Raw genomic sequence first — 137,684 nt, 5'->3', positions numbered from 1 at the left:
GAGAGGTCTTTTGCAGCAGGTTTGCCCAATGCAATGTATCTTTTGATTTCTTAACTGCTGCTTCCATAGCTGTTGATTGTGGATCCAAGCAAAATGAAACCCTTGACAACTTCAATCTTTTCCCCGTTTATCATGATGTTGCTCATTGGTCCAGTTGTGAGGATTTTTGTGTCCTTTATGTTGAGGTGTAATCCATACTGAAGGCTGTAGTCTTTAATCTTCATCAGTAAGTACTTCAAGTCCTCTTCATTTTCAGGAAGCAAGGTTGGGTCATCTGCATAACGCAGGTTGTTAATGAGTCTTCCTCCAATCGTGATGCCCCATTCTTCTTCATATAGTCCAGCTTCTCAGATTATTTGCTCAGCATACAGACTGAATAGGTACAGTGAGAGGATACAACCGTGACGCACACCTTTCCTGACTTTAAACCATGCAGTATCTCTTTGTTCTGTCCAAACAACTGCCTCTTGATCTACGTAAAGGTTCCTCATGAGCACAGTTAAGCGTTCTGGAATTCCCATTCTTCGCAACGTTATCCATAATTTGTTATGATCCACACAGTGGAATGCCTTTGCATAGTCAATAAAACACAGGTAAACATCCTTCTGGTATTCTCTGCTCTCAGCCAGGATCCATCTGACATCAGCAGTGACATCCCTGGTTCCACATCCCCTTCTGAAACAGCCCTGAATTTCTGACAGTTCCCTGTCGATATATTGCTACAGCCACTTTTGAATGCTCTTCAGCAAAATTTTACTCGTGTGTATATTAACGATATTGTTCGATAACTTCCACATTCGATTGGATCACCTTTCTTGGGAATAGGCATAAATATGGATCTCTTCCAGTTGGTTGGCCAGGTGGCTGTCTTCCAAATTTCTTGACATAGATGAGTAACCACTTCCAGCTCTCCTTCTGTTTGTTGAAACATCTCAATTGATGTTCCATCAATTCTGGAGCCTTGTTTTTTGCCAATGCCTTCAGTGCAGCTTGGACTTCTTCCTTCAGTACCATCAATTCCTGATCATATGCTACCTCTTGAAATGGTTAAACATCGACTGATTCTTTTTGGTATACAGACTCCGTGTATACCTTCCATCTTCTTTTGATGCTTCCTGCGTCATTTAATATTTTCCCCATAGAAACCTTCACTATTGCAACTCGAGGCCTGAATTTTTTCTTCAGTTCTTTCAGCTTGAGAAATGCCGAGTGGGTTCTTCCCTTTTGGTGTTCTATCTCCAGCTCTTTGCACATGTCATTATAATACATTGTCTTCTCAAGCCACCCTTTCAAATCTTCGGTTTAGTTCTTTTACTTCATCATTTTACTACATCTTTTACTTCCTCATAGTGCAGCTGGGTGGATTCAAACTACCAACCTTTTGGCTAGTAGCTGAGGAACTCACCTGGAGGCAGGAGCCTTGGGAGCCAAGAAAGCACACTGTCGCTCAGCAGGAATAGGCTGGCACTGGACACAGCACCCACTGGGCACCACCAGCAAAGCCATCAAGAGTGACCCCCACCAGCCTCTGTCCTGGGCGTTTGTTCCTCAGAGCAGAGCAAGAGCACATCAGGTTGGCAGGGCTTGGGTTACAGGCTCACAGCTTGGCTGCCTGGGGCATGAAGACAGATGCTTAGAGTTGCTTTCTTCAGTTCTTTGTTGTTGTTGTTGTTGAGAACGTACATAGCAAAACAAACACCAATTCACCAATTTCTACATGCACAGTTCAGTGACATTAATTACATTTTTTTTTTTAGTTGTAGAACCATTCTTACCCTCCTTTCCTCAGTTGTTCCTCCCCCATTAACATAAACTCACTGCCCTTTAAGGTTCCTATCTAGTCTTTAGAGTTGCTGTTGTCACTTAGATCCCATGTAGATAGTTCATAAAAGAGCATAATGCCCAAGGCAGACATTCTGTACTAGTTAAGCTAAACTATCCTTTGGTTTTAGGAAGATTTCATGGGACATTTTTGGCTTAAGGTTTAAAAATTATCTCAGGGCAATAGTTTCAGGGCTTTATCCAGCCCCCATGGCTCCAGCAACTATGGAGTCCATGAGAATTTTAAATTCTGTTCTACATTTTCCCCTTTTTGATCAGGATTCATTTATAAAATCTTTGATCAAAATGTTCAGTAATGGTAGCAGGGCACCATCCACTTCTTTTGGTCTCATGGCAAAGGAGACAGTTGTTCATGCAGGCAACTGGCCACACATTCTATATCCTCCTCCTATTCCTGACTCTTCCTTCTTCCTCTGTTGCTCCAGGTGAATAGAGATCAATTGTCTTGCTTTGGATGATGCTTGCAAACTTTTAAGACCCCAGGTACTATGCAAGGAACTCAGAGGTAGAACAGAAGTACTAAACATGTTATTAAGCCAATTAACTGGGATATCCCATGAAACCATGACCCTAAACCTCCAAACCAAGGTACCAAATCCCATGAGGTTTTTGGTTGTACATAAGCAGCCTCGGCAACTTTTTTTTTTTTGTCATTGTTGTAAATATATCTATCACACAACTTTTACCAATTCAACTTTTTGTAGGTGTAGAATTTATTGACACCTTCCTTCAGTTCTTTCAGTAAAAATTTACTGAGGACCTTCTATCTGCCAGGCACGGTTCTAGACCCTTCAGTGGAGCAGCTATCTTAGTTTCCTGGGGTTGCCATGACAAAATACCACAAATGGGTGGCTTTAAAGAACAGAAATTTATTTTCTCACAGTTCTGGAGGCTAAAAGTCCAAGTCAGGGTCTTGGCCACATCGATTCCTTTTGTGGGTCTCTCTTTTAGTTTCTAGTGACTGCCAGCAATCCTTGGTGTTCCTTTGCTGCTTACGGATGCATCTCTACCATCTCATGGCATCTCCACCTGTGTGTCTATCGCTCTGTGTCCACGCTGTTGTTGTGTGACATCGAGTCAATTCCAACTCATAGCAACCCTATAAAATAGAATAAAACTGCCCCCTATAGGGTTTCCTAGGCTGAAATCTTTATGGGAGCAGATTGCTAGGTCTTTTCTCCCACAGAGTGGCTGGTGGGTTTAAACTGCCAACCTTTCAGTGAGTAGCCAAGTGCTTAACCATTGTGCCACCAGCGCTCCTTTCTGTGTCTATACTCCCCTTTAGAAGACACCACTCAGAAGGAATGAAGCTTAGGACCCACTCTACTCCAGTATGACCTTATTAACATAACAAAAGTTGGGAACACTATGTCCAGACAGGGCCACACTCACAAGTACAAGGGCTAGGACTTCAAAATATATTTCAGGGGACACAATTAGATTCATAACAGCAACAAAACCCACAAAGATCCCATTGTGGTGGTGCTTACATTAGAAGAGAAAGACAGATAACAGACATAGGTATGTGAATAATGTAGAAGGTGAAGGATAAAGAAGATGGGGAGTTCCAGGGCAGAAGCAGGATGCAGTTTGAAATAAGGTGGTCAAGGAATGCCTGATGAGAAGATAGATTTCAGCACATACCTGAAGAAGGTGAGGGAGTTAGTCATCTGGGTGCAGGGAGAGTGTTCCAGGCAGACAGGATAGCTGGTGTGAAGGCTCTGAGGCAGAAGCATCCTCCCTAAGGCAGAGGCACGAGTGGTGTGCACAGGGAACAGCCAGGAAGCTAGTCTGGTTGCAGCCCAGGGAGCGAGGGTGAGAATGGAGGAGATGAAGCCAGGGGTTTTGGGGCAGTAGATTGTAGAGGACATTGTAGACCCCTGTCGACTCGACGGCACTGGGTTTTTGTTTTTGGGTAAGAACTTGGGCCTTCCCTCGAAGTGCGATGGGAGCCCCTAGAGGACACTGAACCTATGGGTGACCTGATATCTTAAGAGTTTAATAGGATCACTGTGGCCACCGTGTAGAGAATAGACTCAGGGGCAAGGAGTGAGGCAGGGAGGCCAGTTAGGCGACTACCACAACAATCCAGGGAGGAGAATGATGGTGGAGATGCTGGGAAGCAGCCGTAGGATTCTGTACATATTTTGAAGGTAGAGCCCAGAGAGTTCGCTGACAGAATGGATGTGGGAGAGGAGTGGGGAATGACTCCAAGGTTTTTGGCCTGAACAACTGGAAAGCTCAAGCTGCCATCAACTGAGATGGAGAGGACTGGATGAAGCAGTTAGGTGGGAGGGTAGATCAAGAGTTTTATTTTGGATATGTTTAGTTCAAGATATAGATTAAATCATCCAAGTAGAGATGTTGAGTAGGCAGTTCAAGAAAAAGGCCAGGACTGGAGATTCACATTTGGATGTTAGATAGTATTTAAAGCCATGAAACTGAATGAGCTCACTCAATGAGGCTGAATAGCCACAAGCTCTAGAAGGTGTTCATGACAGGCTGTTCCTGATGACCCTTGGCAGAACAATTCAGCAGCAGTGAGGTGGAGCCAAAGAAGAAACATGAGTGGTGCGCGTGGAGACAGCGCTGTGGTCTCCTGATTTACAAGGCAAAGGGATGTGAGATAGAGGTCAAAAGCAAAGCCAAAGGGACAGCTTTTTGAGGCCCAGGCTCATCTGGAGGCTGGGGGAAAGACACAGGGGAGGCAGAGACTGTAGATCAAAATAAAGAGACTCCACAAGAGGGAGGAGAGATGGGTCCCAGGGCTTGGCCAGGAAAAACAGAGTTTCAAGCTTGAGGCACTGAGCGCCCGGACCAGGGTCAGGGAACAGAGGGAAGGATTCCAAAAGACGTGGCTGGACTGGCAACTGGAGAGTGGAGGAGTCAGGTGCGACTCCAGCATTTTGAATCCCAACTCCTGCCATCATTCTGAAGGCTTTACACGTCTACCTTGAGTCCACGCTTCCGCATCTTCATAACATGTCTGCCCCCACTCCCCATGCCCCACTCTTCCCCTGCCATAACAGAGGTCTGCTGCACCCCGGAATCCTCCACCCTCTGACCTGAACACTCAAATACACATGGCTGCTTTCTCCACTTCTGCCACTGGCCTCAAGCCGGGGCGGGGCGGGGGGGGGCGACGGGGACACGACATTGAGCACCTGCTGACCCCAGCCCACCAGACCCTTCTATCTTATAGTCCCAGTGGCCCCCTCTCCTGCTCTCTCCCCAAGCTCCCTTCTCAGCAATGGCTTTGCTTCCTATTTCAAAAAGAAAATACAGTGCTGAGCAAGAAAAGCTGGACACAAAAAGAGTACATGTTGTAAGATTTCATTTTTATGAAGTTCTAGAACCAGCAAAATGAATCTATTGTGATCTATAGTGACAGAAGTCATATCAGATCAGGGTTGCCTGGGGCTAGGGGGACGGGGAGTGACTGCCATGGGACATGAAGGAATTTTCTGGGGGGATGGAAAGGTCCTCTATCTTTATTGGTTATGGGGCTGTACTGTATACATTTGTCAAAAGTCGTCACCTATAGACTAAAAATGTGTGAACTTTATTGTACGTAGATTGTACTTGAATGTTTATTTTAAAAAACAGAGAACTGAAATATTTAAAAAAATACATGCTAGCAAGCAAAAAAGTCCTACACACACGTACACGTGCACCATGTCTCCATCCTTCTTCTCCTCCCTTTCTCTCTGCCTCCAGAGCATCCCTATTGTTATGCATACCCACAGGCCCAAAACCAACCCCACTACAAACCCACACCACGCCTCCTTTGACCTGGCATCCCCTCTCTTGCTGTCCTGTCTCCCTCCAGCTCACAGTCCATCCCCTAGGAAGGACTGTCTATACTCAATGTCTTCCCTTCTCATTGCAATCGGCCTGCCACTCCTCCACCCTGCCAGGCTAGTCACCCCTGGCTGAGACATCTGCCTTGCAGGACACTCACTTCCTCTCTCCTCCTTGGTTTCCATGACACCACTTTCTCTGGGGTTCCTCCTCTATTTCTGGCTACTTCTCATGCTTCTAGCCTGGCTCCTCTCTCTGTCCCCTCTTAAATGCTGTGTGCCCTCGGGCTTTGGCCTTGGCCTTCTGCTTTCTGCACCTGCACATTGTCCCTGTGTGATCTCACCCGCTCCCAGGCTTCAGTTACCGTCTATTGCGACAATGCTCAAAGATCTCTCTGAATATTTTTCCAAGATACAAAGGATATGATAGAAGATATAGGATATTACATATACTTCAAAAGTGTTTTATAATTTTTAATGTGATACACATATTCAACCCTCGTCTCAGACAGTCCACTTGGACCTGAAATTAGCAAGCCCCAACCTGAGCTCATCAACCTTCTCCCAATCCAGCTCTTTCCTCCCACCTTCAGGATTCCAGGGTTTAAGAAAGAAATCTGGGGGTCACCCTCCCACTCCATGACCACGACTGCCAGTTATCCCCCTTTCTTGATTCTACCCCCTATGTAGCTCCTCTCCACCCACACCAACACTCCCAGAGTCCAAGTCTCTTCCTCACTCCGGGAGATGTCCAAACATTCAACACATATTTACTGAGTACCTACTATGTTCCAGACACTGGTCCAGGTGCTTGAAATATGCCAGTATGCAGAACACGTAAAGATCACCGCCCTATGGAATTTACAATCTAGCACTTGCAATAATCTCAAAGGTTGCCCTCTCTGCCTTCCTCCTTGACGCCTCTGACCACCAGCCCTGCTGTGACCACAGTGAACTTTCCAACATGCGTCTGCTCAGCATGTTCTGTGACATGAAGTCTCCTGCTTCTCAAGACAGCCCTCTTGCCCTCTCTGCTGATCCAGGCCCAAATAATCGACAGCCCCTGAGCATTGCCATTCCATGGTCCACAGTGCTCCTTCCCTAGCCCCACTCCTGGTTCTACTGGAGAGTGGACCAACAGACCTCCTCTGCCCAATCCCCTAGACTGCACCCCTGGGAGTTGTCCCACAGTCTCACCTTGCCAAGCAGTCCCAGCCCTATTGAGCCCTCCTTCTTATATCCTCTCTCACCTGGACACTCAGAAATCTAACCCTTTGCCATTCAAGTACACCCACTCCTCACTTATCAACATGGTTAGGTTCCAAAGACCAGGCCATTACGCGAAGATGGACATTACGTGAAAATGGAGGATAGTGCATGCTCCTCGGACTCACTTGTTAAAAATGCTGGATCTTACAGGAAGCTTAGCGGGCAGTGAGTTTATGTTAATGGGGGAGAAACAATTCAGAAAAGGAGGATGCGAATGGTTGCACAACTTGAATATAATCTTTGTCACTGAACTAAACATGTAAATATTGCTGACTGGTGTATGTTTTGCTGTATATATTTTCAACAATGATTAAAAAAAAAAAAGCACCAAAACTGCAATAACTTAAAAACTACAAGTTTGCTTCTTGCTCGTGCTACACGTTCGGGGGTCAGGTGGGGATCCTCTCAGCCCTGTCAGTACCTTCAGACTAGAACTTTGATGGCACAGAAGTTCTCTAACTTTGCCAGTCATGGGAGAAAGAAAACCAGAGAGCTCTTCTTGGGCCCTTGCTGGCTATTAAATACTATAAATCAGAGTGGCACATGTCCCTTTTATAGAAAATTTATTGTGCAGACCTGGTCAAATGGCCCAGCCAACTGCAAGCTTCCAGGATTGGTTAATACTCAAATGTGACAAATAATAGGTGAGCAATAATAACGATCAGTGCACTCCCTTCCTGACCCATTCCCCTTCTCTTTTTTATTGCTCACCATATCCTGGTATTATCTCTAAGTTATGACAATTTTAACTTACTTATTCTGATCATTGGATATTACCCTTACTACTCCCTGTCCAGAAGACAAACTCCATGATTTCAACTCATAGTAACCCTATAGTGGAGTAGAACTGCCCCACAAGGTTTCCAAGGAGCAGTTGGTAGAGTCCAACTACCGAACTTTTGGTTAGCAGCCGAATGCTTAACTACTGGGCCACAGTTTAAACAGTTCTTAAAAAAGCTTTAAAAATGCTGGATCTCAGGCCCCACCCTAGAATCAGAATCTGCATTTTAACAAGACTCCAAGGGAACTGACTGACATGCATTTTAAAAGTTGAGAAACAAAGATCTAACCAATTTCCCAACCTCTAGCCTCCCCCTCAACCCCAAGCAGTCCCTGACTCCATAACCAATGAGTAAATTTGGCCATGCATCCCTTACTTAAAAGCCATCAGTGGCTCTCCACTGCCCTCAGGATGAAGTCCAAGCTCCTTAGCAAGACATTCAAGGTCCCCTTAAACTGGTGTTTTCTTCATCGCCATCCTTCTAACTCCCTCTTTTGCTCCTACCACACGTACCACCATGTGGTGGCCACAAGGAACAATACCACACTTCACTGGTTCCAGCCTCCGTGCCTTTGCAGATGCCATTCTTCTTGTTTGCTATGTTCTTCCACCCCTTTCTCACCCACTTAATCACAGATGAGGCCTTCCCTGACCCCATAAACACAATTATTTCCTCCCAGCCAGTGTCAGCACTGTTCTTAGCACAATCATAGCCCTTATGATCTTAAAGTGAGGTTATTTCTCTGTATGTCCATCACTCTCATGAGTCTGGGAGCTAACTGTGTATCTCCCATGGCTGGCCCATGATAATTCAATGAAGTACTTGTTAAAACGCAGAATACAACTTCCTCAGCTTCTATTCTGATGGTAACAGGAGGGATGAAAAGAGGATTACAGCAAGGCAAAGGTGCTATTCATCTGTCATCCTAGAGCCTGGAAACTTCCCCAGGAGCAGAGTCATCAGCCCACAAAATGTTAGCTCCAAGGGGACTTCCAAGACCTTGTCATCCACCCAAATGCCAGAGAAAGCAACTGCTTTGCCCAAGGCCACACAGTAAGCAAGAGGCAGAGCTGAAACTAAACTCGAAGTTGTTGTTGTGTGCCATAAAGTCAATTCCGACTCATAGCAACCCTATAGGACAGGGTAGAACTGCTGCATAGGGTTTCCAAGGCTGTAAATTTTCTCTGGCCAAGCAGCTGGTGGGTTCAAACCACAGATCTTTCGGTTAGCAACTGAGTGGTTAACCATTGTACCACCAGGGCTCCTTAAACTCCAAGTAACTCTGGAAAAAGTCTGAGCAGTTGGCTGCCTCACCCCATGAACTTCTTCCCTTCTTACCCATTTTAACTCTCTGAAGGAAGTCCCTAGGTGATGCCCTGACATGGTCACTCACAGGTCTTACAGCACCTACTTAGGCTTTGGCTAGCTACAGCTGCACAAACCCTGGCAGATTGGAGGAGAGAAAGAAAGAAAGAAAAAAAAAACAGTTGCCCTCCAATTGATTTCGACTCCTGGAGACCTCATGTGTACAGAGTAGAACTGCACTCCACAGCGTTTTCAAGGATGTGACCTTTTGGAAAGAGCCGGTCAGCCTTTCTTTCGAGGTGCTTAGGTGGGTTCCAACTGTCAGCCTTTAGGTTTGTAGTCTAGTGCTTAACCATTCACACTACCCAGATTGAGCAGGAATCCAATTACCCTCATTTTCCAGATTGCCAAACTGAGGATGAGAGAGGCAGAGACTCCCCAGAGTCACAATGCTAGCTAATGGCAGGCGAGGACTTGACAGTAAGTACCGTGCTCTTCCTGTGGAATGATCTGAACAGCCAAAAATTCCCACACATGCACAGTCATTGTTGACAATAACCAGGACTATTGCCCTCCTAATGCCTGGGGAATCCCCTCACTCCCACCAGTTCCTCTTTAGATCGGTCCTCTATTCCTCTTACTCAGGAAGTCTGACTTAGGAAAGAACCTGAACACCCACCCTTGAGCCCCAACCATGCCTGCTGGAGAGGCCACCGCGGCGTCATAACCTTTGACAGGGAAATCACCCTTCCCCCCGTTCTAAACACTTGACAGCTTCACTTCTCACAGCTCCGCGGTTAGTACCGCTGTCCCCATTCTGAGATGGGGAAACTGAGAGTTCCTGATAAAACATTACTAACCATGGTCAAAGGAGTAAGTGACAGGGCTGGGACTCAAACCCAGGTCGGTCGACTCCAGCGCCTGGTCTTTCTAAGCGGCCACGCCTACCGTGCAGGCAGACCCAGCGAAGCCACTAACCCGCCGGGTGACCTCGGGAAAGTAATTTAACCTCTCTCAACGCTCCCAAGGTCAGAAGCTTTGCTTTCGCGGGAGAAAGCCGAATGCAACGCAAAGGAGACGCAAACCCGGAGACGCCGGCGCGGTCCTTCCCCCCAGCCCCGGGGTTTTCTAACGCTGGGTGAGGAGGGCGCGCCCCTGGTCCCCAGCACCGACGAAACCTCAACATCCTCCAGCCTCCTCCGCTCTGTTCCGGGAACTAGCGAGGCAGGTTTCGCGGAAAGGCGCCCGGCCTCAGCCACCCCGGGCCCGGGACCGCCCCGACCCCAGCCCGCAGCCCCGGCCAGGAGGTGCGGGGGCCGGCGCGGTCGGGCCCGAACAGCAGCGCGGCGCGCGCTCCCGCCCCGCTCGGCTCCGGCGGCAGCCGCCGCGGCCCCACAATCCCCTTCTGGCTCCGGGGACGGGCGGGGCGGGGCGGGGCGGGGCGGGGCGGGGCGGGGCGGGCCGAGCAGGCGGAAATAATTTTCTGTTTGGTCGGCGCTGCCCCAGTGCCTAAAACCGGGACGCGCGAGACGGGTTCAGATGCGGGAAGCGGGAACGGGAATGCGCTACCTTGACGCGCATAGTGGGGCGGCAGGGGGACGAGCGGCGACTGAGCACCTGCGGTGTGCCTTGGTGCTGTACAAAATGCTTTTCATCCGATCTTCACTACAAGAGGGTTTAACGCCCCCATTTACAGAGGGGCAAGCTGAGTTCCGGAGAGATGAAGTCACTCGCCGTATGTCGCACAGCCAGGATCTGCGTGACTCTCAAAAGTATTGCTCAGTTACGCCAAGAAGAGCACGATGAACTTGAACCAGCTTCTTGAACCGACTTGTTGGCCCAGTCCTGCTCTCGCTCTTGTGGGTCCGCACATAGTAGATGCTCAGCAAAATGTTGCAAGCTGGAGAAAGAGCTCGGCAGCTCAGCTCTGGGGGGTTTCCGCTGCGAATCCACCTCGGCCCGCGGGGCACCGGGCTTCCCCAGACCTCTGAACATCTGCGGATGGATGCATAGAGAATAGCCCGGCCCCTCGGCTTAGCACTGGCATTCGACGAACGCGTTGTGGCGGAGCTTCAGCCGCAGCTGGGCAGATTGGGTTCAAATTCTGGCTATGCCGCCTTCGGGCTGGGTGACTTTGGACAAGTCACTGCATCCGTCGGAACCTCAGTTGCACCATCCTAAAATCGGGATATTAACACCCTCCCCAAAAGTTCGTGGGGAGGGTTAAATGAAACAATGTTCCTAAAACACAAAACGCGCAGGTACCGTCTCCCATTCATTCTACAGGCGGGGCACCGGGCATCGGGTGAGGACCAAAGACAAGGCACCCGGTCCCTACACCCACGTCACCCATTCCTGGGCGCAGGGACCGACGGAACCGAGAGTGACCCCAGTCCCACGAAACCCGAAACTTTGGCCACCTCGGCCCTGGTCAGTCGGGAGGGCAAATACTCAAACATTCTGAAGCTGGCGCGTGGTTAGGACCGACAGTTTTGCCTATCATTTTCTTGAAGTTTTATTCTTTTTTAGTAAAGGTAATTCGTTAGAAACGCCTAAGTGACACTTCTCGCCCGGGCCTTGTTAAACTTTTCGTCTAAACGAAGTTAAGTCATAACAAGATCCTGGCGCGTGGCAGCCCTCGCCGGGATCCCGGCCCTCGGACGCGTCCCCGACAATCCGCTGGTTCTCCGCCCCCCTCCCTCCGGCGAGGAAGAGGTAGCCCCCCGTCCCGCTCGTTTACCCCTAAAGCCTTCCTCCCCGCGGCCCTTCGGGATTCCCCGCAGCGGTGGGGAAGGAGGTGGGGGCTGCAGCCCAGAGTCCAGCTTCCCCGATTTCCCCAAACTCCCGCCTCTCCTTGGGATTAAGGGAGTAAATCCCTGACGCCACAGGCCAGGTCAAGGACAAGTTCTCCCCCGCCCTACTTCCCCCTCCTGGGCGGGGATTCACCCCCCTTCCCGGATGAAAGGTACTAAAGAGACGCGAGGGGGGGCGGCGGGCCCCAGCCTCTTGATGTTCCGGTTGAACAGGTGCTGGTGAAAAGGAGGCGGACCCGACGGAAGCGTCTGCCGGGGGCAGCGCAGCAGAAGGGGGGCAGCCCCCTCCACCCTCGGTCTTCCCCTCTCCTCTCCATCTGCCCCTCCCCCGCAGGAAGCGTTCCGGCCACCAGGTCTTTGAAGTGTCGCTGAAGCCCCCAGGGCTGCCTTCTCCCCTCCCCCACTTCATCTCCCGCTGGGGGGTTGACCTTTGGTCACCGCGGGCGCCGACCCCCCTTTAGGAAGTGGGGGGCGCAGATTTCGTCCCCTTTACCCACACCGGTGTTGGGGATGAAACCTCTGAGGTAACGCCCCCTCGCTTCTTCCCCCAGACCCAATTTCAGAAATTTAATCCTTTGGAGTCATGTGTGTGAGTTTATTTTGTTTGTGTGCGACACAGAGGTCAAGTGTATACGTGAGCCCCTCCGTAGTCGGGGGTCTCTAACTCGTGTGTGTCTCTAAGCGCGCCTGGGAGGCAGAGGCTGGGGTTTGTGTCTCTGCGAGGGAGGGTCAGGTGGTGTGGCGGAATGGGACGGGGAGGGAGTTGGTTTGTGGACGCCTCGGTGTGCCTCTAAGGGGTCTGAGTCCCTGGGCGTGCGAGTGCGTGTGTGTCTATGAGCTAGACGGGAAGCCCCCCAAGAGCAGGGATGTTTGTTTCGTTCACTGCTGTATCCCACCAACTGGCACATACTTAAGCGTTCAATAAATATTTGGCGAAAGAATAAATGTGCGTGAGAGGGTGTTTCTACCCTGCAGAGGGGCCTCCGAGAAAAAAGCCCAGAAGCGGCCATCCAAAAGAGACTCCCCGACACGAAGGGACAAGCGGTTCGCGTCGCTCCTGCTTCTTATCTCCACCTTCAGGTTTCCTTGGGGTGGAAGAATCAGACGCAGAGAGGAAGACCCGGGCTGAGGGGGCCGGAGAGTCGGAAACGCCGGGCCGAGACGGAAGGGCAGGCAGGGTAGGGCTCGGAAGTGACAACTCAAAGCGAGAAGAAGAGGGAAAAACAGCACGGAGCGAACGAGCGAAAAGCTCCCTACCAAGCCAGGCTTTGTTCCCTGAACCTAAGACTTTACCCAGCGGCGGGCGGCGGGCGGCGGGCGGGACGGGAGCGAGCGAGCGGAGGCGCGCGGCCATGGCTGCCGCGGCCGGGCAGGGGGGCCGGGGGGGCGGCGCGTGAGCGGGCGGGCGGGCGGGCGCCCGCGAGGTGCCACTCGGCGCCTCCCCCGCCGGGCTTGGGCTGCGCGGCGGCCGGGCGGCCCGGGTAGCTGGGCAAGCGGCGCGGAGGGGGCGAGCCCGGCGCGCTGGTCTCATTGTTGGGGAGGGGGGGCCCGTCGGGGCATGAGGGCGAGAGCACGGCGGGGGGGGCGGCCAGACAGAGCGAGCGAGGAGGAGGAGGAGGAGGACGCCGAGGAGGAGGAAGGAGGAGGCAAAGAAAAGAAGCGGCGGCGGCGGAGGAGGAGGAGGAGGGGGCGAGGAGGCGCGCGGCCCCCCGCTCCCTCCCTCCCCCCCTGACCCCCGACCCTTGCCGGCCGGCCCCCCGCCCCAGCCCCGGAGGGAGCTCATGGGAGTATGAAGGAGATGGTAGGAGGTTGCTGCGTATGTTCGGACGAGAGGGGCTGGGCCGAAAACCCGTTGGTCTACTGCGATGGGCACGCGTGCAGCGTGGCCGTCCACCAAGGTACGGGGGTGGCCCGCGGGGAGCGGCGGGACCCCGGGGCGGCGCGCGCGGGGCACCCCCAGCCGCGCCCTCGGGAGACCTCCCGGGGCTCGGGCGCCCCTCCCCCACTCCACCTGAAGGGAAGGGAGGCGTGGGGGCTCCCCCCGCCCCGTCCTAGGAGGACCGGGTCAGGCATTGTTTTCTTGCCTATTGTTCCAGTCCTGCGCCCCCCACCCCAAGTTGAGGGAGTTTGGGGAGAGTCTAGGGGGCAATGAGTCCACTCCCAGTGCCCCACAGCGCCTGTGTCGGGGCTGCTGGGGGCATGTTTACCTGCGAGGTGTCCCCTCCCGCCCGGTTATTTTGGTCCTGGCTCCGGGAAGGAGAGGTCAAGGGGGGCCACCCCCCTCCCGCTTCCGGATACTGGGAGGAGCGGAATTGGGAAGGGAGGAGAAGGGTCCCAGAGGAGAAGGGACTTCTAACATTCTCCGGGGAAGAGCTGAAGCTAGAAGGGAGGTTGTGCAGGGGGCCGGGAATGGAGAAGAGGAAGGCTTGGAGTTTCCCCCAGCAGCACATGGTTCGGGAGTTAACTCCTTGAGGAATCTTGCCCAGGGCGCAGGCTGGCATCTCCTGCCTGCCTGGCACAGCCAGCTGGGCCCCCCCTTCCTGGGACAACCTTAATCCTGTGGCTGTCTGCCCTTCCCGCCACTCTCCTCTGGTTACCTGCTCTGTACCCGCCCTCAGCCTTGACTTTTAACCTGTATCTATGATAGTTAGGGTGAGAAGATGAGGTCCCTGGACCCCCGACTTTCCTGCCTCTTCCCTTACTGGCCCTTTAAGAAACGCCCCCCCCAACAGAACGTGTTTGGGTATCAGTGACTTTTATCCTTCCAGTTTCCTCTGTTCTGATGATGAGGACTGGGACTAGGCTGGAGCTGGAAAACCGGTCCAGAAAGGGCGTGGAGGGAGGATTTTCTAGAAGTTTAAGGCCAAGGACTCAGACTTCCCCCTGCTTGGGAGTACTGGCTGAATTGGTTGTGTGGCTGAAGGCTGGCCGTTTGCTGTTGGGCATTCATTGTGGTCCTCCTGTCTAGTGAGTGACCCCCAGGCTAGGGAGCATCCCCCCTGCAGGAAGTGGATCTAGCCATTTAGAGTACCCCCCACCTCCACCCCCATTCATCCCCCGGTTACTCTGGGAAAAAGCTGTTGGCTGACAGATTGGCTCCATGACTGTCTTCCTTCACCCCCAGCTTGCTATGGCATCGTCCAGGTGCCAACAGGACCCTGGTTCTGCCGGAAGTGTGAATCTCAGGAGCGAGCAGCCAGGGTGGTGAGTTCAAGACTCCCCTTCACTGTTCCCCTTCTCCTCCCACACACCTGAGCATCTCCTCCTGGCTGAGCAAGGAGACTGGCTGAGGCTAGGTAGGGTGGGACTTAGTTCTCACACAGAACTTCCTGTTTCCAGCACACCTATCACCAACCCCATCTCTCTCAGCTTATCCCTTACTCTGCCCCACCTAAGGCATGGGGCCTTTTGTTTTTGTTTGTATTTTTTGTTTTGGAAAATTTCTAACCTGTAAGTAAGTAGAGGGAGTCATATAATGAGCCTCAGGTCCTCATCCCTCAATTTCAGCAAGTATCAATTCATGGTCAATTCTGTCTCCCCGATACTGTCACCCATCCTCCACAGACATCTTATTATTTCATTCTGGGGCCCTTTGAAGGTATTTGGGGAGGGCCCAGCTCAGCAGCTTGCCACCACCTTTTGAAAAGCACCTCCCTCAAACGCCTGTGCCTCCTTGTGTTGGCAGAGGTGTGAGCTGTGCCCACACAAAGATGGGGCATTGAAGAGGACAGACAATGGAGGTGAGGAAGCCCCTGAGCCCCAGGGCTCATCTGTCGAGGTCAGCAAGGCCCCCAGAGCGGGGGTCTCAGAAGGCAGGGGTGGACTGGGGTGGGAATGGTTGCTGGCTTGCCCTTCTCTGGGTGGCATTGGAATCTGATGGGTGGGCTGAGGAGGAGGGGCCTATTCACAGTGTGGGCAGTAAGGGGTGGGGGGTCTCAGGCTCACCATCCACAGCTGAGGCTGGCCCCACACTGCCCCAGGCTGGGCCCACGTGGTGTGTGCCCTCTACATCCCCGAGGTGCAGTTTGCCAACGTACTCACCATGGAGCCCATCGTCCTGCAATACGTGCCTCATGATCGGTTCAACAAGGTGAGTGGCCCCTGCTGTGCTTCCTTATCAGGCCCCTTCCTTGGTCCATCCTTGGGTTCCTCCAGCTGTCTTCATCTAGTGTAATTTGATTCCACCCAAACAACACTTTCAGGGACCACAGAAGTTGGTGGGCACTTACCAGTGAACTACCCTCCCACTGACAGATACACACACACATATACACACAGTGTCATGCTCTAAAACTCAAGACAGTAGGCTCTGTGGCCTGAGGGAATACATTTTACTCAGTGTCTACTATCTGTTAGGCCTGGTGCCAGCTGCCAGGCACAGAACGTTCAGTGTGGATCAGACAGATGTGCTTGACTAGGGTGGAATTTAGTTCTGTCACACAGGCCTTCTCATTTCCATCACTGCTGTTGGCAACGCCATCTCTCCCTCAGCTCATCCTGCCTCTGCTGAACATACATTTTTGTGGTGACGAGATTGTAAATAGCAATAAACAGACAAAGTAAATGCAAAGTGTGGTAGGTACTGTGAAGAAAACAAACAAGGCACCAAAATTAATAATATCTGGTGAGGGGGCTTGCTTTAGGTAGTCAAGGGAGGAGACATTTAGACTGAGACCGGAGGGATTCGAAGGAGCCAGCCTTGAGGAAGGAAGGTGGAGGTTACAGGTTCCAGGCAGAAAGAACTGTGTGTAAAGGCCCTCGGTTAGGAATAAGGTCACCAGTCAGCAAGGCAGACAGTCCCTGGCTTTACACAGCTCATTGTCCAGGACTGCATTGTCCAGTATAGTAGCCGCCACCCCATGTGACTACTTAAATTAGCTAAAATTAAGTAAAATGAAAAATTCAGTTCTTTAGTCACACTAGCCACGTTTCAGATGCGTAATAGCTCCTGTGACTAGTTGCTGCTGTATCGGGCAGTGCAGGTTACAGTGTCCTTCATGGCAGAAAATTCTATTAGACAGCACTGATCTAGGATCTCTGGGAGAGGTAGGAATTGAGGGAAAGGCCACAGGATTCCTTGGGCAGAAGGACGGAGTACCCTGGGAGAAGGGGATGATTGTCCTATGTCCTGCAGACATGTTACATCTGTGAGGAGCAAGGCCGGGAGAGCAAGGCAGCCTCCGGAGCCTGCATGACCTGTAACCGCCATGGATGTCGACAAGCTTTCCATGTCACCTGGTGAGACCCCTGCCTACTTGCCCTCCCCCCAGGGTGCTCAGAAACCAAGGCCAGCTGTGCCATCCCCCTTGGAGGTTATCTATGGACGGCTAAGAGCCTTCATCCCCGCTGCAGTCTCTTTCATGATGGCAGCCCTGCTTCTTTGGCTGGTCTTAGCCCACCCCAGCAGGGGTTCAGGAGGGCGGGAGGTAGGTGGCTGGTCTGGTCTGTAGCTGAGTTCTTGGGCTGGCCTCTTCCTCTCCCGGTTAGTGCCCAAATGGCAGGCCTGCTATGTGAGGAGGAAGTGCTGGAGGTCGACAACGTCAAGTACTGTGGCTACTGCAAATACCACTTCAGCAAGATGGTGAGTCTCATCTTCAGGGTATGAGCCGGCCAGTCAGCTATTGTGTAGAGGGTGTGGGCTTGGCCAGGCCCGGTGCCTGGTGCTAGGATAGGGATGGATGGGATCAGTCCTTGCCCTTGAAGAGGTCTGTACTGAATGAGGAACAAGTTAAATCACAGCCTCAGGGGTGTGAATCAGCTGAACCAAGCAGTCTGTCCCAGAGCACAGTGCAGACCCTGCCGGTCAAGAGTCTGAGAGGCTCCAAGGAGGTGGCACTTAACCTGAGTCTTGAAATGGAAATATAATGAGAGCCAACATTTTTGGGGACTTACCGTGTCACAGTCTCTGTACCAAATGCTTTGCTTGTTATTTTGTGTAATTGTTCCAACAATGCTAAGGACTAGGTGTACTGCGTTTTCCCTGCTTCACAGATGAGTGAACTGAGACCCACCAAAGTTATGTAACTTATCTCACAGTTGGTATATAGGGTTTAGAATAGGCAGTCTGACTTGAAAGCTCCTCAGGATCCTGCCAAGCAGGAACAGAGAGAAGCTCGTTCCAGGCAGAGGGACTGGCATGGACACAGGTCTGGAAATGAGAAAGAGCAGGAGTGATTAGAGAACAGGGTGTTTGGTGGGGACAAGGCAAGAGATGAGTCAAGGGAGCTCAGGCCAGGCCAGATCTGGGCTGGCTTCTGCCCCAGGCCTGTGGGGCCCGCGGAGAGGCCCCAGAAGGCATGCGGCCCGCGTTTGTGGAGAGACCAGCGTGTTCCAGAAGCGAGAGGTGTTCTGGTGAGTAGGCTACAGCCTGACCGGGAAGCAGCTTGGACATCGCCCGCCCCCCCCCTTCTCGCTACAGGCAGCCGGGAGATTTGTAAGTGGGGGAGTAACATGATCAGATTTGTGTTTTAGGAAGATTATTCTGGCAGCCGCTGGGAGGCTGGATCAGAGAGCCAGGGCTGGCGCTGGGAGACAGCTGCCAGGAGGGGGTTGATGGCCTGCAGAGGTAGACTTCAGGACTGTTTCTAGGTAGACTTGCCTCAGCATGGGGGTGGTGGAGAAGAAGAATCAAGGTTGACACCTAGGCTCCAGGCTCTAGACACTGGGTGGGTGGGGCTTGAATACCTAAGGGTACTGTGAGCAGGGAAGGCAGCTAGCTTCAGTAAGGGTGAGTACATGTTCTGGTTTGCCCTAGATGGTCCTGGTTTATGCTTGTTGCTCTGGTGTAATTATTAATAGCTCCCCCTTTTGTTTCCAACAGTATCCTAGTTTGGAGCATAAATTAGACTGTCACCTTGGCTTCACAGTTTGATGATAACTCAGGACAAATGGGGAGCTTGGTTTGGTTTACAGGAGGCCCCAAGTGGAAACATTCAGATTTGGTGGATGACAGGCCCCTAGGGGGTAGTAGTGGCAGCCCCAGGCTTGTAAGGCTGGGGGTGGAGTCCCCAGGGTGTCCACATGGGTAGGGTTAGCCGAGGTGTGAGGAGAGCCAGGAGAGAGGGGGTCCGGGGCTTGGCAGGGCAGGAGTGGTGCCCAATGCTGGGTAGGGATTAGGTCAGATAAGGCCTGGAATGAGCCCTTGGATTTGGCAGTTGGGAGGTGGTTGGTGACCAGAGAGGGAGCAGCTGCAGCCCTGGGACAGGTGGAAGCCATCAGCCAGGGCAGTAGGGAGTGTGTCAGCGGTGAAGGGAAGGAAGTGAAGACAAGGAGGTGAAGATGAGAAGGCCAGGCTCTGGCTGGAAGGAGAGGCAGCATGAGGGTTGCTTACATTTTTGTTGTTGTTTACTTTCTCCTCTTTAAGGGCAGCATGCCCTTTAGGATAGAGGAACCACTGTGTTTGGTGGAGGGGATGGGCCAGGAACAGTGGAGAAGGGGGTGATGGCTAGAGAGAGGTGTATGGAGGGAGGAGGAGATGTGGGTGCAGAAAGCAGGGACTCCCCATGAAGGTCCGTGCATACCCCTTTACTCAGGGAGGGGAGCAGAGATGGTCTCTGACCCAGTCAGCCTGAGATGGGCCAGGAGGGTCCCATGGAAAGAATGGCAGGTGGAGAACAGGTGGCCCGAGCCCTGCCCTACCTCTGACTGTACCTTGCCAGGGGGCCGAGACAAGTCCTGCCTCTTCTGGGCCTCAGTTGCCAAATCTGTACATTGGATAAGCCAGTTGAGGAAGCACTGGGCTTTTCAGGCTGACGATCCCCTCCTGCTGAGCAGAGAATCCTTGAAGAAAAGAAGTTTTCTTAGTGATGGGCTGGGGGTGACGGGGAGGGGAGCAGGAACTGGCCCCAGGATCATTTGACTTTCAGGAAACTTTTCTTAGACTAGTAAGAGGAGGATTTGGTAATTCCTCTTGTTCTCTCCCCTAGAAGACATCGAGGCACACTGGCGGGGGGGGAGGAGGAGGAGGAGGAGGAGGCACAGGGGGCAGTGGCAGTGGCTTCATCACTGGACGGAGAAGCAGATCAGCCTCGCCGTCCACCCAGCAGGAGAAGCACCCTACACACCACGAGAGGGGCCAGAAGAAGGTAAAAGTCGTCTCCCTCTCCCACCCACATTCATAAACACGCACCTCTTTCAAGAAGTGACCACAAGGTGCCCCCAAGGGCATGGAGCCTGCACCCTCCCTTCCTCTGAGGCCCCTGAGGGACAGGAGGGGGCTGAGGAAGTGAAACATGAGAGTTGTGGAGGGCAAAGTAAGGGCCTGGCCTCCCTGTGGCTCTTTGTGTGGTTCCCCTGCACCCTCCCAGCGGCAGGACAGTGTCCCCAAAGCCCAGCACGTTAGCACACGTCTCCACAGTCGAGCGTTGTGTCAGCCAGGTTTGTAAGTGTACCTGCCTGTGTTCGCACATGCCACGCATCACAGCCTGCCTGGTTCCCATCTCTCTGCACAGTTCCATGTACCCGGGTAGATGCCCTTGCAGGTGGGCGTGTGTGTGTGTGTGTGTGTGTGGTGCTCTCTGTCACTGGTGTGATAATGGGACAGGCTATTTTTAGCAGGCAGTGGGGAAGCAGGGGAGGGGCTGTTGGCTCTCGTAGGAACCTGTCTATGCCACTCCTGTCCAGCCAAAGTCCTGAGTTCCTCCAGAGAGGGAGATGACTCCCTGGAGACCCATCCCTGAAAGGGCGTCAGCTCCCCACGTCCGCTTACCATACTTATTCTCACCCAAACAGCACCCTAACTCCAATATTTGGTCACCTTTTCCTCCCCAGAGCCGGAAGGACAAAGAACGCCTTAAACAGAAGCACAAGAAGCGGCCTGAGTCACCCCCCAGCATCCTCACCCCACCTGTCGTCCCCGCTGCTGACAAGGTACTGCTGCCCACATTCAGGAGGGATGGGGTCCTGGTCTGGCAGTGCTAGAGGGAGAGAGACAAGGTGTGAGGGGCCAGGGGTAGTTCAGGGACCTGGGCACTGTACCTGAAGCTTCAGGTTAAAGTGACCCCCTCCCACCGTCTCTACCTCCACGTACCTCTTCCAGTCCCCTGTTCCAGCCTAGAAAGGCCTATGATTCTCAGCCTTGCCAATCATTGACCAGCCATGAGGGTGGGGGTGGGCTGAAGGATACCCTGGTTGCTGGTTACTAGTTGTTCACATTGGTCTCTGTCCTGGGCTCTTCTCTGTGATGGGGGTACAGTACTCAGACCAGTTCTCCAAGTTCCTGGTCTCATTCCCCCAGAGATAGGCAGAGAGGGCCCCTTCTCTCTCACCCCTTCCCTGCTGTCAGGGAGACAACCAAAGCCTGTAGTCTACCCAAAATCCCACCCCATGCAGCTCGGAGCTGAGAGTCCTAACCATGGTGGCAAGAGGGACAGGGACAGGCTCTACCCAACACCCCTCCAACCTCCACCCATGGTGGCAAGGGGGACAGGGACAGGCCTCTATCCAACACTCCCAACCTCTACCCATCCCACCCCTCCCACAGGGCTATGGTATGTCAGGCCTGTCTCCAGCAATGGGCAACATCTGGATTAGCAACCAGAAGGCCCTACCTGGGGCCAGGGAGTCTCTAATCCAAGCCAGAGCAGCCATCCCTCCCACCTGCCCTCCCCATAGAAGAACTGGGAGCTGGAAAAAATGCTTCCTCCTGTCGCCTATTATTGCCCCGTTCACTTCCACACTCCCCCCAACCCCCAGACAGTTGGCAGAGCCCTGGGCATCTTTGCAGGAGGCTCAGGTATCAGGTTTCTAGGGTGATGTTGCTGCGGCAACTGTCCCAGTAACCCTGTCTCTCTTCCCTGCTTCCCAGGGCTCACCTGGCAGAGCTTGCTGTCCATGCCCTCTGACCTTTCCCAGGGGCCTACAGCCCTGCATTAGCGCTGCGGACAGGTGGAGAGACAGGGCCAGAGCCCTGGGAGTTCCCCCAGTGGCTGGGTATCCCCTTGGACATGCTGGAGCACTCTGCCCAGCACCCTCCACACCCCAGTATTTCAGCTACCCCTCCCCCCAGTCCCTCTCCTCTCTAGCTCTCAGGACCACATCTGGCTTTCTTCCCATTCCAGCTGTTTAAAAGAACAAAGAGGAAGACAGACCAGGGCTCCACCCAGGGAGGGCCGCATAGGGTGGCTCTCATTCCCCCTCCATTCTCCTTCTAGCATCTGTTCATTCAGGACATGTTTACTGAACTGGCCTCCACCAGGGAGTGGGCCAGGTCCTAGAAGCCCAGGACAAAAAGCACCATCCCTGGCTATAACAACAAGTGCTAGCTCACTCAGCACATGTCAGGCTCTCTAGGCTAGAGTGGGGATGGAAGGGTGCACAGGGATTAGCTCATTGAATCCTCAAGACAATCTAGTAAAGTAGGTATTAACTCTACTTAATTTGTTTTTAATGGATGAAGAAACTGAGGCACAGAGAGGTTAAGTAGTTTGCCTAAAAGCACACAGCTAGTAAGTGGTGCATTTGAGATTTGAACCAGACAGCCTGACTCAAGGGCCTATACTTTTATCTACCATATAACACTGTTCTTTGCAGTATATTAATAGCAGTTATTAGTCAGAATCAAGCCATTTTTTGTCCCTATACTACGTGTGTGACATTATGTTACTTATAACTCTCTAATTAAGCATAATTAGCCCTGTAAGGAAACTGAAGAAACTTAAATGAGATTGAGACTTGCCAGTAAATGGCAGAGCCAGCCAGCTCAAGCTCCTCTCTGTCCCACTTCAGGCAGGGGCCATGTTTCTTCCACCACCGCCCTGCTGCCCTCACAGGGGTCCCTGGCCTGGGACTCAGGGACAGTTCATTTCAGTACAGTATGGCAACTGTTGACATGGCAGATGTGGGTACATTAAAAAAAAAAACAAAAACCCAACCCATTGCCATCAAGTCAGCTCCAACTCATAGAGACCCTATAGGACAGAGTAGAACTGCCCCATAGAGTTTCCAAGGAGTACCTAGTGGATTCAAATTCCCGACCTCTTGGTTAGCAGCTGTAGCTCTTAACCGCTACACCACCAGGGTTTCCTATGGGTACATGGCGCCGTGGAAATAAGAGGACAGAGTGACTTGTTCCACCCCAGGTATCCAGGGAGGCTTCCCAGACCAGGGGACTTCCAAGCTGGATTTTGAAGGATAAGGAGAAGTTGCCTAGGAAGAGTAAGGCCAGGCTCTCCTGGCAGAGAGCTCAGCTCATGCAAGTTCAGGTTGTATAGGAAGAGCCCTGACTAGTCAGCGGATGGGGAGTGAGCCAGGTAGCTGCAGCTCAGAATGAGCAGGGAGGGAGTAGTAGGAGCTAGAGGGCCCAAGGATGGGGCCAGGGAAACCCATTCTCCCTGTGGCTCCTCTTCCCTGCTCATTCCACTTTCCAGCACAGGTCCAGCCCTTTTAGGCCCCTCTGGATACTTCTTGGCAGAGCCCTGGGGGTGCAGTGTTTAAGAGCTCGACTGGTAACCAAAATGTTGGCAGTTCAGATCCACCAGCCACTCCTTGGAAACCCTATGGGGCAGTTTTATTCTGTCCTTTGAGGTCACTATGAGTCAGAATTGACTTGACAGCAATGGGTACAGTATGGGCAGATATTTCTTGAATGAAAGAGCGAATGAACAGATATGTGAATAAATCAGTACTGACTCTGGGACTGTTTTCATCTCTTCCCTGCCCAGCATCATCCCTACTTAGGGGGAATGACACCTTCTTGAGTTCAGAGCTCTCCCCTCTACCTCATACCCAGGAGTACCCCAGCTCTGGGCCTGGAAGTCCTTCATGAAGCTAACTCTGGGCTCTTCCAATCGAACCCCAGGTCTTGTGCTCACCTGCTCTGCCCCCAAGTAGGGGTAAGCCCAGGCTCTGGGCAGCCCTGTAGAGCCTTCTCTCTCCTCTCTTCTCCCGCCCTCAGGTCTCCTCCTCGGGTTCCTCCTCCTCCCACCACGAGGCCAGCAGTCAGGAGACCTCGGAGAGCAGCAGGGACTCAAAGGGGAAAAAGTCTTCCAGCCATAGCCTGAGTCACAAGGGGAAGAAACTGAGCAGTGGAAAAGGTGTGAGCAGTTTTACCTCCGCCTCCTCTTCCTCTTCTTCTTCCTCCTCTTCCTCCTCTGGGGGTCCCTTCCAGCCTGCAGGTGAGTATGGGGGTCCTGGAGGAGGCTGGGAGGGGGGAACAGCCTGTTGGCCTGAGCTTTCTCACCAGCGCTTTTGCATACCTAATTTGCATCTCATTTACTTCTTCAGTCAGTTCAGGATAAAGATAGGGTATCCCCACCAATGACTCCTCTCTGAACCTCCCCTCAGCCCTTCCCTCCCTCTCAGGGCTCACCCCTTCACCCCCATAACCTTATTCATTGTCCTCCACACTGTGCTGCTAGGTGCCATCTTGAAAGCACCAACACTAATGTTCCCTCTTATACCCTGCTGTTATCCAGGGAAGTCATTAGTGTGGGAGTTACTCTCCTCCCACTTTGTTACAGGTGGGAAAGCTGGAGAGAGGGTCTTGGCTCAGGACACAGAAACAGTTAACAGCAGAGCTCAGTCAGGAAAGCAGGCTGCCCCCCCTGCCCCCTACTCCAATCAGAGTTCTCTCCACCCCTGTCTATGGGGAGAGGAACAAGTGAGGGGTCTGGGGTCTAGCTATAACTCGCTTTTCCTCTGCACAGCCTCATCCCTGCAGAGCTCCCCTGACTTCTCTGCATTTCCCAAGCTGGAGCAGCCAGAGGAGGACAAGTACTCCAAGCCCACGGCCCCCACCCCTTCAGCCCCACCCTCTCCCTCAGCCCCTGAGCCCCCCAAGGCTGACCTCTTTGAGCAGAAAGTGGTATTCTCTGGCTTTGGGCCCATCATGCGATTCTCCACCACCACCTCCAGCTCAGGCCGGGCCCGGGCTCCCTCCCCTGGGGACTATAAGTCTCCCCATGTTGCTGGGTCTGGGCCCTCAGCAGGCACTCACAAGCGGATGCCCACACTGAGCGCCGCCCCTGCGCCTGCTGAGGAGATCCCTGAGACAGGCCTGAAGGAGAAGAAGCACAAAGCCAGCAAGAGGAGCCGACATGGACCAGGCCGTCCCAAGGGCAGCCGGAACAAGGAGGGCACTGGGGGCCCAGCTGTTCCCTCCCTGCCTAGTGCCCAGCTGGCTGGCTTCACCGCCACAGCCGCCTCACCCTTCTCTGGAGGCTCCCTGGTCAGTTCCGGCCTGGGTGGTCTGGCCTCCCGCACCTTTGGGCCTTCTGGGAGTCTGCCCAGCCTAAGCCTGGAGTCCCCCTTACTGGGGGCAGGTTAGTGACCCCTCAGGAAGAGGGAGATCCTGGCCCAGCCAGTCTAGTGAGGGGACAGAGGCATAAACAGGCAGAGGGAAATGTGATATTAACTGCTCCAAAGAACTGGGATAAAGGATGAAGGCGACAGTTGCCTCCAAGACACTCCCCACACCAGTCTTTTACATGGCTATAGTGGGAGAGATTGGGGTAGATTGCCAGTAGGACTTAGCAAGTTTTGGGAGGGGAATTTGAAAACCTAGGAATTCCCCAGGGCAGGGCAGCTTAATAAGGAGGCATGTCAAGCTGACGTCACCAGGTGAAAAGTGACATTTTTGCAGCCAGATGGTTAAAGTGATGTGTGTGGCCAGATCCAGGGGAGTATTCTCCCTGGGAAGGGGCTGCACCAAACACTTGACTGAGGAGGGGCCTGGGGGCAGTGACTATAAGCTTCCCTCATTGTGCCCACAGGCATCTACACCAGTAATAAGGACCCTATCTCCCACGGTGGTGGGATGCTGCGGGCTGTCTGCAGCACCCCCCTCTCCTCCAGCCTGCTGGGGCCCCCAGGAACCTCTGCCCTGCCCCGCCTCAGTCGCTCCCCATTCACCAGCACCCTCCCCTCCTCTTCTGCTTCTATTTCCACCACTCAGGTGAGGCCACACTCCTGGGCTCCTTCATTGGCCAAGTGGGGGCGGGTTGCTGAGCATCCCAGCCCTCCATGGGTATTTTAGTCTGAGAGATTGGGCTTAATCACTACCAGAACATCTCCCTCTGCCTGCTCTCCTCTCTGACACACCTCCTCACTTCATCCCCACAACCCAGTACACACACTTGTGCCCTAGATCCAAGAATAACCACATGCTGGACTCTATCTCCTTTCTTTCAGGTGTTTTCTCTGGCTGGCTCTACCTTTAGCCTCCCTTCTACCCACATTTTTGGAACCCCCATGGGCGCTGTTAACTCCCTCCTCACTCAAGCCGAGAGCAGCCACACAGGTATGCCAGTTTCTGACCCCATTACCCTTCCTTCCCAAAGGTCTGAGGGGCACTCCTGCATGTGGCCCCAGAAAAGATGCAAGAGCTTTCTGGCTGCCCCCTCCCTCTGTTCACCCTGCAAAACAATAACATCATACACAATAAACCAGGATACTGCTTCACCTTAGAGCCTGGTGAGGGGGCAGGGCAGGGCAAAATCACTGCTCCATCTGGGCAGAAGCAGAGAGAAATGACTTGCTCTAGGAACTGAGGTAGGGAATGCCAGAGCCAGAACTCAAATTGTGGGTTCATGACTCCAAGCATAGTGCTCTTAACCATTGCTGTGTAGCTCCTCCCTCACCTTTTCGTGACCTCTTAGTATGTCCTTGGGATCAGTGTTTCCAGAGGTCCCATCAGTTGGGCAACCTGCTCATCGGGTATTTAGGAGTTAAAGGGGTGGACCTCGAGCTCCCCTCCCTCTTCCTAGAGAGTCAGCCCAGCTGCAGAAAGCTCATTGGTGGAAGACACCACACCAACTATTGGGTTGGGGGGCAAGGTTTGCTGACTGGCCTCCAGTTCGGGTAGGCCTTCTTAAAGAGAACGAATCCAACTCCAGGTTTAAGACCCAAAGAAAAGGGTGATAGTATTTCCCAAAACACAAATTGGGATTCTGGAGCCCAGAAATGGGTTTTGCCTTCCGACTTGTGAATATAAGAGTTTTATGAGTATAAAAAGTCACAAAACTAATCATAATAGCTACAATTACAGGCTTGCTTCATGACAGCTAAATTCTTCACATTTATTATCTTAGTTTAATTCTCAAAACAGTCACTTCAGAGAAGTTAGGTATATTCCCAACATCACACAGTGTCAGACCCAAGGTCTGTTTTAACCTCAGATTTTTATATCTCTGAGGCTCCCTGGAAAGAAACTGGGAGGTGGATCTGAAAGTAACCAAGTAGTGGGAGCTTTTCACCTAGAGAAAGAGGAAGAGATCGGATCCCTAGGCCTTGCTTCCCAGCGCCTTCCACCTTGAACTTCTGGTCTGGGGTTGGGAGATCCTGGTCAAGGGGTCTGCTGTGAGGTCCCTGGTCACGCACCCACCTCCGGGACGGGGCTGCGAGACGGACAGCATCCTAGCCCTACTGATCCCTGCTCCTCCTTCTCCTTCCAAGAGCCAGACCTGGAGGACTGCAGCTTCCGGTGTCGGGGGACCTCCCCCCAGGAGAGTCTGTCTTCCATGTGAGGGAGGGGGCAGCGGCTGGGGGAGGGAAGGGGAGGAGGGCTGGAGAGACACCTGGGGGAGAAAGGGGTAGAGATGCGGGCACCGGGGGAAGGAGGGGATCAAGGGGACAGATGGAATCCCTGGGAGGAGGGGAGACTGGAGTAGGGGTGTGAGGTAAGCCTGAGCCTGGTCTTCCCTTCTGACCCAGGTCCCCTATCAGCAACCTTCCCGCACTCTTCGACCAGACAGCGTCTGCGCCCTGCGGGAGCGGCCAGTTAGACCCCGCAGCCCCCGGAACAACTAACATGGAGCAGCTGTTGGAAAAGCAGAGCGATGGCGAGGCCGGCGTCAACAGTGAGGAGGGGTGGCGCCGGCCTGGGAGAGCTCCCCTAGGACCCCCAGGCCCTGTCACTTTTCTCCTTGAGGTCCCCAAACGTCTTTAAGGTTCCGCCCGTAGGCCCCGCCCCCAGCCTGATCTCTAACCCAACCCAGACCTCACCTTTACCTCTAGCAAGGCTCTGCTCTGCCGGGGCCCTCGCGGCCGTCTGGCTCGGAGTTCACCTGTGTCCGCCGCTAGGCCCACCTCCCCGCCAGGCCCCGCCCTCCAGGGCCCTCCGGCCCCGCCCCTTGCTCCCCCGTGGGCCCTGGCCCCGCCCCCTGTCGCGCGGTGCCACATCCCTCCAGCCCCAGGCGCTCAGCTCTCGCCCTCTTCCGCAGTTGTGGAGATGCTGAAGGCGCTGCATGCGCTGCAAAAGGAAAACCAGCGGCTGCAGGAGCAGATCCTGAGCTTGACGGCCAAGAAGGAGCGGCTGCAGATTCTCAACGTACAGCTCTCCGTACCCTTCCCTGCCCTGCCTACTGCCTTGCCTGCTGCCAACGGCCCTGTCCCCGGCCCCTACGGCCTGCCTCCTCAAGGTGAAGGGACCTCGCCAACCTGGGGCAGGAGGATGCTGCCAGCTGGTCTGAACTGGCCGACCCCAATCTCTGACCTCCCTCCTCGATCCTCCTCCCTCAGCTGGCAGCAACGACTCCCTGAGCACCAGCAAGAGCCCTCCAGGGAAGAACAGTCTCGGCCTGGACAACTCACTGTCCACGTCCTCCGAGGTGGGCGCCCGCTGCGGGGGGCGTGGGGAGAGGGAGGGGGCCCTGGGGCAGCTGCCGCTATCCAAGGCTGGACCGGGCAGAGATTGGCTGAGCAAGTGATTGCTCGATTGGCTTCTTCATTAAACAAATAATAATAATCAAGTGCCTACTTTGTGCCAGGCGCTAGCTAAGCATGAAGTAAACAAAACGAACATAGTCCTGCCTCTAAAGGTAGACCAAATCCAAAGAGACGGTAAATAATTACAAACCGGGAGAAGTGCTAAGATGGAAATAAACTGAGAACTGTGAGGGAGAATGGGGGGGGATTGTTTTGTAGATACAGTGGATACAGAAGTCTTCTTTGAGAAGTGCTGATAAAGGGTTCATTATAGCGCCTTACCCCAAATCACCCCGCTATAATTGGTGGCGGTTGGGGGAGCAGTTGCTGTTGTTGTGTTGTGGTAATTATTGGAATCAAACAGGCTGGATTCTTGTTTTCTCTCTGCTATTTATTAAGTGTGTGGTTGGACAATAATGATCCTAACAATAGCTAACATTTATTGGAAACTTACCTTGTGTTGGGCCCCACCCTGAGATTTTAATTTGTTGATTTATTTAGTCTTCACACTAACCCTGTAGAATATGCACTATTACCCCCGTGTTATGAGTGAGGAAACCAAGACAAGGCCACACATACCATTGCATTGTGGAGGTGGCATTTGAACCTGAGCCTTTCACTCCAGCTGCCATGCTCTTGTCTGCGGTTACTTAACCTGTGTAAGAATCAACAGCTTCACCCAGAACATAGGAGAATAACAAGATAATACAGGCCAAGCACTAAACCTTGGGTTTAGTTCACTAGATGGTTACTATCTCTGTCCTTTATTATTAAACAAGGGTGATGAGGGGTGCTGGATCCCTAGGAAGTGCTCAGTAAACATGATTTGTGAAGACTGAATTCTTAGCCTTCATCCCTGGGCCTTGCTTCTTTCTTCAGGGTGGCCCTGCCTGGGGGGTGAGGCATGGGTGGCTGCACTCTGTGAGAATGCTGGTGGGTGCTGGGCCGGGGGCCAGAAAAGGCATGCTGGCCCCTTGCCCCTCTGACCCCTCCCTTCCCCCTCCCTCCCCAGGACCCACACTCAGGCTGCCCAAGCCGCAGCAGCTCGTCGCTGTCCTTCCACAGCACGCCCCCACCGCTGCCCCTGCTCCAGCAGAGCCCTGCTACTCTGCCCCTGACCCTGCCTGGGGCCCCTGCCTCGCTCCCACCCCAACCGCAGAACGGGTTGGGCCGGGCAGCTGGGGCAGCAGGGCTGGGAGCCATGCCCATGGCTGAGGGGCTGCTGGGAGGGCTGGCGGGCAGTGGGGCCCTGCCCCTCAATGGGCTCCTGGGGGGGTTGAATGGGGCTGCCGCCCCCAACCCTGCGGGCTTGAGCCAGGCTGGCGGGGCCCCCACGCTGCAGCTGCCAGGTTGTCTCAACAGGTGAGGGGAGAGCTAGCCCTGGGGAAGGGAAGGGGGGAGGCTGCTCTGGAAGGGATTGCCCCCCTAATATCCACAATCTCCAAAAAGGAAAAACGTTTTCTAGTCTTATAGAATAGAGAACCCTAGTCCTTTCTTGGCCTTTAGGCACAGACATGGTCACTCCCTAGACTACTGGATGTGAGTGCCCTCTGGATGGTAGTCTTCTACCCAATCTAGGATTACCTTTTGAGGAAGTTTTTCCATATAACTTGTGTTCCTCCGTCTGTGCACTCTGAGTTCAGTCTCTTTCTCTTTAGATCTCTAAAATTACACATCCCTGCTTCTCTCCATCTGGGTCTGAGGAGTCTGGGAGCTTGGCGGGTAGAGTGGGGTGGGGGGACAGGAACATTTCCCTGCCCCTTCCCCATAGTTGGTGTTTGTCCCCCTTCTTCAGCCTAACCGAGCAGCAGAGACACCTCCTTCAGCAGCAAGAACAGCAGCTCCAGCAGCTCCAGCAGCTCCTGGCCTCCCCGCAGCTGACCCCGGTAATGCCTCTCCCTCCCTGGCCACCTTAGAGGCCCACTCTGCTTACCTGCCCCCAGCTAAGGATTGCTATCAAGGCACCCCTGGGGCATTGGGGGAGGGATGTCATAGTGGTCCCAGATCACAGCCTAGCGAGAGGATCCAGAGGGTGGTGAGTCCTCAGTTACTGAGTATTTCTAACCCCAGCCTCTAGAATCTTCAGGGAGGAACTTCGTGTTCTGTGGGGGGTGGGTGGCTGAGCAGGTGATACCCACCCTCCCATCAGGAGCAGCTTCCTTTGGGCTGTCTCATGTGGGATTCTGCCAAGATTTCCTTTGGCGAAAAGAAGTTTTGCCTTTTAAAAACAAAGGAGTTAAAAAAAAAAATAGAGAAAAAAAAAAGCACTTTTTTGTAAATGCACATTAGAAAGGTACACAAGAAACCAATTCAATTGGTTTTCTGTAGGGACCAAATGGGAACAGGGATAGGAGCAAGATTTCATAATGTAGACCTTGATACATTGGGTTTTAAAAACACTGAGAATACTCTGTCTAGCAAAACAGAAAGAAATGAATCTTCAGTGTAATAGACAAAATAAAAAATAGGGGGGCATTGAAAAGCGTTGATCTAGGTTAGTGTTTTTCAGCTTGGGGGGATACCACTCCCGGGGGCATTTATGGTTGTCACATTGACCGGGGAACAGATTGCACTTTAGTGGGCAGGGGACAGGGATGTTGACTGTCCTGCACTTGGCCTGTGGTACTGCAAGTGCAACCACTTTCTTGTTCTGGTGGGGAGAGTGAGGCCAAGGGTGGGAAGTTAGAGACAGAACCCTGACTATCTCTAGGTCTCCTGCCTTGTGGGATGGGGCCTGGGCCAGGCAGGCCAGGCAGGCCAGTCTGGCAGTAGGGAGAAACCGTGGGGAGCCCCAGCCAGTGCATTCTCTGGTACCCTTGCAGGAACACCAGACTGTCATCTACCAGATGATCCAGCAGATCCAGCAGAAGCGGGAGCTGCAGCGGCTGCAGATGGCCGGGGGCTCCCAGCTGCCCATGGCCAGTCTGCTGGCAGGAAGTTCAACCCCGCTGCTGTCTGCAGGCACCCCTGGCCTGCTGCCCACAGCGTCTGCACCACCCCTGCTGCCTGCCGGAGCTCTGGTGGCCCCCTCACTAGGCAACAACACAAGCCTCATGGCCGCAGCAGCTGCGGCTGCAGCAGTAGCAGCAGCAGGCGGACCTCCAGTCCTCACTGCCCAGACCAACCCCTTCCTCAGCCTGTCGGGGGCGGACGGCAGTGGCAGTGGTCCCAAAGGAGGGGTGAGTATGAGGTCCAGGGCCTTCCTGTCCCCCTGGGAAGACAGGTCTCAAGCAGGTGGCTTCAGGTGCATCATCAGAAGGAGAACGGAAGCAACCCCTAGGTCAGCAAAGTACCCTGTCCAGACCCTCTGGAGCACATGCCTCTGTTAGCACATGGGTGCCCTCATGCAGATCCAAGAGAGATACACTCTGAGCATGGGCTAGTAGTAAAAGCAGCAATTAGGAAATGGCATTCCTCTGGGAAGACCAATTAGAAAAGGCTGTTTCCTGTCTAAGCAGACCAATTAGAAAAAGACCCTCTGGTAGACCAATGAGAGAAAAGCCTTCTGTTCTCTGAAGGCGCACAGCCTGAGCCAGGGCGCTGGCCTTGGCTGGCATATACCTGCTCAGCTGAGTGCCCTGTACAGGGTATCCTCCCCACTCCTACACATTGGCCCTGGCATGCACCTGCCAGAGCCTAGACCAGAGGTTCAGCCAGGCTCCATTTCTGTACCCTACTGTAGCTTTCTTGGTCCAGGAAGCTGTTTCCAACTGGGGCGTCAGGGTCGGACACCTTCCCGAACCCCAGCTTGCCTTCCTCTCTTTCCAGACCACTGACAAAGGAGCCTCAGCTAACCAGGAAAAAGGCTAAATCCACCCACACCCCTCCTGAGCCCCCAAGTGGAGGGGGCAATCCTGGCCTGAGGAATCCTAGCCTGGAGCAGGCACCTGCACCCAGACACTGGAGAGCCCTGCCCCAGAGCATGTGTTGGGGAGGCTCAGGGAGCAGTGGCCATTCCTGGTGCCAAGGACTGAGAGTGAGAGGGGAGTCCTTGCCCGCCTGGTCCCCTCCTCCTCTGCACTGGCCCCTTTGTGAGGGGCATGGAGGGAGGGCAGGCTCTAAGCCCACCTAGAAGCCCCTACCCTCAGCAAATGTTTTGGGGTCCCCCAGAGGGCAAGGTGGGCCATGGCATAAGTGGGGGTTCAGTTAACCCCTCCACATAAAATGGATCAGCACTTGAGTGGGGACAAGTAGAGGGATAGGCCTTGGGCAGTCCCTGACCCAGCACAGAAGTTCTTTATGGAAGAAGGGTAGCCCAGTTTTTCCTGCCATTTCTTCTGCAGATGGCGAAAGAAGGGATCCCTTGGACTGTTTCTTGCTGCCCCTATACCTCCAACAAGGGTCACAAGCTGAGCTTGTAAAAGCCTAGAGATGTAGGGAGCTGAGGAAGTGGCAGGATATCATCAAAGTCAGCCCAAGCCTCCCCGCCTCTTGGGGCCCCCTTGATGAGTCAGGGGAGAGCAGGTGGGGAGAAGCCTCCGCTGTCCTTGGTGCCCCTGTCCCTTGTTTGCACTATTGGATTTAGGAGTGCTGAGGGTGGGGAGTGGAGCTGTGACTCACAGAGCACGCGTGCGTGTGTGTGCGTGTGTGTGTGTGTGTGTGTGTGTCAGTGTTGGTCCGTCTCCCCCTGGACCTGTGCCAGTTGAGGGCAGGCATAGGAGCAATGGTCTGATGAGGCAGCTCCAGAGCAGGGAGTTCTCAGCTCTTGTTTGCACCCTCTCCACCACACCAACTTTGGTCCCATTCTGGGGCATGAACGGTTAACAAAAACCAGAACAGTACTCCAATATTGGAGAGTAACTGGAGGCTGGGGGCTTTGAATCAGGGTAATATCCCACCTTTCCTCCCCCAGACCCACATGGTCTCAGTGCTCCCTCAGGGCCCCCCTCCCCCACTGAGAGTTCGGTCCTGTTTCCCTGGCACAGGGGAGCCCCACGAATTGGGGGTGGGGCCAGGGAGTGTAAAGTGCCCCTTCCTGTAGCAAAAACCTCTCCCAGAATCAGCTAGCCTGCCTTCCTGTGCCCCATCCCCACCCCACCAACCAGGGGAGAACTTCAGCCGACCTAACAACTGCTCCCTCACCCACCAGCTGTTTCCCCTGGGGTATAGTGGGCATTTTTCACCTTAAAGAGCCCCCACCTGCCCAGGACCACCAAAGGCGAGGGGCCGGTGGGACAGGCAGGAGAGAGGACAGGTTGAAGACTGTGTATGTGTTTCAGTTGCACTGGGGTTGGAGCCCGGGGAGGCACTTCCGCCTTCCCTCAGGCTCTTGTCTTGTCAGTCTCTGCATGTGTGGGTTTTCTTTGTGTGTTTCTGTTTGGGTTTTTGTTGTTGTTGGTTTTTTTTTTTTAAATAAAGAAAAGAAGACGTGTATATTTTTGGGAACGACAGAAACGTAGTGCAGATATATTTTTGCCTGTGCTGCTCAACTGGTTTTTTTCTGATACTGAAAATAATATTAATATTCCTGTTGATAAGACTTTGTAATATGTTAAAAAAAATATGTTAGGGAGTGGATAATGGAGGGGTTGGGGTGGGATCCTTCAGAGGCAATTTCTTAGGCACCTGTAAGGGCTTGGGGTTGGGGGGCAGTTGTGAGGACCTCAGAAATACTCACCTTTTTTTAATGCTAAATATCAGTTAGAAATGATAGGGTGGGATCCTTCAGAGGCAATTTCTTAGGCACCTGTAAGGGCTTGGGGGTGGGGGGCAGTTGTGAGGACCTCAGAAATACTCACCTTTTTTTCATGCTAAATATCAGTTAGAAATGATAGCATTGGACATCTTATGTGTCTTAATCTTACCAAGCTCTTTAACTCCCTGTACTTAAACCGCTGGGGAAAAAAACAAAAAACCTTCAGAGATTCTTGGAAGAGTTGCTTATTCACACCCACGCCCTTGCCCAAGGCTGGCCCACTTAGAGCTGAAGTGAATTACTGTTCTAGATAGTAAGGGAAGTGAGTCCACCCAAGGCAGCTGTGGTTGAGATTGAGAAGTCCACAAGATATAGTGCGCTGGAGCACTCCCCCCTCCCCCCGCCCCAGCACGCTTCTCCCCTCCTGTAACTGGAGAGTCTGGGGGTCCTAACACTCAGTCTAAGCTTTCCAGCTTTCCCAAGCCCTTCACATTCCCCAGGCCAGCAGGCAGTGACCAGTTGGATTTGAAGGGACCAGGGCTGTGTATGGATTGTCCTCCTCTTTCCCCATTTTGGGGAACATAAAGGAAACAAAAGGTTTCCTACTTTGGAGGTTTGCCCATTTTCAGGAGAGAGCAGGATACCAACACAGGGGGATGGCTATAATGATCTCACCCCCCTCTCCCAGCCTCAGCCCATTTTTTGAGAATGGATTTGGATGGGGGTGGGGAAGTTTGTAGATTTGTAGGTCTTCTATCTGGGGGAAGGGAGGATGTGGTTTGCAGGGAAGCCAGAAGCAGAATTTGAAAATGCATGAGTGCCCAGAGCTGCCGTGTTATCATAGCACCAAGATGTGAGTGGGACGTGTGCAGATTTGAGTGTCTGGCCTTGGAGTCCCGACTGTGCATGAATGTCAGAGCTGGCAGGGACTTGTCTAGGGGTTGTTTGAGCCAGCTCCTCACTTCACAGGTGACAGCTTCAAACCCTGGAGGGGAAGGGGCTCAGTGGCAGAGCCAGGACCAGCCCTCAGGACCCTGGCCTCCTGGTCCTTAGCTCTCCCACCCCTCCTCACCATTTCCAAATGGCTGTCTATCCCCGAGTGTTGACGTGTGGTTTGAGTGCAGGGCTGTGCCTAGGGTGGGAGGGTGCCTATGTAGCACTGTCTTAGCTCAGAGCTGATGGATCCTCTCCATAGACAATGACACTTTAAAGGTTGCCTTTTTTTTTTTTTTTTTAAGACTGTATCATTAGTTTTTCCATTTGTGGGTTTTTTTTCTCAGGCTCCTGGGTCTACTGCTGCCTCCAGGTGGCCTTACCTTGAGGCTGATGGGCACCCCAAGGCGTCCTTCCTTGCCTATTCCTGTACTAAGTTCTAAGAACATGCTCACCTGGGACTCTGGTGGGATGTAGGAAGGGCCTAGACAACAGAGGGGAGCCAGAGTGAAGACCAGCTCTGAGAAAACGTAACATCTTCCCCAAACTGGAAATACAGACAAGTTTTCAAAGGTCTAGCACCCCTCCCTGCCCCCAGCTTCCAGCATATTTCTTGGTGTGTGTGGGGGCGGGGAGGGCACAGTTAAGGGTAAGGAGCTTGCTCCCAATTCTTTGTCCCAAACTCTTTTCCTGGGAAATGGTACCTGAAGGGATTGAGGTAACTTCCACTGGGAATTTGGAGGAAAGTGGGGAACAGTAGCCCTGGCTCCCTCAAGCCGAAGCCATTCGGATTAAAAGTGTGTCTAGCTCCCAAGCAATTCGTCTTGATCTACTGAAAAGTCAGGGACTGGATGGTGCCCTCATCCCCACTTGCTCACTTCCTCCTTTCCTCCAGCCCAACTTGGGTCTTGGGTGGTGAGACTGGAGGCGGGAACCCAGGTTCTCACCCCATCTTCCTTCCTTACCACCCCAGCCTGTCTAGATGTAGCAGCCCCATCCTAGAGGAGCAGGGAGGGAAAGCCACGGATTGCAAACCCAGGGGCTCCTTTTTCATTCCTTCTAAAACCTTTAAATCCTCAGCCCAAAAGGCAATGGCTTCCCCTGCCACCTCCAAGCCTGGAATTGTGCATAACCCGGATCTTGTATCTTTGTATAACGGATGTTATTTGTACGAAGGGCAAATCGTAAACAGCACTTGTTCTTTTAATAAAAGAATGTTTTCAAAAAAAAAAAAAAAAGCCAAAGAGACCCCGCCTGCTTTATATGGCTTATTGAAAAGGGGGAGGGGGGAGTGGGGTGCCAACTGGGAGAGGACAAGGGTGGGGGTTTGGTCTATGACCTTTCTTTCAAACCAGAGTGCACAAAAATACCCGATTTACATAGTGAAAATGCAGATACCTGAGCCCCACGCACAAGAGTGTAATCTGTTGATCTGGGCGATCTGGGAATCTGTTTTCAACAAGCTCCCCAGATGATGGAATGTACCCAGGCTGCACTTTTAGAGGCAGACACACAACACACACACTCGACGATGCTCTGCGCCGGCCATTCCGCAGACATGCTGGGACCAGAGGGGGCGCCAGGCGAGTCCCCTCGCACACACACCCGGAACCGCGGGGAGCTGCTGGGATTAGGTACCGCGGCACAGTTTCCGGCGGCTGCGCCTGGGCCGGACCCGCAGGCCAGCAGAGCCGGGCGGCGTCTTCCGGGCCGAGGCGGGGCCGGGGCGGCCGGAGGCAGAGGGAAGCGGGAAGGTGACCTGGCAAGGAGCTGTGCGGAGCGCGGACATGGGCGGTGTGGGGGCGGCCCTGCGGCGAGCGGCTTGCGGAGCAGGAGTAAGTAAGCAGCGCTCCCCGGACGCGGCCGGTCCCTAGTCCTTCCTCTCCTTGCCCAGCGCCCCGCCCTGGCCGCCTGCCCCTCTGCAGAGTGTCCCGCCAGCCCCGCGGCGCCTTATCCCTTGCAGCCCTCCTCTCAGCGAGTTCCATTAGCAGCCGTTTCCTGCGCGCCTTCTGCGTGCCAGGACTTCTTCACCATCTCCTTCCGCTCGTTACTCCTTTTCCTTACCCTTTTACCTCCCCACACCCTTCTAACCCCCATATCCCTTTCCTCCCAGTTTCCCATGTCCTCCCTTTCCACTGATTTTTTTTTTTCTGTTTGCAAACCACTGACTTCGTCTCGTGATGCCTGCGTGCCTCTCAAAAGCTGAACCAAAGGCGGGACTTCTCCTGGCTGGTAAGTACCTCCAGCCTCCACCCCTCGCTTAAGTCCCCAGGACCTGGGAATGGGACTGAAAGAGGGTACAATCCTGCTGCCTATACTCCCGCCTCCGTATGCGCTGCTGGGTCTGCCAATCCCCACCTCCTGTAACCACTATGGCTCCAGAAAATGTACTGGATCAGAGGGCACAGGGCAGGGAGCCAAGGCTGAAAACAGCAGTGCTTGCCAAACCAAGCCCCTGGTGCGGCTGGCCCTGCCTTAGGGCTGATGGGATACCCGCCCTACCTGCCTTAGCACCCTGGAAGAGCCAGGGTTTGAAAGGAAGGCAGCTGGAGTCCTAAACCTGCCTGCAGTGCCTTGGAATCTCCTCCCCATCTGGACTTAAAGTTCTTATGGTGCCCTGGGGGACTGTCCCTGCAGTATGGCATTAGATTAGCCTCCTGAGGTGGAAGCCTGGCCCAAGCCAGGGCCAGTGGGTAACTGGACAAGACAAGGCAGGAAAAGGCTCCCAGGGTTTGGTCTGACCCTGAGCTCTTGTCTTCCCTTTCCACAGACCCAGTGGTTCTCCAAAGCCCCAGCCAAGGCTGTAGTGGCCCAGAAAACGCCCATCAAGGTGGAGTTGGTGGCTGGGACCACATACAAATGGTGTGTGTGTGGTCGCAGCAAGAAGCAGGTGAGAGGCCCCAACCCCCTCTATCCCTTCTATTACATATGTCATCTCCTAGTTGCAGACAGCATGGTTGTTTCCTGAGATCTCTTGCCCGAGATATTCTTCTTCTTCCCACACATGTCTGTGAAATCAACAAATGAGATTCTACGTTGTTTTAGTTATCTAGTGCTGCTGTAACAGAAATACCACAAGTGGATGGTTTTAACAAAGAGAAATTTATTCTCTCATAGTCTAGTAGGCTAGAAGTCCAAATTCAGGCTGCCAGCTTCAGAGGAAGCTTTCTCTCTCTATCAGCTCTGGGGGAAGGTCCTTGTCATCAATCTTCTCCTGGTCTAGGAGCTTCTCAGCACAGGGACCCTGGGTCCAAAGGATGCACTCCTCTCCTGGTTCTTCATTCTTGGTGGTAGGAGGTCCCCTATCTCTCTGCTCACTTCTCTCTTATATCTCAAGAGAAATTGACTCAAAATACAACCTAATCTTGTAGATTGAGTCCTGCCTCATTACTATAACTGCCTCTAATCCAACCTCATTAACATCATAGAGATAGGATTTCCAACACACAGGAAAATCTCATCAGATGACAAAACGGTGAACTGTCACACAATACTGGGAATCATGGCCTAGCCAAGTTGACACACATTTTTGAGGGACACAATTCAGTCCATGACAGAGGTGAAAGAATATTCTCAGGCCAACTCCACCTGTGGCCTTGATCTCAGGTATTCTGTGTGTCAATCCTTTGAAATGAGGCCAGAGAGGCTGACACTAGTCACACAGCCAGAGTGGTAGAGACCAGGCTCAGCTCATTTCCTGGTGCTCCTCCTTTGCAGCTCCAAGGCATTGAGGCTCACCTGCCTCTTTCCCTCTCTCCATCCTCCTCCCAGGAAGCATCTGGGCCAAAGGTTCCCAGGCCTTGGACTCCCAACATTGGGAAGATTCTGTCCAGGCTCTCCTGGTCCCCAAAGCTTCCCAGCTTGCTCCCATATCCCTTCCCGCTCCTCTGCTTCTAGAAAACCTTCCCCTTTCTCAGTTCATATGACTCTCCTCGTCATCTGCTGCAGCCTGCTATCTCTTCTAACTGGCTGCCTGGGTCTCAGGAGCCTTTTGTCCCAGCAGAAACCTTCCCCATTTTCTTTGCCTCCCAACCCCCATTCTTTCCTGAGCTGAGCTCTGAACTGTGTGCTTCCAAGTGGTGTGGCATGGTATCAGCAGCCCAGAGTCCTGCATGCCCACTTTGCTGCTGATTTGCTGTGGACTTTAAGCTGATCCTCATGAGGGTGGGACAGTGCTGAAGGTACCAGCTCGAAGGAATGTGGCCCAGCATAAGGAGGCACTCTGTGCCCCTCGGACAGGGTGCTAATTTTCATTTGCACACTTCTTTCATCTCTCCTGCTTCCTCTCCTCCTACCGCACCCTGACTAGCAGCCAGGTCTTGGCTCCAGCTCTGCCACTAACCAGCAAGTCCCATCACCTCTTTGGGCCTCAGTTTCTATCACCCAGTCTCTGCTTAAGTAGCTTCAAGGATGGACGGGGAGCTTACTTTTGTACCAGGCAGCCCATTCGCTATGAACATCCCCTTCCTCTCTGTAACATCCATTCCCTACCACATGCCCAGGTGTTTCCTGGAACCAAACAAAATTGATGCCACAGCCTCAAAGTGTTGTGATGCACTTGGGCCCTCTCCAACCCAGAGAACGTTTCACTCTGAGAACATGGGGGAGGGAATGTATTTCATGAACCAGTGGAGACTCAGAGCCATTTAAAAAACAAAACCAGCACCACAGATTCGTGTAAACATTGCAGGCATTTCACTTTAAAAATTCTGTCCTTGAGTCTTGCCCCCGTTGGTCCCTCGGAGACTCATGCTGTAAAAACTCATCCCTGAGCGCTTTCATGGACGAAGTGCTTAATGACTGTCAATTATTCTGTTTCCTCTGACAACTCTATTTATTACCCCCACATTACAGCTGAGAGGGGTAAATCACCTGGTCAATATTTATTACCCCCACATTACAGCTGAGAGGGGTAAATCACCTGGTCAACATGAACCCAGATGTCTGACTCGACTCTGGAGTAGGTGGGGCCGGGTCTCTGACTCCTTCTTTCTTCTACCAGCCCTTCTGTGACGGCTCCCACTTCTTCCAACGCACTGGCCTAGCCCCACTCAAGTTCAAGGTCCAGGAGACCCGCACAGCTTCCCTCTGTACCTGCAAGGCCACCCAGAGGCCCCCATACTGTGATGGCACCCACAAGAGTGAGCGGGTGCAGAAGGCAGAAGTGGGCTCTCCGCTCTGAGGGGGTGGCTGCTGCCAAGCCCCAGGTGTCTCTGACAAGCACTGCCTTTGTGAGGGGGAAAGCTGAGTGCGTAGCCCAAGAAGAGATCATCCAGAGCTCTGGTACCCACACCTGGACCCCCATAACCTGGGGTCTCTAATCTGCGGGTAGCCAGGAGCAGGCCCCTGGGTTCAGCAGCTGCTGGTGGAGAAGATGGCACGAAGAAAGCATACCTATCGAAAGTGGTAGTCCTGTGGTCACTGGTGCGAGGCACCTGCCTCACCCCCTGCTCCAGATTTAACCTCTGTGTGTGGGCTAAGGGCAACTGAGCAGCCACAGGGAGAGGGCAGTTCTGATCCATGCCATATGGGGTTCCCAAGACAGGACTGGGCCCAGAGACAAAAGGAATGATGAGGTCAGGGGACACATTTCATTGCTCCCCCACCCCCTCTACCCAAAGAACTACAAGCTTGGAGAGTATGCAGCATTTATTACAAAGCCAAGAGATACAAATGTCCCAGGGCAGGAGGGCACAGTCACAGGACCTCAGACACAGGACAAGGTGCAAACACAGACAAAAATGCCCTGGAGGGCTCCCAAGCCCACACACCTAGGTTGTGATAGAATCTAGAGTCTTCCCTCCTCACCTCCTCCCAGTCTATGTACATTGGAGGAAAAACAGGTGGGCAGGGGTCTGCTGGGGTCTGCCTCCTCAGGGGATGGAGGTGAGTCAGAGCTCACAGGTTTCCATCTTCTTGTGCTTTTAGGTGCCCCTGTCGGCCCCTGTCCTGACTCTGTCTCAGCGGGGGTGAGGAGGAAGGACTGGAGGGCAAAACGTGGGGTCTGTGCTTGTCTGAGGTTAACCCCTACCCACCCTCTGCCACTGCAGGCTCCCAAGTGAAACCTCACCATCAGCCTTGCTGGAGAGGGTTCCTGGGTGAAGTAAGGAGGGCAGGAGGGGATGAAGCTGTTCACAATGTAAAGCCACAGTGGAATTTCAAGGGCTGAGGCCTCTTGTGGCCTGAATCTTCTCTTCCACAAGATAAATGATACAAAGGCCACACACACAAGGGGGCAAAAAAAAAAAAAAAAAAAGGCAGAACTATCTATTCTTTGCACAAAATTTCCACTGCAAGAGGAGAAGGTGAAGGAGATGCCACCCCCACAGGCCACCCACTCCTCAGAACCAGGGGATAAACTGCAGTTGTAAAAGGCACTGTCTTAACAATTCTCTGTGAACATTCAACAATGGGGGGAGAGACATACTTGGTCAGGGGCAGGACAGCAGCCAAGATGGGTAGAGAAAACTGGGTGCACCCCTATACATACCCAGTTAGGAGTTGTGCCTAAAGCTTTGTGGCCTGGTGGGGCCCCCCAACACCCCATCTACCTTAGGGAACAGAGGGAGGATGGGACAGGCTTTTACTGAGCCTCAAGTGGCCTTTCCTGTCCACCTCCAGGCACCCCAGAAAAGAACAGCAAATTACACAAGACCCCCTACAAATGAGCACCCCATCCCACACACACACACACACACACACACACACACACACACACACAAAGTTTTGTTTCCTGTGGCATTTAAATTAATCTGGCTGGTCCATAGAAAATAAGTATGTATATTTGGTTTTTCCTATGTACATATATATAGAAATTTATTTATAAAACCCACCCCCCACCCCTAAGGTGGGAGGAGCTGGGAATAAGTAGATGAGGTGGAAAAAAGAGCCCAGAAAAAGTGGAGGGGTGGAGAGGCATGGCTGGAAAAGGAGAGGGAGGGTCCTTTTCCTCAAGTTAAGGGGGGCACAGGCGCTCCATTGACCGTCATCTTGCGCCCCCTGCTGGTTGAAGATGGTGTCTGCAGGCAGTTCGAGGTGCCCCCATTGGCCGCTGTGGAGGCCCCACTGGCTGTCGAAGGTGGAGTGGGCGAGGTAGGGTGGGTGGCCGGGGGGCCGTGGGAGCTGGGAGAGCCATGGGAGGGGGTGGCTGGGCTGGGCAGGGAGGAGGAGGTGGCCGGCAGGGTGGCAGGGCTGGGAGCCTTGTCGCTGACTGACTCACACTCAGAAGCCCCACTGGTGTTGGTGCCCTCTGAGGGGGTGGGCGCCGTGGGCAAGGTGAGCCGCTTGCAGGCTGGCTGGACACGATACTTGAGGGGGAGGGGGCCGTTCTGCAGGGAGGAGGTGGGGAGAGAGGCAGGGGGGCAGTGTCAGGAGGAAAAGTCTAACCAGGCCATCACACAGCTTCAACCCACAGTTGCCCAAAGGAGGAAAAAAGGAAAGGTACAGGGCCTTGGAGAGGAGAGACTCGGCAAAGAAGAGGAGACAGATAATAGGAGACCAGAGATACAGAACAGAATGTGAGACCACAAAGACAGAGAAACTTGGAGAGAAAGAGGGAAAGACAGAAGGAAAACCACCTGAACTTTTTAAAGATAAAGATGGAAAGAGAGCCACAGTGAGGAAGGCAGGAGAGCAGAAACAACATTTACTCTTCCACAGCCACAAAACTGTTTTCTGACCCCAAACTAGGACACATGCCAAAGGATCCTTTTCTCCTGAGTGTGAGAGGTGATCTGGGAGAGACAGCCAGGAAGTGGGGCACCTGGGCACACCCAGCTGATGGGGCAAGGGATGGACCGTCTGTGGTTAAAGCAGGGTGGCCCATGTGGTTACCTGTGGCCACAGACCAATGCCAGACCCTGCAGGGGTCTCCTCCCCATCTGCCCCATCATGCACGGCCGCACCCAGCCTGGCTCACCCGCCGCCAAGGGTAGATGTAGGCAATATCCATGAGGGTATAGTATTCCTTCAGCGGCTCGTCCTCATAGAGAACCTCCACCTGGGAGAGGGAAGGGAGTTAACACCATGACCCTGGTTGGGCTCAGAGCTCTGGCTATTTGGTAATCCAGGTTGAGTCTTGGGGGTTGGTGGGAGCAATGGGGAGGGTGAACTGCCATGTGGTTCCCTCCTTACTCTCACTGTGGACTTCACTTCCTTACCAGAGCTGCCCAGACATAACTCCTGGCCGCCAGATGGGAAGGGATCCACATTGTAAACAACCCCCTCCCCACACAAGCCATCCACATAGTGGTTTGGTCAGCCTCCCAGAGGAGCTAATGGGCAAAGAAAAGGCCCCAGGTGAGAAGGATCTCCTTGAGCATGGGTTCTCACCCCTGGTTGTTGGTGAAATCCCCCAGTGGAATCACAGTGGTATACTCAGGAGGTATTTAAAAAATATCAATGGTTGGCTCTCACCCCTGCAGATTCTGACTTAACTGGGATGGTGTTAGGACAGAGCACTGGGAGTTTTAAACCTCCCCAAACCAAATACCAAACCCACTGCCATCAAGTTGATTCCAATTCATAGCAACCATTAGAGTAGAACTGCTCTATAGGGCTTCCAAGGAGTGGCTGGTGGATTCAAACTGCCAACCTTTTGATTAAGAGCCAAGCTCTTAAACCAGTGTGCCACCCGGGCTCCTTAAGCTCCCCAGGTGATTCTAATATGCAGCAAAGTTTGGGATCCACGGTCTTAGAAGGGGCCTAGTTGTGCAGTGGTTAAGGCACTCAGCTGCTAACCAAAAGATCAGCAGTTCAAACCCACCAGCAGCTCCACAGGAGAAAGATGTGTCAGTCTGCTTCCGTGAAGATTTACAGCCTTGAAAACCCTATGGGGCAGTTCTACTCTGTCCTAAACAGTCACTGTGAGTCAGAATCGACTCAACAGCAGTGAGTGGGTTTTGGTCTTAGAGCCTTGCTACTCACAGTGTGGGCCTGTGGACCAGCAGCATCACTAGGGATCACCTGGAAGCTTGTTAGAAATGCAGACTCTCAGGCCCCACCCCAGACCTTCAGAATCAGAATCTGCATTTTAACAAGCCCTCCAAGGGCTCATGTCTACGTTCACCTTTGAGAAGCACTGTCCTAGGGCTACTTCAGAATGTTAGACTTTCCCACAGCCAGCTGGCCTCAAATAAGGCCCTGTGGTTTTGCACACACACCCTACCACAGTTCAAAGTGCACGAGCATGTGTGCACACACAGACCACCGCCCTTGGTTCTGTGTACCTTGGAACACTGACTTCAGCAGATATAGACTGTCCCCTCCTAATCTTGGTTTTAACTGCCCTTCTGCACGGGCTCAATCATAATCTATGCAGGCCCTTGGTGCCACCAGCCAGCCCTGAACAAAGGGTGGGGTGCATGGACTGTCAGACAGAGTCCCACACAGGCAGTTACTTCCTGAAAGGGCGCAGAGGCCTGGGACCCACCTTGTACTTGCTGGGGACGTCCATCTTGTTGCGGAGAAACTTGGCAAGATGCATGACCGTCATGGCTGCTGGGCACCGCAGGAAGCGCACCCCTGTCTGCTGGGGGACAGGCACCCATGGGGGCTTTCACCCCAGGCCCCTCTCTCCCACCCACATGCCACTCCTCAGCAGGTCCAGCACTCACCTTCTCCTTGTCCCCATCCCCATTCTCCAGGGGTCCCTTCTTCTCCTCCCGCTCCCTGTAGGGGAAAACAATGAAGCTAGGGAGACCCTGGAGTAGGCAGGATGCCCCTAATTCACACACTCAGAGGGGCTTCCCAAAGGCACCCCTTCCTCCTAGGGGAGCAAGGCCAGGGTGGAAGATGTGCGCGGCCCACTCTGGGAGCCCAACAGGTCCAAGTGTGGGCCAGACTTGCCTGACACCCTCGTAGAACTCGATGGAGAGGCTGACGATCTCATCATCACTCAAGGCCCCCTTCTCTTGCTCCAGGACCTCACCACGGTCCTCGTTGGAGCCGTTGGGGACTGCAGAAGGAGAGAGCTCTGAGGAGCTGGCTTAGGATGGGGGAAGGGCACCCCACTAAGGACCCAGGGGTCATGTAGCAGGGCAGGGGTGGGGTGTCCAGCAATGCTCAGGGCGAGTGAGGGGTGGACAGCACAATACATGCAGTCCCTGTGGCTGGTGGCAGCCCTATACTCGCACGCTCAGCCCCAGGCCTGTGAGCACACAGACATGAACACACTCACCCTCTGTCAGGGGGTAAGCTGCATAGAAATCCCGTCGTCGTTTCATCTCATCTGGAAGAGGGAAGCAGGGTGAGGAGAAGGTGGTAGGCTAGGAGATGACAGTGCGGGCAGAAGGGGAAAGGGTGGCAGATACCTTTAAAAAGCCCAGGGACCAACTTGTAGACAATGTCTTGAAGGGTTTTGTCAGATCTGGAAAAAGGTGGGGTCTGTCAGCAGCTGCCCCACCCCATCTCCCCAGCTAAGGGACCCCCGTCCCTCCTCCCTTCTTGAGACCCAGGACCCAGGCATTTGGGTCCTTGTAGGTCTGTTTTCACCCCTCAGGTATTTCTCTGCCTATGACAAGCTGGATGCAACCCAAAAGGAGGGAAAGGGCCCAGATGCATAGCCAATGCTTCTCCCACAGCAGCTACGTTGGCTATAGGACACAAAGGCAGGTGAGAGATCCAGGGGAAGCATGTGAGGGAGCACCCGGGGGACCCAGGGGTCAGCACGGGCAGTGCCAGGCCCACCCACCTGATGCTCAGCAGAGGTCGGGTCTTGTGGACCTGCACGTCACACATGGGGCAGTATTTGTTGGTCTCCAGGTAGCGCACGATGCAGGTTTTGCAGACTTGGGGGTTGTGGAGAGAAAGAGGAGAATCAGAGCCCCTTTCCCTACCCAGGCACAGCCCTTATGCTCTCTGCTAAGATTCAGGTATCTCTCCTTCTCCTCCTTGTCCCCACAGTTTAACCTGTTCAAAGACCCAACATGTGATGTCTGTCTGTACAGGTAGAAGCTCCTTATCCATTCTCAGGGGAGGACAGATATCCTGTGTTTGTGTGTATGTGTGAGACAGACAGACGAACAGACAGCAGACTGGTGTCATGCACAATGCATTAAGGTGAGTCCCAAGCCCCACTGATGGAGTATAAAACAAGAGCTAACCTCTTAGACACCTCCCTGGGTCCCCGAACCCTGGCCACCATGTCTATATTGCCTTTTCAGGGAGTGGAATTTCAGCCACAGACGAAAACTGAGGTTTCAGGAAAAAGTGCTTGAAATGAACTCCTGGGCTGAAACCACCTGATCTTCCCTCCCAGACACCCTCTCTGTGACCCGGAACCCCCATCAGACACACGGACCATGCTTGCTCTTTAGGGCAGGGGCTTGTGTTTCTGCCTTCCCTGGGCACAGCCCCCCCAACCAGCTGCCCACCCTGAGAAGCACCCCACATCCAACTCACAGGAATGCAAGCACTCCACGATGGTAGTGGCATCGATGAAATACCCGCCACAGAGGGCACACATGAGGTGAGGGTTCAGCTCTGTGATTTTGATCCGTGTGGTTCGATGCATGATGCCGGGGTAGGGGGTGGGTGGACTGGGGAGCGTTACCCTGGGAAATGAAAGTGCAATTAGAAACCCAGAGATCCAACAGCCCCTCACACGCTTAACTTCGCACCCACCCAAGCAACATCTCTCCCTGAGCCCAAGGCTCGTCCTCTCTGGCCTCAAGGTGGGATGGGGTACACGGATGTGGCTGGTTCTTTCTGACCCTCTGTGATGCTGGGGGCTCTGAAGACTCATGCAACCTGGAGTAACAAGGTTAGGCTCCATTGCAGGTACAGCAGGATGGATTGAGGTTAGACCACAGGAAACACTACCCAACTCTCCAGAGGATGTGGAAAGGTAGGAAAATAGGAGAATGCATTTTCTGTAAATCTCCCTGATCCCAATCCATATTCACTGAAGTGGTAAGCACTCAGCTGCTAACCGAAAGTTGGGTAGTTTGAACCCACCAGCCACTCTGCGGGAGAAAGATGTGGCAGTCAGTTTCTGTAAAGATTGCAGCCTTGGAAACCCTATGAGGCAGTTCTACTCTGCACACGCAGGGTCAACATGAGGTCAACATCGGGTTGCTATGAGTTCGAATTGATTCGAAGGCAACTAACAACAAGTGCTATGAGGAAATTTAGATAAAAGGAAAAGAAACCACCCCCCTCAGCCCCTCTAAACCAAAAAAAAAACAAAAAAAACCCAAACCTGTTGCCATCAAGTCAATTCTGACTCATAGCAACCCTATAGGACAGAGTAGAACTGCCCCATAGAGTTTCCAAGGAGTGGCTGGTGGATTAGAACTGCCGACCTTTTGGTTAGCAGCCATAGCTCTTAACCACTATGCCACCAGGATTTCCTCAGCCCCTCTAACCAGGTGTGAAACCCCCTGACAAGTCTTTCTATTCTATCCTTACCTTCTTCTAGCCCATCCAATCCTCCTCCAGGAAGCCCTTCCTGGAAACACTATGGGCACAGGCTGCCTAAATTTGAAGAGGGCACCCATCATATGTTTCTCTGGCTCTGAATCCTGCCCAGGCCCCGGAGCATCTCTCTCCTCTAAGGGCCACTGGATAGACAGGAAGCTCCCTCGAAACCCACCATACGCTGACCATTCGAGTCCAGGCCTGGTCCTCAGGCAGGGACTACTGAAGATGATTTCTACATGCCTGAAGTTGGGAACACACAGCTCCCGCCTGACCCCAGGCCCACCCCCAGATTCTGCAGGTAAAGGCAGTCAAAGAACCAGGGCAAGAAGACTGCTACCACCCCCTCCACAGGAATCCCCTCCACGGCCCACAAGCCCACACATGCTCCAGGACCCCTCTTGTGGACACACAGGAAAGTTTCCCCATATGGGCACTGCCACCGTTTCCCACGTGGCGACACCTTTGTAACCTCTGCCCAGTGACAGACTACAGGCACCATGGATGCCTCAGCCCACCTGAGCACCCTGTTAGGCCCCCCAGCAGGGCCTAGGGAGGCCGGTCAAGTCCACATCTGGACTGGCTGATGTGCTCACTTCTAGGTATACAAATCAACCTGCACCTAGAAGGGACAGCCTCTCCCTCCCTTCCTCTTTCCCAGAGTAAAAGTCCAAGGAGTGGGGCTTGGGAGGACGGCCAAGCCCCAACAGCTCCTTTACAACATCCTCACACCCTGCTCTCCTTTCCAGAAGGATTTCTAAAGCAACCACATTGAGTTTTCCAGGACAAGAAATTCACAGCCGGGATCAGCAGTTTCTATAGAGACCCCAGGCTGAGTTTGGCCATGACCCAAACAGCAAGCAGAGGCACAGGGAGCCTGGCCAGAGACCAAGAGAGATTGAGAGACACAAAGGCCACACTGGGAGAGATACCAAGTTAGAGGGCAGACACAGAGGAACAAGCAAGGCCCAGAGCAAGCTGGAGACCCTGAGGAGATGCGGTGCCTCAAGACCTGCAGAAGGGAAGGGGCTCCCCCCACAGAGGGCAGCCTCGGTCAGTCCTCCTTGCATGGTCCCCCCTTCACATTTACTCAGGCTTGCTGGCTACTCCACTGTTTGGTTGTTTCCATAGTAACCCTGTCCCTGGCAAGATGCCCAAATATTATTACAACCATCCAGAGGAGGAAAGAGGGAGAACTCCAAGTGGCTGTCTTGTGGAGCGTGTGTAATAGCCATCATATGTGTCCGCGCTTCTGGGCTGCCAAAGGTACTTCACGTGACCGCTTGTCCTGTGTACTCATGTGTTCAAATGTGTATGAGTGTGTCCACATCCCAAAACTAAACATGTTGGGGTCTGAGCATGCTGGAGATGCAGGTTGTTATCAGTAAACTCATGCCCCCTTTTCTCCTCTCTCTCTGAGATATACACACGTACGCAGGCATGCACGCACGCACAGTCTCCTCACATTGCCTTTGCCATCTCATTCGCATACTTGCTGTGTTTTCAAAACAAGACACTTGCTCCTATGACCTCCCACCAGGGCCAGTTCCAGCCAGACAGACTGTACAGCCTTCACACCCAGGGGCACCTCGCACTTCCCTGAGCATTTGTGGGAATTCAGACCAAGAACATCCCTCAAGCCCCTTTCTGGATGTAAGGGAAAAAAGGGCTGTGGTGCTTTGTTGAATGAAATGTTCCTCCTTCTCCCCTTTAAGAAATGAGCCCCCCTTGTCATACTCCCTGCCCCCTCCCATTCCCAGGGGCCTCAGACTATTACCTCTGGGGCTGGGGGTGGGGAGAAGCACTGATTGGTTCCTCACCTGATTGCCATGGTTACATGCAGGGCCCTGCCAGCAGGTGCCAAAAGCAACTGTAAACAGCAGCTCTGTTCCCCACAGCACCCCACCACCACCACCCCATCCCCTTCCTAGGAAGCTCAGGGCCCACGTTACTGACACCCAATTCCTCTCCAGCTCATGGGGCTGGTATGTGGTGGGAGCAGGGAGAGTGAAGAGGGACAATGGGCGCTGGATCTCCAGCTGTCATCACTTTAGAGAGGAGGCTGGGAGATGGGAACAGCCTAAGACTGACAGACAGATCCCAAGAAACAGAAAAGGGAGACCAAGGGCCGTTCAGAGGTGGCCTCCATAGAGCTCAGGGGCTTCAACAGATCAATCCCACCTGTGCCCCCACAGTGGGCCTGGGCACTGTCTCCCACCCCCGACACAACATTTCCCCCAACCAGGGGCCAAGTTCTTCAGTACCTTCTGTCCCCAATTCACTGTCTTTTAAGGGCTAACCCTTGAGTGGCCCCTGAGGCCCAGGTTCTGGCCAGAGTGGCAGAAAAGGAGCTTGACTAGTACCCAGTCCAAGCCTGGCAGTTATCTCTCTGACCTCAAAGACCCTAGCTAAGAGACCACTTCCACCTCTCTCTTCTAATTAGTAGTCTCTTTCTGGAAGCCCCCTTCTCCCAGTTTAGGCCCCTCTGCTGTCAGCGTCTCCATTTCCCCTGCAGAAATAACTAGTCTCTGACAACCCGGAGGCCCTTCTGCTTACTTAGATGCCCAGCAACAATATTCTTTGCTTGGCCTCCCCTCCAAACGAAATTAGCCCAACTCCCTCACTAGGAACTCCTCGGGTCTTGGAAAAGTCACTCAAGGTCACAAGCAAACATCTAAAATTGCAGAAGCGAAAGAGATCTTAGAAAGCATTTTGTCCAATCCTTTTATTTTACGGGCAAAGAAACTCAGAGAGAAATGACTTGCCTAAGGTCACACAACAAAGCAGTGGTAGGCCTGGGACAAGAAGCTTCCTGACTGCATTCCAGTGCTCTTTTCACACTGGCACCAAGGCCAGGCTCCTCACTCATCTAAAGAACCAATAAACCTGGCCTGACCCCACCCAGACAGGTGGGAAACGGGACAGGCACTCAGTGAGCCTGCTGGGAGGGGGTCAAAATCTGGCCAAAACATTGCCGTAAGCATCAGTGTTCTCACCTTGATGTAGGAAGAGGGAACAGAGACTAACTGCCTCACCCCACCTCATGGTACAGATGGGGAAACTGAGGCTGCTGGAATGGCAACAGCTTCTCCATGGAAGCACAGTGAGCCAGAATGTAGTCACAAGACTCAGACCCTCAGTTCCAGGACCCCCTCCCTCTCCCTTCTGCATGGGTCCAACTGTGCAAGCCTTGTGTGTGTGTGTGTGTGTGTGTGTGTGTGTGTGTGTGTGTCTGTGTGCGGGTCTGCCTGCCTGCCTGCTTTCCTGGGGACACTGCCAACCTCTCAACCTTTCCGGATCCTTGACCATGACCTCCCTCCCTAGCACTAAAACGGCCTCTAGCCCCTCCTAAAGCCGGGCTTACTACCCTCCCCCCCTTTTCCTACCTCTCAGCTTCCTGAGATCAAAAACAAAAACCCAAAATATACACAGATCTGCACACTGCTGCCCCCCCCCGACACATATACAGGGGCAGACACACCCCATCCATCTCTCACACTCAACACGCAAAGCCGGACACTATACAACCAAGCAGATGCGTGCAAGCGCACACACACGGCCAGACAGACACTTGGCCAGACACACACACAGGAGGCCAGACACACCCCATCACACATACAGCCAGACCAGAGCCAGGCCCACGCTTGCCAGATGCACAAGCCACCTCCACCCACCCCAACCAGACACACAGTCTGACATCCCTGCCTGAAACCAGACCTGCACACACATTAACCTTTTGTGCCTCCCTGGTCCACCCAGGGAAAATTATAAGTCTCCCAGCAACAAAGGCAGCACAGCCCACAACCTCCACTCTAGGAGCCAAAGGCTGGAGGAAGGGGTGGCCATCTGACCAAGGAAGTCCTCCACATCTGACCTGCACAAAAATGTAACCTCTTATACTGTTCTGGCTCTCTCCATTCCCATGGCAACAGTTCCACCAACCAAGAGCTATCAGGCAACGCCAGGGACAGCAGAGAGCCCCCCTTCCTGCCCCCAGACAAGACTTCCCCTTGAACCCCACCCAACTACACACACGCTCTGGTCTCACCTGGGATCTGTTTCCTGCCTCATTCTTAAAGACAGCTCTAAGGCCTCAGCCCCCAAACCCAAACCAGGGGAACCCCTGGGAAAAAACCTCCCCACCAAGAAGCTGCAACAAAGCTGGCTTTAATGCTCCTTCTCCAAGCAATAGCACCTTGGAACACAGTGGAGCCGGGGAGGAGGGAGAGAAATCAAGAGTTTCAGGAACAGAAACCAACTGCAAGAGCTCCAGAGAAGGCATAAGAACAGAATGGGAGACAACCAGGAGACCCTGCCAGCGACAGGGAACCCCGGAGAGACTGAGGCAGCAGAGGGACACTCAGAGACAAAGACAAGGGGAAGCGCAGGGTGACGCTGCCACAGTATTTATAGGCAAATCCAGCACCCCCAGGCTACCTCCTTCCCCACCTCGGGCCAGCCAGAGCAATTCTAGGCAGTTGGGGGCAGTAGGGGAATGGGAGAGGAATGCCTAGGCCCACCGAGGAGAGAGGAGCGGCAGGGGGCGTCTGCCGGCCAAGGGGTCCCACCCCCTCAGCTAACGGGCAGGAGGGCCCGCGGTGGGAGAGAGCCGTAGGAGAGGGGCCAGTGCACCAGACCCTTCTGCCTCCGCGGGCGTGGGAAGTATCGCGATACATCTCGCCACCTCTCCACTCCACGCCTCCACTCGGGCTTGCCCCGGAGGCTGGGTCTGAGCATCGGGGACCGCAGTTGTCGGTGGCCGCTCCCACCTTCCCTAGAGCCAAACTTTCGGCGGGGCCCGAAGAGGGGAGCTCCGCTGAAAGAAGCGCTGCTGAGGTGGTTCGGAGAGGGGCGGGGCGCCCAGGACTGGGATGGGGAAAAGGGACGGGCTGGGGGAGGTGCCCGAGAGGACGTGGACCCCGGCAGGAAGGGGCGCCCCCCGGCCCCGCAGCAATCAGAAAGCATGTCCCTTGCTTCCTGGGCTCCAGTCCTCGGGTGTCCGCGACGCCCCAATGCCCAAGGGAGAGGCAGTGAGCGAGCCCTCCGCAGACCGAGGGGGTGGATCGGGTAGAGCCACGGGCTGCTTGGCTCGTGAAGAGGGCTGCAGGGACAGAGATCCACCCCCGCGCGTACCCCCAAAGCCCTCATGGCGGCCCCGGACCCTACCCCTCGCTACCTCAGGGGGCAGGGGTACCAAGGGGCTGCGGCACAAAGAGGTGGTGGTCGAGGGGAGACGCCAAATCGTTAAAAGAGGGAATCCACTTCGGCCATCTTGGAAGGGAGGAAAGAGAAAAAGGGAGAAAGAAAGGCGGACGGGGCCATCTGGGCTAGGGGTTGGGAGGGCGGGGGACGCGAGAAGAAGGCCCCGCTCAAAGCCTCCCCCCTCCCACAAGGGTTTGGAAGGAAGTCTAGGCCGGCCCCCCCATCCCGGTCCCCAGATTGTTGCGGAGTGGGAGAAGGAAAGGAAGGGGAGTCCGCGTCCGCTTACCTGGGTTCGGGGTCCGGTGGGTCTCGGGGAGGGGGGGATGGGAGGGAGGGAGGGAAGGGAGGGGAGGGGGGCCGCAGCCGTGTCGTCCGCTCTGGCGGCAGGAGGGGAGAAACCTAGCGTAAGAAAGGAGTTTGTGAAAGCGGCTTGGGGTGGGAGGGCGAGAGGGGAGGGGAGGGGACGAAGGGGGGAGGGGAGAGACGGGGCTGGAGGGGGGACAAAATGGCTTTTTTTCCTCCAGACAAGAGTAGGTCCCGCCCACTACTCACCCACGTGACCTCATTCCTTCAGGGTGTTTGCGGAGAGGAGAAGAGGAGGGGGAGAGGCTAGCGCGGCGGTTCCCCACCCGGTGCTGGCCCCCTCGCAAGTCCGGACACGACCCCTCCCTTCCCAAACAGCCCCCTTCTGCGACTGATGGATGAATCCTTGTCTCTGTGACCCCCCGCACTTAACCCCCTCCCCCCAAAATTTGTGTGCCTCTTCCCCTCCACTGGCCCTGCGATCCCCGCCCGGAGCTGGAGCGCCTGGAATATAGTGAAATGAGGACTAGGCTGCACTGTGGCTCACTCTGCAGTCTTCCAAGCCTCAGCCTCGACCTAAGGGCCCTGGGCCTTGGGCAGTGGACGCGATGCCTCCGCCACGCGTGCAGGTTATTTTCATTCACTCCAAGTTGACACTGCTTTAAAATTAATAACTGCATCTATGAGACTGAGCTTGTCCTCTCCGCACCCTTTTGCCCCTCTCAGCAGCTGGATCAGTGGCTCTAAAACACCTTGCTCCGGGTCCCAGCCAGGGCGCCTCGGGGAAGAGGCCTGGCGCTTTGGGGTCCCCTCTCTACCTGTGTGGCGCCGCGGGGGAAAAGGGGCGAGGTCCTAGCACGCTCTGGCCCGAGGGAGGAGGTCTCGTGGTTGGGACTCGGTTTAGCTGTAGTGGCGGAGAAGAATGGAACGCAATCTGGGCCCGGGCGACCAACTAGCTGAAAACGGACCGGGATACAATAACTCTGGCGCAGGCGAGAGCCACAATGGCTAGAAAACGAGGCGCAGGGGCTCGAGGCTGGGCCCGCGCTTTTTCCTGCCTAGCACCGGTTCCCGCATTTTCCGCCCGCGCACTATCGCGGGGTGGCTGTGCGCTCTGTGCGCCTTCCTCGCCGCCGTGGCGGGAGGAGCCCGGGGAGCGCCCAGGCGGCTGGAGCCAGCTGACTCCGACCGTCGCTCCCGGCTCCACTCAGCGCTCGGGCTCGGGTCCCCAGAGGCTCCAGCCCGGGAAGAGAGCGAGCAGGGAGGCTTGGAAAAGCCAGGAGGAGCTGCTGAGACAGGCGCCAGGGAACCGCATAGATATTATGTTACGGCCACGGTCCGTGGGGCTCAAGAAGACGGTCGATTCGTTATTCAAGATTTTTCAGGGCTCGACGCCGCGTCTGTCGGTCAAAAGAGCTGGATTAGCCACCCAGAAGCGCCATTAAGCGCACCGGCGGTTAGTGGCTCTACAGGAAATTAGGAAAAGAAGCTTCGGAGCGTCTGCCTACTCCTTTTCTTCCCTACTTGCTCGCAGCCCAGGGGCCCTGGACCGAATGCTTTCACCCTCTGGTCGGCAACCAGAAGACTTGCAGACACCGGCCGCCAAGCGACCCCAGCGTCAACCTCAGCCCACACGGGCTAAATGGGGGCGGGGAGGAAAAGGATGGGCGGGAGAGATATCCGTCCAGAGTAGGTGGCCCGGGACCCGCGGGAGAAGGGCCCGGAAGGATCCGGTCACCTGCTCCCCTGTCACTACACCGGGTGGGGGGCCGCGAGTTCACCGGCCCCCACAGGAGAGGGGGCTCTTGGCGTGGACACTCCCACTGTCCCCACGGCAAGTGTGTTGCCCGCATCCTAGACTCTGCCAGGGAAGACTCGCGAATCCTGCTCTGTCCCCAGTCGTTCTGTAAGGGTCAACTGGGTGCGGCAAGGACTCCCGGTCTGCCCCCACTTTGGAGTTAGAAGGGGACTGGATTAAGAGAAACCTGTAGGGACCTTGGGGAGACTTCAGTCTACGATCCACAACGGGCACCTAGGGGCTGCCCCTGGGGAGAGTATTAGCTAGTGGGAAAGGGGCTGACTGTCCCTGTGCGTCCCCACTATCGTCCATTAATCCTGGAGGGCCGCCAGAGGGGGCCAGAGCTTACTGGTGGTCCATTCTCTTATTCTGCAGACAATCATTAACCGCCACCAGAGAGGAGTATGCTGAAGACCTCCCACTACCCAAACCTAATTTTTAATCTTTTTTTTTTTTTCCAGTCCTCATTGACCAGTCCCCAGGTCACTGGCCTTTCTGGCTTAGCAGGAGAACCTTCTGACCCAACCCTTCCCACACATGAAGTTCTTTGGTTTTCCAGTCTTTATTCCATTGACTGACATAGAAGCACCTGTCATGTACCAATGTCAGCCACTGTGCTAGGAGCAGGGGACACACAGGAGGGATACACAGTGCCACGGGAGCTTATGGGGAGGGCTGTATTGCTGGCCTTTAGAAGAGTGACCCTCATCTTAATGAGCATGGATGAGCACTGGGAAGGCGGTTTAAGCAACATGTTGAGAAAGTACATCTTCGGAGGGAACACTTGACAGGGAACTGCTTGAGAGAGACCTTGGCTGTATTCTCCCCCACAAATCTGGTCCTCCTGCCCAGTGCCCTGGGATGGCCTCTGGCAGACATTAAGAGCCAATGCTTCCCTCTTGATTTTGTGTTAGTCGTAGTACCTCGCAGGGTCCTCGTGCTGACAATTATTCATCAAAAGAGTCACTGCGTCAGTCAGATTAGAAACTCCAAGAGGACAGGAACCCAGGAAGTCTAGGTAATTATTTCCAGCACACACCACGAGCTACCGTAAGGTGAAGGCCCCTTCAAGATGGTGATGATGTCAGGAAAGGGCAGCTTCTCCTTCTGTTTTGACTGTCTACCTCTCTCCAGGGTCGCTATGAGTCAGAACCAACTCTTTGGTTTTTTAGGTTTTACCTCTTTGCGCTTTAGGTAGATCCTTCTGTCTCCCCAAAACAATATCCTTTGTCAGTTTCTGCTTCTATTTCTCCGTCCTCCTCCCCACTTCTGCGTGCACATTTCTGGGGAAAAAAACATTTTGTTACTCTTGTTTTCCTTTTTCTGATGCTTGTGTTAAATGCTTCTCTTTTCCCTCTCTCCATTTTCTCCGTGGGGCTTCCTCTCATTCACCCTGCTTATTTCCATTCTCTCTGTGTGTCTCTTTCTGTATATCACAGCTGTGTTCTTTCTTACCTTTCTCTTCTTGCCTCAGTTTGTCTCTGCCAATCTCTCTCTCCTTAGTCTCCTCCCTTCCAAATGTAATATTTGGAGATTGTAACATCGATTGAGGCAGACAATGGGAAATCGTTCAGCCTCCAGTGCAAATTTATTCTTATGAAAAATACAACCTGAAACGTGTTGCACGGCCAGACAAAAACCTCTGTCTTTGCCTTTCCTGCAATCCAGCTTGGGGGAGGGAGGGGTGCGGTGGAGGGAAGTGACGGAGAAATTATCCCATTTACTTATTGAACAACAAAGAATTTTCAACAATGATTCTCTGATTTGCTATATGAAAACTGTTGCCTTTGTCGTTTCAGTATGAAATTTCATTCTTCAGGAGTTAGGAGCAAAAAGCTCAGTTTTTACTCCCCTTTCTTAGTGGAAAGAAGTATGTATACTCGGAAAACAGGGGGGAAAAAAATACACACACACACAAAAAAACCCACAAAACCGAAGCGTCCCTGGGTGGGCTCGAACCACCAACCTTTCGGTTAACAGCCGAACGCGCTAACCGATTGCGCCACAGAGACCGCGGTAGTTATCGAGTGGCTGTGAGTCAAGTCAATGGGAGCGAGGCTGTGACGGCGCAGAAGCTAGACCTGAAGCCCGGTAATGTGGTGAAAGAAGCCGGACCTAGGAGAAAAAGGGAAGGGGCCTGGTACAGGGCGGCGGCGGGAGGGCAGGAGGTGGTACGTACACACCTCTCCTCCATTGACCCCGGGCAGGGTCGGCATCAGTTACCCCCGGAATCTACCTTCGACGTGAGGAGACCCGGAATGTTCCTTTTGAGGGTAACCTGAGACTTGGGGACATGTGAAGCCGGCTGGCTTGGGGGTCTCGAAAAGCGGAACAACCTCCGGACTCCAAACCTCTCCTTTGCAGCTGAACACCTGCAGCAACAAAATACTCCCGACACCCCCCTAACCCCGCATTTAATAGTCGCCTCCTACAGCCTGGGCACTGTTCTAAGCCAGTGACTGTCTAAAGCCTGACACAGCACCAAGAGGTCTGGTGGTGCAGTAATCAAGCTCTTGGCTGCCAACCCAGAGGTGGGTGGTTCGAACCTACCAACCGCTCAGCGGGGGAAGCTGTGGCAGTCGGCTTCCGTAAAGGGTCATATTTTACAGTTGGAAACCCTGTGGGGGCAGTTCTACTCTATTTTATAGAGTCGCTAGGACTCAACGGCAGTAAGTTTAGGGTGTTGAGCATAGTGCCTGGCACACGAAAGTGCTCAGTAAGAATTTCTGGAATGAGTGATACCCCGGATCCACACAACATGCCGAGAAACGTTACCCGGGGGTCCTTCCGCTGGCCCCATAGCCCGCCACCCCAACCCGCCCCGCCCCGGCCCTACCAAATCCTTGCTACCCCAGCCCACGTGCGGCGTGGGTCCCGCCCCCCGCTTTAGGCTCCAGAGTTCGGGTCCGCCGCGATCCCAGCACGCACCGCGACGCAAAGGCTCTTCCGCACTAACAGTGACTTTTCACTTTCCTCTCCCTCCGGCTTTGGCCTCTCAACTAAACTACGTAGCGCTGGTGAGTGACAAGGATCCAGAGCCAACCGGAAGCCCAAATGGCCCGGAAGAGCTGGCCTTCTAGCCAATGGAAAGAAAGCAGCGAGAGTGGTTGCTCAGTGAGGACTGCTGCGGGCTTACTGGGATCACGTCGGAGTTTGGGGGTCTTGTTACACCGCAATCATGGTGAGATGGGGCTCGAAGAAGAGGGATACGGGGTAGGGACTGAGGAAGGAGGAGGGGGGCAAGGGAGGCTTGGGAGGCGTAGAGAGCCTGGTGGTCGACGGACAGAAGCGGCTCCAGTTTGAAGGGGAGCGGACCGCGTTGAAGACCAAGGGGGGTGAGTGTGGCTTCTCGCAGCCACGCAGGGTAATCTCAGAGCTGGAGTGCGAGGCGTCCAGCCGCCCCCACCGTGGAGGATGGGGCGTATAGGAGCCTCCGGAGCAGGGGCTGGATCGAGGGCTATGGTCACATCAGGCCCCCCAGCCTGAGCTGCTTCGCCCCTGTCTGCTCCAGTCTATTATGTCCTATAACGGAGGGGCCGTCATGGCCATGAAGGGGAAGAACTGTGTGGCCATCGCGTCCGACAGGCGCTTCGGGATTCAGGCCCAGATGGTGACCACAGACTTCCAGAAGATCTTTCCCATGGGAGACCGTCTGTACATCGGCCTGGCGGGGCTCGCCACTGACGTCCAGACTGTGTAAGTGTCGGGGTCCCTGCCCACGCCCAGGCTTTTTCTAGGACCAGCCTTGCTTAGCGCCTTGAGTGGTCTGGGTGTCCGTTATCTACTTAACATGTCCAGTATCTGAGACTTTGGCGGACATCCTAGCAATATGAAGAAGCCCTGGTGATGCAGTGGTTAAGTGCTTGGCTAGTAACCGAAAGGTGAGCAGTTGGAACCCACCAGCCACTTTGCTGGCAGAACGATGTGGCAGTCGGCTCCTGTAAAGATGATGCAAACTAATGAGTGTCAGAGCCAGGGTCCTAAGGCAGGCCTCTCTGAGACCAAAGCTTGTCCTTAAAGAACTGCAGATCTAGTTGAGAGACAATACAGAAAGGTAACTAACCCATGATGAGTTGGTGCATAGTAATTACCAGGTTATTTAGTTGACAGTGGTTATGTGACTTGAGAGAAGGAGGCTGGGAGGTGAAATAGGTAGCTCTTGTGATGGCCCAGATGTGGGGGTTATGGTCCTAATGGGGTGGTTGTGGCAGAAAAGCAAAGGAGTGGGTTTCTGAGAGTTGTTGCTAGCAAGCCTTAGTGGCTACTTGGATGTTTTGAGACCAAAGAAAGTCATTTATTAAGGGCAGGAACCATGTCTTTATTATTTTTGTATTCTTACTGTGTAGAACAGTACCTGGTATATAGACAATCCATAAATTTTCTCACAGGTGATTTCTGTTTTGAGCATGTTGACTGAAATATGGGAATTGGGAGGACTAGTTTGAGGGAAAGATGATGACTTTGATTTTTGACACCAGTTTTGAGGTGACAAGGCAAACCAAGTAGAAACGTCTTGCAAGCAGAGTTTTGAAATTATATCTCAGGAATAAAGAGGCATTGATGATTTATTAAATCTATGGGAGCAGAGTCTAGAGAGACAAAGTATGTAGAGGGAAAAATAAGCTGCAGTTCAAAAGTTGGACCTTATATTTCACTGGAGGAAGAAGAGAAGCCAGAGGAGAAGGTGAGGGAAAAAATCAGGGTAGGGTTTCAAGGGGGATGATGTGGTCACAGGTGTCAGGTGCTTCAGGAAGGATTAGCAGCAGTCCCTGGGCTTTTTTTCGTAGAAGGTCAAGAGACTGGTTCACTAATGTCAGTGGAAGCTTGACGGAAAATTTTCTCTCATTTTCTTAAAGTTCCCTAAGTATCAAGAACGTATATAACTTTGAAGTCCTTCCCAAAGCCTAACCTAACCTGCTCTTTTTCCTCGGTAGAATCAGAGAATTACAGTTTAGGGTTCCCTCCAGTGTGAAGGCCCCATCAGCCTTCCTCTCTCCAGCCTGCTGTTCTTCTCACGCCATTTTCTTTTCCTCAGGAGGGTTTTCTCAATGTGTTTGGTTGCTTGCGGGCAGTAATTGCTAGTTTCTCTAGGTCTCGGTTTCCTCACCTATAAGATGATGCTAAAGTCGCGTCTAGGGCTCTTTCCAGGTCTAGTGTCCTGCAGCTCATAGCTTTGCCTCTGGCAGGTATGGCTTTGGTCTGCTCTGTGCAGGGGACTGTCCTGGGGCTCTGAGTTGGTGCTGGAGGAGGGAGGAGGTGTGGTCCTTTTTCCCAGGCACCTTCCAGCCCATTTATGCAGCAGCTGCTTGTTTTTAATATGCATAGGACTTTGCAGTTTTCCAGTACCTTGTCATATACCCATACATTATCTCTCTGCCAGGGTATTTATTTTATTCCATTTCCTTACGGATAAAAAGGTTAAGTGGGAAGATGAAGGCTTAGCCTATGTCTGTGCTCTCTTATCCATTGGTCTTACCAGTATAAGTTTTCTGTGACTTTATATCTGCAGGCACATACCCCATAAAAGTGTGGAAGAAGCTGCCCATTTTATTGTAGATAAATTGTACCTCAAAAAAGAGGAAAAAATTCATTTCCTACCTCCCCACCTCCCAAAAAAAAAAAAAAAAAAAAAGGATGGGAAGAAAGGTTAGCAAAGCAGCATCTTCTCAGGGGTAAGTGTTGCAGCATGGAGTCCTGAACATGGAAGTGAGACTAGACTTCTGGTGAGAAAAATTGAGGAGGAGAGAGGAGTCTTGGCAGGCATTGAGATTGTATGCCTACCTGCTTACTTCCTGACTTCCACAGGGTGGACACTAGGAGACATTCAGCAATGACTTTCTACTTCATTTTTTACTCCCACCACAGTGCCCAGCGCCTCAAGTTCCGGCTGAACCTGTATGAGCTGAAGGAGGGTCGGCAGATCAAACCTTACACTCTCATGAGCATGGTGGCCAACCTCTTATATGAGAAACGGTGAGTAGAAGTATAGCCTATGGCTCCAGGACTCTAGGAACCCAGGAATCTTGACTGGGGGCCAAGTAGGCCTGTAGTGTTGGTCATGGAGCGGGGAGGAATTCCTTCTTGTTCTCCCACTTCTTATTTGCAAGACGATATCCTTATTTTATGGGCCTGGTCTCTCTGGGCCTGTCTGACAACCAAATAGGAAAGAAAGGGCTTACTTCAAAGGAAGGCAGGAAGTGCGAATAGCAGATGGCCTTGCCCTTACTCCAGGGCTCTTCTGTCAGCACTAGGTTCCGTGGACCGGCAGGGAACCTAGGAATTGGCTGTGTTAATTTTTGAGCGTTCTCTTCGAGGACATGACGAAGAGAAAAGCAGGGGCTTTATGGAATTCAGTGCAGAGGGTGGCATGGAATTGAAGGGAGAGCTCTGTACATACTGTCCTCACTCATCTCTGGACCAAAGGTGGTGGCAAGAACATAACATTTTTTTTTTAACTTTTTATTTTGAAATAATTTTAGACTTAACGGAAAAGTTACGAAAATAATCTTAAGCTACTTCAAAACTAAAAGTCTTCGCCATCTCCATAAAGAATTCTCCATAGCTGGAGCAGTTTCGTTGTCTTTTTAGTATTGAAAAGTTAAAAGCAAAAAAGGGTTACCTGTCCGTTAAGTGGAGCCCTGGTAGTGCAGTGGTTAAGAGCTACGGCTGCTAAACAAAAAAAGGTTGGCGGTTCGAATCCACCAGCCGCTCCTTGAAAACCCTACCAAGCAGTTTTACTTTGTCCTGTAGGGTCTCTATGAGTTGCAATCGACTTGACGGCAGTGGGTTTGGTTTTTGGTTTGGTCCTTTAAGTGTTGGTTAATATTCTCAACTGTGAATTGTCTGCTCGATACACATATGTGGTAATCACGTTTACCAAAAATCCCAAATTGAGAAGGGCTTAAGAATTTTTAAGGAGGAAAAAAAAAAGGGTCTTATAAAATTGTAAAAAATAATTCTCATTTAGTTATATATTTAATAACTCGTGTTTATTGAAAAGAATAAAAGTATAGGACATTGAGGTTGACCTGGAAAATTCTGGATTCATAGCTGTTATAGTCAGGAGCTTCTTCCACAAGCCCGGCTGAGATAATGGGTTTTCCAGCAGGATAGGCTGAGGCAGTGATTTGCAAAGTTGACCAATGAGCAGACCCTTTTCACAGGAAAAAACTCCCCATGGGCCCCAGAGAATCCACTGAGGCCTGTCTGTGAAACACTGCATTTCAACACTGCCTATCTTCAGGTGGTGCCTTGAAACTGAAAACTTGGAAGTATAGATGCAGGCCCAGAACTGTGTTATACTATTCAGGTTTTTGTTTGTTTGCTGTTTCTGGGAGGTTTTTGTTTTTTTTTTTAATATTTTATTATTGCACTTTAGATGGTTTACAGAGCAAAATAGTTTCCCATTCAATAATTTGTACACAGAATGTTCCAAGATACTGGACACAGTCTCCTCAATGTGTCAGCACTCTCCCCATTGCCACCCTGGGTTTCCTGTTACCTTTCATCTGGTTTTCCTATCCCTTCTGCTTCTTATCTTGGCTTTTGGGTGGATTTTGCCCTTTTGGTCTCATATGATTAACTGTTCTAATGAGGTCATTTCTCTTGGGTGTTACTGTTTATTTTGTAGGCCTGTCTACTGTTTGCCTGAAAGGTGGTCTCTGGGAATGGCTTTAGTTCCATGTTAAAAGGTTGTCTTAGGGCCGTAGTCTCAGGGGTTCTGCCAGTCTCTATCAGACCAGTAAGTTTGGTCTTTTTTATGGGTTTGATTTTTGCTCTACATTTTTCTCCCACTCTGCCCAGGACCCTCTATTATGATCCTGCTCAGAGTGGTGGCAGCTGGGCATCATCTGGTTTTTCTGATCTCGGGGTCATGTAGGCTGTGGCTCATGTGGTCCATTAGTCCCTTAGACTAATTGCTGCCTTGAGTCTTTGGTTTTCTCTGCTATTCTTTGCTCCGGCCAGGATGAGACCGATAGTTGGATCTTAGATGGCTGCCCACAAGCTTTTAAGACCTTAGATGCTACTCACTAAAGTAGGATTTATGAGTTATGTTATGCTAGTTGACATAGATGTCTCCCGAGTAGTACTCGGTTTTAAGGTTATTACTTGGATAATCCAGGATATTCTTATATTAACTTTTTTTCAGTTGAGAGGAAAATACAAAATTTTAAATTTTTTATAGAAATTGATGCAGGGATCTGTTTGAGAAACAGTGAATCAAGGCACCCTACCCCTAATCCTCTTTCACCTTAGAATCATTTTTTTATTTTTTTAAGAATTTTTTTTTTAGTTGTAACTCCAGATCATGCCCTTAGAAATTTCTGAGCTGATACAAGACATCGCATATGGGTGGCTATCAAGTTGGTTCTGGCTCATAACGAGTCCGTGTGACGGAGTATAACTGGTTTTCTTGGCTGTAATCTTTGCAGAAGCAGATTGCCAGGTCTTTCTCCTGTAGAGCTGCTGGGTGGGTTTGAACTGCCAACCTTTCAGTTATCAGCCTCTTTATTTTGTTCCTATTGAGTATTTTGTACAAAAAGTTCCCTATGATTGATTCTTTTCAAAGCTCGGGTCTAGAATAAGTTTCTGATGAGCTGCTGTTTTCTTCTGGTGGACAATGAGAATAACCCAGCCCACTGAGAACCCCTCTTTACCTTGCCTGCTAGGAGGCTCAGAACAAAACTGTGTCTTCACTGAAGTGTCTTGTATTCTGTTTTATTGGTTTAGTTTTATTTTGTAGTGTTTTTCCTATAAACTAGTTCAAATCCTTTTTGGAAAGGAGTTAGGGCTGTAAATGTATAAATAGAGGGTTGATAACTGGTAGGACCTTGGATTAGGATGGGAAGGATTAGAAGAAAGCAGAATTCCCAAAGAAAGGAGGAGGAGTAGAGGGTCAGGTGAGAAGGATATGAAGGTAAGTGTCAGAGAAAAGAAGTCTTAGAGCATTGCAAGATCCCAGGAGAGAGGGAAAGGTGTTCTTCCCAAGCAGGTCCTTGGTCTTCCTCACCCTGTCTGGACCGGAGCCTTGTCTTAGTAGGCCTAACATGGAGTTCAGTGTTCCTGAGTCAGGCTTCCCTCTCCGGTTCTGGACCCCACAGGTTTGGCCCCTACTACACTGAGCCCGTCATCGCTGGGTTGGACCCCAAGACCTTTAAGCCCTTCATTTGCTCTCTGGACCTGATCGGCTGCCCCATGGTGACTGACGACTTTGTGGTCAGTGGCACTTGTGCCGAACAAATGTACGGGATGTGCGAGTCCCTCTGGGAGCCTGACATGGTGAGTTGGTGGTATGGGGCGGGGTGGGATGCTGAGGCACCCACTCCTTGGCCGTCAGGAAAAAATGTGTTTGCATGGCAGGTAATGGGGAGAGTGACCCAGGTGGGCGACAGAGCCACAGCTGTTAATACCCGAGTGTCTGTGCAGAAACACCATCTGTCCAGGGCCTTGGTGCTAGCTGGTTGGCTGGCTGGCTGGCTCCAGAGGAGAGCACCTTCTGCTAGGAGGCCCCAGTTAGATATTTGCTAAAACACCAAGTAATTCCTCACATTGGGTTTACAGGGTTCTCACATCCCCTCACTGAGGGAGCATTTAGCAAGGTGTGTAGAGTCAGAGGCAACACAACCAAGGGGCTCAGGAGCCAGGCTGTGTGGGTTGGAAACCTGGATCCACAGACCACTTAGTTAAGTTCTTGGGTAAGTCACTTTACCTTCTGTGCCTCAGTTACCTCAACTGTAAAGTGGGGATAATAATAGAGCTTACCTTACAAGTGTTGTGAGGGGAGCACATGAGAAGAGGTTAGGATAGTGCCTGACAGTGAAGGTTGGCTTTATTACCATTGAGTGCCACTCTGCCAGGCTCTGGGAAACCAGTACAGGCTGTCTTCCAGGAGCATACCGCAGTCTAACGACGCAAGAGCCTTGTTGATAGAAGGAACAGCCTATACAAAGGTACAGGAGTGGTCTGGTGTATGTAGTGACTGAGGAGAGCTCCATGAGGCTGGAATGTGGGTGGATGTGGGGTAAGATGGAGAGCAAGATTGGGATGATACTTTGAAGGGCCTTGAATGCCATACCAAAGAGTTTGGAGTTTGTCCTTAGGCATGGTGCCAAAGGAAGTAAGGAGCGAGGAGAACCAGAGGCCTGCAGGTAGATGAGACAGACTGTTGCAGTCACCTACAGGAGGAGCTGAGGTCCTGAGTGAAGATATTGGCAATAGGGAGTGGACAGGAATGAGGGAGGTGGAGATGATGAAGAGGGCCGAGTTTTCTGGCTAACAGGTTTGGGGCAAGATGGGCTCATGGTTGGACAGGTTGAGTTTGAGGTACCTGTGAGACATCCAAGGGGACAGTCCATCAGACAACTGATAAAGCACATGAGAGCCAAATAGGGAGTCGTCTCCCTGTTTTTTAGAAGAGGAATTGAGGCTCAGTGAGGGACACGTGACTTGTGTAAGGTCACACCGCTGGTTAGTGAAAGAAATTTGGGGCTTGAAATCTAGGTCTCTTTCACTTTCCTTTATATAACCCTGTTTCCTTCCAAAGAAGGAGGTGAGGGGGCTTCCGCATCCAGGGAACCATCCTTCACTTCAGGTCCCAGAGGGCCCTGAGCCTAGAAAAAGGGAGTTAGGATCCTGAGGCCCTGGGATTTGAAAGGGTTCTCCTCTGTTGGCAGGACCCAGAACACTTATTTGAAACCATCTCCCAAGCCATGCTGAACGCAGTGGATCGGGATGCAGTGTCCGGGATGGGAGTCATTGTCCACATCATGTGAGTATGAGTTGGGAGGTGTCTAGAACTTTGCAGACACCTTCCTCTTCCCTCACAAACACACACCCAATCTTCCCAGCCCACTGGATAGGTATGATGTAAGAAAGGCGCTTGTGGCAGTCACGGGATAGCAAAGATCCATGCTTCCCTAGGGGTAGCAGCTGGGAGCCGACCAGGCTGGCTAGGGGCGACATTCCCATGCCCCTGTCAGAGGAGCCTCCATGACCCTGAGGCTCTTCCTGACAATTGACATTTCTTTGCTTCCTTAACAGTGTCCCCAAAGTCACAGATCTGTGTGGGAATGAGCCATGGCAGAGCTGCTGCAGATTGATTGAAATCCTAGGCGTGTCCCCATTCTCTCCCCAACTCCCACCAGTCTGGAACCCAGAACTGTGATATGCTGAGCTCTGGGAACAATTTTCCAACGCCCAGCCAGCTCCCTAAGTGCCACCCCTTTCCCCCTCGTTTGTAGCTGTTACCAGGGACCTGATTGGATGGAGTAGAAAGTGACCTCCCACCTGCTTTCCTTGGGGATATCCCAGAATAAGCATTTAGACTCTTTTTCTTATTGAACAGCCTGCTTAATTCCTATGATGATTAGATAGGTGCTGACACAGAATTTACCACCCAGGTCCTTGTATGTACATTGGGCTGAAGCTTCTCACACCTTCTCCTTTAAGTTTTTTGTTCTCTAGGCCAGGGGAGCTCCTTCCCTTCTTTGGAGGGCTTCTCAGTCCAGGCCTGTATCATCTGGACTCTTTTTCTACTTTTAGAAAACCTTCACTAGAGTCCCCCCATTTCTCCATTTTTGTCCATCCCCCTGATCCCCTAACACAGGCTGAGGAAATAGCAATATTAATGTAATATGATCAAAACAGGTAAACCAGAGCTAGCAGGACAGCCGTGTGTGGTGGCTCCCTTTCCTAGAACAGATGTGGGACTGGGGGTGTTGGGCCCAGGGGCTGGCTGGGAGGTGGAGGCAGTCTGGCTAGACTGCTGGTTATAGATGTTTTCCTGTGACTTTCTCCCTCTGCAGTGAGAAAGACAAAATCACCACCAGGACGCTGAAGGCCCGGATGGACTAACCCTCTCTTCTTCCTGCACCCTAAGCCCACTTTTTTTTTTAATAAAATAGTTTTTCTTTCACTATTACCTACTGCTTCTTTGTGTTTGATGGTTTTACCACAGATCTCTGTCCCTCCAGGTGGGCAGTTACAAATAGCTGCTCAGGGCTTACTGCATCCCTTGAGTTTTCTTCCTGGTACCCCAGTGAGCGTAATCGACCAGTCACTTGCTGGATGCCTGCCGTGTGCTAGGAACTGCGCAGAGTGTCTCACACATACTAGAACTTAATCATTGTAACAACTTGGGGTGTAGCTGGCATTATCCTTGTTCACAGATGTGAAAAGTGAGACTGTAAAATGACTTACCCAGGGCCACTTTAATAAGTGGTAGAACAAAGATAGAAATCTCTGGCCTGTTTGACTCCAAGGCCTAGAATCCTTTTTACTGAACTGTAGTGGAAAACCCCTGAGTCTCTTTATTGTTCAAGTAGAAATATGACCAAGGTCCCACAAATTATTTTCTTTTCAATCACTGTTTCTTAACTGCTTGCAGACAAATCACCTGGGGGAGCTTCTACTGATGCCTTGATCCCATCCTTTGAGATTCTGACTTAAATGGCCTATTAGGGGCCTGGACATCTGTCTTTTCTAAAGTTCACCAAATGATTCCAGCATACAACCTGGAAAGTTTGTATTAGCGTAGTGGTTCTCAAATGTTTATAAATGAAACTGGGATGTCACTGACCACATTCTTCCTCCGAACTCAAGCCATACACTGCTTTAGCCCAAGCTGCCTCTGAAAACCGGGACCAAAATTTCATTCTGGAAAAAAAAAAAAAGGGCTCCTTTGCAAAGGACTTACACGTAATAGATATACACAAAGCTTTTTGAGTTTTATTTTTTCCTCGGGTTGGAGATTCATCTTAACATGCATGCATTTTTAAAACAGTAACGGGGTCTCGAACTGTTCCGAGCAGACATTAGACAAACACAAAGGGCTGAAAATTCCTATTTAAAAAATGGATTGCAGTGGGAAATTGAGAAGTCACACACATGTGGCAGGGTATATCCTGCTCCCCCAAAAGTTGATCTAAACTTCATTCACATTTTTGATTGCAATGATCCGACTTGCTGCTAAGGTGTGCTGAACAGCACCAGGCCTCCCCCTAAAGGTTGCTGGTTCCCACCTCACAAAATGGCTCTGAGCAAGAAGGGGCTCCTCTAGAAGTTTCCTCCTGAGCCTCCTTCCTGGGATCTCAGCACAGCCCCTGGAAGGACACCTAGTCTCCCCTTCCCCTAGGGGGCACTATTCATAAGCGGTACATCTCCAAGGAAGGCTAGGGCCTGCACTGCTCCCTGCAGAACAGCTGGTAGACCTGGGGGCAGTTGTTGGACAGCTGTCTTGAGTACTGTGTGCCCTTTGATCCTGTGCCAAGCCAGACCCATCTCCCCACATTGCTGCCAGAAAGAGGTGAGCTCTTTAGACTTGGGGGGAGCCATAGGTCTAAGGCCAGGGCTCCAACTGGTTATTTAAATACACTGTCCCTTCCAGCCCCCAACATCTGAGTACTCAAGTGCTGGGGTGAGAAGAGGGGTGCGGGGAGGTGCTCAAGTTCTTTCCCTCTTCCAACTTGAGTTGATGAAAACACAATTGGGGGGTGGGAGTGGCTACTGAGAAAGTCCTGGGTCTTTGGTCCACCTCCCCAGGATAGGCCCTGGCAGACTGTGAAGAGGGGAAAGTAGGGCAGGAGTCTAGTCTCATACCCTGAGCACTACCAGGGACTGTTTGAGGCCTCAAGCACAGGCAAGAAAGAAAGTGAAGTTGGAAGAGAAAGAGGAAGAGCTGCCTGTGGTGGGAACTTAAAGAGTGCCACTGAGGAAAGCCCCAGGGGCGACTCGTGGCAACTGCCACAGACCAGTAACCCCTGAGCTAGATAAGGAGAGACTGAGCGTGGCTTCACTCTGTGCTCCTGGAACTGCTGCTTCCCAGCATGGCCTGGAACCCCCAAATCACCAGGCACAGAGAAGGAGTGTGTACTGGGGAACACAAAGACTCAGTGGTTAACAGGAAGAAGGGCCAGAGGCCTTCATCTAGTGGTTTTCGGAGGAGTTTTCAGAGAATGCCTAACTTTGGCTGGGAAACTATAGTTTTCTCAGCTGCAGGCTTTCAGAGAGGGATGGGAATGGGGGAAGTCGTGACTAGATGCTATTCCTTGGGTACAGTGAGAAAGGAGGAGAGGAATCCTTGTCTTATCCCATCCAGGACGTAGCCAATCAGCCACGTCCTGTTCTTACACCTCTGTTGTCGAGAGACCTCGAATGATCCTGGGATGTTGCAGCACTCTTAGCTGTTCTTCACGGCCCCAAGGAGTGACACTGAGGATAGCCACTTGCCCTCAGAAGCATTTTACAGGAAGGGAATGGTGGGATGCTCAAGGAGAAAAGACTGGGGGAGACAAAACCTTGGGGGATAAGTTTGCTTTCTCTACGTTCAGATTGCAAACCAAATAGAATATCATTATAAAAGGAAGAAAAAGAAAAAAAACTTGTATAAACTAAGATAAATAGCTTTTCAAGATCTGAATGCCAAAGGAATTAGAAGGCCAAACCCAAGGTCTTGAATACAGCACAGAGTGAAAAAGGTGAATGACTTTTTTTAAAAATCCACTAAACCATAGCTCAATGTTTTGACCCAATCAACAATACAGTCAGAACAACAAAAACAGCACTTGGAACAGAATGCTACCTCTCAAAATGTAAACAATATACAAAAAAAAACCAAGAACTCAATGTTAAACAAGTTAGATACCTGGTAGTTGTTTTAAATGGTAAGATTGCGTTACACTTTTCTTACATATTATGGCAACATGATCAGCAGACCAAATGCAGAGAACTGGTGGGAGCCCAAGGCTGTGGAGGCTGCTGGAGGGCAGCCTTCCAAGCTTTGGAGATACTGAGCCTGACTAGGAGCAGACCCAAATTTTCATTCTTGATTATGGGGTGGGAAAATCAAGTCCAAAGAGTATTCCTACGCAATCCCTTTCCTAAGTCGAATTTGTTTTCTCCATGATCCACTTGGTTCCAGGTTCTTCCCCAAGTCACTTAGTGGTCTTGCTGCGTATGTTCAGAGCTTCCTACAGCCATGTGTAGGGCCAGGGCAGTGGTTTGACCCCATCTGCCTCTTCCAGAAGAGTCCCCAACCCATCTGGCAGCCCCAGTGGAGTCCAAGAATGCTGTCTCCATTCTTTCCTGACCTAGATGCTATGGGAAGGCTCCCAAAGGTACGGCACAGAGACAGTGCTGGTTCCTGCTCTGGAAGCTCAACCTGGTCAGGTTTGGAGGGAGCCACAGGAAACCAATCCATCCACTCATGATTCCACAAACCATCTTTGCATCTCTGGGATATCTACAAGTTTTACCGTTATCTCGCCCCAAATATCCAGTTCCTGGCTCGGGGTGAGAAGATGCAGGAATGTACCTCCCCAATGCAGAGCCAACAGGGCCTTTTTCATTCCTTGCCAGGCCAGATTGCTCTGATGACATCACAGAATGACACACAGAGCTCAATTCTGAGGGCCCGGGCAGCAGGCTCTGAAGGTAGGTAGATACCCTGAAAGAACCTGCAGGATGCCACTCCTCCTGAAGCAGCCAGTGGGTAGCAAACCTGCTGAAAGTCTGGGGCCAAGTCAAACCCCACATCAAACCTTCAGACTGGATTTCCTGGGGACTCAGAAGCAACTTCAGGCTTGGGTGCTACACTCCCCCAAGGAGAAGGGACACCACTCCTCACTGGCTGACCTTAGGAGTTCCGGGACTCTGTAACCATCCAGGTGACAAACCATAGGCACAGGGAGCCAGATGTCTTATGTGGTAGCTATGGGGCTTGAGGAGGTATCTCTGCAAAGGACACTCTGGGTGGTCAGAGCTCTGCCCCTGCTAAAAGCTCACACACAAGTGAGGGTGCCTGGGAGGAGGTCAGAGGAAGTAAATGGACGGAGGGCACAGGCCTCATGGATACCCAACGGCTTCAGGATTTTCCCAAGGGGAAATCACCATTAACACACCAGCGTCCTATAATATCCAAGGTGCTTTCTAGTTCTTCTTGACCCAGTGGGAGTCTGACTTTAGAGAGAGGACATCTGAACTCCAGGGGCCGCAAGAGCCCAGGGGCTTGGGTGATGATCATGGGGTTCTCTGAGAACCAGCTGTCCGAGAAGCCAGCAGCTTCCCCATCCTTTACCACCCCATGTGGGTGAACTTGCTCTCCTCTGAGATCTCTGATTCTGATTCAAGATGCCTGATGTGGACCTAGAATGTTCCTTCAGGAGGATAGCATTTAGATGGAGAAATAATATAACATTTCACTTGTATCCAAGGTGGAAAGGTAGAGGAAGTTGTGCACAATACTCCATAAAATTAAAACGTTAACCTAGACAAGTTCAAATGCAGCAGGGCTGAGATGTCTGACCTCCTCTCCTCTCCAGCGTCAGAGAGAACTTTGCTCTGAGAGGGCCCTTGGTGCTGGGTCTGTGGGGCGCCTCTTTAATTGACAGGAACTGAGCTGAGCAAGGGTGGAAAGGGCATATAGGGTGATGACACACATCATTATAAATAGCAAACCTGGAGCAACAAAATTGTAGAAACAAAACCCAAGTAAACCCACAAAACCATCTCTAGCCCCAAGGTATCTTAGTAATAAAAAGGGAATCCTTTTTAAGCTGGGTCAAATAGGGAAAAAAAAAAAAAAAATTCAAGGGTGATCAGAAAGCAAAGTTACATCCTGTGAGCATGTGCACACAATAGCATGCCCCCCTCCCCCCAGCTAGTGTCTCTTTCAGTGTCCCAGGCTGCAGCCCCACTGCTAAAGCCCTCCCCTTCCCCCCACTCTGGCTCCCCACCCTCTCATCTAGCACAAATACACCCTCTCCCGATCCCCGACCCCACATTCAGCTCTCTGGCTCTGGCTGAAGGTAGAAGATAACTACGTCAGGATGTTGGACATGAACTCGTTGAAGCGTTTGGAGTACTGCTCAGGGTTCACAGTCGAGATCTCAGCCCCCGCCTGTAACACACAAGGGATCGATTCAGGTCAAGTTCCTTGGCCCCAGTCAGGAAACATCTGGTAGAAGCCTGGGTATCTGCCACACAGCGTAGGCATAAGAACTGAATACTCCTCTCCAGCCTGGGCAGGACACCTCAGGAGGTGGTTCACATGTCTCAGAATTGCTCTGGCCTCACTCGCCTGATTCACAACCCCAGGCCCGCAGCCACAGAAGTAGGGGAGAGGCAGTGGGGAGGCGGTGGAGGATCTGCATCTCTGTGGGGACCCCTGTCTGAGGAACCCTAGACTGAAGTCCATGGGGAAACGGGCCTGCAAGGAGCAGTGTGGGCACGTAAACAAAGCTATTACTGGCCGCTCAACAAGATGCACAATGTGCCTAGCAACCCTGGGGAAAGGAACTGGCGGGCTCAGGGCCCCAAGGGCCAGAGAACTGGGGGAAAAACAAGTTGGGCATATCACTGGCAGGGAGGGGGTGGGGTGTAGGACAGCAGATAACACAAAGCGACACAGGCAGGCTGCTCTTCCTGTTCTCTGCCTGGGGAGGAGGGGGTGAGGGGAGTGTTTCCTTAGACAGGAGACCTGGACCAGCCTGCCTGAAGGACTGAGGCACCCTGGACAAAGACAGGAGAGCTCACCCCATGTTTCACGGTTTTGGCAGCATGTGCAGCTTTCTTCTTTGCATCATACGGTGTGAGGATATCGATGATGGCCATGAAATAGACCTCCTTCTTGGGGGCACCTGGAGGGAGCGGGGAGCAGGAGAGGAGGAAGGGGTGCCAAGGAGAAGGGCAGAAAGTAGTGTGGGCCACACCCATTACACCTCAGATATGAAATCTAGATCCGTCCCTGTAATTCTGGATCCGAGAAAAGGAATGACCAACTGGGCCCTTCTCAGGAGCTTTCAAAGCTCTTACTTGATCTTCACAGCTACCCTGTGGGGTTGATATGATAGCATTTATATAAGGTTTTGTCCATCCCCTGAACCATAGCAGTTACCAGGCCTCATCATCTAAGACAGGCCAAGGGGGGAGGGAACTCCAGAAAAGAGAGTTACTGGTAGGGACCCAATAAGGGAGTCTGGAGGTAGAATGAGGCCAAATTCAGCCATGGGTAGAGACCAGACACCCAAAGGCACTGTTAAAGAAATAGGCCTGAAGGAGGTGGGATGGGGACTAGGGTGGTTAGGGCAGGCACAGGCTCCTACTTACTTTCATGGCTCTTCATGGCATAGACATCAACAGAGGGGTCAAATTCCCCAGGGCCAAAGAACCGGGGAAAGCTGAGGAGGTTGCCAGGACTATCCGGAGGTGTGCCATAGGAGCAGAGCAGGTTGCTGCCCACCCCATCATTCTCACACTCCTCATCCTCTGCCCGCTCTTCCACCTCCATCTCTTCCTGCTCTGCCCGGTCCACGTCATGAATGCCCACCAGCAGGCTGTAGTCCATGATCTTCAGCTGGGCCAGGAACTAGGGGAGGAGCGGGAAGGAAAGATGAAAAGAAGTTACGTGGGACAGCTGAGTGTCACCTAGAAAGGGGGAAGGGACATTCCTTTCCACTCAGTTCTACACACAGTTCTGAGATACAACAGAGAATAAGACACGAGAGTCTCTGCCCTCAGTGAGCTCAATGTCTAATGGGGAAGACAGTTATTCAACAAGGGAAGGAGCTATGGGACATGACAATTTTTTTTTTTTTTTTTTTTTTTTTACAATAGGCACTGAGAAAAGGCCTCCCTAAGAAAAAGAGTTGAGGAGGAAGAGGAGAAGGAACAAGTCAGGAGTAGAGGTAGGAAGAGAGAGCAGCCCATAAAGGCCTGGAATCAGGAGAAGCCACGGAAAGTCTGAGGAAACAAATAATGGAGTGTTACACTGCAGAAGAGGCTGGAGAGATGGATGCAACATAGCAGTCTCTCAAACACGAATCTCAACCCATTATGAGTTCTAAACCCAACTGAATTGGCTGAGTCTATAAACCTACTGCTGTCGAGTCTGTGCCGACTCATAGCGACCCTCTAGTAAATATTATAGAAGAGAAAAAAAAATATCAAAGTGCATCACATGAAGGGTAGATAGTGTTTCAGTTACGTGTATATGTGTATTGAGTTGCAAGGTAAACTGTACTTCTTACCAGGGTCACAGTCAAAGTTTGAAAAACTATGCAATTCAGCTTCCTTATCAATCAGGATAAAAATGAGGGGATACAGAACAGCACATAAGAATGACAGCCAGAGCCAACCAACATTCTTAAGCCCTTCCTTGAAAGTCAAAATAGGCTGTGCGGGGCGGGGGGAGAAGGCTGGACCCTTCCTGGCACTGTATGACTTCCCCTTGCAGAGCCCCCGAGTTCTCAGCTATCTAGTGGGTGCTGTGAGCACATGGTGTCTCAGGTCCCTTCATTTGGGATTCCGTGACTTGGAGAAGAGCAAAGAGTGTGGGACTGATACTGGATTGAAATGGCCAACCTGTACTCCAACTTGACTAGTTTATGTCCAGGGCCAAACGCCTGGCACGTGGCTGACAGTGGCTGGCTGGCTGGTTCACAACAGGATTTTGGACCAATGCTCTGGCCTGGTTAGTTGATCTTAATGGCTGTTGACCTGCCGCTCCAATGGTCTGATGACCCCTCCACTGTAGGGACACCACTACAAGGTGAGCTAGAAGGGGAATTTGAAGACTTTGGGATGGATTATTATAGAAGTGAGGAAAAAGTTTCCCAAATTGAATTACAAAGGTTCTACTGGCACAAACTGCGTCCCTAAAATGGGATGCTCATTTGCACTAGCTTTAGGCACAAATAAGTACTCGCACTGCCCAGATTACAACCCTTCGTTTTGTCCACACTTCTGGAAAGGAATGAATTCAATTTTTCTTAAGGTTAAAGGGACTCCTGCTCTGAGTACAAGAGGGGGCCCTGCCCAACCACAGTGAAAACGACGCTTAGTCAGTACCTCGACATCCCGTTTCAGTTTCTCCAGGAAGTTCTTTTTACTCTCCTCTCCCACATGTAGCTTCTGCCCTTCGTTAAGGAAGTCATTGTCTTTGAATGTTGGCAAGTCCTTGGCCTGGGAGAGCAATAGCAGTGTTAGCCTGGGTAGGCCTGGCTCATTCACCCCAGGGAGTCTTCTGCTGGGGGCAACGGTGGAGGAAGGGGAAGGGTCTTTAGCACACAGATGCTCAACCTGCCAAATCAACAACAGTTCAGCACAGAAGGCTACAGTCCCAGGCTCTGGGGAGGCAAGGAAGGCAAATACATGGCATACACCAGACACTGTGGACTGACCAAAGGCTTCTTTCCTGCTGAGCCTGGACTAATGCAGGGCTCAGGCAGCCACCAGCTGACTCAGATGGACTATGAAATAGAAATTATCTACCATCCCTTCAGCACTAAGAAGAGCCTAGCGAGGGCAAAGGTAAACGGCTGGAAACCAAAGCCTAGGCATAGGATGAGGACAGGAAGGTGCTTGGTGACAGAGGATTTCATGGTGACAGGTCACATGTCTGGGGGAGCTGGGCTAGGGGCTGAGGTAGGGAAGCGACAGAATGGCCAACAGAAGGTGTTTCTGGTTTCAAGCAACCCATTCCAGACGATCAGCAGAGATTCCAGCATACCTTCTCCTTGTCACTCGCTTCTCTGGCAACAGTAGAACCCTGAAAGGAATAAGAGCCATTAGGAGAAGTACCTCAATGTAAACCCATTTCCATCGAGTCAATTCCAACTCTTAGGGGACAGGGTAGAACCACCCCAGAGGGTTTCCAAGGCTGTAAATCTTTAGAGAAACAGACTGTCACATCCTTCTACCATGAAGTGGCTGGTGGGTTCAAACCGCGGACCTTTGGGTTAGCAGTAGCACTTAACCACTGCATCATCAGGGCTCCTAGGAAAAGTGTAGCTGAAGCAAATTCCACTGATTGAGAAAACAAATGCTAGTCTTTGAGGTGAGCCAGCTAGTCAAGTTAGCAGGCTGGTTAGATTCCTACAAGGGCCATGAGGCAGCAACTTGTCCATTTACTCAATCACAGAGCACTGAGAGCACTCTGACTATGTACAAGATACATGTTAGGTGCTCAGGAAACAGGACAGCACTGGAGACACTGTCCCTGTCCTTAGGGAACCTTCCTTCTAACAAGGGAGCCAGATATTAAACAGTAGTCACACAATTAATTCATTACAAAGGTGCTAAGCATTACAAGAGAGTCCCTGGGTGGTGCAAACAATCAATGTGCTCAGCTGCTAACTGAAAGGTTGGTGGTTCAAGTCCACTCAGAGGTGCCTTGGAAGAAAGGCCTGGCAATCTACTTCTGAAAAATCAACCACTGAAAACCCTAGGGAGCACAGTTCTACTCTGACATACATGGGTCACTATGAGTCAGAATCAACTTGATGGCAACTGGTAAGCAGCACAAGGAAGAAGACTGGATACCCTGTGTTTGTGTCCCCCACAAAATATGTTGGAATCTTAACCCCTACACATGTAGGGGTGATCTCATTTGGGAATAAGGTTTTCTTTGTTATGTTAATGAGGCCATATTGGTATAGGTTGTATCTTAAGCCAATCACTTTTGAGATTCGAAAGGAGCAGATTAGACACAGAAGCAAGCAAGCACAAGCGGAGGAGGGGAAGATACATGCCACATCAAGATCGTCAAGGAACCAAGGAACAGAAGCTGAAAAGAGACAAGGACCTTCCCCCAGAGCCAGTGCCCTGAATTCGGGCTTCTAGCCTCCTAAACTGTGAGAAAATAAATCTCTGTTTGTTAAAGCCCCCCATCTGTGCCATTTCTGCTACTGCAGCACTAGGTAACTAGGACAGCCTGGCGGCGGATAACACGGGGACCTGGTCTGGACTGGGGAGCGGCAATGGCCTGGGACTACCTCCTGGAAGAAATGATATTCGAGCTGAGCTCAGAAGGGTTAGTAGGAAGTAATTACATGACAGGGAGGCGAGGATGGGGAAGGTAGCTTGGAGAAGGGCAAGGCTGGGAAAGAAAACATTCCAGGCAGAAAAAACAAGCATGTGTGAAAATCTCGGGGAAGAGAAGAAGGAACAGGAGCACTGCAGCAGCAGACAGGAAACCCACACAGCTGTAGCACAGAACACAAGGGGGAAGAGAGTGAGGGGAAAGCAGCTCAGAAGCCAGGTCTTGAGTTCAATGGCAATGGAGCGCCGTGGTTCACAAGTCAAAGTGTGTCCTTCTTGGTGCCCAGAAACACACTTGTGCTGTCAGTTGACAGAGGCCTGGGCAGATGCCAGCATGCATCAGCACAGCCTGGCCCCATACTGCTGCCCTCCACATGCTCATCCCTCTGACAGGAGCTGAGGTGCAGTAACTGTTACATAAACATGGTACATTTAGGGTTTAAGTAACCTCTTGTCACCATCATCTGGACTTCAAACAGCCTTTGGTCCACAGAAAATAGGCATATCAACTCGAGAGTCACCTGTCCATCCCAAAACAACACTATGGCCCTCCCAATTATGTGGGAGCTGGAGTAGTGGCCCCTGCAAACCCCAGGTGGAGGGAAGTCACAGAGCTGGGAAACCCCAGGCCTTTTACCTTGAGGTCATACTTGCGGTGTACAGTGAGCCGATGGCTGAACACGTTCCTCGTGACTACCATGTAGGTCTCCACACCGTCCACAGTCAGGCGGTACATGCCCAGGAACTGTGGCAAAAGGGTGTTGCCATGACACTCCACTATGAACTAGAACGGAAAGAGAAGAAGGAACGCTAAGGAACACATGAAGGTGCCTGGGATGGACAGGCTCTCCCTAGTCTAAAATACTCCCTGGCTCCCTGAAATGCCAACTTCTAGACTAATGGTTTTGAAAGTGGGTTCTATGGCATAACAGGATACAGCGGTTAAAGTTATGTGTCAACTTGGGTAGGCCGTGATTCCCAGTGTTATGTAATTACCCTCCATTGCATGGTCTGATATAAGGGGAATTTCCTTGAGGGTGTGGTCTGCATCCAATATATATGGATATTCTGGCAAAGCTTGCTCACTCTCGATCCTGCATCCATCTTGTCATCCTCTGACCTCTGGTTCTTGGGACACAAGCCAGCAGCCTGCTGCCTGACCTGCAGATTGTGGGATTCACCAGCTCCTGCAACCCTGTGAGCTAGCAGCCTTCTGCCTGACCTACCAATTTTGGGTCTGTGAGCCCCTGTAACCATGTGAGTCAGGAGAAGCCTCCAGCCTAATGCTTGACCCACAGATTTGGGACTTAGCAGCCTCCACAGCTGTGTGAGCCATTTCCTTAAAATAAATTTCTCTATTTATATATACACGCTTTATTGGTTTTGCTCTAAAGAACCCAGCCTGAAACACAGGGGTTCCCTAGAGATACAATGGGTAAGAGCCACCCCCTTCACCCCAGTTGGCCTGGCAGAGTGAGAAGTGAGCTGAGCAAGTGGTGCAGAGCCCCTCTGGTTTCATATTATTGGGATTCCATCTACGATTCTGTTTGAAATAGGATTTGACCACAGGAAAATCAATTGATCCAGGCCTTTCTTCTCCCCTGCTGGGTCTGCTATGGACAAGCCAAAGGCAGCAAGGCGACGCAGGGGCAAGGATGTGATGCAGCAGTCTGGGAAAATGGAATGGCTCCACACTAAAAGCTCCCACCCATGCCACACGCCAGGGCTTTCCGCAGTAAGTCTCAAGACACCAGAAGTTCCCCTCACCACTTCTCAGGTGCCCCAGAAATGAGCCAGCTTTCTTTGAAGACCCAGAGCAGGCTTAGAACAGGCATTCAGATGGTGCCACACCACTGCCTGCTTTCCTCCTGTACGGGTTCCAGATGAGTGGAGAGAAGTAAGGGGAAAAGAAGCGAACCTGCCGAGCTGACAGGACCTCCTTTAGAAGGAATGAGGCAGGTGCCAGAGTGTGAAAACATCCCAACTCTGACAAGGGAACAGCTGTTCAGCTGGGGCTGAATCAGCAATGTGGTTTCCTTTCTCCTTTTTTGAAAGGTAGGCATTTCACCTCGTAGAAATAAGATGCCAGGGGAAGGCCAACTGCTTGGTTATCAGGAAAAATCAAATCCCTCTCTAAGAAGCTCCATCTGGGGCTCTCTTCGCCCTTTTCCTGCCCGTCCACTCTACTGCCCAGGCTTGGGACTCACCATACCTGGTGGTATTTCTTTAGGATGTTGTGCATCTCAGCCACATCCTCACTTGACACAGTCTTGATAACAAAGCGCCGGTCATAGGTGGTGAGGAAACGCGTGCCACATCGGCCCTGGCTGTCACTGTTGATGGGGGCGCTGCGTGTCACTGAATTCTGAGGGACCAAGACAAAAGCAGACTGGTCTTGGGAGGGGAACAAGGGTGCTGACTTATTCTGAGTCTTCTCTTACAGGCAGGATTGCTTTAAAACCAATGGTACTGAGACAGGACTCTCAGATGGGACCTCATCTACCCTTTTTCTCATGGGAAGTTCACATCCCTCCACAAGTCTTCCTCGAGAGTGGCAAGAGCTGTTCTTTACCACATGCTCCTAATCCTAGACTGGGATGTGAACCAGTTTGCTTTCATTCTGATCCCAGGGAGCTGCCCTACGAGCTAAAACTCTGCCCAAGATGTTAAGGGACTGGATTCCATTCCTGACCTTCACATGCACTATGACCCCGGTGAGCCATTTAACATCTCCACCCCTAAGCGTCCTCATCTGGAACACAAGGAGGCACGAGGGGCTGATTTCCCCAGTCCCTTGGGTGACAAAGATGAACCTTAGGGAGTACTTAAAAGACCTAGCATAAAAGAAGCAACAGACACAAACATCTCTTTTCCCTATATAGGCCCTGATGCTGGAAAAGGAGAAGGAAGTTGAGCCTCATCTCTGCAGATACCTTCCCCTCAACTCAGCCTGGGGTTTGTCAGTGCAGGGTTATGAGGCAGTTCTGGGGAGCTCTTCTGGTTCTGTCCCTGCTCCTCCTCAAGGCTCCATTTCTATTAGGATCAGAGAGCAGTAGAAGCCTCGAGAGGGAGGGTGGGGGAAGGTGTGAGTAAACCAAAGGGATGTGTTCATCCCGCAGACGCCAGGAGAAGACCTTTGGGAAGCAAAGCAGTGGGAGAGATCCCAGATGTCCCCACTCCCAAGAAAACACACATGGAGCTCTGCTCACAGAAATGCCTCCTCTCCAAGCCCTCTCCCCATTGCTTCCTTAGGATCCTGCTCTTTCTAAATCCTTCTCCTAATGTCTCCTCATGAAACCTGGTGGAGGAGGAAGCACTACCTTCCCAGGGGAAACTAAAGTCTGAAGTGGGGAGGGCCTCTGGGAGTTCTTCACAAAGGCACTAAATTAAAGGAACACGCCCCTTTTTCCCAAACACGGTGTTCCCCAAAAAGAATGTTGAGTAGGCAATGTGAATGAGTGTCTCTCTGTCCCAGCCTCGCCCTTCTACCAGTAAGACTTACATGCTGCAAGCCCAGTTGACAAGTATAGTTCTAGCCCTGTCTTACTTCCAGGTAGCATTTTCTAACTCTTTAAGTCACTGGTGGCTCAAGAGCAGTGTCCTCTCCCTTAACACCATCCTCCCCGGCCCCACTGAAGAGCTGAGCACAGTCATCTGCTCACAAGCTATTAGAGTCAGAGCGCGGGCACTGAGAAGATATGGTTAAACTGGCAAGTGGAAGGGAAGTAAACATGGAGAAAGGAAGACGTCCAAGCAACCTGGGGTTGCAACAATGGCAAGAAGTCTTCAGAAGACCTCAGGCTTCAATCAGGTCATGGTCTAGTTTAGGGTTTGGTCCTACAGAGGAGACTGGAGGGACCTCCCAATATCTCTTAGACAAAGACATTCCTAATCGTTCAAGCCCCTGGCATCTTCTCGTCTCCTCACATTCCCATCTTCAGGACAAGGACAAATACCTTTGCGTGTAGGTCCTCCTGAGTGGAGGAGAGAGGGAGGGAGACTTTTAGCCCAGGTCCCTTCTGCTTCTTGTAAACTACTTTGTCAAAGGCTTACTGGGAGTGGTGTGGGAGGAATTACAGTATTTAAAAAGATTCGGGCATCAATTTTAGATTTCTCTAGGCTCTGCACTTCTTTTTTCCCACAGACAACTGCAAGTCAGCTATATTTCTTAGTGCTATACAGGTGAAGTGGAAAGCTCTCCCACCTTTGCCACCAAGCCATATACCAGAGGAAGAAGGTCCAAGAAGAGGTGCTAAGTGGAGAAGTAACAGAAACCGCGAACTATGAGTGAGATTATAATTTCCAGAATACTGGGATTGATCCCATTCAATAAACCAATGGCCTCTGACTCTATCAACCCAGAGTCTTATGTCATCATCATCCCCAGTAGGGGACAGCTGTTCTGGCATGCCTACCCCACCTCCCACCACCAGGACAGGGGACAAGTTCAGGAGATGACACTCATACCTGGCAAGGGGTTACACTACCCTTGAAGTCTTCCTTTTCTAATCTGTCTTATCTGCTTTAAGAGGCCTCATCTCTCGCTGGCAACAATTTTCTCTCTTTTAAGTCAAACTACGAACGAGAAGGTTCTTCAGCCTAGACTGGGAATGTCAGACTACATTGCAGTGGCTTCCGCAGCCCCTCTCCCTCCCCCTGCTCGCCCTCCCAGAGAGAGGAGCCTGAGCCTAGGAGGCACTTCTGAGGCCTCTGCCCCTCCGAAAGCCCACCATGTACTGGGGAAGACTCCCTGGGGCTGGAGCTGACAGTGACAAGAAGGCACGGCCCAAGAACAGCAGATACTTCTTCTTCCTACCTGTCCTCTGGCTTCCTGGCCCCATCCCACTCCCTAGCCCCTCCGGTTTTGCCAAGACACCCCATACCTGATAGTCCTGATCATCAATCCCAAACCTCTCCCGGAGATTTCGGAACACCATGGGACAGTACTCCTTAAACTTAAAGCGACTGGGGAGGTTCTCCCTAGGGAAAAGCAGAGAAATGTCTTTGTGAACCTCTCCTAGCTCATCCTAATTCTTGGTATGGGCCACAGATCACCTGGATCTGAAAAGCCCACAACATAGGTTTCTAGGCCCCAGAAACCCTGGCAAGCTACATTTTTATCAAACACTCCAGGAGCTGCTGAAGCATGTCAGAGTTTTAAAAAATTTACACCTGCTGTGTTTACTTTGGAATCCTGGGTGGCACAAACCATTAAGCGCTCAGCTACTAACTACAAAATTAGTGGTTTGAATCTACCAAGAGGCTCCTCGGGAGAAAGGCGATCTACTTTTGAAAGGTCACAGCCACTGAACACTCTATGGAGCACAGTTCTTTGACACACACAGGGTCACCATGAATTAGAACCAACTTCACGACAACTGGTTTATATATGTGTATGTTCACTTTGTAAAATTAATCCAGTTGTATACTTATGATTTGTGGACTTTTCTATGTGTGTATGTTGGCATTCAATAAAATTTACATTAAAGAAAAAAAAAGCCTTACCCCTCAGGAAGTGAGCCCCCACCCCACAGCACTATAACTTGCTACAGGTAGGGGGCTGCCTATGAACATCTGCTCATACCAGCCTGGTTGCTAACAGAAAAGACTTTTCTCATCAAAGGGTCCCTCTCCTCCAGGGATATTCCTATCAAAACATCCTGACAATGGTTACATCCAAGAAGCCCTGTCCTTGGCTTCCACTGGGATACAGGAAGAGGGTGTTTTACACTGACAAGGTCCTCAGTCAATTGACTGGGATCCCATCTTTTCACAAAGCCTTGTTTGCTGGGTGCTGGCACCAATCTCCACTCTTTCACCTCTTTAGCCAATCTGCAGACTCATAGGAGGGAATCACCTTGAAGTGACGGCTCCTCCAAGTCCTTCATCTTTACAACTGCCACTCTGGTTAGGGACTCACTTTCAGAATATGTCCCTCTGGCCCTAGGATGATAGACTTCAAGGAAATGAAAAGGAATGGCTTCTCATGAAGGCTGGCGTCTAATTGCCTTATTTACCATTGTCTCCTAGTAAACAGCATTGTAGTCTAATAAATAGCAAAAAGCATTTGTTGAAAGGACAAAAGGAATAAAGAAAGGGAAAAGTAAATCAGAGGTTGCATGCCTGCTTTAGGCCACGATGTTAACGTGGTGGAACTTCACAAGAGGCCCCAGATCCCGCAAGTGGCAGTGGCATAACGCCCACTTCTGTAACCCTGACCTCTGGACAGAACAACCTCCTTTCCTGCCTCTGAGTCAAGGTTTGCTTCTCCTTCCATGGGCGGCCAGTTAGCAGGTGGCAGCTACAGAGGTAGACAGCTTCTATCTTTATGGCAGAGAGAAGCTGCTAAGAGATGTTCTTGAATCAGGCTTCTCCAGGCTAACAGTCTGGGAATGGTTGGGTGACAGGTGGTAACAATGGGACAATGGGGAGTGGAACCAGGATTCAAATGCAGAAAGGAGGAGGGTATGAGCAGCAAATGATTCCTCAGGTGACCCACAGCAAGGCCTAGAAAGGGTCTAGAGCAGGCCCCCAAACTGTGCCAGGTAAGATGGCTACCAGAACATCTACAACAAAGTCTGTGACAACTTCCAGACACTGGTGTTCAGCCAAGAAACCACAAACAGGCAAAGTTACTCTTGATAGTGCACTTGGGCACCAGGCTTGGCCTGGTGTTCAATCTGGAGAAAATAGCAGCTTGGCTGCATCTCAAACCAGGAACATGCCTGGCAGCTTCCTGCCTCAGACTGAGATCAAGATAAGACCACTGCTGCCAGCCTCATACTAGATACCTCAGCTCCTGGGCAGCTCTGTTCTACCTGAGCTGACCCGAGATCAACTACACTGGACCCAGACACATGCCCCAAGGGACACTGAAGGTAGGCTGATAAAGGAGTGAGATGACAAGACAAAGCCAGGGATAGAGCCCCATAACGAATCCATTCTCCCAGCCAGTTCATCAGCTCTGTGATCCAGGTGTGTTGCTCTCACACCCTGCCAAGTGCTTGTTTGCACCCCCTACCACCACCACCACAGAGGGGGCTAAAGAAGCTCTCTGGCTGAGGGAAAGAACTGCCCACAAAACCTGAGCCCACTCAGCAGGCAACTTACTTATTGAAGAGATGATTGTCCACCTTGATCTTGCTGTAGGCTTTGAAGTCATCTGGCATTAGCATGACAGGGACAGGGACATTGCTCAGCTCATTGATCTGCAAATCAAGAGGAATGTGAGGTTCTCAGCCAGGGGGCTGCTTGCCTCAGGGAGACGTTTTTTTTAAGAGGGATACAATATAAATGCCACCATCATGCCAAAAACACATCCATAAATTCTCTCCTTGTCTTTATTTCTGCTGGTCTCTTAAGAAAGTCCCCAACCTCATCTCTACCTATTTAAATTCTCCCTACCTGATCAGGTGCAGCTCAAAAGGTACCTCTTCCATGAAGCCTTCCACAATTTTCTAGACCATAAGTGCTCTTTCCCATCTTGGAACTCCTGAAGCATTGTTTGTATCCATCCTTTGGCCACCTCACAGCCTCCCTCATATTGTAGTTAGTAAGTCTCATACCCCTTCTAGACTACAAAGCAAGCAAGACTGTATTTCTGATCTTCGTAAAGCAAAGATGATCTGATTTGAGGAGCTCCACTGTGCTTGGTGGCGTAGTGGTTAAGTGCTACGGCTGCTAACCAAAGGGTCAGCAGTTCGAATCCGCCAGGTGCTCCTTGGAAGCTCTATGGGGCAGTTCTACTCCATCCTATAGGGTCGCTATGAGTCGGAATCGACTGAAGGGCACTGGGTTTACTGTGCTTGGCACCATGATTTGCATATGGCAAGTAATAAATTATCAAATGGAGTCATAAACGGATGAATAAACATCACCCTACCTAAGTTGGTATTAATCCAGGACTCCCTGACTGTCTGTATACAAATTGCAGGTCATTTAAGAAATCAGCTTGGGGCAGCAAAAAAGGCTGAATAGTATGTGTGGGTGTGTAACTCTCATCTTCAAAGTAAAGGACTGAATTTGATGTGGGGAGAAGAGGTAGACGTCTGACACTGGCTCACTCTGACTCTCCTGATGCAAGCAGGGCCACTTCTCGACGTTCATGTCCTGCCGTATGCTGAGCTGGGGGAGTCGGGCACCATGCCTTGCCCTGGCTGCAAACAAACCTCCTCATTGTCTTTCATCTCCCTTCGGGGAGCTGGCTTCCCATTGGTGCAGAGCTGACAGGGTGAACCCTGCTCTTCCCCATCCCCATTTTAGCCAATTAGCGGTCTGATTAGCCACAGATGTCCTCTCCCATAGCAGCAGAGTATTTGACATTTGACCCTCAACCCAGTTGCCACTAATGCATCCAGGATTTAGAAAGGAAATCTTAGCCCTGACTTAATGGATGGGGGCAGGAGAGCACACCCTTGTGTCTCCCAAATACTTTCCTTGCAAATCCTGTTATCTCAGTGAGGCCCCATGTGGCAGAAAGGGAATAACCTAGAGCCGTTAGGACTCCTCCAGGAGCATCAATGGGGGAAACGGCATTTAATTTGCTGCCGCTTTTATGCTCCAAACCTTTTTTCTTTAGAAATGTGGGAGGATGGAGGACATCCATGTTAATGTAGTAATGGAGCTTGAAGAACCATACCTTCTTCATGGGGAAATTAAGGAAGGGGTAGGAGTGTGTGTGTGTGTGTGTGTGTGTGTGTAAGGAAGGGGCAGGAGTGTGTGTGTGTGTGTGTGTGTAGGAAGGGGGGCAGTGGGTGGTATTATAAGTTGGCAATGGGGCAGAGACTCAAAGTGCTGGCAAAAACAGACTGGCACAGACAAAAGAGTATATATCATATGATTCCATTTGTATGAAATTCCAGACTAGGAATCTACATAAGAGAAATCAAGTAAGAGATTGTCTGGGTTGGGCTGGAGTGGGGGAAATCATTGTAAAGGGACATCAGAGAACATTCTAGGGTGACAGAAATGTTCTTTATGTTGACTAGGGTGATTGTTACATGGGTGGATACATTTGTCAAAACTCATCAAACTGTACACTTAAAATGTGTGCATTTTATTGGATGTAAACTATTTCTCAATAAAGTTGATTTAAAATATTCCCACATCCAGGGCTATGATGCTTTCCATTGGCCAAACTCTCCCAACAGCTGAAAAAGCAAGGTGGGGGGAAGGTGTGGGGGAAGTCAGCATGCCAGTTCCCATTCCAGGGGGTGCTCACAAGAGAACCTGATTGTTACATTGGTGCCTATGGAGGAAACCATTCCACTTCCTCCTTTCCCTGCCAACAGAAATAATTCATTGTAGCTGTCCCACTTCCTTTTTCCTGGCATATCAAGCCTGGCTCTGAGAGTTAAAGGGAAATAGGGACAAAGAGGTTCAGGGCTCAAAGCGTAAGGTTGTATACTGGAGTGTTACAGTATCTGCTACAAACCCATTCTGGGTTAGCCCAAAATCCAGACTTGGTACCAAAGTCATGTCTTGCCACTGGGGGAACTAGAAGACACTACAGCACCAGCTTGAGAGGGGCCAACTGCCAGAATGAATTGTTCTAACAGGGCCTATTCAGGAATGCCCTCTGCATTCACCCTCTGTAAGCCCTGGTGCAGCACAAGGTGAATGGCTGGAAGTTGGTCAGCTTTTAGTGCTCATCTCACCTCTATTCTTAATTATGCAGCCCAATGGCAGGACACTTCTCACTTGGAAAATACATATCTGAATTAGATAAACTCATGAATTTATCCCTCATTTCTATTAGGCAACATGGAGATCATTCTAGGGCTTAGCTGCATGGCTTTTTAGTTGTGTTTTATAACTCCAGAGAGCTCTATTTGATTTCAATTGAACAAGTACTTACTGAAATACCTACTATGTGCTCTATTCTGTGTTAGGTATGTGTATGGGAGGAGGAAGACTCAAGGCGGAAAGTGTTACACACACAAAAGAAATAGGAGGCTTACACCCTTATCAGGGAGATGAGGCAAACCATGACACAGTGAAGCTCCAAGTCAAAGCAGTGTACAGGTAAGTGAGAATACAGGGATACAGACATCAACAACAGCAGAGCTTCCAAGAAGGGTAAGGTTAGCATGGTCCATCAGATTCCCAAGGGCCTCACACATCAAGCGAGAAACAGTGCACCCAATGACACTGGAAGAATCTATAACAGGATCATGTTGCACTCCTGCTTAAAATTCTTTCATGGCTCCTCACCAAGCTCAGCATAAAGTTTTAACTCCTTTGCCTGGCATTCAAGGTCTTTCATGATCTCGCTCAGACTCTGCCACAGGGCCTTGAAATGGTTCAAGCACTTCTAACAAGTTCCTAGGTGATGCGATTGTTACCGGTTAGGGACCAGCTCTGGGAACCACTAGTACAGCAGTGGTTCTCAAAATCTGTTATACATAAGGATCATCCTTTTTCAACTATTTAAAAATGCAATTAACATTTTTAGTTCACGGGCTGTACAAAAACAGGCAGCGGGCTGAATTTGCCCTTCAGGCTGTGGTTTGCCAACCCTTGCCATAAAACCAAAAAAAAAAAAGACCTGTTGCCATTGAGTCAATTCCGACTCATAGGGATCCTATAGAAGATGAAACTGGAGGGGTAGAGAGGAGAATTTTTCACCAAAAAAAAAAAAAAAAAAATGATGGGATTGTGTCAATTTTTACTTCGTGTGTGTGTTTTCCAAGTAAAAACAATACCTAAAATATAAGCAAATAAAGATTTTCACCCCCTCAAAAAAAAATCACGTTGTTAAAATGTAGATTCTGATTCATTATATATAGCGTGGAAATGCAAATTCTCAGCAGGGGCTCAAACTGGAATGAACCAGTTCAGTTCGAAGCCCTACTCTGCCAAACTTCTATTTACTTCTACTCAATGTAATGAGGACCTTATCTTACGCCAGTACTGTGCTAGAAGCTGGGAATGAAACAACAAAATGACATAGTCTACATTTGGCTGGGAAAACAGACAACAAATAACTCCAGTACAACGTGATGAGTACTATAATTGAGTTTCCATATAAAGGAAGGTGGAAAAACTGATTAAAAAATGATTGCTTCTGCCTGGGTGTGGGAGTGAGCAAGTTGGATGCTAGAGGAAACTACAGATAAATATAGATGAATAAGGCCTAGGATGGCAGCTCTCAAACAGATGTGGGGAAGGGTATTCCAGGCTGTAGAAACGTTCAGAATCAAGTCTCAGAGTTTAAAAGCATAATGCCCATTTTAGGAATGGTTAGCGTTGAGGGGAGGGAGGATGGCAGGGTAAGACAGAGGTTAACGGGGAGTGGAGGGAGGTAATACTGCAAAGATAGGTAGATGGCCTCACGTATTATAAATATTAATAAATAACAGCCACTTCTATTTATTGACTGCCTCTAAATGGTCGATGCTTTATAGTATATTATTATATATCATATGTATTATGTATATTCTATTCTGTGCTATTATTTCTAAAACTTACAATAGTTATATTAATCTGATTTTGCAAAAGAGGTTCAGAGAAGCTGGGTACCTTGCCTGAGGTCACACATTCAGTATGTGCAGAACCAGGATTTGATCCCAGGCCTGTCTGGTGCCCAAACTTTGGCTCTTTATCCCATGCTGTGCAACCCTTCCTCTGGATAGCTACCCTGACTGAGGTCATGCTTTCCATTTTTCCTCTATCCTAATAATCCTGCAAGGAAAGTCTCATGCCCATTTTATAGAAAATAAAAACGAAGCTCAGAGAAAAAAAATTACTACTCCAAAACCATACTACTACTAAGTAGCAGAGTCTGGATGTGAATTTAGGTTGGTCTACTGTATGAGAAGTTTGGACTTGACTATGTAGGAAATGGGGAGCCCTCTCAAATTTTAAGCTGGGAATTCACATGATCAGATGGGTGATACAGAAAGGTAATTCTGTACCAATCAAAATCCAGCAAGGATTGGAAGGGGCAAAGATATCATTTATGGAGCCATTACAATAGTCCAGGTGATAGACTGTGGCAGCAGGAATAAAAGAGAAAAACTAAGAGAATCATCTAAGACCTGGCTGAATGACACACCTCTGTAAGAGTGTCCCTGTCTCTTGCAGGTTGAATTAATTACACATTTTTACATTACACAGCTTTACTTTCAAGTATCATCTTCACTTGGGTAATGACTTATTTATATTATCTGACTTCTCCACTAGGTGGTGAGTCCCCAGAAGGAAGAGACTCTATCATACCTATTTTTATGTCTCTAGCACAATGACAATGACTGGCACAAAGTAGCTGCTCAATAAAAGCTGGATGGGGGGGTGGATGGAAAAAAGGAGGAAGCTGGGGATCAAAGGACAAATAACACACTAGGATAAACAAAGAAAAGAGACAGCAAAGCTGCTGTGAGTGTGCCAAGGCTCATGGTCTGGAGGAGAGGGCAAGAAGAAAAGTCATCTATGAGGCTGTAGAGTCTTAAATGGGAAGAAGTGAAGAATGGGCTTTGTGTGGTAAACAAATGGGAGTGACTAAAAGTTCTGAAGCATGAAAGGTCGTGGCTGGAAGATTTGCCTTTCCTTTATTATCTAGCACTTTTCTGGGCCAATCTCTTTCACCTTCAACAGAAGTGCACTTGTGGAATGTAAACTCGTTGGAATATCAGGCTAAGCACAACGTATCAGGCAGGTAAGTCTTCTGTATCACATAAGTACTTTTTGGATTATCCACACGATTAACTGCATGCATCATCGGCATGAATAATGAAGAAGCTAAACAAGCTGAGTGAGGAACAACACAGGGGCAGAGTTCACTCTGTGCCTACCCTACTGGAGATGAAAAGTCAGTCGCTAGTTCTAGTCTGGTGAATATCTGATTCCAGAAGCCTCTACTTCCCCGTGTGACCTTCCCAGGAACTGTTAGCCAGAAAGCACAGGCTGCACATGCAGCCTTCCCGGCATGTCCGGGGCTTCGGACAGCAGCAGCTCCATCACGGGCTGGTCGCCACTAGTGATCATTGGTCACGTGCTACCCTCAGAAAACATGATGGGAAATACACTCGTGAGACCAAGGAGCTCCAACCAAGACCTGAAACTTTTCCAGAGGGGAAAAGTGAAAGAACAGAAAGCCATAGGTGCCAACAAATCCACCCCGTGTGTATTCCTCCTTTTTACACCTTGGTTTTCCTTCTCCTCCTGTCTGAGTCCCATTGTTCTCTGAGAGATAGGAAGGCCTGCTGAAGGACAAATTCATCCATCGGCCTTACTAGAACAGCAATGTTTACTAAAGATTCTTCAAGCAGCGGAGTAAGAGAAAGAGGTAGGTAAGGAAGTTCTGGGTCTGCCTTAAGTAAAAAAAAATGGACAGAATGGGGGCGGAACGTAGGAGAGGATTTGGAAGAAGATTTAAGAATGAATTTGGTCCTCACACCATACACAAAAATTAACTCAAAATGGATTACAGACCTAAATATAAAAGCTACAACTATAAAACTCTTAGATGAAAACGTAGGAGTAAATCTTCACAATCTTGGGTTAGGCAGAACCTTCTTAGATACGACACGAAAAGCGTAAGTGACAAAAGAAAAAAATAGGTAAATGGGACTTGATCAAAATTAAAAACTTTTATGCTTCCAAAGATACCATCAAGAAAGTAAAAAAGACATCCACAGAATGGGATAAAATATTTGGAAATTATATATCTGATAAGGGACTTGTATCTAGAATATACAAAGAACAGTTAAAATTCAATAATAATAAGGTAAATAACCCAATTAAAAATGGGCAAAGGATTTGAATAGACAATTCTCCAAGGAAAATATACAAATGGCCAATAAGCACATGAAAAGATTCTCAACACTACCAGCTATCAAGGAAATGCAAATCAAAATCACAATGAGATACCACTTCACAACCACTTGGCCAGCTGCCAAGCCCATTCTAACTCATGGCCATAATAAAATAGATAGACAGTAGCTATGAGTCGGAATCATCTTGACGGCACTGGGTAATAAGTGTTGGTGAGGATGTGGAGAAAACAGAACCCTCATACACTGCTGGTGGAAATGTAAAATGGTACTTCCGCTTTGAAAGACAGCCTGGCAGTTCCTCAGATGGTTAAACATAGAGTTACCATCGACTGCTCCTAAAATGGCCCACAGGTATCAAGCCTGGTCTGTCATCCCTAGTCTCCATTCTCCTCTCTAAGGCCATCTCTTCCCTAACTCCAGATCCTCTGAACTGTATTTCATTACCTAGAACGGCAGTTTTCTCTCTTTACAAGCTCTCCCATGACAGGTTCAAAGCATTCTGATTTCTTTCCTAGTTTCCTACACATTCCTCCTCCACAGGAGCCCTGGTGGTGCAGGCAGTGGTTAAGAGCTCAGCTGCTAACTAAAAGACTGGCAGTTGGAATCTACCAGCTGCTCCTTGGAAACCCTATGGGGCAGTTCTACTTTGTCCCATTGGGTCAGTATGAGTCGGAATCAACTTGACGGCAACGAGTTTGGTTATTGGGGTGCTTCCTCCACGAAGTCCATGGACTACATCTGTTGTCCACAAAAGGGGCTCTTATGACAACACTGAGCTCAAATGCTTCTTTTTTTCCACCTAGAAGTAAAATAACTACCTCATGAACAAGTAGCTGGCCTTTGCTGCAGGTAAGGATATATCCACATATTTTTCAAAACACATATACCATCAGCCATAGACTACCAGGGTCTGAAGAAGCCCTTGTGGTGCAGATGGTTAAGTACCTGGCTGCTAACCAAAAGGTTGGCGGTTCAAACCCACCCAGCAGTTCTGTGGGAGAAAGACCTGGCAATCTGTTTCTGCAAAGACTGCAGCCAAGAAAATCCTATGGGGCAGTCTACTTTGTCACATGGAGTCACTATGAGTTGAAATCAACTTGACAGCACCTAAAAACAACAACCACAGCCAAATCCCTAAATGGGTAAGAAACTAAAAAGATCAAAGAAAAGGTGATATCTGAAACCTTCTTAAATTTCAAAAAGTTAACAACAGTGGGCATTTGAGGGAAAGTAACCCCCAAGGAACGGTAGCAATCCACCAAGAACAGAGTGGTCATGACTCCCTAAAAGTTGCAAGATTTTACACTCTTCTTCTGGGGAGATGTCTCCACTTCCCAGATGGGGACATCGAAGTACTAGATCTTATTGCAGACCAAAATGAAGCAATAAAACTTGGGACGAACTGCCCTCCGAAGCTCAGCCTGTCCAGGGCAGTGGTACTCTGTGCATTTCCCCTGAGGCACTGGTTCATTATGCCCAGAAGCATGGGTCCTGCTTCAAGTCAATGCTTTTGCAGCTAGCCCTCAAACAAACTTAAAAAAGAAGATGAACGTCTCATCCAATAAGCCATGACAAGAGCCGGAATCATAGATTCCCATCCATCTCTCAGGCAGAGGCTTCCATCTGATGCCCACACCTGGGCAGGTCCACTGCTTGCCTATCAGGAGAGCAGGCACCACACACTCCCAGGAACTGGCATGCACAGGCTCACACACGTGAACATACATTCAGGTTCTCTACTAAGGCCATAATTCCCATCTGTCTTGGGACTTGACTGAGAGGTGGGACAGGGAAGTGGAGCCAAAGAAAATGAGGCTTGCCACTCAACACCACCATTGGTGAACACAGCCCCACAGTGCTGGACAAAGAGCTGCATCTTTGGATGTGACTACAAACAAGTTAATCCTCTACCTGGGGCTGTCATCTCTTCACTGTAAAACAAGGGACCCATGGTCCCTTCCAGCTAGCTGCACCACTCCTGACTCTCCAACCAGTCAGTTCACTATACAGACAGGATGCCTTCTAGTGAGAAGCAGACTGCAGAACAAAATCATGGACTGACTTCCAGGCAGGGACACAGAGTTCATATTCTGATGACCCGGTTTTCTTTGCAAAATTGTCTGATGACCCTTGAGGCAAGAGGAAGCAGGAAGAGCAAATTCTGTTGGACTAGTGGTCCAAAGCAGCTCCTACAGGTCTGGGGCTTACATGAGTGGTATTCCCTACCTTGGCCAAGACCCTCACTAACCCTAGTGATGACACTGAAAACAGTAAAAAGCCCATGATCAAGAAACCAACAAAGGCTTCACGTGTGCTTTTCTACATTAGATGTAAAGACCTAAAAGCTCTCTCAGATTATGGTACACCGATATCCAGCCAAAGGTATGTCTACCAAAGCTAAGTGAAAAGTCTTGCTGGCCCTGGGCTCCTTGTCATTATTTGGTCTTGTGGGCAATTTCAAGTGTTCAGAAAAGTCAGGGGAGGCTAAAATCCATGGAAAACTCAAGCCACTCAAAGCCATTAGGTTCATCTTCCTCACTCCAAACTTTTTTGGTGAAGTTGTATTTTCAGGTCCTTTTACTTCCTCTGCTCATTTCTGGTGTAGGGACTCTCAGACAATGAAATGGGCAGAAGCAAGGCACAAGTGGTTGGAAGAGAAAGAAGGATCCTAAACAAACAGCACGTGAACAAAGTCATCCAGCTCAAACACTGTGCTGGAATTCCGACTTCCTGGCAGGGGCTGCTGGACAATCCCAAAGCATTCCAAGGATCCAGGGAACCTCTCACTCATCTTAATCACTACCCATTATCACCCCTTCAGGACCACACGAAATAGAGTTCAACAAATGGGAAGTCAAAGTCTTTGAGGCAAACACCATGGGAGAACACAGGAAGACACATTATTTCTACTATGAATAGTCCTTACAATCAGGCCTCCCCTTCTCTGAAATGGTTACATTCCCTCTTCTCCTTAACCCAGGGAGACTCTGATAAAGTGTCTGTGGTTAGGAGGAGCAGTCAAGGAAGCCTGTGCTTCTCCAACTGGTACAACTATCTTGTTCAAGAAGAAGAAAAAAAGGAAATCCAGGGAGAATATCCACACTCGGGGGTAAGGAGGCCTGGAGGGTGGGAAACTTTGCAGCCACACTAACCAAAATGACCAGAAATAGAGGAATATTCAGGGAGGCCAATGCCACCAGCCTCATTCACTGGACAGTGAGCTAGCAGGCTGTTATAAGGAACAAGAGAGCAAACAGTGCAGCAAACAGGGTGAGCGGAGAAGAGAGGGCACGGGGATGAAAGCTATTCCACCGCACCCAGGCCTTCCCCCTGCACTTCAGGGGCTGCCCGAAGCGAGGATACCAGACGCAGGAAGCAAGAGGGTCTGGAGGGCGGGGGAGGAGGCGACGGCGTACCACGGAGACACCAGGCCTCGCGTGGCGCGCGGAGAATGCACACTCGGCCGGGACGACGTGCAAGGGTGGGGTGGGCGTGCAAGCGGCTTGGCAAAGGGTTGCAGGCGTCACTGGCAGGGCCCGCGGGGCGAGGGCCCAGGGCTGCAGGGGGCGTGGGAGCGCGCGGGGCAGCGCTCGGAGGGGCGCGCGCGGGGGAGCTGGTTACCGTGTGGTTCACCCCCCACATCAGGACGCTGAGGATCGGCTCGCTGGCTCGGAATAGCTTCACTTTCTGGCACACGAAATGCTTCTTCTTGGTCTTGGTCTTGCTGGCGCTCAGCGGCGCCACCGCCACCGCCGTGGTGCTGGTGCAGTTGGACGACATGCCCGGGGCGGCGGCGGCGGCGGCGGCGAAAGGGGGGGCGGCGGAGACCGCGCACAACCTAGCGGCCCCAGGCCTCCCCCGGACCGATCCCCACCCCCGCTCTCTCACCGCGCCATGGTCGCGCCCGTCCCGTTACCTCTCCACCCCGCCCCGGTGGTTCCGTCCGCCCCACGCTCCGCCCCTCCCGGCCCGGGGGCCCCGCCCCAGAGAGCCGGCCGTGCCGTTCCGCACCCCGCCCCCGGGCGGTGCCGTCCCGCCGTCACCAGGCCGTGTCCTCCCCGCCTAGATGGTACCGCCCGTCCCGGGGAGGCAGCGGCCGCCTCGCCCGCCCTCCTCCCCGGGCCTGACGGGAGCCGGACCGAGCCGAGCTGGTTGCCGCACACCTCAAAGCCCTGCGGCGGAGCGGGGAGGGGAACGGGGATGGGTAGGTTTCGCTGTGTACCACTGAAAGGGGTTCCCGTCCGGGCCCCCCAAAGCCAAGGTTTGGCTCTTTCCCCCAACCTGACGTGCTAAGATGGCGGCCGTACCGAGGCACCGGGAGGGGAGGAGGGGCGGCAATGCGAGGAGGGTGGGACGTACCATCCCCACCCGGGGGACAGAGTAGGAACGCAGCAAGAGGAAAAGGAAGTCCAGCCTGGAAAACCAAGGAACGGCCCCCTCGCTCCACCCAGGCGTGGATCTACCCACTCCCCTGGGCCTAGGGCCCGGTCCGCCCGCAGGGCACGCCCCTTCCTCCAGGGCCAATGAGAGAAGCCGGCCGGGAACCCTGGGTTTTATGAATGGGTCTGACACTCACCCACCTGCCGCCAGGCCGCCTCCCGCCAAAGGGTCGCGTTAAGAGGCCGCTAGCACCTTAGGACACCCATCCTACAGCCGAGAATTATAACCGTCTTATTCTCTCTAGCTCATTTCATAAAATCTTTGAGTAAACTGCACACGCTTTGTTACATAATTCATCTTGGATGAAGATATCTCCGTATATTTAGTACAAATTACCCGTCAACACTGTTTTGTGCGGGATTTCATAAAGTCGGTAGTCTGCACAGAGATGGCATAGTTGCTCTTTAAACAGTTACAAAAATAAATGTAGCATTTATTGCCAAGTAAAATAAAAGCAATTAACTCTAAAATAGGGAAGTAGGATGAGGTGATTAAATGAATAACAAGCCAATGTTACATTCTGGGGAAGACTTGGTTTTAAGTATGAAAGTGGCTGACATCATAAATGCTCAAAAACATGAATCCTCCCAGTCATTCTAGTGAAGAGTGCCTAGAAGTTCCCTAGTCAAGTGCCAACTTCTAGTGAAAGAATAGAGGAGAGAAAGGAGTGAAGACAGGAGATTGGTCCCTTGAGGATTTTTTTTTTTTTAATATCTGACTAAAAAATTGCCAACAACTTCTGAAATCCGAAAATTGTAATAAGATTACTACACGATAAAAGGGAAACCATGAAATAAACAGCTTCTACTTTATTTTCTTTTAAGAACTCGGGTCCACATTGGTAATTTGGTCCTGACTCCTAAAATCCTTTGACTTTACCACTGCACTGACCACATTAGAGACCCTACACAGTGCTGTGTGAAAGGACAGATACACTACTTCCTAAACCAGCCAGATTCAGAGAGAAAAAAAAAAACTGACTGCCTTACTGTACTACTCACTAGTAAGGTTCAGTGTGATTCCATTACATATTAAAGTACTTACCAAACAAGATATTCTCACAGAATTAAAATGTTTTAAAAGCATGTAAAAATTATACTTTTGCACATATACACACTACACTTTTACAGTTCAAAAGAAAGACCAAACTTGAGTTTAACAGTCCATTCAGAGGTTTTTTTTTTTTTTTTTGGTATGATTTTCCCTTCCAAATGGTTCTTCACTCTTCCTTAACCTGACATCAGTCTCACATTATCTAACGAATCAAGTGAATCTTCATTTACCCCGGCTAAGCGGTATATTACTACTAAGTGCAAGCTACCTGGGTGACTCTGGAGAGAGAGGTTTCTGAAAAGTCCGGTCTACAGAGGTGGTGGAATGGGCCTGGACACACAGGTGGTCCAGGTAAGTGTGACAACCCCAGGCAGCAGCCTTCCAGAGCAGGACAGGTACTCACACCAAGACAGTTACCCATCAAAAAACTCAGTCAAACTCACTCTACACCCAGCCAAAGCTCCTGAGGGACTGACAGGTCCCATAAAGCAAGTCACACCTGTTCTCGGAGGGAGTGAGCTGTGCCAGGAATCGATGGAGGAGGGTCACTTTGAACAGTGGTGGTCTGACATCTTTGGAAGAAGTCATTTGAACTCTTATAAAGAGAATTTTTAAGGGGTCAGCAGCCTCCCTGGAAAACTCAGGAAAACCAGCAAGAGAGGGGATGACTTTCATCTTTTCATAAAGTTCTTCTCCAGAGCTACTGAAGTTCTCTGTAGAGAGTAGATATTTCGCTTCACCCGATCCTCCAGGGAGGAAGTAGATGCGCTCTCTAGCTTCATGCGGCTAGGAACAAAAGGCAAATATAAGTCAAAACCATTTGTTTTCAATTGGTCAACTGTCAGGCAGAATTCAAAGAAACAGGTTGCTAGCCTTAAAGCAGCTATATAAACACAAGCACTTTTAAGCCCACGTAGATAACGTTCAAGTCACTCCATCCGTATCTAAATTTGTTTTAAATCGTGTCCGTAAGGGGAAATTTACCTGTTTTGGAAAATAAGTCAAGGCCTTTGGAAAAGGGCTTCCTGAGCCATAAATTCTTATTTAAAAGGAAGGCCTCGGAGTTTTCAGTGATTTAGAAAATACCAATTCCTTTCTCCTCCCCTCCTCAAAAACACCCCACTGTCTGACCAGAAACTGGGAGTAGTAACAGAAGCCATCTGGAGGCTGAGCTCAGTGCTGGGAGCAGTGCTCTCTCCGCACTGGCACAGAAACACTGAGAACACAAAGAGCCAGCTGCCAAGCTGCCTACTGGAGCTCGTCCCCGTGAAAGCCCCTGGGTGGAAAGGAGATGCACTAACTGGATAAACTTCCCGTCCCAGGAGTCCAGCTTCTCCAGCCTCTGCTCCCGCTCTTCATCCTTCATGTGCCTCTTGAGGATGTTCAGCCTCTCTTCCTCCCGCCATTTGGCATTTTCCATCATTTCTTGCCGTTTTCGCTCTAGTTCATCTGCTGAGAGTTTTCTGTTGAACACAAAACCATTCTATCAAGTCTTCTCTCCCAGCAAAAAACAAACAAACGAACAGAAATAGCACAGGGAGAACAGAAACCAGATAGAACTCCAGGATCTCCAGCTCACTGCTCTTTCCAAGGAAACGCCCAGTTCAGGGTCAAGCGCAGCATAAGTTTCCTTCCTTCTTAACATATTGGTCAAGGGGTTTCATCCAAATTTCAAAGAATTTTAGTAAAGGATTTCATACTCTCAGTAATCTCTGAAATAACTATTCTGAAACATTAAATATGAGATAAATTGAAAACTAATCAATAGCCTAAACCTACAGCAATTATATCCCAACGACTTACAGAAGCTCAACAAGTTACAGAATAAAAGATTAGGTTACATACGTGACTGTTGACATCTACCATCTATCTACCCATTGGAGATGCTTAGAAATTCATGGATGCAGCCCATGAGTACCCCACTTCAGGGTGAAGCTAGAGGCCAGAATGCCTGAAGAATTTAACTTAACCTCAAAAAGTAACAGGTCGATCTTCCCTGTCACTTGCTCCAAATAAAGTTAGAGAGCCAGAAGAAGAGAGATGAAGCAGCTCCATCACTGTTTAACAATGTCAGACATCCAAATCCACTGCTTTTCAAATGGGTGTGAGGTACAGATCCCCCTTGTAAAAGAACAATAATTATCGGAGCTCCATAAGGGAGTGCGAACCCTGTTCAAAAACTGCACTAAATCAAAGCTACAAAACCATAAAGAGAATGGGAGAAGAGAAAACATTGGATAAGTGATGTCAACAGATTGTTAGAAGATGGACATGGATGAAGGAGTGGTGACTACTTTTACAGATCAGAGAAAGCTGAATCCTAAGTGCTCATACTGATGAGAAGCAAACGGATTCACAATGAAAATGCAGGGCAGGCTCAGGGATAAGAGCCATCGAGTACCAGGAAGGATGATGGTGAGGTACAGGGCTGAAGACAAAGGAACTAGTTTAAAGGCTCTATAAGGAGCAATGCCCAGCCAGGGGAAGCCAGAGGACAACTCTCCCCAATTTCTACCAGAGACATGAGGTTCATCCTTGGGAGAAAATGAACCAGGCAGGAGGTGAGAGGATGCAGAGGTTTCAGGCACTGCAGAGGGGGCTGGCAGGGCCACCAGACTGCATAGAGGGGATGAAGAAGTCCACATATTCAACACTGACACCTGAGTCCCCACTGGGATCTATGCTGCCTCCCAAATGCCAGCAGCCAGACTTATAGCCCGTCATCAGGCAACCAGATGATTTTTCTCTCAAGAAACTGAATGGCCCCAGACAAGAGAACCAAAAATACTGAGTCCTAAGTGTCCCTGAGCCAAAAGGCCAGTAATTAGCCAATCACCAGTATACAAGCCCTGCTCATACATATAGTATGTTCAGCTTTTTTTTCTTTTTCTTTTTATTGGTGATCTTTTTTTTTTTAAATTATAACTTCCTCTAGCACCTGGTAACCACTCATCTACTTTTGTCTCAATGCATTTGCCTATTAGAGATATTTCAAATAAATGGGATCATACGACAGTTGATCTTCTGTGTCTGATTTATTTCACTGAGCATAATGTTTTCAAGGCTCATTCATGTGGCGGCATGTAGGTCAGAAGACTGTGTTTTATGGTATATTTTTGTACTATTTCTCTTTCAAAAAATACAAAATATAAAGCAGGATCTGAAAAAGCACAGTCATGTAGTGACCAACAGCCTTAGACAAAAATATAAAAAAATACACTCATTAGCATTCCCAAGGACAGCATGAATGACAGCACAGCCAAAGAACTGACCCCAAGCCACCAACAGAAGATAACAGAAGACTAAATTATGTTCAATAACCTCTGTCTGTGAAAGCAGGGAAATATGTAACATATCTTAAAGATTACCAATCAAAACACTTAAACCTTTTTAAAAAGTTTCCGTTCCCTGAAAACTCAGGGAATTAGACAATTAAGAGTTGAAAGGGACCTTAGGGGTCCACCTCTTTTCTAACAACATAGTGAATACAAAAGACATTGTAGACATCAGTGGTTCTCAGTGTTGGCTGCAAACTGGAGTTTTACAAAACTCTGAAGCCTAGATCTGATGTAATTGGGCTGATGTATGGCCAGGTAGTGGACTTTTTTTTTTTTTTTTTAATCTCCGCAGGAGTCTATACATCCCACTGGGGAGTAAAACGAAGTTCACAAAGGTTGCCCGCTTCATCCAAACTTCTACTAAGAGCAACCTAGACCCTCAGGGACAGCCTACATGGGCACAGCCAACCCTCCCTCCTCAGGTCCCAGGGATGTATGCCCCTGTCTCTGTCTGACCCCCTCCCCAGACAAAAGCACACAGTCAGCCTTAGGATGTCTGCCCTCAAGGAGAGCATCTTGTTTCCCTTCTAGCTGATGCCTCAAGAAAGGAATATTCTCTTAAGAAAAGCTTCTCTGCGGAAATCTCTGTGAGAATTAACATGTTCACGGATGTTGAGAGACAAGTCACTTAGTCAATTGTTCATTAAGTCAAAACTACTTATTTTGTCCTTACGGTTTGCCTGGCACGACACTGGGACCAGACCACTAAAAGCTGACAAGATGAGTAAAAGTTGGTATGGTAAAAAAGTGATAGAGATTATCCATCGCCCTGGTGTGAGCCACTCTTGGACTCAGGCCTGCAGAGTTTGAAGGTAATCTACTGGGCTCCTGATTTACCTGGTGTATCCGGGAGCATGCCGCCTTTGGTAGACCTCTTTTTTAGGTGATGGGCTCTTAGTTCGGCCCCTCTCTTTCCTGTTTCCCTTAGAATTGTGCCTGTAATGGACACAGAGAACAGAAGGCAGAAAAGCCTTTTCAATACAGGGGCTTATATTATGCTCCTCAAACACTGGAATAAGAGCTAATAGTCTCAAAACTATAATCCAAATTGAGGACAGTAAAGGGCAGAAGTGGAAGTGAAACAAAGGCACAGGGATACATAAGACTTGATATTAAACTGACCCTAGAGATTCCATTAGCATAATACAGTAAAAGCCACAGAAGCCAGAACCTGTGTAAGGCGGAAACATGTCAGAGAAGGAAAACTTGAATATTTTCCACTAATGGCGATAGAAGACTGCACCCTGTCAAAGGCGGGAGACTTGCAAGACCGAGGCAATCTCGTCAAGTTCTGGCTCTCACAGGTTTTACTGTATATACCTACAAATACATCGTTCCAGGAACCTGAGCTTTAAATTGCAGTTTAAAAAAAAAATGATATAAAGGAAATAACAAAGCAAAGACATCTGGAAAAGTCGATGAATGGACATCATGGCAAGCAAATGCCTGCTGTGACCAGGTCTCCACATCCACCAGTTATTTCCCCCACTCACAGTTTGCTGGGCCTTGGAGACCGTGACCGTCTGCCTGGGGACCTAGACCTCCTGTCCCGGGACCCTGCTTCCCTGGTGCTCTTCTTGCTGGCATGTCTGGGAGGTGAATGGGAGGAGCTTCTGGACCTGGAATGGTTCTTCAAGTCGTGCACTCCCTTTGGCTCAGCCATCAGAGGACCCTGCAGTCTCTGGCTATGGTTGGAGTCCCTGATCTATAACATTAACAAAAAGTAGAAAAGTTATTCATTTAAGAAAAAAAAAAAGGGAAGAGAAAAACTATTCATAAGAAAGGCCACCAGTTCAGGAAAGAGTGTGGTAAAACAGGGAAATGAATGAGCACTGGGGCTATGTAAGACGCCAGACACAGGCACGTCAATAACCAAGTTATCGCCAAGAACCATACAAACTGATAAATGCTATTTCTAGAATCCCCTAAAAGGACACAGCCATTCAGCCATCTACAATGACTTTTTTGCTTGGCTCTTCCCTGCACCCTAATAAGGAACAAGAGCTAGAACCATGGAGGATGGGATCAAAGGTTCACAATACAGAGGATGTACACATGTTAAAAATCATCAATCTGTATACCTAAAATGTGTGCACTTCATATAAATTATCTGCAGAGGGATGGGCAAAATGCCCAGTAGAGAGCCCAAATGCCCTCTTGGAGGTTTAGCTTCTCTGTTCAGAGGGCCCTCAGCCACAGTAAGAGGCTCCGGGAAAAGAGTCGGCCTATTCCCCAGTATCCCCGGCCATGCCATCCACATGATGTTTGATTGGCTGCTAAAAATGCCCTACAGCCAAAAACGTTGTCCAGCTGGCACATTCTACATCCACCTCTTTTGGGAAGCCCACATCCCTACCTGTAAGCCATATCCAGTGGCTCTGGACAAAACGGGGGAGGAATTGGCCATCTTCTTTTGAGATCTAAGAGATCAAAACACACACCCAAAACAAATGATGAAAACACACACACTCATTGAAAAAGAAACTGCATAAAGGTCCAGTTTAAATCTCCTGTGGTGAAACACACTTCCTGTTTCCCGTGTGACCTTTCCTAGTCCTGTTCCCCTCCCCCAGCTGTTACTTGGAGTGCTCTACTCTATTTGGACCATCTTTGCTGGAAGATCCATCAGCATAGTCATGTTTTTCCTGTGAAAAACCGTGGGCCTAGCTTCTCAGCCCCAAGCCCTGAATACATTCTCCTCTCACCTCATGCTGCTATTCTGGGGACTAATAGTGAGTCAGCAGCAACAATGACGACTGCTCCCATGGGGAAGACACATAGAACAGGCCCAGATGGGCCCATTAATCCATTAAAAAGAGAAAAAAGCTGACACAAAACCCAATTCGGTCCTGGAGGAATCACACCAAAGATGTCTGACCTAAGATCTACAAGGCTAACGTCAGCGCTCTTAGGGGTCTCTCTCCAGCAGCATGCTACCCACCCACATTTAACATTTCCAAGAAAGTCCAGGGCTAGATGGCAAGCTCTGTGGGCACAGGGCTTATGTCCGAGTGTTCACCACTGAAACCCCAGTGGCTGACAATTCCCAGCATAGAGCAGGCATTCAGTTAATATCTGTGGAATGAATGAGTGAACGTGCAAGTGAATCAATGAGGGAGGCCTGTCTCCACATGCTCACCTCCCCCGGCTACGCTCATCCTCGCTACTGGAACGCTCACTGTTCGAGCTTCGGTGCTTGTGTTTCTTGTGCTTCTTTTTCTTCTCCTTCTTTTTCTTCTTCTCCTTTTTTTCCAGACTCATTTGCAACTAGAAAATGCCCAGAACATGCCCACGTAAGATTCTTGAAACCCTCCCTCAGTCCCCTTTGAGGATTTTGCTTGTGTCAAGCAAAATTGCCTGACTATATGCCTCTGGGTCTACTGGGGTCCAGGACATTATCAGGGGTTCCCTGACCACGAGTGAAAGGATCTCAACCCTGGTTGTACACAAGCCCGGCCTAGACTACTGAATAGAATCTCCAGTGGATCAGATTCGAAATTTGTGTTTTTAAACAGTCCCCAGAACCACTGCCAAGTAGTTTCCATTGTATGTCAGAGTAGCTCAGCTCCACTGAAAGCAAGGCTAATCTTTACATCTTCCTTACCAGCTGCAGCAAGAAATACTTTCATGCCACATGAAAGCCCTAGAGGCTTTCTATATCACAACCAAGGACACACTCTGAGATTCTGAAGATACTATATGATCATGCTTTCTACACAAGCATATTCCATACCCCTCTTTTTCTGGAAAAATAACAGCACATAGTGTTTTGTCCGACCAAAAGATAAAAAAGAGGAAATGAAGCTTAATTAGAATTGCATAAAACCACCAGATGATCTCTAGCAGACAAAAAGTGAAAACACCATTCCATTTTCCCTCTTGTAAGGGAAGAGTAAGTAGAGAGAAATTCTCATATTAAGTAGCTAGAAGCTATTCTTGGTGCTTATTTGCTGCACTGCTTACCAATTCTTTGATTTTCTTCATTTTCACAGGATTATTCAATACCTCTCTTTTTTTCTCTTCCTCCTTCTTCCTAAAGAGAGGATATTAAGAAAATCATGACAATTTCTTTGGCAAAGGGGATTAAGTCATTGTACTCTCCACAAGTCTATACAGCACTCTTTATTCCAAATGCACACTGACAGGTTCTGCGCTGAAGTCTGCTTGATGTTGGGGAAGTCAGAAATCTTTCCCAGGCCGGTGTAAGAGATTGAATTTGGAGGGGGCAGGAGGAGAGTCCAGACTGGTTCTCCTCTATGCAAGAAATAGAGCTTGGCCTGCTTCTTGACAGGCCTCATGCTCAGGGATCCCCAACTGGCTGGGTAAACAAGTGTCATCCTGTGTGTCAATTGCTTATTGAAAAGCAATATCTCAAATACTACCTATGCTGTTTAGCATGATAACCAGCTAGTAAATATAAAGAGAGGATTCCTCTTTGGAGAAGTCTTACTCCCATATACTGCTAGTAATAAATCAGCCAGCCTTCCTGGGGAACCATTTGGCAGCATTTATCACAGCCTGCCCTTACTCTTTGATCCCCCAAATTCTATCACTAGAATTTGTTACTGTGAGGAGATAATCAAGGAAGGCCACGACCAAGTTGTTCATACTCTAACAATGAAAATTTGGAAACAAGTTAGGGGTCCAACAAGAAAGTATTAATAAAATAAATCATGATATGTCTGTATAATATGGACATTAAAAATGATGTTACAGAAGTATACTTAGTGACACAGATGTTCAAAATATATGATTAGGTAGAAAAAAAGAAATTCTTAAAAAATATGCACAGTATGATCCCACTTAGTACCTCAGGAGCAGCTGGACTTTAATCTGTTATATATTAGGGTTTTAAGCTAGGTTCTAAAGTTTCTTTTTAAAGGATTCTGCTGTCAGAAAAAAAGCAAGGGAAGACCTGTGCACTCACTTAACCAGCTCTATACATGTCAGCAAATCTGCAAGAAGCTGCTAGCCTTTCTCATCTTGCTTCTGCCCCCTATTTTTATTTAAAGGCCAAGAGTAAATGAACAAATTTGGACTAGACCAGTACCTCTGCCAGTATCTTTCCATATGGCCTAGATCAGGCACATTTTTTTTTAAAAAAAAATAATTTCTATTGTGCTTTAAGTGAAAGTTTACAAATCAAGTCAGTCTCTCACAAAAAAACCCATATACACCTTGCTACACGCTCCCAATTACTCTCCCCCTAATGAGACAGCCTGCTCTCTCCCTCCACTCTCTCTTTTCATGTCCATTTCGCCAGCTTCTAATCCCCTCCACCCTCTCATCTACCCTCCAGGCAGGAGATGCCAACATAGTCTCAAGTGTCCACCTGATCCAAGAAGCTCACTCCTCACCAGCATCCCTCTCCAACCCATTGTCCAGTCCAATCCATGTCTGAAGAGTTGGCTTCGGGAATAGTTCCTGTCCTGGGCCAACAGAAGGTCTGGGGGCCATGACCACCAGGGTCCTTCTAGTCTCACTGAGACCATTAAGTCTGGTCTTATGAGAATTTGGGGTCTGCATCCCACTGCTCTCCTGTTCCCTCTGGGGTTCTCTGTTGTGTTCCCTGTCAGGGCAGTCATCGTTTGTAGCCGGGCACCATCTAGTTCTTCTGGTCTCAGGATGATGTAGTTGCTGGTTCATGTGGCCCTTTCCTAGATGAGGCACCTTTAATGGAGCCTCCTGCCCAACATAAGAAGCAAATGGAAACAAGTCCTCTTGCATGGCAGATAAGAGCCCAGGGGAAACCAACCGTAAAGCAGAGACTGAGTGGCCTTAGCACAGTCTCAAAGCATCTCTGTAACAAAACCCTCCTCCTTACCCCTCATCAGTACCTGATAATGAAGAGCGGGTCTTCCCGGATTTTGCTGGCCATGTCAAGAAGGGAATTGGCACCAGATGGGGCAAAGATAGAACCTGGGAGAAGTCCAGTCTCAGAAGAACACCCTGCCTCCTTCTCCTCCATCTTCTCAAAAACGTATTTGTCAATGGGGCGCCCCAGTAGGTACTCATCACGGTTCACCATCCCACCGGGACCCTGGTACATCCAGTCTAGTTTTTCTTCTTTTTTCCTGGTTCAAGAAAAAAAAAACAAAACACCAATTTTCATATGAGAAATTACCTTGAACTGTAAACTTTCACCTAAAGCACAGTAAAAAAGAAAGAAAGAAAAAAAAATACAACGAAAATAGGCTCCTGCAAACCTACACACAAAACCTGAACGTAAGGGGTAGATAAACACAGTTAGTCCGAGCAGGACTCATTCTACTGGCACTTTCCAAGGGTGAAGCACGGGACTCCATGTGGCACGCAAGCTTGCCTACATGCAGCGTGTAATTTATTAAAAAGGTAATTCTCTTACACACAAAGCAATTTATGAGGAAAACAATGTTCTTTAATCTAGAGCAAGGATCCTTGCTCAGGGCTTTTTGAGTCTCTTTCAGAAAGTCTTTATGTTATGCTTTCATTCAAGGGTAATCTAAAACAATAAGCATATTCTAGATCATTGTATTATCAAGAACAATTTCAGTGATCACATACACAATTGTATTTATTGTGTTTTTTTTTTTGTTGCTTATTGTCACTTGGCACCAGTGGCACTTAGGGGGATAATGAGAAGAGACCAGAGATAGCCTAGTAAGTAAATAATGCTTTTGAATAAAAAAAGGGAGGGGGCAGATTATGTCATAACATCTTGTCCAACAAATATATCCCAGTGGTTTTGGGAGAAAAAAGGGCTGCAACAATTGAATCCTCACACAACAGGCAGTAAAGGCATAATGAATTCATAAGGGCATGTGGTGATGCAGCCCGTATCATATTCATGATGGAAACACTGATGCCATTTCATCAAAACAATACCAGCCATAACATTACATTTTTTTAAATTATTTTTTAAATTTAATTTGTATATTTATTTTTGTTTTAAGGTTAATAGGACAGAGTAGAGCTGCCCCACAGAGTTTCCAAGGAGCGCCTGGTGGATTTGAACTGCTATAAGGATAGAGAATTTCTTTCTATTGCGTGCTTAGGCATTTTTAATAAAAACCAACACTGGATGGTCTATGACCTTTTAATTTTTTTTCCTATCAAAAGAATCAATTTGATTAAAACTACTGTCTATAAAAAAATGAAAAATAAAATAAATACAAACAAAAAAACCAAAAAAAATCCCCAAAACCTATTAATACCTAAGAATTGATTCTGAAGGACAGTCTACATCAGATCCTAGGGAGGTCTGAGGAGGAAGATCAATGGTGATTAGAATACTCTGGGAAGCTCACTTACCTCTTGGGAAGCTCACTTACCTGAGAGGTAGTACAGCACAATGGTTAAGAGCACAACATTGGAAGTCAGGCAACATTTCCATACCAGCTCAAGGGAAATTAAGCCAAGTAACCTTTCTGGGACTTGGTGTTCTCACCTCTAAAATGGAAATAAAATAGCACCTACCTCACAGGGTTGTTGGGGATTAAATAAATCGACGGATTTTTTTTTTTTTTTAATCAAGGTGAAATTCACATAACATACAATTAAGTGCATGGATTTTTAAAGTACTCAGAAGACTCCACAGCACAAAGTACTAAATAAATGTTAGCTGTTCTTTTTATTATTTATGTATGTGTTTGTCTGCCAGCAAGTTTAGACAACTGCTTAATTACCATGAGTCCAGTGTTTGATGTTCCATGGCAATGGATATGGAACTAGGCGGTAGTTTTTTTTAAAGAAAAGCAGGTCTTAGTGACTGGGTGAGGGAATTTTAAAAGGACACATCAAAGGTGACTAAAGATGACTCTTGGGACCATGCCTGACACTAAAGGTTGGGAATGAATATTCGCCTATTCGTTTGCAGACATTTACTCAATGCCCTTCCTATGTGCCAGGCAGATGAGTAAGACCAGAAGAATGAAAAATATAGAGGCAGCTGAGATGTTTATAGGCTACTGGATGAGGAACATAGGCGAACAAATCACAAAACGGTGCTCCCGAGAGCTGGCACATGCTGAGATGAGGTAACTCTGGGACCCAAAGTAGAACAGCCTGAAGTTTGTATGTAACAAATTTGGAAGTATCAGCACGAAATAAATAACTGGTAGCAGGAAAACAAAGGAGCTCTTCAAGGAGAGAATAAAGGGGAAGAGCAGCGAGCCTTGGAGAGCATTCACAGTTAAGGGATGAGAAGATGGAAGCTAAGTAAGTGAAGGAAAGAGAAAGGATGATATAAAGAGCTTGAAGGACCAGGAACTTGTAGGCAAAGGAGGAGAAAGTTTCAAGGCTAATGGGGTCAAATACAGAAGAAAAGATACAAAAAATGGAGACAGACACCTCCATAAAACAGTATTTGCATGGCTCTATCTAGTCTTAAAAAACCATAAACCAAACCTGTTGCTGTGGAGTCGATTCCAACTCATGTTGACCCCAAGTGTGTCAGAGTAGCACTGTACTCTATAGGGTTTTCGATGGCTGTAATCTTATGGAAGGCCCCTGGGTAGCAAATAGTTTGCTCACAGCTGACAACCTAAAGTTTGACGGGTCAAACCCACCCAGCAGCACCATGAAAAAAAGACTTGGTGATCTGCTTCCGTAAAGATTACAGCCAAGAAAACTCTATGGAGATGTTATGGACTGAATTGTGTCCGCCAAAAATATGTGTTGTAAATACTAACCCCTATACCTGTGGTTGGAGCCCTGGTGGTACAGTGGTTAAGAGATTGGCTGCTAAGCAAAAGGTGAGCAGTTCAAAGCCACCAATTGCTCCTTGGAAACCCTACGGGGCAGTTCTACTCTGTCCTATAGGGTTGCTATGAGTAGGAATCGAGTTGACAGCAACGGGTTTAATTTTTTTTGAGGGGGGGAGTTTATACCTGTGGTTATAATCCCATTTGGGAATGGTTTTTCTTTGTTATGCTAATGAGGCATTATTAGTATAGAAAAAAAAAACGTTGTCGAGGCGATTCTGACTCATAGTGACCCTATAGGACGGGGTAGAATTGCCCCATACAGTTCCCAAGGAGCACCTGGTGGATTCAAACTGCTGACTTTTGTTTGGCAGCCATAGCACTTAACTACTACACCACCAGGGTTTCCATTAGTGTAGAGTATGTCTTAAATCAATCTCCTCTGAGATATAAAAGAGCAGATTGAGCAAACAATCAAGCAAGCAAGCAGAGATGGGGGAAGACAGATGCCATGCCACATGAAAATCACCAAGGAGCCAAAGAATAGAAGCTGAAAACAGACAAGGACCTTCCCCAGAGTGGACAGAGAGAGCCTTCCCCTAGAGCTGGCATGCTGAATTCAAACTTTTAGCCTCCTAAACTGTAAGAAAATAAGTTCCTGTTTGTTAAAGCCACCCATTTGTAGTATTTCCGTTATAGCAGCACTAGATAACCAAGACAGGGAACAGTTCTACTCTGTAACACATGGGGTTGCTATGAGTCAGAATCAACTGGACAGCACAAGACAACAACAACAAATCTTATGAAAGTAGGTCATCAGGACTTTATTCTGTGGTGCCAAAGTGCCAACCTTTCGATTAATAGCCAAGCACAAACCATTTGCACAATCCAGAGAATCTAGTCTTAAAAAGACCCAACTAACCAGTTCTCTCAGGCCCTTTAGTAAGAGAACATGTCACACAGCTGAGATCCAGGGCCACAGGATTTGGCTTCTGGTTCCACCACTAACCAGCTGAGTAACTCTGGGTAAATAACTTCCATGCACTTTGACATCCTCATCTCTACAATGAAGCTAATCACGCCTGCCTCTCCTTGTTACTCTGAGTTTTAAGTTTCTGGGGGAAAGCCACATAAAAACAAAGTGATCTACAGATTTTTGTTGCTGCTACCATTAAGGATATAGACCAGGTGCTCAGTCTAGGCTGCACATCAGAATCACCTGGGGAGCTCTTCAAACATACAAATGCCCTTGTCCATACACCCCCTGGCATTTGAGGGAGTCAGCTTGGGGTTGGAATTGCCACCATCCTAATTTTTTTAAGCTTCCAAGCCCATTTTGTGCAAGGGTTGAAAAACACAAATATAGACCATTGTCTAGGAAACATCATTTCCTAACATCATCATTAAATGCTAGAGCAGTGCTTTATTGCAGAGAGACTTGGAGATTTAGGATAACACATGTATTAAAGGTTTCTATTTGTTCTAAGAATGTTCTAAAAGAGACACATTACAAACATAGAGGATGCTCTGAGCCACAGTAGAGGGAAATTGTAAAAGAGTTTTTATTGGTGTTTCATTTGATAAATTATTCTAAAAGCAAGATACCATGCAAAGAACTACACAAACCTACCAGATGGACAATTCTCTGTCATATTCAAGCACATTATCCAAATACACCCATAGGAAAGACAGACAAAGAACCCACATCCTCACCTTTGTGTTTTAATGTTGGAGGCTATGTGAGGGGGCAAAAACCAAAAGCGTAGCCATGAACAACTGCCTCCTCTGCCACGAGACCATAAGAAAGGGATGGTGCCCGGCTACCATTACTGAACATTTTGATCAAAGATTCTATAGACGAATCCTGATCAAAAGGGGGAAAATGCAGGCCAGAATTTCAAATTCTCATGGAATCCAGGCTTTATGGAGCCACGGAGGCCGGAGGAACCCCCAAAACTATTGCCCTGAGACCATTTTGTTTTTAAATAATTTTTATTGTGCTTTAAGTGAAAGTTTACAAATCAAGTCAGTCTGTCACATATAAGCTTACATACACCTTATTACACACTCCCATTTACTCTCCCCCTAATGAGTCAGCCCGCTCCCTCCTTCCAGTCTCTCCTTTCGTGACCATTTTGCCAGTTTCTAACCCTCTCTACCCTCCCATCTCCCCTCCAGGCAGGAGATGCCAACACAGTCTCAAGTGTCCACCTGATACAAGCAGTTCACTCTTCATCAGCATCTCTCTCCAACACATTGTCCAGTCCCTTCCATGTCTGATGAGTTGTCTTCGGGAATGGTTCCTGTCCTGGGCCAACAGAAGGTTTGGGGACCATGACCACCAGGATTCTTCTAGTCTCAGTCAGACCATTAAGTCTGGTCTTTTTATGAGAATTTGGGGTCTGCATCCCACTGTTCTCCTGCTCCCTCAGGGGTTCTCTGTTGTGCTCCCTGTCAGGGCAGTCATCGGTTGTGGCAGGGCACCATCTAGTTCTTCTGGTCTCAGGATGATTTAAGTTTCTAGTTCACGTGGCCCTTTCTGCCTGAGGCCATTTTTAAACCTTAGGCCAAAAATAATCCCCTGAAGGCTTCTTAAAACCAAACAACAGTTTAGCTCAACTAGTGAAGAACGTCTGCCTTGAGCATTATGCTCTTTTAAGATCTAGCCACATGCTACTGGTGAGGAGTGAGCTTCTTGGCTCAAAGGTACAAGAGACTATGTGGGCAACTCCTGTCTGGAGGTGAGATAAGAAGGCAGAGGGGGATAGGAGCTAGTTGAACAGACACAGGAAATACCTGGTAGAGAGGAGGCGTGTGCTGCCTCGTTGGGCGAGAGCAGCTAGGACTACATAGCAAGGTATGTATAAGTTTTTGTATGAAAGACTGACTTGATTTGTAAACTTTCACTTAAAGCAGAATTGAAAAAAAAAAGATATATCTATATGGGATCGAACTGACAACAACTCAAAAGATTAGATAGGAAACTCAGGGGGCAATGAGTTTATGTTAATGGGAGAGGAACAACTCAAAAAAGGAGGGTGAGGATGGTTGCAGGGCTCAAAGAATATAATCAATGTCACTGAATTGTACATGTAGAAACTATGTTGCGCTGTGTATATTCTCAACAAAAATAAATAAATAAAAATCAAAAGAATATAAAATCCCCTTCCCCCATTCACTGCAGATGAGCAGGATGAAGGTCAGCTACAGGGGGTGCATCTGACTGCCAGTTCTGAAGCCGTCCAGCTACACTCCGACCTCACTGGTCAGGCTCTACAAAACCCAAACTTCTGACACGCCAGGCATATGAAATGTAACAACGTGCTGAATAAAAACTTCCAAATAATCTGTTATCCTTCAAATTAGTAGGAAAATAAACTCTTAAGACTAAACGGCATTCAGTCTAAAATTGCCATTTTAAAATCAAGGGTTCATAAAATCTAAAACTTCATGTATCACAATGTGTGTTCGCCTTATAAGCTGCTCAGGAATTAATTCTAATGTGTGGAAGATCTTTTATTTACATTTAATTATGTAAAATTATTTAACGTGGGTCTATGGTAAAAAATGTATATATATATAAAATTTCAATGTCTCATCCTGCTTTATTTATTAATGCCCTAGATGTACTGTGTTATGTTTAAAAAATCCAAAACTCCATTTCTTTTTAAAGTCCCAAATTTCATACTTAAGTCAGAATGACCTTCTCCCCCATCCACTATCCTGGAAGAACATGATCTTTTCCCTGAAATTCCATAATGCCATTTCCATGAATTGAAACTAAGTCTCACAGAAAAACATAAATATCACAAGTCTTTGTGTCATAAAATTAATAAGGAAAAGCCCTTGCATATCCAATGGGGAAAGTATCCCATACATCACCATGAAGACCTGCCTGTGAGGGCATTAAGAAAAAGCAGAACAATACTACAGATTACTCAGTTGTAGTCTATCTGTTGTTTTGTGTTTAATTCTGATTTAGGAATGCACTGCATGGTTTACGTTTCTTATTTTCTTAGACCACATTTACTGCCATCTCCTTTTATGAGAATGGGTAGGGTGATTATTATCTGCTACCTCTAAATCAATGGAGTCCCTAAGTGGCACCAACAGTTAAGCACTCAACTAACAGACGAAAGTTTGGAGGTTCGAACCCACTCAGATGTGCCTCCAAAGAGAGGCCTGGTGATCTGCTTCTGAAAGGTCACAGCTTTGAAAACCCTATGGAGCAGTTCTCCTCTGCACACGTGGGGTTGCCATGAGTCAAAATCGACTCGATAGCAACTAACAACAACTACCTCTGAAACACACAAGAGGAAACCAAAGCAGGGTAAAACTGAGTAAGGTTGTTCAAAGTCACACAGCTTTTACCGACAGACGCCATCTGAATCTACATCTGACTTCTAGTTCACACATTCTTCCCTGGGACCTCACTGCCCCCTAAAATAAGCCTGCAGTACATAAACACAAAGCAGGACTATGAGTTACTGACGCATTCTGAGAGGCGAGGTAAAGGCAGCCTGGGTTTTAAGTTATCTTCAATCACAGTTATTGGTCAGTCACCTACTATGGGCTTGGCCTACACCAAGTCCTTTATCTGTTACTTGATCCTCGGCAAACCTTAAGGAATTGGGTATTATCACTCCATGCTTCTACTGAGGTAACCAAGACTCCCAAACTCACTCCCAGTTACACAGCTAATACATGCAAAGCCAGGCTTAAGCCCAGGTCAGTCTGGGGCCAAAGGCCTTGCTCTTAATCATTCAGCTCTGCTGCAATGAGACAAGTAGGATGATGCATCTGCAGCAACTCCCTACACAACAGGACACCCCCAGCCCAAACTGCCCTGCTGCCCCTCAGCTTCTGGCTTACTTGACGGCCCCAACATCCTCTGCATAGCGCTGCATCTCTTCCCGGGCCCTCTCCTCTCGCAGCTCCCGCTGAAGCTCCTCAATCTTCTTCCGCTCAGCCTCGTGCTTCTGCTCGGCCTTCCACACTTTCTCCACATTGCGGAGGGTCTGCGGGTGCCAGCTCTTCTTCAGATTCTGTGGTAAATGAAAGGAGGGAGAGAATAATTTGGGAGTGGGTGGGTGGTGAGTATAACTGGCTCTGCCTCATTCACCTCGCTGTACCCCATTCATGCCAGGGCAGGCACATAAAGGACAAGGAGTCATTAAAATGGCAAGGTTTGTACCCAATAATCTCCCACACATCTGGGAAGTTTTTATTCAAGTCCATAAAGTTACAGAATCAGATAGGTCTTTCCTGGGTTCCCTTCAAAAAGTTTTGACCTTGAAAACATATGAATCTGACTTCTACTGGCCATGCCTGAGGTGGGGGTTGGTGATGACCATACAGGAGGAATGCGACAAGGAGGTGGAAAGGTATATATTCTGATGGACAGGAGAACTCAAAGCACCTTTGGACATTCACTGGACATTGGTGGACATTCACTATTATGAACACAGCCTTCTTTTCCTTGAATCCACTTAACCTGCCCTAAACTTACATAGTTTACAACCCCACATAGTACCTCTTTCAACCTTCAATGTACAAGTTCTCTTTTTTTCCCTTACCAGGTATCTCCCCTTGGTTGTGATCTCCCTCTCACCTTCAAGGAATGCTTCTCCTCTTCCTCCACCCTATCAATCACTGTTTTAATTCGGCTTCCCAATCAGGGAAGGTTTCCTGGAGGAAGTAACATCTAAGAATGATTATAAGATAGCCCAGTGATATGGGAAGGGGAGAGTAAGGGTAGATTTCTAAACAGAGGGAACAGCTGTATCCTGATATGCAACTCTGGACCCAGTGGTGAGAAAGAACATAGAACGAATAATTCAGCATGGCAGGAGATACAGTGTACACTGACATGGAAGGGGCACAAAGTGAAGTCAACTAAGAAAGGAACAGATTAAGGGCCTTATAAGCCATGCTACAGGGTTGGACATTATCCTGTTGACAGTAGGAAACGCTGAGTAGTCATAGGCAGTTGAGTGGTATGACTAGATATCATGTGAAGAAGGGATTGGAGAGAGCCAAGACTGGAGACCAGGAGACCAGCTAAGAAGTCTAAATGGTAAACACAAGGTATCTGGCATGAGGAAGGTCAATGAGAGTTCCCTTTTGTCTTTTTCTTTCTCCTCCCTTGTCTTTCCTTCCCCTCATTTGGTCCATCCTTCTGTTCTTCCTTCCTTCTTTCCTTCCTCCCCACCTCTCCTTGTCCTCCTGATCCTCCCCTCCTCCCTCCTCCTTGCCTTTTTCCTTCCCTCTTCTCTCACTCTTTGCTATTTTTGTTTTGCTTTAGGGGAGGAGGTTAAATCTGGCAAGTCTATGCTCAGGTTAACACATCCTTAACTTGGGTCATGTCATCACTAAATAGATTAGAGCAGTAGTCCTCAATCATAAACGTTTTATCCCCTAGGACATTTGACAATGTCTGGAGACATTTTTACTTGTCACATCTGGGGGAGGGAGGTGCTACCAGCATCTAGTGGCTAAGGCCACGGATGCAGCTAACACTACAGTGCATGGACAACACTCCCCACCACTCCGCCATAAACACACACCAACACATTATCCAGCCTAAAATGTCAATAGTGCTAAGGTTGAGAAATCCTGGATTAGAGCTTCCCTGTGCCTAAATAGTGTAGTGCTTAAATGCTACAGCTGCTTGTCCAAAAGGTTGGCAGTTCAAACCCACCAGGTGCTCCTTGGAAGCTCTACCGGGCAGTTCTACTCTTGTCTATAGGGTCGCTATAAGTTGCAATTAACTCGAGGGCAGTTGCTTGAAGAAAACACTAAATTAGACAAATTTTGATAGTCTTAGAACTCCCTTGAGTTGATAATACCTGACAAGCTCTGATAGAACAAATTACTTGGGCAGGTGACTAAAGGGATCTATTTGCTAATTCAATTAGTTGACTTTCAGGAGGTTAGTATTTTCCTTATCTTGCAACACACTCTTGTGGGTACGCATACCCTATCTAGGGCCTTACCCGTTGCTGTCTAGTCGATTCCGGCTCATTGCAACCTTATGTGACAGAGCACAACTGCCCCATTGGGTTTCCAAGACTGTAATTTTTATGGGAACAGAGTGCCACATCTTTCTCCCACAGAGGGCCTGGTAGATTGAGCCACCAACCTTTTGGTTAGCAGCCCAGCACTTAACCACTACGCTACTAGGGCTTCTTATTTGGGATCTTAGCCTCCTACAAATAAACTACACAGTTTAAGAGAAATTGTCACATAACTTAAGTGCTATGAACTCAAAATAAAGCTCTGTCAGGACAAATCAGGATACAGCATTGAAGGACAAACCAGGTAAGAAAGGTGGACGTGAAAAAGATCCCTTCAGACTTAAAGTGGACTCCGAGGCATAGCTCAGGGACTGGGAGACTGGGGCACCAACCACCCCTGCTATGGCTCAGGACAAGACTCTGAACTCCTAATTGTGGAAGAGCGATGTGTCCCAAAATAAGACATACAAAACAAAGTCTACGTGATAAGGCCTCGATATCTGCCTGCTTTCCAAGCAATGGTTCCAGCGGCCACCCTCCCCGGCGTTCCCAGAATTTCCAGCTGGGAGTCCCACCACCCTCTCCCCTGCCCCCGCCGCCAACAAACACAATCACCTGCCGCGGTTGGCGACACACCTCGCACACCTTATTCAAGAGTATCGCGAACCGAGGACCGGTCCCCCCCGAGGCCCTAGCCTTCCATCCCTGTCTTCACGGCTACGGTCCCCGCCCCTCGAAACCAAGGCTCGGTTGCCAGAGTTATCCACTCCCCGCCAATTTTGGACTCCAGCCCCAGTGGGTCTCCGGCCTCAGTCCTCCCCCGCCGAAACCTTTCACTTACCAGGTCTCCGCCCCCCATGTCGGTGAAGACTTTTCCTCACAACGCGGAAACGGAAGACTCAAGAACGATCGAGAGGAAACGCAGAGAATAATTCAGGTACGACCTCCCGGAGTGTGGTCCCGGAGGCTACCGACAGCTACTTTCACTGACCGATACAGAGACCACTTCCGGGAGTGCGTCATATTTCCGCGTCTGCGTCGCTGAACAATGGCGTTTAGTACTCTCCGTCGCGCTATATGACGGTGACGTCACGCAGAGTTTGAGGTCTTTATGTTGTTATCTCTGTGATCACATTTTGGCCACTTCGGATCTGTACTGCAGCTGTTCTCCTGGACTGTCAGTTTAAATGCCACAGCTCTGTTCAGTTACAGAAGCGATGGGCCTCTCCCCCGGTTCTGTTGCCATGACAGTGCACCATGGCCTCCTTCTCGAAGCTCAACTCAGTATCTCCCTGGCTAGACTCCGGTGTGCACCAGCCCAGGCCACCTCCCCACTATAATCCGCAACATTCACACACCCCAGTTCTCCAAAGCGGCTTTTCAAGCCAGCGCTCTATTTAAACCTCGACCCACGGTCAACCCCTTACTTCAGGCCTACTTTACAAAAATAAATAGAAGCCATCAGGCCGAACTTCCATCAGCCTGCGTTCACCAAACCCGCAGAATCTGCCAATGTCCCCATTTTCTTTCCTTTCAGTTACAGTGGAAGAGGCGTGTCTCCTAAGGCCCGAATGCTCATCTGTGCTCTAGATCCCATCCCTCCCATTCTGGGAGACCTCCCTATTGCTTGATTCCTCCCTCCTATATCTTCAGTCTCCCTCCATATTGGTTCTTTGTCCTCAGCATTTTAAACGTGCTCAATTTATCCTTAAAAAAATACTTATTTCTTCCCCCCAGCTGCTGCCCTATCCTCTCCTTCTTAATCAAACTTAACCAAGCCAAGCGAAATTATCTCCATTCAGGGCCTGCTTCTGCTTCATCTTCCATTTAACCTCATTGATTCTCCTCATGGTCTTCACTAATCCCTTGTATTTAAATCCAAAAGGACATATTTCATCTGCATCTTGACACCCCTTAGCCTTTGATATTGATGACCACTCCCTTCTTATTGAAGCACTTTTTCCTTGACTTCTCCCTACCATTCTCCTGATTTTACTTTTCTGTACCCTTCTCAGGGGATACTTTTGTTTTTCTTTATCCTGTCTCTTAGGTTCTCTTAGGTCTTCTCACACCATATGCCTGTTCACTTGTTTGTATCCCTGTGCGTTCCATAAGGGTAGAGACCTTTGTTCACTTTGTGTCCCTTATGCACATAGTACAGTTTCTGGCACGTAGTAGTTGCTCAATGAAGTGTTGTTAAATAATGAATGGATGCGCATGCATGCATCCTTAAAGGCCCTGTGTTTTGGAGTCAAAAGTTGACCACGGTGTTTCCTTGGGGCATAACGTCTTAGAAATAGTAGTAATCATTAATATAGTATTAATAATAGTACAATAATAAAGAGAACTGTGTACTTGAAAAGGCAATGGCTTTGATTTGAGTTTGAGTTCCCATTCTATCATGTATAAGTTAGGTTTATAACCTCTCTGAGGACTTTTTCTCATCTCTAAAATAAGCATAATACAACCTAGTGTCCAGGGTTGTTGTGGGATTTAGATTCAATACTGTTTTGCACATAGTGCCTGGCAGACAGTAAGTGCTCAATAAATTATAACAATTCTATCTACAATGTTATTAATACCCATAGTAACTTCTCCTCCAGGGCTCCATCCTGATTGACACCAGAGATTAGAAGGAAGGAAATGGTTCCAAAAGTCAGTGGTGCCATAGTTTTGTGGTGGAAAATATTTGAAAACCAAAACCAAACCTATCGCCGTTGAGTTGATTCCGACTCATAGCGACCTATTGGATAGGGTAGAACTGCCCCATAGAGTTTCCAAGGATCACCTGATGGATGAAACTGCCAACCCTTTGGTTAGGACCCGTAGCACTTAACCACTGCACCACCAGGGTTTCCACGGAAGATTGGGCAACTCTTATTTTTGAGTAGTTGTTGTTGTTAGGCACCACAGAGTTGACTTCAACTCATAGTGACCCCACATGACAAAGCAGAACTGCCCCATGGGTTTGGAGCAGATCTCCAGGTCTTTCTCTTGCAGAGCTGCTGGTGGGTTCAAATGCTCTTGTTGAGTTTCTCTTACAGCCACCTGAGAATACGTCAACTCCTACTGAAAGGAGCCCTAGTGGTGCAGTGGTTAAGCACTCAACTGCTAACCAAAAGGTCAGCAGTTTGAATCCACCAGCCACTCTTTGGAAACTATGAGTCAGAATTGACCCTAAGGTAGTGGGTTTGGTTTTTTGGACTAGACTGAAAACTCCCAGAGGACAGGGATACTCTTTAATTTTTGGTTCAATACATCTTGTATCTACTACCCAGAACCCTAAGCTCTCATAAATATGTGTTGAATGAACATCTCTAATTTTACAGGGACAGGAGAGATGGCCAAATTATGTTCACAACCCTCAAATCTAATCTTAAATTTAGAATCGCCTCAGGGACTTTGTCTTAATTGAAGTCCTGGGTGTGGTGGAGTGGGGGATGGGCAATCTACGGGGCCTGTCCTAAGCTGTCATTTGGAATGTGGGAAAAACTAGTATTTCAGGACACGAATAAGTTGAAAGTTCCTTGTTCTCTGGAGGACGTCAGGGAAAAAGGTACTCGGAAGGGGGCACCCGGATTTGAACCAGGGACCTCTTGATCTGCAGTCAAATGCTCTACCCCTGAGCTATACCCCCAGGTCCTTCTAGAGGTCTCCTCCTTGTCTATTTATGGTGACTCAAAACAATCAGGTTCCACCCACACTGGGACTCTGGCAAGCTTGTGTTCTAAAGCTCCACCTTCTTTTGTATCCATCATCTGCTTTGGCTTTTCTCCTGGCCACCAATAAACTGGGTGGGGGTGCTTGAAAAGGGACATCCTGGAAAGTGACAGCCTGGAAACTAGCTGAAAAGGAAACTACCATAGCAGAGAGATTTTACTCCACAGTCCCCAGCTACCCACAAGCACAGTATCACTGTGTCAGAATCCTTAGGCTAAAAAGCACCCCTAGATTTCATCTTGTTCATCCCCTGCCTTCTAATGAGTTGAGGGTGGAAAGGAAAAGGAAGATGTCAGTTATTTTTGGTGGGAATACCCTATCGGGAAAATCAGGAAATCCTTCTTAGGGCAGCCAACACCAATCCCTGCAGTTGTGCTGCCTATTCTATTCTTGGTGGAAACAGTAGCCAGTTTCCAACCTGGGGCCCTGCTGAAAACTGGGAAGTGCTTTGTTGAGGGCTAAGCAGTCTTGGGAACCCTGGTGGCACAGTGGTTAAGAGATTGGCTGCCAACCAAAAGGTCAGGAGTTTGAATCCACCAGCTGCTCCTTGGAAACCCTGTGGGACAGTTCTACTTTGTCCCATAGGGTCACTATGAGTCAGAATCTACTCAAGGGCAATGGATTTAAGTAGTATTGTTTCTTCTTATCACAAGGCGGGAGAGAACTGAGGCATCTCCTTTCAAGCCTGTCATGCAGTGTAAGGGTGTAGGCCTGAGAAGCCATCTCTGCTCTCATCTCATCTCCATGGAGTACAGAAGCTGAGGATGTTGGAACTAATTTAGTCCCCACCCCAACCTCAAGGAAGAAACTGCACACTTGGAGGCAGGAATAACATTTTTTTTTAATATAAAATAACGTTTGGAGCTTATCTAAACATCTGTCTTAGAAATTCAAGTTGAGGGCTGTGAAGAGAAGAGATGTTGTTAGAAGAGAGGGAATTGGGTGACCTCTCCAAAGACGGATGTGCGCTGGCGAAGGGCTGGGGTGTTCCGTCGGTAGCCAAACTGACCATTGAATCCCTTGAACATTTTCAGATCTGCATTGTAGTGGTCATGCCCAGTCACCTGCTGGAAGGAATGCCCTTGGGGGCAAAGATAGAGACCTGAACCTGAATTCACCTTCCTTCTTGCCTTCTCAAAGGGCCAGTATGGGATGCCAACCCAACTACAGTCAGTCACTGTGGTCCTCAAGCCCACAGTGGAATCCTCAGTCCTCAAATCTCCCCAGCTTCTTGATTGAAAAGCCAAGGCTGGTAAGGTCAAGGAGACAGAGGACTTCCTAGAAACCAAACCCTGTACTAGGACTAGAAGCAGGAGGAGGGTGAATGGTCTGTGCTGAGGCAGAAGGGGCCAGAAAGTTCGGGGCTTGCAGAATTTGCCTTACTCCCAGGAGAACTAAGAAAACCTCACCCGTGCTTCTGACTCATTTGGACAAAATGGATGAGATCAATTTAGCCAAATGGTGCAAAGGAACATGTGACTAATGATATGGCAGAAAGGCGGTGGACTTGGGGTGGGAGGAGGGCTCATCCTTTCAGAACATCTCTCAACTCTCTCTCCTTGCTGCTAAATCAGGCCTGGAAATGGGCAGAATTCAGCCTGCTCATGGAGCAACGAATGGAGCCCAGGCATTGGGGTTGAAAAGAGTGGAATCAGAATCCCAGCTTAGCCTTCTTAATGAATCATGTTAACTTCCTAAATGTCAGTTTCCTCAGCTGTAACATGGGAAAAATATGTGGGTAAAAAAAACCTGACATAGTGTAGGTGCTCAATAGCTAAGTATTAGGGAGCACTGTGGCCGTGGTCTCATGGATGAGAAGAAAAAATTGGAGGACGTAGGTCCCTGGGCCTCTTCCCCCTAACCAGGCCTCTCTGGCCAGCTGCTCTCTCTGAACTGTGGGACACACATCACTCTTCCTAGCTGGGAGCATGGTGAGGCTGGCAGGTGAGAGCACACTTACCTGCCCCTGCCCAGTTTCTCCTGTTGAGGTATCTCTGTCCTGGCCCAAAGATATGGAAGTAATCTACTATCCAGCCGTCCCTTCCTGTACCACCATGATCCTGAAGGTGAGAGAAAAAACACAGACGAGGTTAGCTTCGGTGCTGCTGAGAGGTGCACAGTAGCAAACTCCCCTGGGGCTTGATGGGAGGAGGGGAAAGAGGCTTCGGTCCAAGGAAACTGAGCTAGACAGATTAAATATACATTTTGACATATGAAGAGGAGAGGCTGAATACCTTGTCAGTTAAAGGTTCAGTCTCTGCTGCCACACAGGCTGGGTACCAGTTCCAGCTCTGTCACTAACAAGCTGGGTGGCAAATTGTAATTTCCATGGGCAAATTACACAGCTTTTCTAGGCCTCAGTTTCTTCATTAATAAAATGATATTGTTATTTAATAGTTTGTAAGTTTTAGTTACTTCAAAATGCCTTTCTTTTTGTTTTATTGTGGTTTTGATCTAAGAATATGACCAAATTATGTTCTACAATTTTGTAACTTTTCTTAGAGAGACATGTATATGTGAAAAGGAAGCTTATTGTCCTGTTATTAATAAAATGAGGGTTGCTGTGAGACTTTAATGAGGTGGTTCAGATAAAGGGCCTGGCATTGTAAATAAAGTAAACATTATCTTTATTTAAATGAAAACAATACTTACCACAATGGTCGTTGTGCAGATTAAAGGTTGCTTATAAAATTGAACATACAAAGTCTCAAAAGTGTGTACAACATACTTTTTAAAAGTTTTTAAATACTCAAGTTCTTCCCTTTTTTCCCAGACTCTGGCTCCTTTCTTGTGTATAAAAGTTACCTGAGTAGACAGCAGGTACACACAAGTACAGCACACAGAGGCTGTATGTCCATATACAGGTACTGAACACACACAAACTCCCTGGACTACAAAACGCTCCAAGATTTGTTCACAGAGCAGCCCTATTAATACCCTATTGCCTCTCCACACCATTGATGTATATGTCATTGCTGGTGGGTACCACTGAGTTGATTCCAACTCATAGCAACCCCATGTGACAGAGTAGAACTGACCCATAGGGTTTTCTTTGCTTTAATCTTTAAGGAAGGAGATCACCAGGTCTTTCTCCAGAGCAATGGCTGGGCAGTTTATATCCACCAACGTTTTGGTTAGCAGCTGATCACTTAACCATTTGCACCACCAGAGCTGCTTATTGACATAAAGAAAAACACAAATATTGGAGGCAAAAGTGTTGGAAAAAAATTGGAACCATCAGCAAATGGTCTCAGAATCTTTGATCCTGTGAAAGTACTCAGCTAGAAATGGTCCAGCACCCTGAGGGAAAAGGCCTGGGTGAGAACTGAGGCAGCATGAAGCCCTAGACAAGCAGGAGGCCAAGAACATTTTTGCAACTATCACGTCACAGGGCGGAAGGCCCCTGGACTGGCGGGTCAAGTCAGGCCACTTTGTCTTGTCCACTGACGTCACAAGGGTTTTCGCGTTTTTAGGGGATCTTCATTTTTTTTTTCAGCAGGAGGTCACCGGGTAGGGCGAGTCAGTGACGTCACAAAGGACAATGAAACCGATTGGTTTGGGAGAGATGGGTTTTGAGCTTGGCTCCTTGATTCAGGGAACCCCTGGTGGCCTAGTGGTTAAGAGCTATGACTGTTAGGCATAAAGGTGAGCAGTTCAAATCCACACCAGTACTTTGAATCCACCAAACCCTCCTTGGGAACCTTATAGGGTAATTGTATCCCTCTCGTATAGGGTCACACTGTAAGTCAGAATTGGCTCGACGGAACAGTTTTTTTTTTTTTTTTTCTTAGCCCTGCAGAAACCCCAGGGAGATTTTTCTGAAATTCAGGGGTGGAAGGTGATCCTGTGAGCTCGTTGAGCTCCCAGGCAATACCTGTCACCTCCCTCTTCCAGTCCCGGGGTTTCATTAGGAAAACTGAAGGGCTGAGAATAGGAGAGCCTCCCTGGTGTGAGGGCACTGGAGTGAGACACTCGGATTTGGGGACTGGGCTACTGGAAGTCGGCCCCGCCACCGGGGCCATCCTCTGCAGGAGAGAGCAGGGTCCTCGGGCGCTCCTATACCTGTTCAGTTCTCCGCAAAACGGGCGGAACCACGTGGCTCTGGAAGTAGCGGCGGGCGTGGTAGTCCTGCTGCGCGTTGTAAGGCGGGATTGCAGACCAGAGTTTGGGCCTCGTGCGCTCATAGATTCGAGCCATGCTGCTCACGGCCACCCCATCCAAAATAAAGCCCTTTTCCAGCCGCAGAGGACACGCGCACAAGTGCGCCATCCCAACTACCGCAACCCGGGAAAGTATTTCTGGTGGGAATGAGGGCCCTGGTGGGGGTTCCCTCTGAACCTGCGCGCATTGTTACGTGATGCCACTGTTGAGGCCCCAGCAACACAAACGGTATTGTTCTCATCCCCTCTGGGTTGACCAGTCGGGGACCTTTAGGTTAGCGGTGACCAGGAGACCAACTATGCGCGAGGAGTGGGAGATGTGGGGGAAGGGAGGGAACTAATAAATGTGGGAAATTTAAGTGTAACTGGGCCCAGCTTTTCAAGTTTTCCTTTAAGACGAGCAAGATGGTGTTCTCTTCCACTCTCCTCAGCTCAGTTCCCTTGAAAAGTTTGTGTTCAGTATGCATCAGTGTACAGACGGCATCTACTTCCAACTCTCATTTTACAGAGCTGGAAGTTGAAGCTAAGAAAGACTCCCCAAATCCAGTTAGTGGCAGTGCCGGAACCAGAATTCGAGTCTCCTGACTTCCAGTCAGTCCACTAGTAGCACGCCTTCCCATATTCAATTATTTTCTTCAGCTTGTATTCCTGTTAGTCCTGGTAGTTTGACACATTACTAAATTTTTCTTACAGCTAATTTCTTGTGCAAAGGGTTAACATGCCCAGCTGCTAACAGGAAATTTGGAGCCCACCCAAATGTGCCTACGAAGAAAGGCCTGGTGATATGCTTCTGAAAAATCGGCCATCGAAAATCGAATGGAGCACAGTTCTACTGACACATGGGGTCACCACGAGTCAGTGGTGACATTGATGCAAATTGGATGAGTCCGTTTTTTTAACCAGGCCCTTGATATGCTTTTTTTTTTTTTTTTTTTGATATGCTACTCACGGTTTGGAAAGAATGTTGACAATCTCAACACAATCTGGCAGAATTACCTGTTCGCAGGGTGACCACCCACCTTGGTCCACAACAGGATTTATGCCTGTCGTGAAGGCATAATTCTATCCCTTTTCCTTTTCAAATGAGGGTTTGAAGGATAAATTATAGTCATCCTACCTGTTAGTCAGAAAATATGGATAACATGCAGGTACCATTAACAATCTGACCATCTGCCATAAGACGGGAAACCCTGGTGGCTTACTGGTTAAGTGCTAGGACTGCTAACCAAAAGGTCGGCAGTTCGAATCCGTCAGGTGCTTCTTGGAAACTCTATCGGGCAGTTCTACTTTGTCCTATAGGGTCACTATGAGTTGGAGTCGACTACACAGCAGTGGGTTTGGCCTAAGATGAGTAAATTTACCTGGCAATTACCACGTGTTAGGTTTTACAAGCATTGACTCATTTACATACCATTTTACCCAAAGGAAATCTGTAATTGCTATGTGTTATGTACACATGCCTGGCTCCTACCCACATTATTCCTTTAACTCCACGAGTGTGTCCGGAATCTGAACCTACACGGTAATTTCTTTCAAATGCCTAACTGTAGGGCACTTGGTTACCAATTATCAGGCACCATCTACTATCTGTATTCAAATATCTTTTTTACAGCAGAAATTATAAGTCCCAAAAGCTCTGTAAGCTAACAAGGGGTTAAGGGCTTTAGAACAAACCAAAATGCTGTTTTCACTCCTCACTTGTGATTGTCTACTTATATATTTAAGTTACAACAAAAAATTTACTATCCCACTATTTTTTTGCACATTAACTACGTACCTCTGGCAGTAAGGAATGCAAGGAATGGTTAAGAGTGCTCCCTTGTAGTCCTGCGTATCCACCCCTCTAGTAACTATGGGTATGATAAACTTTTCATGGTTGCCCCTAAATTTACCATCCTATTCCTATTTCGCATTGGCCATGGCACTTCCACTGGCCCAAGCACTCATTGACTAAAATTGCTAACATATCAAGTTTAGCAATTCCCTGCCTCAGTTATTGGGAGACATTTTGCCTAATAATAGGCAGCTCTCACTTGCCATTGGCCAGTGCCTGTAGTCTCCCCCCTCTGCATTGGCCCGGGAGGTTTGGCAGTCTCCACAGGCAGTAACGGCATCCTGCCTCAACAGAAGTCTGCAGGACAGGCTGGACAGGGCTGGCGCAAGTTTCCCAATCAAGTGATTGGGCATTGCCCATTGTAAGCTAGTTCTGTAGAACTAAGGGGTAGAATTCTTCCTTGAACTTTGGTAGTGGCTCCTGTGAGGCAGACTCTTTAAGTGTAGCAAAGGGTGGTGGGACCAATAAGCATGTTAAGTGAGTGGCCTCGGGGAAGCATTAGGGCTGGGGTCCAGAACTTGCATTTTAAACCTCAGGGTAGCAGCTGGGTCTGTGCTGTTTGTCCACCTGCCATGGTCCAGAGGGCACCCGATGAAATTGGTGGGGGAGGAGGCGGTTGGTGAGGGTCCCTGAGAATGCATCAGCAGAGGGGACAAGGGCTCCAGACAGCCTTTTAAAACCGTAGCCATCGTCCTCAGGATATACTTATTGGATGGCACTTGCAACTTACCTGGCTGGGGTATGAGGCCAGTTACGCTGGCTGTAAGGATTAACGTTGTGTGTCAACTTAGCTGGGCCATGATTCTCGGAAGTTTGGCAGTTATGTAACGATGTAGTTATCCTACATTTTTTGCATGACCTGGTCTTTGGACCCTAACCATGTCAATGTCCAGTAAGCAAGGAGTGGGTATAGTTTCATTTCACAAAGAAGGCAAGATTTAGGTGGTTTTAAGAGTGACATGTAGAAATGAATAGGAAGACAAACATTGGGAAAGAATAATTTTTAATAGCTGTACCACATTTTTACACAAATAACACTGCTTCTATATTTGTTTGCCAGCCTTATAATGGACCATGGTTGGCAAATAAACATACAAGGTGGATGTTATTTTTACAATTACACTGGAGAATTATGCAATGCTGCCAGCATTGGATGCAATCCTAGGCCACAAGTCTGCACACTCCTTTGCAACTGGTCCAGTGATAGCAGAACCTACATAAAAGAAAAGGGAGGTGGGAATCAAAGGGTAAATCAGAGGGTCCTTTACCTATACTCACAGACCAAGGTGTCAAATTATCCATTCTCAGAGACCTAAGGAATAATGTGCACTGCTTTCTTACCTTTCATCTCGCCTTTATTATTTACTATGACCCCTGCATTATCTTCAAAATAAAGGAACACACCATCTTTTCTCCGGTATGACTTTCGTTGTCGTATTACCACTGCTGGATGTACTAAGAGGGGGAAAAGGACAGCAGTCATTAACCTGTCAAGTCCCAGTGCCACCACAAAAGCAGTTTACACCTTGACCAACTCTCCCACATTCCTTTCCCTGTTTGAACAGAATGTATTCACATTAGCTTTTCATTTTCTAAAAGCACACGAAAACACTAAAACATAAAATCACTTCTTATTCAAAGACCCTATTCACGTGTTGCCAAAACTGCCGGCATCTTCGCCCAAGTGTGAAACTGTACTCTCTTCTTTGAGAACAATTAACAACATAACAGCAGGAAAGCTGCCAAACACTGCCTATACTCTTAGCCATTTCACCTAACAGGCGGCTACTATTATGATCAACTGGATATGGGATCCCCAGACTCAACGAATCCAGAGGCCAAGCTATTAACCCCTCCCGAGGCAATACTCCGTATACTGCAATAGTACAGTAGGTACCCAAACCTCTCAATTTCTCAGTATCCGCAGGGGATTGGTTCCAGGACTCCCCCTGACCCTGCAGTTACCACAATCTGCAGATGCTCCAGTTCCTTATATAAAATCGTCTATTTGCATATAACCCCCACACATCCTCCCACATACTTTAAATCGTCTCTAGATTACTTATAATCCTAATATAAATGCGATGTAAAAAGTTATACTGTATTGTTTTGAGAAAAATGACAAGGAAAGTCTGAACATGTTTAGTACAGATGTAACCATCTTACGCCTAACTGCACAGTACACGTCAGATGCGAGGGGATGAATGCTCCAACAATGGGTGCTGGAGAGAGACTGAGGATTTGTGAAACACTTAGAGGCTACGGCAGGGTATGCCTATGCATCACTTTTTTTCCCAAAATATTTTCAATCCGTGGGTGGTTAAATCTGACGATGGAGAACCTGGAGAAACGGAGGGCCAACTGTACACACACCTTATCTAAAAATTAACTGCTTCCAAGAATTTGCTAGAACGATCCTGTGGCACACGTAGTATACAATGGACCCTGTACAAACCATTAGAATAATTATCCACATCTGTAGTTTTTCTGGAAGGACCATCATATTTTTGAAGAGCAGGTGATGGATGGTAATGGTGATGGTTATATACGATAGTTTACAAGTCCATTTTTTTGCATAAGAGGCAGGAAAGAAAAGCAAAAATACTAATGATCATCTCTTAGAGGTCTAAGAGTCGCGTGAGTGAAATGCAGTATTTCTTACATAATCAAACAAGAATTGAGTTGTTACTAAGACATTTACAAAGACTTGTTATTATTAGTATGCTTAAAATTACTTCATGATAGAAGTTTAGATCTATACCCAGAAGAGAGGGAGGAAACACCTAAAAAATGTGGGTCTTCATTGAGCCATGTGTCTGTCAAAAGTAACGTTTTAAAACTACCTGCACTGAAGTGAACAGGACACTTTTCCAGACCTCCAAAAGCAATTATAAGCAGATTATTCCTTAAAAAAGAATGCAGTAGATGACAGCGGTCGAAGGAACTTTAGATTCACATGTCTGGGTTCAAAGCCTGATTAATACTAGCTTGGAGACCTTAAGCAAGTTATTTAATCTTTGGATGTTAAAGTTTTCCTCTTGTAAGATCGGGATAATAGTTACACCTCCACATTCAAGACCCAAAAAAACCCCAGTGCCGTCGAGTCAATTACATTCAAGACCAGACACTGGAAATGCAGTATTTTCATGAGGACAAGGATCCTGGCTATTCTTCAGGCAGGTACTGCACAAAAAGCTACATAAGTAGACAGTCTAATGAAATTTTCAAAAATTAAAAAAATTGCAGTAAAACATACATACCAGAATTTACTGTTTTTAAGTGTACAATTCAGTGGCATTAATTACGTTCACAATGTTGTGCAACCATTACCACTATTCCAAAATGTTTTCATCACCCCAAACTCTGTTCCCATTAACTAATAACTCCCCAGGCCCACCCAGCCTGCACACAACCCCTGGTAACCTCTAATCTATTTTCTGTCTCTGTGAATTTGCTTACTATACACATCTCATGTTAAATGGCATACCACATCTGTCCTGTTATGGCTGGCTTATTTCATTTATTTATTTTCAAGGCTCATCCATGTTGTAGGATATATCAGAACTTCATTCCTTTTTAAGGCTAGATAATATCCTACTGTATGTATATACCACAATTAAAGAATCCATTCATCTGTTAATGGACTGATCAAGTTTTTAATCATGGGATACACACTGTGTGGGAGGAAACTAATATTTACCAAGAACCTCTTCTGTTGGATTCTTTTCTACTTATAGCCCTTTTAATTCTCACAAACTAACCAAAGGCCCTAAGTAGATAAAAAAGGCCAAAACCCCAGGTCTCTGGACTTCCAGTCCTGCCCTTTCCACAACTCTGTGACTGTTCTACTTAACACCAAGGTAATGTGATTTATTTTATAAAAACAAAAACCAAAAAAGACATTAACAGATTGGAAATGCACAAGTATTTTTTAAGACTGTTATGTGTTTTCTGGCCTGTCCCACCGATTGAGACCAACAGCACATCCTGCTGCCATCTGACCCATAAAGCACTGGTCGTCTTCCCTGATGGCTATCCAGGCCACCAATCAGGCCCAGCAAGTGTTCTGAAAAGCGGAAAGCCTGTCCAGTTGCATCCTGATTCTAACTCAACACACTGACTCTTCCAATGCTACTTACTCCTTGCCTGCCAAACCCTCAAGAGAATACTAAAGGTGAATGAACTAAGATTTCTGAACAAGAAGCTAACAGTCTAGTGGTAGAATACAGGTATACAGGAGTAACTACAATACAGTCACACCTGTCCTGTATGTCAGGGATGGTTAGGACTTCTCTGTAAGGGCAAGATATTCCAGGGCAGAGACAGACTGTGCCAGGCAGAAAAGTTCAGGAGCTGGTAAGTTAAAGAACACTAAACATCTAAAACTCTAAAGCCAGATAGGACATCACAAGTCAGAAGTGCTCCCATGCCTCCCCCTTTTTTAAATTTACCTATCTGGCAAGAAAAGCTGTTCTGGATCATAGCCCATGATAAGGCAATGAACAGCTCATTGTTTTAGTTTCTATCAGAAGAGATTTAAAACACATCATGCCAAATTTTCACACCACGATCTTGATTTCACCTATAAGTAGAACCTGTGTTACAGCAAGGAGAATAGCATGTTACTCTGGACTTAAAAATGCTAGGTAACAGGCCAGATGCTCTACATGCTTGGCAGTTCACCACGTGACTCTCACAACCACTGGAGAAAGAATCACTATCCTTTTTAAAATTAGTTAATTCCAGAAAATCACTTACGGTGACATAAGTCTCAAAGCTGTGATTCCACCCATTTAGTTCTAAATCTTCTACCAATCAAAAATATGGACACGTATTTACTGTATGTATACATATTGGAAACCCTGCTGGCCTAGTGTTTAAGAGCTATGGCTGCTAACCAAAAGGTCTGCAGTTCAAATCCACCAGGCACTCCTTGGAAACCCTATGGGGCAGTTCTACTCCATCCTATAGGGTCAGTATGAGTCGGAATGGACTTGACGGCAGTGGGTCTCGCTTAGGGTTTTTTTTTTTTTTACATATTTTTAAAAATACTTATTTACTAAGCACCCACCATGTGTTAAGCAATGTTTATAACCAAAGAATAAACTAGTCATCTGTTCTCACGGAACTTTAAGTATAACTGTTTAGGGACAAATATCATAAAATACCATAGTAATTACCAAACAGTTTTTTGTGGGTTGGTGGGGGAGATGTCAATACCAAAGTGAGCTACAGATTTAACAGTGAAAAATCACTGGATTACAGTATTCCAGGTAGGAGGCACAGCAAGTACAAAGGATCTGAGGCTGGAAGTACAGGTCTGGAGTGGGAATCCCAAGAGACAGGGCTTTTGTTTGTAAAAGTATAGGAGGGGATCAATTAAGTCTACTAAGCTTCTCTTCAAAGGAAATCAAATTGTTAAAAGGTCTTAAGAACTATATTGTTTCATTTCCCAATAAAGGGAGTAGTACTTCAATTGTCTACCAGGAGATGAGAACGATTCTGTCTCTTTACTTACCCTTCTTTCTGAGTTCTGGTTTCCCTTTCTTGACGGTAGCCATCACCATGTCACCCACACCAGCAGCAGGAAGCCTGTTCAGTCGCCCCTTGATCCCCTTCACAGAGATGATATACAGATTTTTGGCTCCTATAAAAGAATGTAAACAAAAATCCCATTTTTTCAGGGCCTATGTAACATTTTCCCAACACCCAGTTCAAAGCCTCTCCACCCGTTCACACAGCAGTTAGTCCCCAAGGTGGAACACCTTGTCACACCACCGATTGAAGCAAAACAACACAAGATATTGCCGCTTCACCCAAAAGCAGTGTTTTTATTCTGCCCTTTCTTGACGGCTCAGTGGGTCACTGGCAAAAGCCCCAATGAGTGCTTTTAAAAGGGGGAGTGCAACAAGGCGTGCTTAAGCTCTCACCTGTGTTATCAGCACAGTTGATCACAGCTCCTACCGGAAGACCCAACGAAATCCGGAATTTTGCACCGGAGGACCCACCACGTCCTGTGAATAGGAAGGGAAAGGAACCAGGAGAAAGATAACTGAGAATACACGGTTCAGACTTAGGCTCACACTCTCCCGTTTTAGGTTCGCCCGCGCAAGTACACTATAGGTTGGCTCTCTCTAGCCCCCTCCCCATGTGCCACCTGTTCTCATGGCAAATAATCGATTCCTCACTAACACTTTTAATCAATTTTAGAGGGCCTGGACAACTGAATCTTTGCTCCAACCTTTGCACCACACAGTCCCTTCAGTAAGACGGGAGACTCCACAGGTCGCCCCATCTGGGAATCAGGATCGTCGAACTTTAGCCTCATTACTTCAGCGCTACGAGCGTCGTGACCATCGCGCTAGGTTTGGTCTAGAATCAGGTCGGGATCCTACTTAGATCAACGCTCCACAACGCCCTCCCCTGCCCCCGAGCCACTTTCGGGGGCCCTCCCCAGCGCTCTCGCGGGGCCCCGCCTCTCTCTCCGGCCCGAGGAGAGCGGAGTGCCCCAGCTGCCCAGGGCCGTCATTACTGGCGACGCCAGCAGTCACTGTGCGACAGATGGCGGAAGATTGGGAAAAGACGAATCCTCACCTCGCTTCGACATCTTGGACGCCGGAAAAAGACAAAAAGGAAGTAGATACAAAGGACACTGGGATATGAACTTTAAGGTCCCACCCACTCTCCTGTCACGTGAACCGGAGCTTGTTAGGCCCGCCTCTTTCCCCAGGGCGCTGCCTTATTACGTAATAAGTCCTGGACCTGCGACTAAGCCTCCCTGGGAAGTAGGGGGTGCAGGTTTTGAGAGCTGCGGAAGCTGTTGAGACCTGGTAGAGATCAACTCTACGAGTTCGAAAGTAGTTGGGAACGTAGAAACATTCTTAATTTATCCAACAACTCTTTTGCGAACTTTATATACGTCAGGCACTTCTCCAGACACTAGAGTGATTAAAAGGCTATATGTGCTGTGAATTAGGGCGTAGGAGGGGGAGAACTTTAAGCAGTTTCATTAGAAAGTGTTAAAATTGAGAAGTGCCATTGTAGCGCTCCAGCTCCATTCATTCTTCATACAGTGGCCAGGAATAATTTTTCAAAAATGTAACTGTTACCATATTGCTTTCTTAAAATTCTGTTTCTATTGCTTCTAGAATAAAAATGAAAATACATTGCATGAACTCAAAAAATGGACCAAAGATCTAAATATAAGCTAAAATCATAAAACTGTTAGAAGAAAACATAAGGGTCAATCTTTATGACCTTGGATTTGGCAATGGATTCTTAGATAACACAATAACAGCAGAAACAAAAAGTAGACTTCACCAAAATTAAAAACTTGTACATCAAAGCACATTATCAAAAAGAAAAGACAAACCTAAAAAATAAAATGGTGGAAAAATATGCAAATCATATACTGATAAAGGTCTAGTGTCCAGAATATATAAAGAACTTTTATAACTCAACAACAAAAAGACAACCCAATTCAAAAATGGGCAAAAAAAAAAGATCAGAGGAAGACATATATATATAATTTTACCTCAATACACTACCCTGCCTACCCCTATCACCTATTTCACATCCTCTCATTTTTGAAATCTCAGTTTAAATGTCACTTTTTTTAGAAAACATGCCCTGATCCTTATACTAGCTCAGGTTCCCCTGTTATAAGCTCTCTTAAAAAAAAAAAAAAAAAAAACCTGTTGCTGTCGAGTTGATTCCAACTCATAGTGACCCTGTAGGACAGAGAACTGTCCCATACGATTTCCAAAGGGTGCCTGATGAATTCAAACTGCCGATCTTTTGGTTAACCGCCGTAGCTCTTAACCGCTTCACCATCAGGGTTTCCAAGCTGTTAGTACCCTATATTTTTTCTTCATATCATCTATTACAATTCTTAAATATGTATTCGGTGATTATTTATTTAATGACTCCCCCACTAAGTTTATAAGCTCCATAAGGGCAGGATCCACGTCTTTTTTGGTCAACAGCCTTTCCCCAGTTCTTAGCGTAGGGCCTGGCCTGGCTCAATAAATTTATGTTGAATGATTGCTGAATAAATGGAGAGGTCTACCTCAATGGTCTCCATACATCGGCATCCTTCTAAGAAGTTTTCACTTTTATTTGGGATTATGGTTTTTTTTGGTGTTAAAAATGTTCCAGTCTTCCTCTCCAGCCCAGACATCTCTGCTTAGCTCTAGACACATATTTTCAATTGTTGATTGGGACATCTCCACTGCTCAGGCACTTCAGACGTACCATGACCAAAACAGGAAGAATCATTTTCTCCCAAAATTTGCTCTTTTGCCTGTATTAGCTTTCTTGGTTGGTGCTACCACTACTGTTCAGAAACCTAGGACATGACTGGTTGTCCTCTTCTCCTTTTCTCCCCCTAGGCTCCCAGAGCTAGTCTCCACGGGTGTTTACTTGACTCTACTTCCTGAATTTTTCTGTCCATGACTCCCAATCTGCCCTCGGTTCAGGCTCTCACGTGAACTATCGCAACTGCCTCTGAAAGGTCTGACCATAACCTTCCCTGGCTTAAAACCCTGTGCTGGCCCTCCAGTGCTTGGGGAAAAAAGTCCAAGCTCCTTAGCATAGCATTGGAGTCTGTTCAGGAAATGGTCTGTCTGTCTCTCCAGCCTCATCTTCCATTCTGCCTCTCACACTTCATACTCCAGCAACTCCCAACTGCCTAGGATTTCTGGACACATTCTTCTGCTTCACACCTCCTTGTATTTGTGCGTGCTCTTTTCTGCTTTACCCACTATGAGTTTTTCAACACTTTGCTCAAATGTCACCTCTTCCCTTTGCCATCTCACAAACCCAGCATTCTCTCCCCCAGAACCACCTCTTAGATCAGCGGTTCTCAAATATTTTGACCTTAAAAACACTTAACACTCTTAAATTATTGAGGGCCGCAAAGAATTTTGGTTTATATGGGTTCTATCTATCGACATTTACTGAATTAGAGTTTAAAATTGAGGAATGCTTAAACGTTTATTTATTAATTGAAGATAACAATAAATCCTGTTAATCTAAATAACATTTTTGAGTGAAAATAATATTTTTCTAAACAAAAATAATTTAGTGAGAAGAGTGGCATTGCTTTATATATTCGAGGAATCCCTTTAATGTCTGGCTTAATGAAAAACAGCTGGATTTTCATATCTGTTTCTACAGTTAATTTGTTGCAATATCACCCTTCACGTAGAAGTACCACTGTATACTCATGAAAGAATGAAACAGGCAAATAATGGGTGAGTATTATTATGAAAATAGCTCCTTTTTCCTGGAAGACTCCCTAAAATACTCTCGAGATACCTGAGGGTTCTCAGACCACACTTGAGATACCAGTGATTTAGAGGATGAATGAAATGTTAGAGATATCACACTGTACAGTAATTTATTTGGTTGTATGTTGATCTGATGTTAGAAGGTGAAGCTCAGGAGGATAAGGCATTTTTATTCCTTTCTGTATTCCCAGAGTGTTTGAAACAGAATACTTGCTCAGTTGTATACACCTGGGCGATGGAGAAGTTTGTTTCCTGGATTGGAGGATCTTTTGGGGGTTTTTTTGGTTGTAAAATTGTCAGCTGGGTAAGCAGCGCTAACTTTCCTCTGTTCCCAGAATTTCTAGTTGGTTCTGCCTTAAACTGCGTTCACTCAATATCTTCCATTGTCTTCCATTTTGTTCCTTTGAGGATGACTAACCAAAAGCAAACCAAACCCCCAAACTAAATCAAATTTCAACTCATAGCGACCCTATAAAACAGACTAAAACTGCCCCCATTGCGTTGCCCAGGCTGTAAATCTTTACCGAAACCACGGACCTGTCACCTGGCAGCCGAGCGCTCAACTGCTGCACTGTCAGGGCTCACTTTGAGGGTAGATAAGATACGTAGTCTTTTATAAAACTTGAAGCTTTAGGGGGCACCCGGATTTGAACCGGGGACCTCTTGATCTGCAGTCAAATGCTCTACCCCTGAGCTATACCCCCTCTGCTGGAAAGCGTTAGATTACAGCTTAATTGTCATGTCTCCTGAACGGACAGTGCCTCTGGTAATTGATAGCAGCTTAATACAAGTAGCCCTGGTGGCCAAGTGGTTAGAAATTTGGCTACTAACCAAAAGGCTGGCGGTTCAAAGCCACCAGCCGCTCCTTGGGAACCCTGATCTAAGAGGCCGCTTGGTCAGAATCGACTCAACAGCAACGGTTTTGTTTCGATTTTTGGCTATAATTAACTACTTCAGGTTTCCCAGGGCCAGAAAAAAGAGCGGATGATGCTGGAGGGGGGAAAAAAAAATCACAGAGGCTGTTACGCTTTTGTCACTAAACAATCTGGGCCCAAATGGTGGGAAAGTAGGGAGAAGTCGCTTCTGACCCAGGCTTAAAGGTCCGTGCCATGTGCAATGGAGTGTCTCTCCGCCATCACTACAGCCTTTTCTACTCTGGCACCTGGGAATTCTTTAAGTCTACTTTCCATCCTCTCTGCATGTAACCTGATCTACACTGAATCCCCAACCCAGTGATTTGCACACAAGAGGAAGTGTTTCTCTCGCTTTTCCTAAGACCACCTCTGCTCCCATCCCAGACTTGCCCCCATTGTCTCTATTCTTCCCGGTATCTTCAATCACCACTCCACCTCTTTCCAGTGTCAACAGGTTCCTAGATTGGGAAATTCTTGTTTTATCTGTGATTGCCTCCCCATTGGTTTCTTTCTCAATGCCAAATTTTAAGAAAGTCTGTGACTTTATTTCCCTTTTCATCAACAGCCTGTCTCCCCAGTTCTACTACCCTCTGCATTTGCTTTCTCGTGGTATGTTATTTTTTCCCTTTGAGTGTTTATCTCTAGCAGTCTAGGTGACGATTTAAAAAAAAATCCTGCTGAAAAACCGTCCAGTGGCTTTCTATACATTTGGAATAAAATCGAAACTCCTTACTGAGATCTACAAGGCCCTCCACAGACCTTGCTACTTTTCCAGCTCTCCGGAATCATTCTCCCCCTTGTCCGCCTTTCTCCAGCCGTTCTGGGCTTAGAACCTTTGTAGTAGTCATTTCCTCTACCTGAATGCCACACTTTGCCCAGATGGCCAGATTCCTCAGTCATTTTCCTTATCACTGCCGGGTGTTTTCTCGTTTATTTGTGGATTTATTTCTAATGTATACTCCTCACTAGACTGTTAAGGCAGTGAGAATGAGAACCTTGTTTCTCTCTGTTGAAAGTAACTCCTGCGCCTAGAGCTAAACGTGCACATAAGTGCTCCAAAAAGAAAGAAAGAAAGGAGACCACTAGAGAACATGGCCAGGGAAATATTCTCAGTGTAAACGGAGATGCTTTTTAAGCTGGTGTTTGTATTCTTTTTAGAGAGATTAGGGGAAAACATTCCCTATCTAGTTTTGAAAGACGTTGTTCTCTGACTTGTTAGGGGAGAGAGATGAATGGGACTGTGGATAAAGAATTGAGCCTAGAAAAGGCAGATTGGTACATAAATTCATGTTTTCTAACTACCATGTCTTGAATTTGATGTCTAAAATTGTGTCTTGTCATGAGAAAGAAGAAAGTTACTTTTTACAAATAATCTCCAGCATAAAGGGGTTTTGGAATTGCTGTAAAAAGAATCTACCAGACGGTTGCCAAAAGTGGGGGTATAGCTCAGTGGTAGAGCATTTGACTGCAGATCAAGAGGTCCCCGGTTCAAATCCGGGTGCCCCCTCTTCTCAGTTTTATGGCAGGAATTTAGTCACAACAAAAACTCGAATTAAAAACCAGCCAGTTCAGAATCTGAATCTGTGCCCACAGATGCGACGTTTTTCTCGATCCGTGAGCAGCGTTTTTCACCTGGTTTACCTTTTCACATGTTCTCCGAGCCAGAGAACCAGAGCAGCAACCCAGAAGTCTGAGCCGCGTACCCCGACTCGCCGGCGAGAAATCCACGCGTGCTGTTTCAAAGCAGAATCGAGGCGCCGAGCGAACTCCGAGGCTGATCCAAACCCACTGGTTATTACCTGGTTTAATGTTAATTGTAATTTCGTTTCTGGATGAAAATGGCGTGTTGGGAGCAGGGCGTGGTGGGAAATAGTATTATTTTGCCTAGCCTGTATTCTAACCAGGAAAACTAAAAGAACGAATCCAAACTTACAAGATTTGTACACCCGTTAAGAGGACACAGCACACATGGAAGACAAGGTGAAAGACCACACTCTCCGTTCTTTACATTGCCATGGAGATTAGAGCTTTTGCCTGCGTAACTTGTAGGCTCTAAGTTCGGGGCCTGGTCTTGGGGAAATAAGCAAAAACTAGTTTATTCTTTGAGTGTTTGGTATCAGACAGAATTTTCGCTCTCTATTCATGTCCAGTTCTGCCACGCAGCTCACAGTAATGGAAACCATGTTAAAAAAAGAAAAAAAAAAAAGGCTCCCGAGTACTCCCCCGGGGCCGGAGGCATGACACAACCAGATTCCAGATCTAAAATATCTTGCCGCTGCCCCCTGACCCAGGCAGCGTGCCTCTCCCTTTCTCCTTTATTTTTCCTTTTTTTGGGCAAAACCCAGTGGAGAGGGACGTTCCTGCTTCTCCTTTTTTCACACTTTATATTTCCCTCCTGCCCAACGGTGATACTGTCAGTGAGGCAGACAGCAGACATGTTTCCATTAGGTTATGAAACTCGATGGCCTTGTATTATTATTAGTTCAGTGGTTCTCAGAGGGTGACCCCCGGGGACCAGCAACATCAGCATCACCTGTGAACTTATTAGAAATGCAAATTATCGGGGCCAGACCTACCGAATCAGATCTAGGGTGCTCAGGAAAAAAAGAAAAGTGCTTTTCTGGGGATATTTAAACTGTTTTTTTTTTTTTTTTTTCAAACAACAAACCCTTCAGGAGGTGATTCTGATACACGCTGAAGTTTGAGAACCACTGTATTAGCTTGTATCCGGTTGCATCAGATTAAAACTTTTAAGTTTGTACTTAAAAATGAGCTTAGGGGTGTGCATTGGGCATTTTAACGTTCTCGAAGTGGTTTCGCTCTGCCTGTGTCATGAATAATAGGGAAGGGTGACCACAGCACGCCCTTGTCTCCGGTGATATAATAAAGGAAGTTGAAGTTGGAGAAGGG

At 49.0% G+C, this 137,684-nt stretch overlaps 8 protein-coding genes, 2 long non-coding RNA genes and 5 other non-coding genes across 23 annotated transcripts; 6 read left to right on the top strand and 9 right to left on the bottom strand.

The window, feature by feature from the left end:
• The first annotated feature begins 13,517 nt into the window (after positions 1-13,517).
• MLLT6 (MLLT6, PHD finger containing) lies at positions 13,518-33,800 on the top strand. Of its 5 annotated transcripts, none has more exons than XM_064271139.1 (20): positions 13,518-13,709; positions 14,936-15,015; positions 15,497-15,551; positions 15,792-15,901; positions 16,946-17,049; positions 17,299-17,392; positions 19,740-19,895; positions 20,581-20,679; positions 23,705-23,924; positions 24,456-25,070; positions 25,521-25,702; positions 25,939-26,047; positions 27,202-27,268; positions 27,460-27,605; positions 27,969-28,166; positions 28,267-28,355; positions 29,465-29,814; positions 30,248-30,338; positions 31,275-31,631; positions 32,221-33,800. In XM_064271139.1, the coding sequence occupies exons 1-20, from the start codon at positions 13,601-13,603 to the stop codon at positions 32,260-32,262; spliced, it is 3,273 nt and encodes a 1,090-aa protein (XP_064127209.1). In that variant the 5' UTR covers positions 13,518-13,600; the 3' UTR covers positions 32,263-33,800. The 5 variants fall into 5 exon arrangements, with proteins under 5 accessions (XP_064127209.1, XP_064127210.1, XP_064127208.1 ...); XM_064271140.1 differs by having other exon boundaries at positions 19,737-19,895; positions 23,705-23,843; XM_064271138.1 differs by having other exon boundaries at positions 19,737-19,895.
• A 2,548-nt stretch (positions 33,801-36,348) lies between these two features.
• On the top strand, positions 36,349-40,423 carry CISD3 (CDGSH iron sulfur domain 3). Its single transcript, XM_064271147.1, has 4 exons — positions 36,349-36,855; positions 37,223-37,252; positions 37,791-37,910; positions 40,023-40,423. The coding sequence occupies exons 1-4, from the start codon at positions 36,808-36,810 to the stop codon at positions 40,200-40,202; spliced, it is 378 nt and encodes a 125-aa protein (XP_064127217.1). The 5' UTR covers positions 36,349-36,807; the 3' UTR covers positions 40,203-40,423.
• A 228-nt stretch (positions 40,424-40,651) lies between these two features.
• On the bottom strand, positions 40,652-53,067 carry PCGF2 (polycomb group ring finger 2). 3 transcript variants are annotated; one of them, XM_064271145.1, is made up of 10 exons: positions 52,926-53,067; positions 46,421-46,572; positions 45,711-45,807; positions 45,331-45,386; positions 45,198-45,248; positions 44,863-44,975; positions 44,635-44,685; positions 44,451-44,549; positions 42,939-43,019; positions 40,652-42,348 (listed from the first exon to the last, which is right to left on the bottom strand). In XM_064271145.1, the coding sequence occupies exons 2-10, from the start codon at positions 46,530-46,532 to the stop codon at positions 41,971-41,973; spliced, it is 1,038 nt and encodes a 345-aa protein (XP_064127215.1). In that variant the 5' UTR covers positions 46,533-46,572; positions 52,926-53,067; the 3' UTR covers positions 40,652-41,970. The 3 variants fall into 3 exon arrangements, with proteins under 3 accessions (XP_064127215.1, XP_064127213.1, XP_064127214.1); XM_064271143.1 differs by lacking the exon at positions 52,926-53,067 and having other exon boundaries at positions 46,421-47,886; XM_064271144.1 differs by lacking the exon at positions 52,926-53,067 and having other exon boundaries at positions 44,451-44,546; positions 46,421-47,886.
• Positions 45,383-47,886, top strand: LOC135228090 (uncharacterized). Its single transcript, XR_010318351.1, has 4 exons — positions 45,383-45,631; positions 45,967-46,078; positions 46,183-46,487; positions 47,439-47,886. It is a non-coding gene; the product is annotated as an uncharacterized LOC135228090 (long non-coding RNA).
• On the top strand, positions 52,175-53,393 carry LOC111751778 (uncharacterized). The gene is made up of 2 exons (XR_002786858.2): positions 52,175-52,273; positions 53,214-53,393. It is a non-coding gene; the product is annotated as an uncharacterized LOC111751778 (long non-coding RNA).
• A 3,285-nt stretch (positions 53,394-56,678) lies between these two features.
• Positions 56,679-56,752, bottom strand: TRNAN-GUU (transfer RNA asparagine (anticodon GUU)). The gene has a single exon. It is a non-coding gene; the product is annotated as a tRNA-Asn (tRNA).
• A 1,037-nt stretch (positions 56,753-57,789) lies between these two features.
• PSMB3 (proteasome 20S subunit beta 3) lies at positions 57,790-66,660 on the top strand. Its single transcript, XM_003414678.4, has 6 exons — positions 57,790-57,921; positions 58,252-58,436; positions 60,606-60,713; positions 63,842-64,019; positions 65,414-65,508; positions 66,545-66,660. The coding sequence occupies exons 1-6, from the start codon at positions 57,919-57,921 to the stop codon at positions 66,591-66,593; spliced, it is 618 nt and encodes a 205-aa protein (XP_003414726.1). The 5' UTR covers positions 57,790-57,918; the 3' UTR covers positions 66,594-66,660.
• A 126-nt stretch (positions 66,661-66,786) lies between these two features.
• PIP4K2B (phosphatidylinositol-5-phosphate 4-kinase type 2 beta) lies at positions 66,787-94,161 on the bottom strand. Its single transcript, XM_010594382.3, has 10 exons — positions 93,950-94,161; positions 83,664-83,761; positions 81,437-81,533; positions 78,766-78,918; positions 77,191-77,337; positions 75,244-75,282; positions 74,583-74,696; positions 72,843-73,101; positions 72,270-72,373; positions 66,787-71,634 (listed from the first exon to the last, which is right to left on the bottom strand). The coding sequence occupies exons 1-10, from the start codon at positions 94,106-94,108 to the stop codon at positions 71,554-71,556; spliced, it is 1,251 nt and encodes a 416-aa protein (XP_010592684.2). The 5' UTR covers positions 94,109-94,161; the 3' UTR covers positions 66,787-71,553.
• Positions 94,162-95,562: 1,401 nt separating this feature from the next.
• On the bottom strand, positions 95,563-115,849 carry CWC25 (CWC25 spliceosome associated protein homolog). Of its 3 annotated transcripts, none has more exons than XM_003414679.4 (10): positions 115,698-115,846; positions 112,713-112,885; positions 104,997-105,233; positions 103,123-103,192; positions 102,299-102,426; positions 101,516-101,579; positions 100,653-100,864; positions 99,997-100,095; positions 97,123-97,284; positions 95,563-96,607 (listed from the first exon to the last, which is right to left on the bottom strand). In XM_003414679.4, the coding sequence occupies exons 1-10, from the start codon at positions 115,713-115,715 to the stop codon at positions 96,493-96,495; spliced, it is 1,278 nt and encodes a 425-aa protein (XP_003414727.1). In that variant the 5' UTR covers positions 115,716-115,846; the 3' UTR covers positions 95,563-96,492. The 3 variants fall into 3 exon arrangements, with proteins under 3 accessions (XP_003414727.1, XP_010592685.1, XP_064127216.1); XM_010594383.3 differs by lacking the exon at positions 115,698-115,846 and adding an exon at positions 106,470-106,587 and having other exon boundaries at positions 112,713-112,827; XM_064271146.1 differs by lacking the exon at positions 99,997-100,095 and having other exon boundaries at positions 115,698-115,849.
• Positions 115,850-115,992: 143 nt separating this feature from the next.
• Positions 115,993-125,428, bottom strand: SPMAP1 (sperm microtubule associated protein 1). The gene is made up of 3 exons (XM_003414680.3): positions 122,639-125,428; positions 120,537-120,636; positions 115,993-119,657 (listed from the first exon to the last, which is right to left on the bottom strand). The coding sequence occupies exons 1-3, from the start codon at positions 122,843-122,845 to the stop codon at positions 119,500-119,502; spliced, it is 465 nt and encodes a 154-aa protein (XP_003414728.1). The 5' UTR covers positions 122,846-125,428; the 3' UTR covers positions 115,993-119,499.
• Positions 118,422-118,493, bottom strand: TRNAC-GCA (transfer RNA cysteine (anticodon GCA)). The gene has a single exon. It is a non-coding gene; the product is annotated as a tRNA-Cys (tRNA).
• A 128-nt stretch (positions 125,429-125,556) lies between the features above and the next one.
• On the bottom strand, positions 125,557-131,212 carry RPL23 (ribosomal protein L23). Its single transcript, XM_003414681.4, has 5 exons — positions 131,165-131,212; positions 130,501-130,584; positions 130,089-130,217; positions 125,912-126,025; positions 125,557-125,783 (listed from the first exon to the last, which is right to left on the bottom strand). Exons 1-5 carry the CDS (start codon positions 131,175-131,177, stop codon positions 125,701-125,703), a joined length of 423 nt encoding a protein of 140 aa, XP_003414729.1. The 5' UTR covers positions 131,178-131,212; the 3' UTR covers positions 125,557-125,700.
• Positions 130,335-130,470, bottom strand: LOC111751820 (small nucleolar RNA SNORA21). The gene has a single exon (XR_002786901.1). It is a non-coding gene; the product is annotated as a small nucleolar RNA SNORA21 (small nucleolar RNA).
• Positions 131,213-134,492: 3,280 nt separating the features above from the next.
• On the bottom strand, positions 134,493-134,564 carry TRNAC-GCA (transfer RNA cysteine (anticodon GCA)). The gene has a single exon. It is a non-coding gene; the product is annotated as a tRNA-Cys (tRNA).
• A 1,645-nt stretch (positions 134,565-136,209) lies between these two features.
• Positions 136,210-136,281, top strand: TRNAC-GCA (transfer RNA cysteine (anticodon GCA)). The gene has a single exon. It is a non-coding gene; the product is annotated as a tRNA-Cys (tRNA).
• Positions 136,282-137,684: the final 1,403 nt, after the last annotated feature.

Source organism: Loxodonta africana, chromosome 18, assembly GCF_030014295.1.
Source record: "Loxodonta africana isolate mLoxAfr1 chromosome 18, mLoxAfr1.hap2, whole genome shotgun sequence".
Lineage (NCBI taxonomy): Eukaryota > Metazoa > Chordata > Mammalia > Proboscidea > Elephantidae > Loxodonta > Loxodonta africana.
The sequence above is the reverse complement of the archived record's forward strand: the minus strand, read 5'-3'. Positions and strand labels throughout refer to the sequence as shown.

Coding starts and splice junctions, on each gene's coding strand:
- CISD3 (XM_064271147.1), top strand. CDS start 36,808: ATGGGCGGTGTGGGGGCGGCCCTGCGGCGAGCGGCTTGCGGAGCAGGA. Junction 36,856..37,222: donor GAGCGGCTTGCGGAGCAGGA/GTAAGTAAGCAG, acceptor GCCTCTCAAAAG/CTGAACCAAAGGCGGGACTT. Junction 37,911..40,022: donor GTGGTCGCAGCAAGAAGCAG/GTGAGAGGCCCC, acceptor TTCTTCTACCAG/CCCTTCTGTGACGGCTCCCA.
- RPL23 (XM_003414681.4), bottom strand. Junction 130,218..130,500: donor CAACTGTGCTGATAACACAG/GTGAGAGCTTAA, acceptor ATTCTTTTATAG/GAGCCAAAAATCTGTATATC. Junction 126,026..130,088: donor ACCAGAACTCAGAAAGAAGG/GTAAGTAAAGAG, acceptor TCCCCCTCTTAG/TACATCCAGCAGTGGTAATA.
- PIP4K2B (XM_010594382.3), bottom strand. CDS start 94,108: ATGTCGTCCAACTGCACCAGCACCACGGCGGTGGCGGTGGCGCCGCTG. Junction 78,919..81,436: donor TTGATGATCAGGACTATCAG/GTATGGGGTGTC, acceptor TTGGTCCCTCAG/AATTCAGTGACACGCAGCGC. Junction 73,102..74,582: donor AACTGAAACGGGATGTCGAG/GTACTGACTAAG, acceptor CTCCTCCCCTAG/TTCCTGGCCCAGCTGAAGAT.
- SPMAP1 (XM_003414680.3), bottom strand. CDS start 122,845: ATGGCGCACTTGTGCGCGTGTCCTCTGCGGCTGGAAAAGGGCTTTATT. Junction 120,637..122,638: donor TTTTGCGGAGAACTGAACAG/GTATAGGAGCGC, acceptor TCTCACCTTCAG/GATCATGGTGGTACAGGAAG. Junction 119,658..120,536: donor GAGAAACTGGGCAGGGGCAG/GTAAGTGTGCTC, acceptor TTTGCCCCCAAG/GGCATTCCTTCCAGCAGGTG.
- MLLT6 (XM_064271138.1), top strand. CDS start 13,601: ATGAAGGAGATGGTAGGAGGTTGCTGCGTATGTTCGGACGAGAGGGGC. Junction 13,710..14,935: donor CAGCGTGGCCGTCCACCAAG/GTACGGGGGTGG, acceptor CTTCACCCCCAG/CTTGCTATGGCATCGTCCAG. Junction 15,552..15,791: donor GAAGAGGACAGACAATGGAG/GTGAGGAAGCCC, acceptor ACACTGCCCCAG/GCTGGGCCCACGTGGTGTGT.
- CWC25 (XM_003414679.4), bottom strand. Junction 102,427..103,122: donor TGAAGAAAATCAAAGAATTG/GTAAGCAGTGCA, acceptor GGCATTTTCTAG/TTGCAAATGAGTCTGGAAAA. Junction 101,580..102,298: donor GATGAGCGTAGCCGGGGGAG/GTGAGCATGTGG, acceptor TTGATCTCTTAG/ATCTCAAAAGAAGATGGCCA.
- PCGF2 (XM_064271143.1), bottom strand. CDS start 46,793: ATGGAGCCTAACCTTGTTACTCCAGGTTGCATGAGTCTTCAGAGCCCC. Junction 44,686..44,862: donor TCTACGAGGGTGTCAGGCAA/GTCTGGCCCACA, acceptor CCCTACAGGGAG/CGGGAGGAGAAGAAGGGACC. Junction 44,550..44,634: donor GGGATGGGGACAAGGAGAAG/GTGAGTGCTGGA, acceptor CCTGTCCCCCAG/CAGACAGGGGTGCGCTTCCT.
- PSMB3 (XM_003414678.4), top strand. Junction 60,714..63,841: donor AACCTCTTATATGAGAAACG/GTGAGTAGAAGT, acceptor TGGACCCCACAG/GTTTGGCCCCTACTACACTG. Junction 65,509..66,544: donor GGAGTCATTGTCCACATCAT/GTGAGTATGAGT, acceptor CTCCCTCTGCAG/TGAGAAAGACAAAATCACCA.